Source organism: Phacochoerus africanus, chromosome 1 (genome assembly GCF_016906955.1).
Source record: "Phacochoerus africanus isolate WHEZ1 chromosome 1, ROS_Pafr_v1, whole genome shotgun sequence".
Classification (NCBI taxonomy): domain Eukaryota; kingdom Metazoa; phylum Chordata; class Mammalia; order Artiodactyla; family Suidae; genus Phacochoerus; species Phacochoerus africanus.
In genome coordinates, this window is record NC_062544.1 from 283,009,362 (window position 1) to 283,153,540 (window position 144,179).

General features: G+C 45.0%; 1 protein-coding gene and 1 pseudogene across 4 annotated transcripts; one reads left to right on the plus strand and one right to left on the minus strand.

Moving 5' to 3' along the window:
• The first annotated feature begins 19,196 nt into the window (after positions 1-19,196).
• Positions 19,197-85,447, plus strand: SH3BGR (SH3 domain binding glutamate rich protein). 4 transcript variants are annotated; one of them, XM_047796767.1, is made up of 8 exons: positions 19,197-19,216; positions 31,100-31,285; positions 44,666-44,746; positions 63,461-63,535; positions 64,396-64,488; positions 76,428-76,457; positions 81,128-81,295; positions 85,018-85,447. In XM_047796767.1, the coding sequence occupies exons 2-7, from the start codon at positions 31,199-31,201 to the stop codon at positions 81,260-81,262; spliced, it is 501 nt and encodes a 166-aa protein (XP_047652723.1). In that variant the 5' UTR covers positions 19,197-19,216; positions 31,100-31,198; the 3' UTR covers positions 81,263-81,295; positions 85,018-85,447. The 4 variants fall into 4 exon arrangements, with proteins under 4 accessions (XP_047652723.1, XP_047652715.1, XP_047652696.1 ...); XM_047796759.1 differs by lacking the exon at positions 19,197-19,216 and adding an exon at positions 20,751-20,969; XM_047796751.1 differs by lacking the exon at positions 19,197-19,216 and adding an exon at positions 21,046-21,087.
• On the minus strand, positions 71,406-71,843 carry LOC125136126 (60S ribosomal protein L26-like; annotated as a pseudogene).
• Positions 85,448-144,179: the final 58,732 nt, after the last annotated feature.

Genomic DNA, 144,179 nt, shown 5'->3' on the forward strand with positions numbered 1-144,179 from the left:
CATTGCTTCAAGATCCCAGACTGGGAGTTCCTGTTGTGGCTCAGTGGTTAACGAATCCGACTAAGAACCATGAGGTTGCGGGTTCAATCCCTGGCCTTGCTCTGTGGGTTAAGGATCCGGCATTGCCGTGAGCTGTGGTGTAGGTCACAGATGCGGCTCGGATCCCGAGTTGCTGTGGCTCTGGTGTAGGCTGGTGGCTACAGCTCCAATTAGACCCCAGCCTGGGAACCTCCATATGTTGCGGGAGCAGCCCTAGGAAAGGCAAAAAGACAAAAAAAAAAAAAAAGATCCCCGACTGTATGAAAATAACCACTTATTCCTGAATCTTTCATGTCCATGGCTATAACTCACTCTCACTCTGGACCTGACTGGTAGGAGCAGTGAGATGAGGGAGGTAAGGAGGTGATGGTGGGGCGGTGTTCTCTTCACTCCTAGATTGGAATAGTGACGCTTGAGGATGTAGTGGAAACCCACCTATAATAAAAAAGAAAGATTCCCTCTGCTTACATGCTCACAGGGGGCTAAAACCAGCTCTGACTGTTCGTAGTGACATAGTAGAAAACTAGCCGTCCTGATCTCTTACTGTAATTAACACCAATATTAACAAGAAAAAAGGAAAAAAAATGCTAATGGAAATCCACCGGGGCCACATAAGCCTTAAGGTTGTTAAACAACCTCACTCCTAAAACAGTTCTACCAGGTTAAAATGTAGCCCAGATGGAAGGCTTTCTAGGCTTAGCTGTAGTAGGAAGGTGCCTTCGAAGCATCTCACCCGCTCCAGGAGACCCTGCAGGAGCCGAGGCCTCTGTTGATTGCTAATGGCCCCACAGTGCACTGTCTCTGGTGGCTCTGTTTTGCAGGATCTCTAGAGCAAGGAGGCAGTAACTATAGTTCCTTTATTATTATTATTATTTTTCGGCCACACCAGTGGCATGCAGAAATTTCCAGTTCAGAGATTGAACCCATGTGACAGCAGTGACAACACTGAATCCTCAATTGCTAGGCCACCAGGAAACTACGCTAGCTACTTTTTTTTTTTTTTTTTTTTAAAGACAGCATATGGAAGTTCCCAGGCTAGGGGTTGAATGGGAGCTGCAGCTGCCGGCCTACGCCACAGCGACAGCAACGTGGGATCTGAGCCGTGTCTGCCACCTACACTGCAGTTTATGGCAACACCAGACCCTTAACCCATTGAGCGAGGCCAGGAATCGAACCAACATCGTCATGGATACTAGTCGGGTTTGTTAGTTCCTGTAGTTCCTTTAAATTGCTTGAAAAATCACAATAAAAAGTGTCCCAGTCAGAAGAAACCTTAGTAGCAAAATTGACCATAATCTTTCCTGCTCAACAATTCATTTAGGCTACCTGGTGCAACAGGCATGGTCAGAGTGTAGTCTTGCCATAAAGACAATTTTCAAGTGGATGTACCGTCAGCCTGCGTTCCATGAATTTCTAAAACACATGGTATGAGGCACAGTTGCTCTATTGTTGATCACTATTATAACCTGGTCCATCTCATGACAAATTTGAGCAACTTCAGACTTATTACTGGGTTCACTGATCTATCACTGTCCTATAATTAAAGAGGCACAAATATTTAATAATTAAAAATGATTTTCCAGGAGTTCCTGTTGTGGCACAGTGGAACCAAATCCAGCTAGGAACCATGAGGCTGCGGGTTTGATCCCTGGCCTCGCTCAGTGGATTACGGATCTGGCATTGCCATGAGCTGTGGTGCAGGTCGAAGACGAAGCTCAGATCCTGTGTTGCTGTGGCTGTGATGTAGGCTGGCAGCTACTGCTCCGATTCAACCCTTGGTCTGGGAATCTCCATATGCTGCAGGTACAGCCCTAAAAAGCAATAAAAAGAAACAACAACAACAACAAAACAAACAAAAAAACCCAAAACGTATTCTATTTCCATTTGTATTCTAAGACATTGACTGTTTTGGAACTTACTAAACTTAAAAGGTTTCATAAATGCTTTATGTAATGCTATAGTTTTCTGAAACAATATGTTTACAACTTGGTAAGGCCAGTATATGAACTGGTTGGCCCCATGATTTATCAGAACTTATTAATATCAGCTTTTAAGAATGCCCACTTTCTGGAGGGTTTTTCTCATAAATGGATGCTGAATTTTGTCAAAAGCTTTTTCTGCATCCATTGAGATAATCACGTGGATTTTATTCTTCACTTTGTTAGTGTGACATATCACATTGATTGATGGCCAGTACTGAACCATCCTTGCAGCCCAGGGATTAATCCCTCTTGATCGTGATGTATGATCTTTTTAATGTATTGTTGGATTCGGTTTACCAATATTTTGTCGAGGATTTTTACATCTATATTCATCAGTGATAACGGTCTGTAATTGTGTGTGTGTGTGAGAGAGAGAGAAAGAGAGGGAGAGAGAGATCTTTGATTTTTGTTATCAGGTTGATGCTGGCTTTGTAGAAGAAGTTCAGAAGCGTTCCTTTCCCTGCAATTTTTTGAAGCACAAGAAGGATAGGTATTTCCTCTTCTCTGAATGTTTGATAGAATTCATCTGTGAAGCCATCTGGTCCTGGACTTTTGTTTATTCAAGAGTTTCAAAAATGACTGATTCAGCTTCATTACTGGTAATTGGTCTGTACATATTTTCTGCTTCTTCCTGGTTCAGTCTTGGGAGATTGCACATTTCTAAAAAATTGGTCCGTTTTTCCCTAGATGGTCCCATTTATTGGCATATAGTTGTTCATAGCATATGATCCTTTGTATTCCTGTGGTGTGGGTTATAACTTCTCCTTTTTCATTTCTGATTTTATTTATTTGGGCCTGGAAGCTTGAAACTCCCCCCTCCCCCACCATGAGTCATAACTGCAGTCCCAAGTGACATGTTGACTTCACCCTTGAGAGACATCTGGTGTCAAAGGACTCAGCTGTGCCCAGATTACTGACCCATAGAACAATAAATGTTTGTGGTTGTTTTTCCAGCCACTAAATGTTCATTTGAAAACTGGAGAGCGATTTATAGAACAGAAAACTTCTGTGTGACTCTACTGTAGGACGTTATAAAATTAGCAGTGATCTTGCAGAAAAATGGAAGAACAGGATGTTATGCTAAACAACGTAGTTTATTTAGGTTAATAGATGCTTTCTAGAATGTTTAATTTTGAAAAAATCTCTATAATGCCAACATCTTCTCTATCTCTGATCCATTAATTTTAATCAAATTGTGATCCTATCAAAGTAGTTTTTTGTTTCGAGCTATTAAGTTTTGGGGTAATTTGTTACATAGGCATAGCTAACTGATACACTCGGATGTATCTTCCCAAGGTAGTTCAGTTTCCAAAAGAATTACTTGGACTTGATGTAAATTATACCCAACAGAGATGCAGAACACTTTTAGAATTCTGAAAGTTCTAACAGAACTCTTCTAAACTTTCTACATATTATGACCTGAATATGGTTCTATTTGGTTCATATGTGAGAATTCCATTCTAATTCATGAAAATGAATCTGAGAATCATCAGCAATGAAAAGCCAAGTTTTATTTTTGGCTGTTACTGTCAGCAATGAGATGTACTTAGAAAGCATACAACCAGCAGCTCTCTGGAATAGTCAGTCTCTTAAGTGGTATATTTCTCTTTGATCTGTTAAAAATTCATTGATGACTAGAATCAGGCTTGTAACTACACTTCCAAGGTGATTCAGTTGTTCTAGAGTGTCTTTATATTAATATAAATAGGTTACATGACATTGCTGTCCATAAAAAAATGTAGGCAGTCTCCACATATACAGATTTCTGATTATGTGTATTATTGAAAAATATAGGTTTAAAGCCAACCGCCTTTTTTCCTTAATTAATTAATTAATTAATCAATTTAAAATGTTCAAAGATCATTTATTGTCTGCCAGGCACTGGGAAGTGGCAAACTCTGCCTTCAAGGATTTGAAAATAAAGTTAGTAATTATGTGATTAATGCTTACTATTTAGTTAGCATATTAGTTTTATTTTTTAAAATTTATTTATTTTTGTCTTTTAGGGCCACCCCTACAACATATGGAGGTTCCCAGGGTAGGGGTAGAATCGGAGCTGCAGCTGTTGGCCTACACCACAGCACAGCAATGGTGGGATCCAAGCTGTGTCTGCAAACTATACCTCAGCTCACAGCAACACTGGATCCTTAACCCACTGAGCGAGGCCAGGGATCGAACCTGAGTCCTCATGGATACTAGTTGGATTCATTTCCACCGAGCCATGATGGGAACTAGTTTTCAATATATCAAATTTATGACAGCATATAGTGCAGACTTTTGGCAGCATTTGTATTTTGAACATTCAGTGTTTATAGTATAATGGTGCCCATTTTATTGCACTTGAAGTGGGATTTAACTGTGTTTCTCTCATTATAGGGTTTATGGGAGTTTCCTTACTATTATGTATGACTCAGGCATACAACGCATGATGCAAAACATTAATGGGAAAATACGATCCTGTCATATGCTTTTTTTCTGGGTGGCACCATGGTGAAAAGGGGTGACTGCCTGTAACGACACTACGTTTGTGTGTCCTGTTCATGTAATTATAGAATGGGAACTAAGAATGTTCAAGGGGAAGGGAAAGATCGAAGTAATTCTGAACACTACAGTGCTGTGTAGTCACCTTCGACTCTGTTTTTACGACAAGGTAGACCAAAAAAACAAACCCATGCAAACCTGTTTTAGGATGAGTGAATGCATACCTGCTGTTCCTTCCCAGACGTTCCTAAGATGTGCGGAGCTCACCTGTGTGCTCTGGGCGGAGGGTTCGCCACACTGCAGTATTTATGAGCTCGCCAGGGGAGTGGTTTTTGACATGTTTTGGTCTCTTTTTAAGAAAAGAATATATTTCAAAAAACCTAGAATGATATTATAAAAGGAAAATGTTAGGAGCTCACAAAGAAGAATATATGAATTAACCAGTATTAATTAAAAAAATTTTTTTAATCACTCAATGAATGTATTACATTTATAGTTGTGCAATGATCATCACAATCCAATTTTATAGGATTTCCATCCCACACCCCCAGCGTGTCCCCCCACCCCCTGAACAGTATTAATTAATATATATTCATTTTCATATGGATTGCTTTGTACTTCACAGATTATAAGGCTTTTTCTCTGTCCAAGTGAACCAGCCATTGGCAACTGATTGGGAAATTCTTGTGGTTATCAAACATTCCTGCTAAAATAAGATTTGAAGGAGCCCCCAGTGAGCCATGCCTCTCAAAATTGGGGGGAAAAAAAAGATTGTGTGGCCCACCTGGCTGTTCTTCCAGGAAAAAGTTGAGCATGAGGAATGAAAGCTTTTAGGTTGTATGTTACTTGCCTGTAAACAACAAAAATAGCAGAAGGAAGACCCTCCAGGTCCACTGGTGGGCCCTGGATCTTATTTTAGAAGCACTGATGCTGATAAGCTTAGGGTTCTGTACTGAAGTGTATCCTTCTGACTCCACAATCAGCCTCACGAATTGTCAGCTTCTTGGCTTTTATTACAACCAGAAAAATCCTACTCCTTAAAGATAAACATTCTGTAGTGAAGTTATAATTGGTTCCTAGGGACCATTTAGTTTTCAAATGCTTACAGCTGTGTTTCCCAACGCCAATTATTTGGTGGGTAGGAAACTATACTCTTAACCAGTTTTGCTTTTTTGTTTTCTTTTGTTTTTTGTTTCTCGACATACAAATTTTTCCCTCTTTTCTCATCCATTCTCAACATTTCCTATTCTCTTTCCCACTTTATTTTCCCTCGAGCACATATCACTAATCTAATATCATGCATATTTTACTTATTTAGCTGATTTGTTGCCTGACTTCCCATTAAACTGTATGTTTCACAAGGGCAGTAATTTTTTTTAGGGCCACACCTGCAATATTTGGAAGTTCCTGGGCTACGGCTGAAATCCGAGCTGCATCTGCAACCTATACCGCAGCTGGCAGCAACCTTGGATCCTTAACCCACTGAGCAAGGCCAGAGATTGAATCTGCACTCTCACGGCCACTATGTTGAGTTCTCAACCCACTGAACCACATCGGGAACTCCACAGCAGCATTTTTGACTATTTTATCTACTGCTGTACCCCCTGTGCCTAGAAGAGTTCCTAGGAAGTGATGTTTATTTATTTAAATATTGATTAAATATATAATTTTTTACTATAGTTGGTTTACAATGTTCTGTCAACTTCTGCTGTACAGCAAAGTAGCAAAGTGATCCAGTTATATATATATATATTTTTCACATTACTGCCCATCATGTTCCATCACAAGTGATTGCATATAGTTCCTTGGGCTATACAGCAGAATCTCATTGCTTTAAATATTGATTAAATATATTAACGCCAAGGTGCCTCTAAGGCGGTTTTTTTTTTTTTTGGTCTTTTTTGCTATTTCTTGGGCCGCTGCCTCAGCATATGGAGGTTCCCAGGCTAGGGGTTGAATCGGAGCTGTAGCCACCGGCCTACGCCAGAGCCACAGCAACGCGGGATCCGAGCTGCATCTGCGACCTACACCACAGCTCACGGCAACGCCGGCTCATTAACCCACTGAGCAAGGGCAGGGGCCGAACCCGTAACCTCATGGTTCCTAGTCGGATTCGTTAACCACTGTGCCACGACGGGAACTCCTCTAAGGTTCTTAATTCCTGTCTCCCTAATATGCATTACTCCTGACGGACTTCTCACTGCTGCTGATTCTACTCAAAATACCCTAAATGAATGCTTTCTCCATATGATACATAAATATCTCAAACCAAAAGCTAACCTCATGCTCATAGTGAAACGTTAATTTACAGCGCTGTAAGGATTAAGATAAAGATGCCCGTTATTGTTTTCATAAATTAATACTGTTCTGTCGGTACTATTCAATGAAATTAGACCTGAGAAAGAAATAACAGGTTAAAGATATTGGAAAACAAAAGGCAAATTATTTATTTTGGGCAGATGACATGATTGTATACTTAGAAGACCCTGTACAACACTGTAAAATAAATTCAATAAAACTATAGGTTATTAAATGGATATAAAATCAATCTTTTCTATGTCAAGTAAAAGACTTAGAAAAGAGATGAAAAGATCCCACTTACGCTATCACCTAAAAAATTAAAAGATCTAATATAGATTGAATACAAATAATACGAATAAAATGTTAAAATTACTGAAAGAGGTAAAGGTGTGGGTGAGTGGGAGGACATACGGTGTTCTTATAACAAGAAGGACCAAGGCGATAAAGATGCATATTCACCCTAATTTAAGCGACATAATCAAAGCATTCCTAATAAAAACGCCGAGAGTGACTTTTTAGAAATTTGAAACGTTACTAAACATATAATTATGAATATGAAAAATCAATATGGATTTTGAAAAAAGTGATGAGAAAGGACTACCTCTATCAGATATTGAGCTATAAAGTTACAGTCATTAAAAGAGTCTGCTACTAGTGCTTGAATAGACAGAGCAATATAATGAGATAAAAAGCTCAGAAACAGAAACAAATACATGTGGAAACCTAGTATAAGATAAAGGTGGGGGGAAAGTGGACATTCAAGAAATGACAGGATGGGGAGCATCAGGCTAGACATCAGTCTGGAAATCAAATCAAAACTGAATTATTAGGAGTTCCCATTGTGGCTCAGCAGAAAGGAACCGGACTAGTATCCATGAGGACACAGGTTCGATCCCTGCCCTCGCTCAGTGGGTTGAGGATCTGGTGTTGCTGTGAGCTGTGATTTAGGTCACAGATGTGGCTCAGATCCCGTGTTGCTGTGGCTGTGGTGTAGACTGGCAGCTATAGCTCCGATTCAACCTCTAGCCTGGGAACTTCCATATGCCATGGGTGCAGCCCTAAAAAAAAAAAAAAAAAAAGTAGATTATTACATTTTTTACACTTAAAGAAATATTAGATAAAATAAAAATGTAAATGTTAACAAATCTTAAAAGAAAACATGGGAGTTCCCATTGTGGCTCAGTGGAAATGAATCCGAAACTGACTAGTATCCATGAGGATGTAGGTTCGATCCCTGGCCTTGCTCAGTGGGTGAAGGATCCAGCAATGTTGTGGCTGTGGGGCAGGCTGGCAGCTGCTCATCTGACCCCTAGCTTGGGGAGTTCCATATGCCGCAGGTGCAGCCCTAAAAAGTAAAAAAAGAAAAAAAAAAGAAGAAGAAAAAAGAAAACATGGAGTGTGGCAAGAAATAAAGCTCACAAAGCACAAAGCGATCAGTGAGTAAAAATGGCTGCATAAAATTAAAAAAATTTTATTGAGGTCTGATTTATTTATAGTATTATACTGTTATAGTGTTAAGTTTTATGTGTACAACATAATGAATTTCACGATTTTTGCTTTATACTCCTTTTATGTTTATTTTAAGATTTTGGCTATATTTCCTGTGCCGTACAAGGTATCCTTGCAGCTTTTTTATTTTCTACGTTGCTATTTGTACCTCTCAAACCCTTACCCCAAGCCTTCCCCTCTCCTCTCCCCCTCCCCACTGAAAACTGCTTCTTTATATCTGTGATGGTTTCTTTTTTGTTATATTCACTAGTTTGTTTGTTTGTTTGTTTATTTATTTTTGTCTTTTTGCCATTTCTTGGGCTGCTTCCCATGGCATATGGAGGTTCCCAGGCTAGGAGTCGAATCGGAGCTGTAGCCACCAGCCTACGCCAGAGCCACAGCAACGTGGGATCCGAGCCGCGTCTGCAACCTACACCACAGCTCACGGCAATGCCGGATCATTAACCCACTGAGCAAGGGACCGAACCCGCAACCTCATGGTTCCGAGTTGGATTAGTTAACCACTGAGCCCTGATGGGAACTCCTCACTAGTTTATTTTTATAGATTCTCCATATAAATGATATCATAGAGTATTTGTCTTTCTCTGACTTATTTTATTTGGCATAATACCCTCTAAGCCCATCCAGATTGTTGCAAAAATGCAAAATTTCCTTTTTTATTTTTTTGTCTTTTGTCTTTTTAGGGCTGCACCTGCGGCATATGGAGGTTCCCAGGCTAGGAGTTGAATGGGAGCTGTAGCTGCTGGTATACACCACAGCCACAGCAACACCAGATCTGAGCCGTGTCTGCAACCTATACCACAGCTCACTGCAATGCCAGATCCTTAAGCCACTGAGTGAGGCCAAGAATCGAACCTGCAACCTCATGGTTCCTAGTTGGATTTGTCAGCCACTGAGCCACAACAGGAACTCCCAACATTTCCTTTTTTATTGTTGAGTAGTAGTTCATATATAAATACACCACATCTTTGTCTATTCATCTGGTGATGGACACAGGTTGCTTCCAAATCTTGGCTATTGTAAATAATGCTGCAATGAACATTGGGGTCCATATATGTTTTCTAATGAAAATGTTCATTTTCTTTGAATGTATACCCAGGAATGGAATTGCTAGGTCACATGGTAGTTCTATTTTTTGTTTTTTGGGGGGAATCTCCATACCGTTTTCCATAGTGGCTGCACCAATGTACATTCCAACCCACAGCATACAAAGTTCCCTTTTCCCTACATCTTCACCAAAATGTGTTATTTACAGTCTTTTTGATGATAGCCGTTCTTACAGGTGTGAGGTGACATCTCATTGTGGTTTTGATTTGTATTTCTCTGATGATTAATGATGTTGAGCATCTTTTCATGTGCTTGTTGGCCATTTGTATGTCTTCCTTGAAAAAAATGCCTATTCAGATTTTCTGCCCATTTTCTATGGTTTTTTTTTTTGATGTTGTATGAGCTACTTATATATTTTCTGCCATTCAAGAGGTTGTCTTTTTGTTTTATCCTCGGCTTCCTTTGTTGAGCATAAGCTTTTAAATTTAGTGAGGCCCCATTTGTTTATTCTTCTTTTTGTTTGCTTTGCCTTAGGAGATAGGTCCAGAAAAATAGATGGAATGTTATGTGTATATCTATTAAGTCTGTCTGGTCCAATGTATCATTTAAAGCCAGTGTTTCCTTCTTGATTTTCTGTCTGGATGATGTGTTTGTCAGTGTAAGTGGGGTGTTAAAGTCCCCCATTATTATTGTGTTGCTGTTCATTTCTCCCTTTGTATATGTTAATATTTCTGTATTTCGGTACTCCTATGTTGGGTGCATACATAAAAATTTTAAAACTTCTCTATAACAACAAAAAAAAATCATAAAGTTAAAAGGCATATTAGAAACTGGGAAAACTATTTTCAACACACACAACCAAGAGCTAATTCCTTAATTTACAAAGAACGCTTATGATCATCCATAAAAAAATGGGTAAAGGATATGAACATATTAGACAAAAAGCATGGTACAGCCGCACAAACAACTAAAAGTTATACGAAAAGTTTTTCAAACTTGCTCGTAATTAATGAAATGCAAATGAAAACAACCAGCTTCTGGTTTCACCTATCAGCATGAGAAAAATTTAAAAGCTGGATGAAATATTATTATAACTGCAACTATGATTAATAGGAATACTGAAACTGCATAGCTGTTTAAAAAACGAATGACCGAGTGAGGCACATCTCTGTGTGCGTGGCTTTGTAAAGATCTCCAAGACATGTTCCTTTCCCAATTAATGTCTACAGGGTGCTCATCGCCTGCCGTAATGAGAGGAGTTAAAATCTAATTTTTGAGAATTAACAACTTCTACGTAGTATTATGATAGGCTGAATAATGTCCCCCTGCTCCCAAGGATGTCCGCATCCCAATCCCTAGAACCTGCGAATCCCCAGAACCTGGGAACAGAACCTGTTACTGCACAGAGCACAAGGAACTTGGCAGATGACCAAGTGAAAGATCTTGACTGAGCTGGGGAGTTTATCCTGAATTGTCCTGGTTTATCTGCGGGCCTGATGCAATCACAAGAGGGACACAGGAGGAGTCAAGAGGACACAAGAGGGACACAGGAGGAGTCCTCTAGAATACAGCAGAGTGGTGAGGGAGGTGGAGTCAGAGAGAGATGTTTTGCTGCTGGCTTTGAAGGCAGAGGAAAGGGTCACAGGCCAAACACAGGCTTTTCGGGAAGCTACGAAGCAAGGGGATGGATTCTCTTCTGGAAGGAAACAGCCCCGCCGATACCTTTTTGGCCTCATGAGACTCACTTCAGACTTCTAACCTCTGGAACTGTAAGAGAATGAATTTGTGCTGTTGTAAGCCACTGAGTTTGTGGTATTTGTTACAGCAGCAATAGCAAACTAATAGAGACTATCTCGAAAAACATCATGAGTCAAAATGAGACTAAAAGCAGGCTATTAAATCAGAAATGAGGGAGTTCCTGTTGTGGCTCAGGAGTTAACGAATCCGACTAGGAACCATGAGGTTGTGGGTTCCATCCCTGGCCTTTCTCATCAGTGGGTTAAGGATTCGGCGTTGCTGTGAGCTGTGGTGTAGGTCACGGAGGTAGCTTGGATCCCACATGGCTGTGGCTGTGGTGTAGGCTGGTGGCTACAGCTCCAATTCGACCCCTAGCCTGGGAACCTACATATGCCGTGGGTGCGGCCCTGGAAAAGACAAAAAGACAAAAAGCCAAAAAAAAAAAATCAGAAATGAAACGTACTATTATAAATTTCAAGAAATCAAAGAAAAGAGACTTCAAGTGCCTTGGGGAAATAACTTAATACTTCCTAAACTATCTTGCTATACCTTGTCTGGACTATAACTGAGAAAAAGATCACCAACTCTGGGAGCTGGTGGGATTGTTCGCTCTGGAAAAACTAGCTGGAGAAACTAGCAAGCTCTCTCATCAAGCACTCAGGGTGGAGATTTAAAAAAGCAAGAAGGCTGGCCCTGGTGTGGAGGCATTGGTGGAGGCCTGCCAGGGGGCTGAGAAGCTTGGGTGGGGAGGAGAAGATTGCGGGGGGGGGGGAGTGACAAAAGGTGACAGGGAGCTGGCAAGATCAGGAAATTAATTACACAGAGCAAATAAGATAATGGAGGCAAGAAATGTATTTAGAATCATGGAAGACAAGTTTCTTTCTGCCTGAAAGGGTTTTAGTTACATAGCAAGGTAACCCTGAGGTATTTGATTAGAATAAGAAATACTGGCTGGAGTTCCCACTGTGGTGCAATGGGACTGGCAGCGTCTTGGGAGTGCTGTGATGCAGGTTTGATCCCTGGCCTGGCACACTGGGTGAAGGATTTGGTGTGGCCACAGCTGTGGCTCAGATCTGATCCCTGGCCCAGGAACTCCACATGCCAAGGTGTGGCCAGAAAAGAAAAAAGAATAGGAAATAGTGGTTTAAAATATACAGCTGTGTATATACATTAGGATAAATAGCTACAGATCTACGTACATGTAGGTGTGTGTGTGTATGTACATATATATATATATATATTTTTTTTTTTCTAACTCTTTTCCTAGAAGCAGTGACATCCCAGTAACAATAGCCACATGAGTACCATTCCTTAAAAAGAATCAGGGTTCCTCAGAGAAATGGATGATTCCAGGCCTGGGGCAGGCAGAGCACAAGGTAAGGCTGGTGTGTGTCAAGGGATACCGAAGCCAACTTGAAGACGTTTCCACTGGTCAAATCTACGACAATTTGAGCATCAAAATAAATGAGGAGGAAATAAGATTGTCATTGAATAAAATAGGAATCCAGGTGTCCATACTAACATAAATGAATACATAAATGAGAAAGGAAGAGAAAATTCTTCCTTATGGCAGAGTGACGGCTAATGAACACACAAGGAGTGGTGGAAATGGATAATGACGGCTGGACGGCTCTCACAGAGGTAGTTGAAGCAGGCAGTTGTCAATGGATGTTAAGGACCAATAAATAGAAGTGAATAGGAATAATAGTAATAATAATAAATAATAATAAAGCACAATGCTAAGAAAGTACAAACGGAAAGAGGGTGACTGTGGAGAAGCCTGGCAGACCCCTTGACTATGACCAGGTCATCAAGGCTTGCACCACCAGCGGGACCGGTGACACTCACGTGCCTCCCTGTGACTGAGAAGGGCGCGGGGTCACTCCTGGGCTCTCCCTGCTAGGAGCAAGCCCTAGTCAGGTCATGGGGAGACACCGGCCGGACCCAGACTGAGGGTCTTTCTACCGAACGAAAAGGCCTGAGCACTTTAAAATAAACTCTTTGACACCAAGTTCAGCAGGATTTTTTTAAAATTTATTTTTATAATTTGCAATGAATTTTGTTACACTTATAGCTGTATGTCAATCATCACAACCCAATTTTACAGTATTTCCATCCCAGACCCCCAGTGTATCCCCCCACCCCCCAACCTGTCTCATTTACAAAACAGAAATTTTTCAGTCTGTGAGTCAGTGTCTGTTCTGCAGAGAAGTTCATTGTGTCCTTTTTTAAAAAGATTTCACACGATAGAATATGATGTTGGTGTCTGTCTGACTTAGCATGATAATTTCTAAGTCCATCCATGTTGCTGCAAATGCCAATATTTCGTTCCTTTTAACGGCTGAGTAATATTCCATTGTGTATATGTACCACATCTTCTTGATCCACGCCTCTGTTGATGGACAGTTAGGTTGTTTCCCTGTCTTGGCTGTTGTATACAGTGCTGCAATAAACATTGTAATACATGTATCTTTTCAAGTCATGGTTTTCTCTGGATAGAAGCCCAGGAGTGGGATTGCTGGATCAAATGGTAATTCTGTTTTTAGTTTTCTGAGGACTCTCCATACTGTTTTCCACAGTGGTAGCACATTCCTACCAACAGTGTAATAGGGTTCCCTTTTCTCCATGCCCTCTCCAGCATTTATTGTTTGTAGGCTTTTTGTTGATGGCAGTTCTGGCTGGTGTAAGGTGTTACCTCGTGGTTTTGACTTGCATTTCTCTAATAATGATTGATGTTGAACATCTTTTCATGTGTTTTTTGGCCATCTGTATGTCTTCTTTGGAGAATCGTCTATTTAGATCTTCTGCCCATTTTTGAATGGGGTTGTTTGTTTTTTTGGTATTGAGCTGCAGGAGGTGTTCCTAAATTTTGGAGATTAATCCCTTGTCAGTTGATTCATTTGCAAATATTTTCTCCCATTCTGTGGTTTGTCTTTTCATTTTATTTAGGGTTTCCTTTTCTGTGCAGATACTTTTAAGTTTAATTAAGTCCCGTTTGGTTTTGTTTTTATTGTCATGACTCTAGGAGGTGGATCTGAGAAGATATTGCTGTGGTTTATGTCAGAGAGTGTTTGGCCTATGTTTTCCTCTAAGAGTTTTATAGTGTCTGGTCTTATATCTAGGTCTTTCATCCATTTGGAGTTTATTTTTGTGTATGGTGTTAGGAAGTGTTCTGATTTCATTCTTTTCCATGTGGCTGTCCAGTTTTCCCAGCACCACTTATTGAAGGGACTGCCTTTTCTCCACTGTATATTCTTGCCTCCTTTGTCGTAGTTGAGTTGACTGTAGGTGTCAGCAGGATGTTAAATGAGTTAGAAGCTCTTCCCTTAGCTAATGGTATTATATACAAAAGATGGTCACATATCCAGGACTTTCAAGAACGCTACCTCAAACGTTTTTTCTTTTTTAAAGATGATGTGTCCCACTTTTTGGCTTTAGAAATTTGGTCACGCTGAAAATGAAGAAAGGAAGTTTAAGAATGGACCCTGGGGAGTTCCCGTTGTAGTGCAGTGGAAACGAATCCAACTAGTGTCATGAGGATGAGGGTTTGATTCTTGGTCTCGCTCAGCGGGTCAGGGATCCGGCGTTGCCGTGAGCTGTGGTGTAGGTCACAAACGTGACTCAGATCCCGAGTTGCTGTGGCTGTGGCTGAGGCCAGCAGCTGTAGCTCCGATTTGACCTCTAGCCTGGGAACCTCCATATGCCACAGGAGCAGATGAAAAAAAAAAAAAAAAAAAGGGAATGAACACTGGATTGAGAAGGGAGTTTCCTATCGAAGGAGAAAAGCTCATATGACAAGATGTCTGAGTTATAGCACCAGCTCTGCCAGTACAACTAACTGTCTGGCCTCCATGGTTTAACGTATGACATTTCGCTGACTTTTCTCAATGACCGCAAAGTCCAGCCCAGCAGCAAAATCCATAAATTAAACGTGCCTATAAATACATCTGAACTGTGAAGCTCTACTGGATACATGGACCTGTGCCACATTCAAGGTTTGGATGGTGATAGACAAGTCATGTAGGTTTGGATTATTTAACTGTGTTATCATGTTTTATTTATTTTTGACAAAAAGCTCAAATTCACTACCAGACAGCCTCCCAAAGAAGCGCCTTGAGAGTTGGCAGCTGTGCCTCTCTACTCCCACCAAGTGGTGGCAAATGGAACTCCTTCAGGGCCGCAGGGAAGTCCACATTCTCGGGCTCCTTTATAGACCCGTACACTTCCAGCTCCCCCTCCTGGCCACTGCCACATGTTTTCTTTTCTTTTTACAGCCGCACTTGTGGCATGTGGATGTTCCCAGGCGGAGCGTCATGCCACAGCCACAGCCAGATCCTTAACCCACTGAGGCCACAGGGACTGAACCCGCATCCTCATGGACACTATGCCAGGTTCTTAACCCGCTGAGCCACAACAAGAACTCTGCAAGTCTTTTTTCATTTTCAGTGTTGACCAGATTCTTTTTCACGAGAATTTTCATTCCTTCTATTTCAATAAAACTGTATTAAAATGTCCCTCATTTGCTCTGTCTCACACACACCGATGTTCACTTCATTCATTCTTTCAAGGCACATTTGAGTGCTTATCACGTGCCTGGAGCTGTGTGGGCTGCGGGGTGCGAGGGAAATAATGAACGCAGAGGGCTAATATGTGGGTAATAGAATAATCACAATAGTGACTGTTCTAGGTATTTTCAAAGAATGAGCTACAATCTTGTGGGGACATAGGACAAAGAAATCGAGAGAGTGACCGGGGAAGTTTCCCCATAGCGGTGCAGACTTGAGATGTGCACGGTCAGTGGGACGGGCCTGGGCAGGAAGGAAGAAGAAGGCAGACGAGGGGGCAGGGTGAGGCTGGTGGCTAAAGGAGGCCCTTGTTCTCCCCAGGAAGGTGGGGTGAACAGCTGCAAGGTCATCAGAAGCCATGCTGATGAGCCAGATCCCTCGTCAGAGGGCACAGGGCAGCTAGCTTTTAAGCAAGACAGACAGAGGCTGGGGAAGGGGTGACCCTGACTGCAGGGTGGGGAACAGAATCGGGACAAGTCAGAGAGCAGCGGACGGCACAAGGCTGGATGGAGGACAGCGGGAGCTGGGACTAAGGTGCCGTGACGATGAAGGGGTGTGGAAGATGCACAGGGGACAGTGTCACCAGGGCTTGGTGACCCACTGGAAGCCAGGGGAAAAGGTCTGGGGGGAATCCTTGTTTCCAGGTGTGTGTGCTGAGCTGTAGGGGTCTGAGAGGTCCTAGGAGGTGCTAGGGCTCAGCTAGCTGGATCCACGGCTCTAGCTCAAAAAAGGTGGCCAAGCTGGAGAGACAAGGCTGGGCAGGCGGGGGGGGGGGGGGGTCACGGGCAGAGATGGTGGGCATGGATTTGTGCCCAATGTCAGAATGCAGGGGGCCTGGACAAAGGACACGATGAGGACAGACACTAGGCTTTGCGGAACTGCGGTGCGAGGGAGCCCAGATGAGGGGAGGGGGCCAGCACAGGAGCAGAAGGGGCGAGGGCGCAGGAGCCAAGGGGAGACAGCAAGGTAAATGCTGCCAAGAAGGAGTCTGGGGTGAGTAGATGCAAACGACTCCATTCAGAATGGATACGCAGGGAGGTCCTGCTGTACAGCACAGGGAACTCTATCCAGTCTCTTGGGAGAGACCAGGATGGAAGATGAGATGAGAAAAAGCATGTGTGCATCTATATATGACGGGGTCATCCTGGTGTACAGCAGAAATTGGCACAACATTGTAAATCAACTATAATTTAAAAGATAGGGCCAAGAGATTGCGAAGGATGAGGTGTGGGAAGAAGGCCCGATTCGGGTTCCTGCTGCAGGGCAGAGGTGGTGGCAGCCGGCAGCCTGGAATGGGCTGGAGAGGGAGGCGGGGAATGCGGACACTGACCGTGGCCATTCTTTACAAAATTCTTTACAAAAGTTTGCCGGTCGAGGGGGATGAGAAATTGGGCAATCATGGGAGAAGGAAGGGGACCTGGGGTCGAGGGAGTTTGTTTTTTCTTTCTTTTGGGATGGGAGCCTTGGGCATGTTTAAAAGCCAACAGAATGAGCAGTCGAGGAGGAAGAGGTGATTACACAGGCAAGAGAATGGAGAGTCCTAGGAGGTGGCTTTAGAAGTCGCTATGAAGGGACAGCACAGGGGGAGGCGGGCGAGCGGGACGCCCCGTTAGTCCCTCTGCCAACTGCAGCTGTCCTACTGTAACTGCGGTCAGTCGGGGTTTCATTCAAGGGAAAAAGAGAAAACAGAGGCTGGGGCTTTGCGGGTGGCGAGGGGACAGGTGTCCCAGGGTGGGGGGGGGGGGATGAACTCCCCAAGGGCAGGGACCGTCTTCTCTGTCACTGCATCACTCTGTGACTGGAGCATCAGCGCCCAGGTCCTTATTGTCAAAGTCATCAGCACAGTGATGCTCATTTGTCTCCATTTCAACCTACCTCTTTGGGTGCTTCTCTAAAAAGCCAAAAAAGAGAGTACAGAACAAACAGAAGGTAAATGACTATGTGAGCTGTGGTGTAGGTCGCAGATGCGGCTCAGATCCTGTGTTGCTGTGGCTGCAGCAGAGGCTGACAGCTGTGGCTCCAATTTGACTCCTGGTCCGGGAACCTCCATATGCTTCAGGTGTGGCCCTAAAAAGCAAAATAAAATAATAAAAAAATAAAGTCACAATTATTGAAATACATACTAAAAACGGTGCTAGTTTACCTATGGAAAATTTAAAATTCATATCCTTTTAAAAAAACCTTAGTCACATGAAAGAACAGAGAAAGGGAAAAGAGTATAGGCTGTCTACACTCGAGGCAATTAGGAGGCTGCAGAAATTATCCAGGCCTGGGCCAGGGTGGTGATAGTGGGGCTGGGAGAAATGACCGGTGTGTGGGTACATTCTGAAGGATGTGTTGACAGATTGACACGAGAAGGGACAGAATGGGAGTCAAGAAAGACACCAAGGGCCAGACAGCTAGGAGAATGGTTTCCAGTTACTGGGGTGGGTAACAGCAAGGGAGGAACAGGTGTAAGGCAACGTTCTGGACTTGCTGTGCTCGAGATGTCTTAGACATCTAAGTAGAGATGTGGGCAGGCAGACACTGGTCTCACGGTCAGAGGAGGGTCAGGGATGGAGACAGACAAGAGAGGTTCACTGCGCTTTGAGCCCACGAGACTCGACGAATTTAACTAGAAAGGGAGAACAGATTATAAAAGAAAAAGGTTCAAGGTCGTGTTTGGCAGTGAAAAACTAGTCTGCAAAAAGTCACCGGATGGCACACCTGTGGCAAGGAAATATTAAAGCACCCTGGGGAAACCGTGGACATAGTTCCAAGGTTGAGGTGAGTAGGTGAGGGACAAACACAGAACAAACAAAGGATTCAGATTTCCTCCGGTTTGGTGATTGGGGCGTGTCAGCGCTAAGGGGAGAAGAAAAAAAGAAAACACGGCAAAAGAAAGCTGGTAGGAGCAAAAGTGAAGTTATCAGATTCATATATAAAAGATAAATGACGGCGAAAGCCTGAGAGTCGGGTGGGCGGGTGACATCGACCCCAGCGTGACCGGGGTACAGGGTCGGGTGGGGTGACTGCAGCCTGGCCGCTCCCCTGGCCGCACCCGCGCCGGCTCCCAGCCGGCCCCTGCCCCAATTCCTCCAGCAGCCAGACCGCGTGCGGGCGGGTCGGGGTCCCGGGGCCAGCGTGGGCTTGTGTGTTGCGTGGGCTCGGTCACTGGCCGAGCAGGGAAGAAGGACGCCGACAGTGGCTCTTCAGGCTGCGCTTTGCAGGAGGAAGCGGCCTGACGACCTGGCTACATTACCAACTCGAGTACAGCCAGGCAGCGAGGCCCGAGCTGGGCAGGGGCTACAGCTGAGTGACCAGGCGACACTGTAAGGTTCGGAAAGTTTAGCAGGAGGCTCGGCTGGGGCTGGGCGGAGGCCTCGGGCTGCAGGGCGCGGCGGCGGTTACCTGTTGCGCGCGGCTCTGGCTGCAGCGCTAACCCAGCGGCCTCCCGGCGCTGACGCGTTGCCCTGGAAACTGGCACGCTGGGCCTTCTGGGACCTGCCGGGAGGGGCGGAGCCAGGGGGCGGAGCCGCGAGTCTGCGCGCACGCGCACTGGGACCCCGTCTGGTGGTGAGTGGCTCCGGCGGTCTAGGGCTGGGGCGAGTCCTGCTGCACGTAATTCCTCCTTGAGAGAGAAGTGAGCTGGCGGCGTAGGCGTTTGCAAAGGAGCCTAAGGTTGCACCTCCTCAGGGCCCGGGACCTCGGTGGCGCCCTGGCCGCGCCGGGGTGAGAGAGCCGGCCCCGCGACGTCCCCGTAGGCTCGGAGATCCCGCGGGTCTTTCGCGCGCGGGTTAGCTCTCGCCCTTGCACCGGGTGTTTTGAATCCGAGTCCGTTGCGCGTGTCTGGTTCCTAGCCTGGGAGGGGCGTGGATGGAGACCTGAGCGCTCCTGTTAACCTCTCTGTATAAAGATAGATTTCTTGGGTGAAAGGAAGAAACCATGACAAAGAAGCAATGCATGCTTGGTGTAGAAAATTGACAATGTACAAGAAAGTACAAGAAGATGTAAAAATCACCAAGATCATGGAATTACAAGGGCTAAAAAGTGATTGCGTAAGAATTTTTAGTGATACATTGGCACCATTAACGAACCTTAGCATTATTTCTCTTCTCCTCCTCTTCCTCCTCACTCCTCCCATTGTATCAACGCCCTGTTGAATGTCCTTGTAGATTAATTTTAGGGGTCACTCCTGACTGTTAGAATGCATTCTTCCAGGTTGCCACAGCCGCCTCCTCCTTGAGCAGCAAGGGACTTAAAAAAGAGACTCATTTCCCTAAAGAGGGCTAAATATCCTCCCGTCTTTTGCCCCTAACACCCTTGATCTTGGTTTTGGAACCCATCGAAGAGTTGGGTGGCTAGCTTTTGGGCGTCTTACTAGATTTTTAATAACAACAACAGCAAAATCTAACTTTGAACACAATTCAAACATCTATACAAATAAGATGAGGGAGCCTGTTACCAACAGACCATTAATCTCCCCCCCCCCCCCACCCCCGCCCCAAGGTCTCTAAAACAGCGGAGACAATTTGTTTGTTGAAGTCATGGGTGCTGACAAGCCAGCCGCCACCTCCCTGCCGGGGCTGGGATGTCAGTGAAACCTTACACGGTCCCTCGGCTTGTCAGCTCCGGTTCTTTAAAAGGAACAGGTGGCAAAGGGAGAAAACTGGCCACAGGCCACTCTTAACGGAATCTATTGTATGGCGATTCATTTGATTTGTAAACAGATGTGTCAGAAAAATTAAAAGGAAGGAACGCGCTCTGTATTTGTTTAAAGGCTTCGGTGACTGTTCTGACCCTTCCGGTTCGTTTGGCAGAAGCCCTGTAAACAAAGCCTCCTCCGGGACCGAGCCGGTGTTTTCTGGGCTTTTCCGGCTCCCGAGAGCCCTTCCCTCCTCCCCCCTCCTCCTCCTCCTCCGGTACCCGGGCCCCACCTCCCTCCGGTCGGAGACACCTCCCCGCCGGTCTCTGATTGGTGCAGAGCGCAGCCTTGCCTTCTAGGGACTGTTGTCGGGCTGTTAAAGTGATAAGGGAAAGCGTCCAGTGGCTGCTTTTACCAACCAATCAACTATTTTCCTGACAGATCCCCAAATATTCCCGAGCCAATGGAGGGGAGAGCCCGAGATGCCTGGGCCTCTCCTGGGAGAGGCAGGAGCTCAGACAGCCCTGGGCCCCCGCCAGCCCCCACCTGGCATTTGTCTGTGTCACTGTCAGGATTTGTCTAGCGCCGCGTCCCCTCGCAGGGGTGTGTTGGGGGGAGCCCTCTTTCCAGACTCTCAAAATGGTTATCAAAGTGTTTGTTGCCACATCTTCTGGGTCCATAGCGGTAGGTGTCTGATGGAATGGGGGGGCTTGTCTTCCTGTCCTACTTTCTGAGTATCTTAGACTTGGAATAGAAGGAGCCGGTATGACCCAGCGCTGGCCTTAAATCTCTTTTTTCAGGCGTAAGTAAACGCGGCTCGGCAGTCAGTCTGTGAGCCCTTTGCTTTCGGCCTTGGTTCGAATGGTGTTAAGTGTGTGAAATGTGTGATCCGGGGTAGCTGGGTGTGGAAGGGGAGTCCAGGAAGGGGGCGTGTTGCTGCTAGAACTTTGAACATGTGATTTCAGTCCTGTTGTATCGCATATGTATCTATGATCGAATCAGAGGGACTTTGTTGGTGTGTGGAGTGTTTCTGCCGTTCCTTCTGTCAGACTTATTTAAAATTGCACATAAATGTAAAAATATTTGGAGCATATGATGGACCAGATTATTAAAATGACTCCTGGGTGCAATGACTTGTGTATATCATGTAACTGTAACAAAAAGTGTAAAGTTAGCATGTGTAATGCTATTATTTGAGGAAAATGATATCGCAGTGACCAGAACAAACATTTCTAAGGCCCCAGATTTAGATATGCCAGGAATTCAAACGGACCAAAAATAGGCGTGAAAAGTCGACCCCCCCCCATAACATCGCTTGGTCAGATTTCTTGTAAAGGAAGAGCTTTTCTCCTTGGAAATAGTTCAGGCTTTGATTTTAGGCTTGAACCTGCAGGGTCTGCCTGGGACTGAGATTTCAGCCAGCATTTTAGCATCTCAGAGGAAAACAGTTTTATTAGTCCTGAAAGCGGGAGACCTGCAGCGGGGCTGTTTCCTTTTATATCTGGTCCCTGGACCTTCTCAGGTTGCAGCCTGGGCTTCAGTGGTCACTCAGCTCGGGATGATTCCAGGCGGGTCGGTGGACCCAGGGAACAGTCCTAACGGCAGCTCCTGAATGCCACCTCCCCCCACAAAGTTCACACGGTTTCCAGACGGGATAAGAGGAAAACACAGGAAAGAGCCTGGTTGTCCCTGGTGAGCAGAGCTGATGGCAGCTGTATAGTGATCTCTTGAAGGTCTTTGAACAGAAAACAATGAGGCAAAATTCCAAGCGTAAAACTGCAGAATCCTTTGTGGCTGCTGCTGACCACAGACACTTTTAGTTGATCTACAAAAAGGATGTTTTGGGGGAGTTCCCATGGTGGCTCAGCGGTTAAGTACTGGACATTGTGGATGCAGGTTCGGTTCCTGGCCCCATTCAGTGGGTACAGGATCCCGAGTTGCTGAAAGCTGCAGAGTAGGTCGCAGATGCGCCTTGGATCTGGTGTTGCGGTGACTGTGGGGTAGGCAGGCACCTGCAGCTCTGATTTGACCCTTGGCCTAGGAACTTCCATATGCTGCAAGTGTGGCTGTTAAAAAAAAAAAAAAAGAATATTTTTGGATTCATTAGGTGAAACAATTTGTGTGTGTGTGTGTGTGTGAAGAAAATGGCTTTAGTGGGCTTCAGATGCTCATTGCTGGAAACTTCTGCTACTCACCTGCCAGTCTTCCTCCTATCCTGTAGACCAGGTCTGAGTGGCTTTATGTATCCTTCTGGAGACATGCACAAATGTGTGGATTTCTTAGGAATATCTCATGTCCTACCTTTTTGAAGTTGGGAGCATGGTTTCGTTAACCTGGGAGGACCCGGAGATGTACGGATCATTCCAGGATCTTGGAAAATCCAAGTCCAGTCTCCTGCCCTAAGCACATGTCTCGGTGCCACTTGGGACTGTGTGACCTTGGAAAAATTATTTCACTTTGCTAAGCCTCAATTTCCTTATCTGTAAAATGAGGACAAAAATAGTATTTCTCTCATCGCATTGTCATGAGGAGTTAGGCAATAGGCATGGAGTCCCCAGTGTGGTGTCAAGTGCTTAGTAAAAACTATCACCAGTAGTTAGTGTTATAATTGTTAGCTATGGTTCGCTAATTTTATAATTGTTGTAGCTTGGTTATTATACATATGAATGTTAGTTAATATTACCGAAGTTGTTTTAGTTATTATGAGTGCTCGCAGATTTGCATCGGTGATGGGGTTTCAGAAGAATTGTCTCAAGCACATACGTGGAAGCATTTCTGTCTTACCCTAAAGAGGGAGAACTGATTATTCCCATGCTGTCAGTGCTAATGATTTTTCCTGGCTGGGGCAGTTCCAGAAGCTTCTTTGCAGGCCAAGCCAGAGCAGCTGCCAGTACTTAGGCTGTGTCTGTATGGTGTTGGGTCTACAAAACCTTTACTGCTTACTTCTTCCGTCTGTGTACTTTAAAAATGGGTCCTTGCCTGTAACCTTATCAGAGGGAGAGCATTATGGCATCTGTTGGATGCATGAAATAGATGAAAAAGGAAAACACCAGTCGTAATCTCTTGATGAGGATTACACGTGCAGCTGTGTGTCATATCACTGTTTTAACCATTGATGCCAAAGCGTGGTTACGTGTGTCCCACTTTACAGGGGATTTGAGCGCAAAAGTCTGTGGCTCCGTGTCTGACTCTCCTCTCTTCCTGAAGGTCATTGCCACAGTGGGCAGTGGGGAGGACAAAGGGAGAGAGGCCAGTCCTCACCGTTTTCAGCATACACAGCTCCTGAACTGTCATCCTTAAGGCTGACTCTGGGCTTTCGCAACCCTTTTTCCAGCCTTGATGGAAGGTAACTATAGTGGAAAAACATGGCTCTCACATTTGATGGATCTGGATGTGCATCTTGGAAGCTTCTTTCATTCCCTGGTACCCTGGCTCTGTTATCTTAAAATGGTGATCCGAATTCTTGCTTGGCAGGGCCCTCAGGGCGAGTAAAGGAGATAACAGCCTGCCAGGTGCCTGAGGGCACAGCTTCTTGACTTGTGGTGCAGACGGTTTTTCCACGCATTTCTCGGTTCTCACCAACATCTGGGGGGAAGGCAGCCTCCTCTCCATTTTGCAGATGAGGCAGTGGAGGAACAGAGCCCCTGCCCCGACAGCAGGCTTCCCAGCCGGGATGGAAAGGCACGTCACCTCTTCCTCCAGGGCAGCATGCTTTTTACTGCAGTACAGTGACCTCGTTTGGAGAGCTTCCTGACTGTCTGTACAGGACAATGAACGAGAGGTGCCAAGTGAGTGACCCAGAGATCACGCTGACGCATCGCGGTAACCAACAGTGGCCTGTGACTTCAGGACAGAGCATGAGACTTTATTTTTTTAACTTTATTTATTTATTTATTTTTAAGGGCTGCACCCGAGGCATGTGGAGGTTCCCAGGCCAGGGGTCAAATCTGAGCTGCAGCTGCCGGCTTACGCCACAGCCACAGCCACGCCAGATCCGAGCCACATCTGCAACCTACCCCACAGCTCACGGCAACGCTGGATCTTTAACCCTCTGAGCAAGGCCAGGGATTGAACCTGCGTCCTCATGGATGCTAGCCGGGTTCATTAACCACTGAGCCACGACGGGAACTTCAAGAATAATCTTTGTCTTGAAGTACCGTTGATTTATAATGCTGTGATAGTTTCAGGTGCACAGCCAAGTGATTCGTTCATCCATATGTATGCATTCATTTTCAGATTCATTTCCATTAGGTTGATCACAGGATTTTGAATATAGTTCCCTGCGCTGTAAGTAGGACCTGGTTTATCCATTCTCTGTGGTTTGCTTCTGCCCACCCCAAACTCTCAATCCTCCCTTCCCCCTCTGGCAAGAGGACCTCTGCTCTCTAAGAGAATGACGCTCTCTTATGAGTCTCTGTAACAGGATAGGAAAACAGCCATCTGAGCCTCCGCTGAGGTCCCAAAGGCTCCAAGTGACACAGTCACCCAGGACCCCAGAGGGGCTGCCCAGATGGATGGTGCAGTCTGTGCAGCATTGGCCATGGTGCCCTGGAGAGGGAGAGGGGAGAAGGGCTGGGAGGGCCGGGGGGAGGGTATCTGCGCCGAAGGCTGTTGGGGTGCTGTGCACGCCCCTCCCCTTGGAACCAGAGAGGGGAGGTGCTTTCTGGGGGCTGATGCCGTGTCCCTGGGGTCAGCTTAGGAGGCCGCGTGGAGAAAAGCTGCACTTTGACTGTGGGGGTTAGGGAGCATCTAGTGGGGCTACTTGAACCAGGAGCCACCAAGGTGGGGGGACTGCAGGGGAGGGCGCCCCCACTCAAGTGGGCAAAAGGGTGGGCAGAGGCCACGTGACAGCCAGGTGACCTCACATGCTCCCCGCTCCCCTCTCCCTCTTCTGGGCTTGTCCTAAGACCGTTCTCCAGCACAGGCAGAAGTCAAGACAATACTGAATCCTTCCTTGACCTGCTGTGCCACAAGGGAATTCTGGGGGAGCCGTGTTTTTGACTCAGTTTATAATGATTGGTGTTGGAGGAGGATGGAGGAGCAGATTTTATTTTTCCTCTCTTTTTTTGGGTGGGGTGCTGAGATATATATATATGTATGTCTTTTTAGGGCCGCACCCACGGCATATGGAGGTTCCCAGGCTAGGGTTTGAATCAGAGTGGAGCTGTAGCCATTGGCCTACACCACAGCCACAGCCACACCAGATCTGAGCTTCATCTGCGACCTATACCACAGCTCACAGCAATGCTGGATCCTTAACCCACTCAGTGAGGTCACGGATCGCACCTGTGTCCTTATGGATACTGGTTGGGTTCATTTCTGCTGAGCCAGGACAGGAACTCCAAGAGGTAAAATTTAACACAGTATCATGCACCCATCAGTAGGGTAACTTCCTGTGGGTGTGATGGCTTGTCTCGAGAGGACTAATAGTGGACAGATTTTCCTCTTCTGTTTTTCTCTATCTTTCTTTGACTTTCCAGCAGAAAAATCTTAAGACAGGATTTGGGGAAATGGTCCTGATTTCTTCAGAAATTGTGAAATAAAATCCTCTTCCATCCCACCTTCAGTCCTGATGGCACTGACCAGGGTTCTTGGCCTCTTTAACCAATAGAAGTAGATAAAAGGCCAGACCAAAAAAATGCAGCCAAGGCTTTATAGGGGGCCCTGCTGCACAGGGGGAGGTGAAAACAAGGAAGAGTTTCCCTGGCTCACTCCCTGAGAGGGGACGGCGAGCTGGTTCCTTACGTGGGGTAAGGGTAGGGCTGGGCCAGAGGGGTGGCTTAGATTGTCTGCCCACCCCCTTGGTGGTGCTGTGTGCAGGGATCATGCCCAGTAGCCTGCTGCTCCTGGCTCTTCAGAAGTGGCAGTGGGGCGGCGGGGGGGGGGGGGGGTGGTCTTTTTGAATCTTGTTTGCCCCAACTGCATCTGCACCCAGTTCTTTTTCAATCCCTTTTAGTTTCTTTGTGTTTCGTTGCTGGAAGAGATGTTTGTCCAGGTGCATCTGGACCTGGTTTATAACGATTGGTGTTTGAGGAGGACGGAGGGGCAGATTTTATTTTTCTGCCCCTTTTTTTGGCTGGGGTGCTGAGAAATACATATATATGTTTTGTCTTTTTAGGGCTGCACCCACGGCATATGGAGGTTCCCAGGCGAGGGGTCGAATCGGAGCAGCAAAGGGTCCCAGGTCCCAGGTTCCAGCCTGTCTCCCTGAGGCATGACTAATCGAGATGGAAATAGGAGTTCCTGCACCACAGCAGGGAGTCAGGACCCAGCATTGTCTCTGTGGCAGCATGGGTTCGATCCCCAGTCCAGTGCTGAGGGGTTAAAGATCTGGCAGAGGTCACAGCTCTGGCTCAGATTTGATCCCTGGCCCAGGGCCTTCCATATGCTGCAGCCATTAAGAAAAAAAAAAAAAAAAAAAAAAAAAAGGTGGAAATGATGCCGGTGAGGTGGCAGGGGACCTCAGCCAGGCTGAGGCCCCCCGGGAGGGTATTTGAGAAGAGAGGAAGACAGGGGATTGGCCAGAATGAAGAATATTGCCTTCTGACTACTTAGTTAAAAGTAAGCCCATCTGCAGTGAAGACTACTCTTTCGCACAGCAAAATTACCTCTGAAGATACCTAAAGGAGTAAGTAATTTCGAAAGTGGCATGAATAATGATGGACAAGGTGGAAAGTGTGTAGAGAAAACATGATTAATTAAAACAATAATTTAGTCCAACCACCTGTCGTCAGGCCTGGTGGGATTTTGGTAATATTCAGGCATTCCGCTGCGAAGCTCTGGAATTTAGAGCACAGTTTCAGAGAGGAGGAGCAGGTGGTCTGGGGTTGGCTTACATCAGCCTGCCCTTGGGGGGGGGCACGTTGGTGGAGCGATCGTGGTGCCCATCCTTTGGTTCTGAGAGATGCGACACTCAGGGGTGTGCCAGAGTGCTTCTGCCAGAGGCTTATGGGAAAGTCCATCATTCCCTCCCTTTCTGTATGTGTTTTAATGTTTTGGTCTCTGCTTGCCCTAAACTGTGACACATGCATCTTGGCCTGAGTCTTACTGATTAAGTATCGTGTTGTCGCTGAGAGCAGCCTTTAATGTATTGATCTCCTGCTTTTCGTTGTAATCTCAGGGAGACAGCAGCGAGGGATGGCTTGAAGCGAGATCTTCATTCTCTGCTCAGGAACTGAACCTGGGCAGCCTGGGTGAAAACCAGGACTCCTGGCCACTGGCCTAACCAGAGGCTAAAACAGAATTGCGCTAAATCTTGCCCCCTGTGGAAAGCAAGAATGTCTCAAGGAGGCAAAGACTGCAAAAATAGGTGTACAGTTTATAGTTAGAGACACAGGACCACACGTGGGGGAGCGCCCAGGGGCGAGGTGTACTTAAGTCAGAAGCAAAGCGGGAACACACACCCTAAAGAGGAGTGTGGGTGCCGGCGACCCCCTGAGTGAGGAGCGGGCCAGAGAGGGGACTTAAATCCCTCACCTAGGACAGCTCTTCCGGGTCTTTGTTTTCCTTTGGCCAATTGCCTTGCTTTGTTTCTCCCACCTGACTGCACCCAGGCCCCTCCCTGATGTGCGTGCGCATCTTTTGGCCAAGACGAATTCCAGAGCAAAGGGTGCTGGGACGGTATCAGGACTTAGTATGGCCTGGGCCCCCTCCCTTTCTGACCCCTAGCAGCCTTACTGATCATGTGTAATTGGGGAGCGCTCCTTGACCCCCGGAGTGATGGATGCGGTCGTCTTATCTCTCTACTCCAGCAGAGCTCAGCTCCTGCCATTCACTTTCTCCCTGACCCATCAAAGAGAAGCCAGGCCTGGTTTACTCAGCCTAACACGTCCCAGCTGTTCGCAGCCCATCTACCTTCTGCCTCAGTTGCATTATCTTTATTATGTGGATCGTACAAATGTTAATTAAAAGTAAAGAAGGCGTTACCGTTTATACATATGTGCATATGTAACTGATATACAAAATGTTGTTATCTAATCGGTATTTAGTCTATATTAATTAAAAAATTTAAATTATGCTAATTTATATTATATTTATAATTAATATATATACAATCAGGTTGCCATTCAAACCAAATTGTATATGGTTTATAAAATTTGGTTTTGGCGATGATTTGTTTCTAGGGATTTTCCTTATATTAATAATAATATGCTTTTCCTTATATTAAGAAAGAGACACTGTATACAAGTCATTGATGGAATCGTTCATTTTGGCAAAAATGAATGAAATGAAAATTTTTTGTGTACGAATCTCTACAAAGTTAATTGGGTTTCACGAAAAGAGGATTTGAATCTAGACTTTAAGTCTGGGATGGGCTTGCACCTTTTACAGCGTTTGTTTGGAATCCTCAAGGTCTAGTTAGTCCCGTTGTTGATAACAAACTTATGTGAAAATTACAAGGGGCCTAAAACATTTTGGGGGGGGGAACACACCTGCAGAAGTTCCCTGGCCAGGGATCGAACCAGAGCCACAGCAGTGAGAACATCAAATCATTAACTACTAGGCCACTGGGAAACTCCCTAAGACATTTTCAATGACTGTTTTCATTATGAGACAATATTCTATTCAGAGGATTTAAAATATTAGATATTTTCATGTCAAAGAAAATACTAACTTAAAATTTTAAGGAGTTCCCATCGTGGCTCAGCAAAAACGAATCCGACTAGGAACCATGAGGTTGTGGGTTCAATCCCTGGCCTTGCTCAGTGAGTTGAGGATCTGGCAAAGTTGCCATGAACTGTGGTTCAGGTCACGGCACGGCTCAGATCTGGTGTTGCTGTGGCTGTGGCTGTGGTGTAGGCCGGCAGCCGTAGCTTGGATTAGACCCCTAGCCTGGGAACCTCCATATGCTGCCAGTGCAGCCCTAAAAAGACAAAAGACAAAATAAATAAATAAAAAATAAAAATAAAATTTTAATCTTACTTTTAAGATGTGACCCTAATTTACCTCGTTATCATCTGTGGCATGTTCTATACCTAGATGGTACAAGTGTAAATTCTTGATTTCTTTTTCACTCAAATAAGCCTCTCATGAATCAATCTATTCACGTGAAAGAGCTTGGCCCCATGTCTTGTGCAGAGTAGAGAACCAATAAATCAGTATTGATTGGTTTATTCAGGAGTTCCTGTTATGGTTCAGTGGTAAGGACCCTGACCAGCACCCATGAGGATGCGGGTTTGATCCCTGGCCCTGCTCTATGGGTTAAGGATCCAGCGCTGCTGTGAGCTGTGGTGTAGGTCGCAGACGTGGCTCAGATCCTACATTGCTGTGGCTGTGGTGTAGGCCGGCAGCTGTAGCTCCGCTTCAACCCCTAGCCTGGGAACTTCCCTGTGGCGTGTGGGTGTGGCCCTAAAACGATTTAAACAAAAAAGTATTGATTGGTTCATTCAGTTGATCACTGAGAAGTCTCTCCCAGAGCGCTTACAGTGGGGTCCACAGAGGCTGCTGAAGCTTGTTTACCAGTTTGTGAGAGGGCGTCATGCATCTGGGAGTGAATTCTGTGACCGGAGAGACTCACTGTTTCTGGGGAAGGAGGGCCAAGCTTTGCCGATGGCTGCTTTCCCCAGATGTGGGGTCTGGTGGGCAGAGGCCTTGTGTGTGAAACCATTGACCAAAGGGGCCTTGGGTGTTCTGTCTTAGGTGCTCCTGCTGCTTGGATCCCAGTTAAAGAGTTGAGGGTGAGCAGAAAAGGAGAAATCTGTGGGGGAACAGGGTTGTTTTTACTGCACTTCTCGTCCATGTAGGAGAAATAGCCACCAGATTTTCTAGCTTTTTTTCTGTCCTTTGCCTTCCAGTCATCTCCATGTGGGCTTTTCAGTATCCTGTATTGTTTCTAAAGCTACTTTATTCCTATTTATTTTTTGGCATTAAAGCTTGGTAGAGAATTAATAGTATTTTGAAGACTTCAAATAAAAGCTCTGGTGAGAGCCCCTCTATTTGTAATGGGTTGATTCTACCATTTTTTTTTTTTTTTTTTTTTTGCTGCACCCATGGCATGTGGAAGTTCCCAGGTCAGGGATCGAACCTGAGCCATAGCAATAATCCAAGCCGCCCCAGTGACAGTGCCAAATCCTTACCCCGCTGAACCACCAGGGAACTCTGATTATGCCCTGATTTAAACATTGATGATATTAAATATTCAGAATTTAAATGATTCCTCTGTTGATCCTATAAAATGAAGAGGTGTGAGGAGTTCCCATCATGGTGCAGTGGTTAACAGGTCCGACTAGGGACCATGAGGTTGCGGTGTTCGATCCCTGGCCTTGCTCAGTGGGTTAAAGATCCGGCGTTGCTGTGAGCTGTGGTGTAAGTTGCAGATGGATTCCACGTTGCTGTGGCTCTGGTGTAGGCCGGTGGCTGCAGCTCTGATTTGACCCCTAGCCTGGGAACCTCCATATGTCTCGGGAGTGGCTCAAGAAAAGGCAAAAAGACCAAAAAAAAAAAAAAAAGAGGTGTGATTTTGTTGTTTTCCTTGTTGGAATACTTAGCAAAATTATTTGTGTTGCGTGGTATAGAGAAAGGATTTAATGAATGTCAATATAAGCAAAATAGTTTTTAGAAACAATCTCATTGTGGAGTTCCCACCATGGCGAGGTGGGTTAAGAGTATGACTGCAGCAGCTCCAGTCACTGGGGAGGTGTGGGTTCAATCCCCAGGCCAGGGCAGTGGGTTAAAGGATCCGACTTAGGTTGCAGCTGAGGCCTGGATTCCATTCCTGGCCCAGGAACTTCCTTATGCCGTGGGGGGCAGCCCTAAAAAACAAACAAGCCAACCCCAAACCAATCTAATAATAATCTTTCTCTATTGTTGACCAGATTAGGAAGAAACAGCAAGAAGTAGTGGGCTTTTTGGAAGCGAATAAAATCGACTTTAAGGAATTCGATATTGCTGGAGATGAAGACAATAGGAGATGGATGAGGGAGAATGTTCCTGGAGAGAAGAAACCTCAAAATGGGATCCCTCTGCCTCCCCAGATCTTCAATGAAGAACAGTATTGTGGGGTGAGATTTGGTCTCTTGGAAAATTCTTCTGCATGTGTGTTTATCAGAAACTGAGGAAAGCAGATCCACTCTGAGGCAGCGTGCGAATCTGTTGACATTTTTCAGGTCCTGATCTAGTTCTGCCCTCCCATACCTGGGTGGTAGATCCATCGAGAAGAGTCAATCGTTGAGATTTACACAATGATGGCAACGATAAAATGGCAGTGCAGACGTTCTTGGGAACCTTTTGGGTTCCTTATTTTATTTTGAAGAATTGAGGTCATTTGTTCAAACAGAACACACATTTAGTTGGAAAGACATTCTCTTTTTTTTTTTTTTTTTGTCTTTTTGTCTGTTGTTGTTGTTGTTGCTATTTCTTGGGCCGCTCCCGCGGCATATGGAGGTTCCCAGGCTAGGGGTCCAATCAGAGCTATAGCCACCAGCCTACGCCAGAGCCACAGCAACGCGGGATCCGAGCCGCGTCTGCAACCTACACCACAGCTCACGGCAACGCCGGATCGTTCACCCACTGAGCAAGGGCAGGGACCGAACCCGCAACCTCATGGTTCCTAGTCGGATTCGTTAACCACTGTGCCACGACGGGAACTCCGGAAAGACATTCTCATCAACCTTGCGGGGTACACCTACCTGCACCCCCCAGACACAGGGTAAGTTTTCACTTTGGTGAAGGATGATTTGTGGAAGTGAAGTCCTACTACAGATGCAAGAAAACAGTGTCCATGTGTCTAAATAGTTGAAAAGCTGTTCTGGACACACTTCCTCCTTTTGAGGACACAGCAGAAAAGAAGGCCACTTAGGAACCTGGAAGTGAGCTCTCCACAGACACTGAATCTGAATCTGCTGGTGCCTTGATTTTGGACTTCTAGCCTCTAGAACTGGGAGAAATAAATGTCACAACCCCCCCCCCCAAAACAAAAACAAAAACAAAAACCCTAAACTGTTTTGGACATTTTGATTATAATAGCAATTTGATTTTATTCATGTGATAGATCAATTTGCCATAAAATCACATTTTTCTTACAGTTCACAGATTCTACTTCATACATCAAATCATAACAAAAAAGCATTTCAAAGTACACAGGCCTTTAGCGCATGAGCTGAAGTTACGTTAGGGGTGGTCTAAGTCTTCTGGGCCATGTTCCAGATGCAGCAGGCAGGTTCTGGAAGGTGGAGGGAACTGCTCAGGGCTGTGAGGTTTCTGAAGGCTGGAGCCTCGTGATGGAACCTCCACTCACCTCTTCTCTTCTTGCTGCATAAAACGGAGGGTCCTTTAGCTTAGCTTCTCTTTATTATTGACTTTCTCACCTGCAGCAGGTGTTATCAAACCCGAGGGCCAAGGCCGGCAGCTGCCTGCTTTGGCAAATCAAGTTTTAAGGACACATCTGCACGAATTCACTCACCTAGTGCCTAGGATTTTGCACGATGGCAGAGCTGAGCAATTGCAACAGAGACTCTTTGACCCACAAAGCCAAAAATATTTACTCTCTGCCTATTTATAGAAAAGTGTTCAGGCCTCTTCTTGGAAGCAGGAATGGTTTTGCTGTCTGGGGTTTGTCTCAGTTTCCTAGCGCTGATATGACAAAACATTGCAAACCTGGTGGTTCTTCTGGACGGTGTGTTTGTGTCCCCCCCCCCCCCGCCCCAATTCGTCTGTGGAAGTCCTAATACCCAGTGGCTGTGGTATTTGGAGATGACGCCTTTGGAAGGTGATTAAGGTTAGATGAGGTCAGGAGGGTGGGGTGGGGCCCCCATGATGGGGTTCGTGCCCTAACAGGAAGAAGAGAGAGATTCTTTTCACCTCACCCTGTGAGCGCACAGCCAGAGACAACGGTCTGCAAGCCAGGAAGAGAGCAGAACCCAACTTTGCTGCAGCCACAAAATGTTTCTGTTATTTACGGCACCCGATCTGTGGTACTTTGTCATGACCACTGACCATCACAGTGCCGTAAAATAACAGAAATGTATTCTCTCACAGTGCTGGAGGCCAGACGTTTGAAATCAGGTGTCAAGAGGGTTGGTTTCTTCTGGAGGCTCCGAGGGGACATCTCTTCCATGTTTTCCTCTGGCACCTGGGGGCTGCCAGCAACCTTTGGCATTCCCTGGCTTGTTGACGGGGCCTGCCCATCTCTGCCTCCATCTTCACACGGCCTTCTTAGAAGGACAGTGGCCACTGCAGTAGGGCCCACTCCAGTCCAGTATGGCCTCATAACTAACTCCAGTGTGCGTACATCCTTATGTCCAAATAACCTCACTTCCAGAGGTTCTGGGTGGACATGGCTCTCGGGGGCACAGTACAGGGCCGTATGAATTTACGGGGCCATGTTGGCATTCTTCAGAGGCTCAGCTCAAAGTCCTGTGGGTGTGCTTTCAAACAGTTTTTTTTTAAAATTTATTTTTATTTAAAAATTTTCGTTAAAGTACAGTTGATTTACAATGTTGTGCCAATTTCTGCTGTACAGCAACGTGACCCAATCATATATATACACAGCCCTTTTCTTATATTCCATCATGGTCTATCAGTTTTTTTTTTTTTTTTTTTTTTTTGCTTTTTAGGGGTGCACCTGCAGCATAGGGAAGTTCCCAGGCTAGGGGTCTCATCGGAGCTACAGATGCGTCCCGACACCATAGCCACAGCCGCTTGTGATCCAAGCCGAGTCTGCGACCTATACCACAGCTCAAGGCAACGCCAGATCCTTAATCCACTCACTGAGGCCAGGGATGGAACCTGCGTCCTCATGGATACTAGTTGGGTTCTTTTCCACTGAGCCACAGCGGGAACTCCCATCTAGCAGTGTTAATGGTGTGAGCATGTATTTAGGGGAGCATATGCTAATCCAGGTCAGCTCTCCTGTGGATTTAAGCTGGGGCCTCCGACAACGTAGAGTGCATTTCCTCTGTGAGGAAGAGCCCCCTCCAGACCCCTGACCTCCATCCACCCTGACCTGAATTTCTAAGAATTGTGGCTCTTGTTGGATAAGGAAAGGGAGAATCAGGGTGTTTTTTCTGGGGGGGGCGGGGGTGGGTAGTGTTGCTGAAACTCTATCCACTGGTGCCAAATAGAAACGTGGAGACAGAGGTTTGGGCGAAGGAGAAAAGAAGCGCTTTATTGCTTTGCCAGGCAAAGGAGGCCATGGCAGGCTCATGCCCTAAAGACTGTGCCCTCCTTTGAGAGAGAATAGGAAGTGGCTTTATTGTTTGGGAGTGGACAGTAGGGCCACAGGTAAGGATCAAGGGGAGAGGCAAGCTTGCATTCTTCTTTTAAGTTGGTGTTGAGTGGCTCCAGGACCGGTTCTGGTGGTCCTCTGTGGGGGTCATTTGTTGCGGGTTTTAGTTCTGCAGAAGCCGCTCAGAGGTGTGGTTGTGGACATGCCTTGAGGGGGAACCGGGCACCTGCCCCAAGGCTGCACTATTGTCTCTCGACTTTTCCTCTCTTATCAACGCATCGCCTCCCTTCCCTGATCCGCAGCTCTTTGAACCTGCCCTTTGGGACTCAGGGAAGGTCATGGATGCTGAAGCTTATTCCCTAAAAGCAAGAAATGGGGGACACAGAAAGACTTGTGCCCCGGAGCCCCACTGGGCCCTGCTCAATTTCAGTGGTGGCAATTTTTATTTTATTTTTTATAAATTTTGTTTTGTTTTGTCTTTTTAGGGCCGCACCCGCGGCATATGGAGGTTCCCAGGCTAGGGGTCCAATCAGAGCTGTGGCCACCGGCCTACACCACAGCCCACAGCAACACCGGATCCTTAACCCACTGAGTGAGGCCAGGGATCGAACCTGCGACCACATGGCTCCTAGTCGGATTCGTTTCCGCTGCACCACGACAGAACTGCATTTTTTTTTGATAATTGAAAAATCAATAAAATTAATACATGTACACACAGAAAAATTAAAATGGTTCCAACGCTGCCTGCCGGGAAGACTATTCTCTGTCTCATTTCAGAGTCCTCTAGCTCCTTCCTCTGAGACGGGCTGGCTGCAGGGGCCTGCCTTTTGGGAAGTCACAGCGGCCCCTCTCCACAGAGCTCCCAGCCGTTGCTGTCTTGAAATTCATAATGATTTTTGAGCAAAGGATGCCTTGCTTTTAGTTTGCACCAAGCCCTGCAAATGATGTAGATAGTCCTGCTGTGACCAACCAGTGTTGGCAGTTTCTTGCTTGGCCTTCCAGAAATTTTCTATGTGTATTAACAATTCTGTATTACTTAAATACGAGGGTGGGAGTTCCCATTGTGGCTCACTGGGCTAAGAACCTGACTAGTGTCCATGAGGATGCAGCTTCGGTCCCCGGCCTCACTCAGTGGGTTAAGGATCTGGCGTGGTTGCAGGCTGCAGTGTGGGTAGCCGATGAGGCTCGGATCTGGCATTGCTGAGGCTGTGACGTACGCCAGCAGCTGCAGCTCCAATTCAACCTCTAGGCTGGAAACCTCCATATGCTGTAGAGGATGCCCTAAAAAGACAAAAAGGAAAAAAAACCCCAACAAACAAAACAAAAAATGAGGATGTATGCCATACACTTTTTTTTGGTTTGTTTTTAAATGGCTGCACTCGCAGCATATAGAAGTTCCCAAGCCAGGCATTGAATCCGAGCTGCATCTGCAGCACAGCAGGATCCTTAAACCACTATGCCAGGCTGGGGATTGAACCGGCAACACCACAGAGACAAGCTGGGTCTTTAACCCATTAGGCTACTCACTTCTGCCCCGACTTTGTTCTTCTGACTTAATAACCGTATCTCAGAGCTCATGGCGTGGTTGTACACACGCCTTACTGCACGATGTCCCGTTAGAGGTACCACCATGTATTGGCACGGTCTTGTGATGGGGAACAGTCAGGTTGTTTTCAGGCTTTTTCTCAGCTACGAACCGTGCTGCAGGGAACCTCCTGATCACACAGAGCTCTGTACTCAGTTTGAGCCTCTGTGTGGAATAAACTCGGAGAAGGTGAGCTGAGCTGGAGCATCTACGCGTCTTAGATTTCAATAGACATGGAACCCACCCTGTAGTTGCATCTGTTTACATCTTCAAACGTGATTCGAGAGTGGCTGGCTCCCTGTGACGGTGACAACAGCCTATGCCAACGTTTGGATCTTTGCCAATCGGTTAGACGAAAAATGCATCCTCACGGCTCGGACTTGGATTTCTGTCTTAATGAGTCAGGCTAAACATCCTTTCCTCGTTGATATGCAATCAGTGGTTTGTTTTTCTATGATTTGTTATTTTTTCTATTTGGTTCCAGGTATTGTTTACTGGTTTTTAAGTCTTTTTTTCTCTTTCTTTCTTTTTTTACCTTTTCTTTTTTTTTTTTTTTCAGCTGTACAGCACGGTGACCCAGGTACACGTACATGTGTACATTCTTATTTCTCACATTACGTGTTCCATCCTAAGTGACTAGACTGAGTTCCCAGTGCTTCACAGCAGGATCTCATTGCTAATCCATTCCAAAGGCAATAGTTTGCATCTATTAACCCCAAGCTCCCAGTCCATCCCACTCCCTCCCCCTCTCCCTCGGCAACCACAAGTCTGTTCTCCAAGTCCATGATTTTCTTTTCTGTAGAAAGATTCCTTTGTTTTGTGTATTAGATTCCAGATATAAGTGCTATCATATGGTATTTGTCTTTCTCTTTCTGATTTACTTCACTCTGCATGAAAGTCTGTAAGTCTTTACTTTAAAAAATTAAAAAAAAAATTTTTTTTTTTAAAAAAATTTTTTTAGGGCTACACCTTCGGCATATGGAGGTTCCTAGGCTAGGGGTTGAATCGGATCTATAGCCCCTGGCCTCCACCACAGCCACAGAAACATGGGATCCAAGCCCTGTCTGCCACCTACATCAGAGCTCACGGCAACGCCGGATCGTTAACCCACTGAGCGAGGCCAGGGATCGAACCTGCAACCTCATGGATACCAGTCAGGATCGTAAACTGCTGAGCCAGGGCGGGAACTCCTTTAAGTCTTTACTTATGAAGAAAAGTAGCCTTTTCACGACCATGGGTGTTGCAAATATTTCTCCATGTTTCTTTTGACTTTTCAAAGTGTTGGTTTTTTTTTTTTTGGAGTGCAGGACTTAAACATTGTTTTTGGATAGACAGATTTATTAATCTTTTTTAAGATGGTTCCTACACTCCTAGTTTAGAAACTTGTTCTGCACTCTAAAATCATTAAAAGAATCATCTCATGTTTTCTTAATCTTTTTTTTTTTTTTTTTTTTAATAGCCGCACCTGCGGCACATGGAAGTTCCTAGGCCAAGGGTCAAATCAGAGCTGCAGCTGCCGGCCTACCCCACAGCCGCATCAACTCGGGATCCAAGTTGCATCTGTGAACTATGTTGCACCTGGCAGCAAGGCAGGTCGTTAGCCCACCGAGCGAGGCTGGAGGTCAAACCCGCTTGGCAGTTGGGTTCCTAACCTGCTGAGCCCCGACGAGAACGCCTCATCTTTTCTTCTCGTGCTTTTCCAGCGAAAGTCGGATTTTCAGTCTCTTACCTTTGCTTATTTTCACCGTCCTTTTCAATCAAGCCTGGTTACAGTAGAGATAATATTGAAGTATTTTTCTTTCAACCTATGTTAACTCCCAAGGCAAAAGTTTTGCAGTTATTTTCTGCTATAAAAATAAAACCTCAGAGGCACTTCTTATTCTGTTTTGCTGTGATCTAACAATGCTTTCCATTTTAATTGGGAAAGAAAAAGAGAAGGCTTCCTGAGTAAGAAAAAAGGCTTGTATTTGAAAGATGTATTTTCCTATTACAAGTACGGCGCTAATGCGATAAGCATAGAAATTATTCTATATTTAACTGTCACTAATTCTTTTCAGTTCTGCCTGCAGAGGGGTATGGGTAGTCTTCCTCACTAGCAGCTCTGCTAACTTTGCTTTTCTGCGGTCTGTGGATACTCTTAGTGAGGCAGAGGGCTTTGTTTCCAGAACTTAGGTAAGAATTGGTATTGTAGGTTCTGGCTTTAAAAGGAAACTCAACAGTTCTGAAAGATAGGTCAGGTTGAAAATGGCATCAATCTGGGACTTCCCATTGTGGCTCGGTGGAAATGAACCCGACTAGCATCCAGGAGGGTGTGGGTTCGATCCCTGGCCCTGCTCAGTGGGTTAAGGATCCGGCGTTGCTGTGAGCTGCGGTGTAGGCCAGCAGCTGCTGCTCTGATTCAACCCCTAGCCTGGGAACCTCCATATGCCACACCTTATTCTTCGCCCTTAAAAAAAAAAAAAATGACATCAATCTGAGAGTCAGTGTATCTTCCCACTTGATTGAGTTGGGAACTATCAGAATAATGCTACTATTTAAGTTGAGTCCCTGGACTCTGCGGATTCTTAACTGGTCACCCGTATGTCCTAGCGGGTGACAGCAGAGGAGACTCAAGGACAGCAGTGGACTTCTCTGCACCAGGGCAGCGAGGGGACTGGGTGTCAGGTAGTTCTGAGCGCCATCAAGTCCCTGCCAGCCGGCACTCCTGCTGCTCCAGGCAGAACAGATGAAGATGTTATGCCCAGGGCATGGCAGACAGCTGTGAGATGGAGAAAGGAGACACCGGACGGGAAGCCAGGCACAGTGGAGGCCAGGTTACCCGCCTGGCAGGGAAATACTCACTGCAAGCAGCAGATCTTGTCTGTCAATGCCAAGTTGGCGTCTGCGCATCTTAGCCCAGGTGAGGGCGGGGGCACCTGCCTGGTCCTGGATACCAAGGGGACCTTGACCATTCAGCAGAGGGGCCAGGACCTCTGGGGACTCAGGGCTGCAAGGGGGTCAGGATGCTCGGCCAGTTAAGGCTGTTCTCAGCACACTGGTGTTACCAAACAAGCTATGTTATTTTTCATTTTTTTCTACTTACGGCCACATATACCTGCGGTATATGGAAGTTCCCAGGTTAGGGGTGGAATCAGAGTTGCAGCTGAGGGCTACACCACAGCCACAGCAACGCCGGATCGGAGCCCCATCTGTGACCTTCATACACCACAGCCATAGCCACATTGGATCCGAGCTGCATCCACAACCTTCACCACAGGGGGGAATCCTTCACCCACCGAGTGAGGCCAGGGGTTGAACGGGCATCCTCATGGCACTATATTGCCTTCTTAACCCGCTGAGCCACCGTGGGAACTCCTAACAAGCTGTTTTATGTTGTTAACATTTTATTACGAGATGTGCTGTAGAGGATAAAAACATGTAGCTTAAAGGGGTATAATAGAAATGAGCCAGCACGTGCACACCTTTGGTTTGAAAAGTGTCATATCCCCAGAAATGGCGCCCAGCTCCCTCCTCCTTTTTCTTCTATTTCCCATGTGTACATACCTAAGCGGTATATTGTTTTGTTTTGCCTATTTTTGAGCTTTCTGTGTATTCTTTGACTTGATTCTTTCACCAGCATATTTTAAAGATACAACCAGGTCAGTAAGTAGTGGTCACAATTTATTCATTCTCATTGCTCCAGAATGGACAGTGGTGGGTGTCTTATCCTGTCTGGGCTACTATAACAAGTCACAGACCGAGTGGCTGATAAGCAACAGAGATTTACTTCTCCTAGTTCTGGAGGCTGGGAAGTCCAAGGTCGAGGGGTCAGTGTGGTTGAGTTCTGATGAGGGCCCCCTGGTTCACAGCCAGCACCTTCCTGCTGTGTCCTCACGGGGTGGCAGGGCTGCCGGAGCTCTGGAGGTCTCTGCTTGTCAGGGCACTAATCCCACTCACGAGGGCCCCACCCTTCTGACCTAAGCACTTCCTGGAGGCCCCACCTCCTGATAGCATCACCTTGGAGGGTTAGGACTTCAGCGTAAGAATTTTAAGGGGACACACACATCCAGACGATAGCAGTGTGACTTCTAGTTTTTGGCTGTTACAAAACAGTGCTGCTAAATTATTCCCCACAGGTCTCATGACATGTGGGTTTCTCTCGGTTCTGTGAGTAGAAGTGGAATTGCTAGGTCCTCACGCTCAGTATGTTTAGCCTTAATAGATAATACTAAGTGTTTTTTTTTAAACCTGGGCTAAGGGATGGTCACACTTCAAAACTAATGATAGCAACTGGGTCGCTCTTGCTGTACAGCAGAAATGGACAGAGCATTGTCAATCAACTATAATAAAGAAATTAAAAAAATAAATGAAACTAATGTTGGCAGTGATTCCAGGAGAAGGAAGACCTCAACGTTGGTGTTTGAGGCGCTGGGTGAGGTCACCGCCACATTTTCAGTTGCTCTAAGAAGTTTTTTGTTAGAGTTCCTATTGTGGCTCAGCAGGTTAAGAACCCAACTATTACCCATGAGGATGTGGGTTTGATCCCTGGCCTCGCTCAGGGGGTTAAGGGATCCGATGTTGCCACAATCTGCGGCATAGGTGACAGATGCAGCTTGGATCTAGTGGTGCTGTGGCTGTGGTTGTTGGCTGGTGGCTGCAGCTCAGATTGGACCCCTAGCCTGGGAACTTCCATATGCAGCGGATGTGGCCCTAAAAAGAAAAAGGAAAAAAAAAAAGGAAGTTTTTTCTTGTTTACTTTTATTTGGCCATCAGAACTGAGGTTGAGTGGAGTGGAACTTTTCTGAGCTGCACATTTTTGCCACTTTTTTTTGTAAAATAAATTTTTCAGTTTTATGAAAAAAAATGGTGATGGTGACTGACAATTTTACAAAATTCTCCTACTTAACAAAATAAACCATCAACTCTCTTTCTTTCTTCCTCCCTCCCTCCCTCCCTCCCTCCTTCCTCTCTCTCTCTCTCTCTCTTTCTTTCTTCTTTCTTGTCTTCTTAGGGCTGCACCTGTGGCATATGGAGATTCTCAGGCTAGGTGTTGAATTGAGCTGCAACTGCCGGTCTACACCACAGCCACAGCCACATAGGATCCGAGCCACATCTGGGACCCACACCACAGCTCCCTGGTGGCCTAATGATTAGGGTTCAGTGCTTTTACTGCTGTGGCCCTGGTTCAATCCCTTGGAACACCATTTTGAAAAAAAAAACTTAAATATCAGCTTAGCAAGGCATTTATGCTTTTTTTTTTTTCTTAATCTGGCTTCAATCCCTGGTCTGGGAACTGAGATCGCACATTAAGCCACTGCCTGCCATGGCAAAAAAAAAAAAAAAAAGAGAGAGAGAGAGAGAGAGAGAGAGAAATTATGTTATTTGTGAATACTTTTCAAGGCCTGGAATTTGTTTCTGCTAGTTTCCTGGGAGTTCTCGAAAAGATAGCATCTTTTACATTGATTTCCTTGGAAGACTTTCTGTTTTGCACCTGTCATGAGAATTTGGATCCCAAATTATCATAAGTTCTGGCTCATGGTTATAAATTCTCAGCGAAGAATGTTTTCTCTGTCACTGAGCATCGGAGTTGAACCAGGCAAGTTTTCTTCCATTCTGTTTTTCATAGTAGGGTTATTTCTCGTTTATGTTTACGCCGAGGGTGGAGCCCTCAATGGCGTTCTGGCGGGGGTGTATGTATGTGTGTATATATTATATATGTGCAGGTATGTGTGTCTGTGTATCTATACATGTGTGTGTGTGCATATACATGTATACGTAAGTACACGTATGCACATGTGTGTATGTACACGTGCCTCTCTGGATCTCTATAAACGTGTGTCTGTGCGCATGTATATATGTGTATGCATGTATGTGTCTATTATGTGCGTGTGTATGTGTGTATTTTATTGGCTTTACCATTTCCCTCTTTCTCTCTGTGGCATCAGGGTGGAAGATAGGGATCTCCTGGTTTGGTAGGAAACGTTCAGCCTGGATGGGGGCCTTGGCGTGTGCTTATTCCTAGGATTCTTGATCTCACTTGAATATACTTTTTTTTTTTTTTTTTTTGGTACCAGCTTAGCAAGGCATTTATGCTTTTTTTCCCCCTTAATCTGGCTTAACTTTTTTCTTTTTAGCACAGTGTTCCAAGGCATCTAATCTGCCACACTCATGTAACCGGAAGTTGAAAAACCACTTCATACTTGTTATTTTTCTATATCTATTTGATAATAGCAAGTAACAAATACTGAGAAACTCTTCTTCAGTCCTCTGAAATTCTTTTTTTAAGTTTTTACTTTTTTATTTTTAAATTTATATATATGTATTTTCTACTGTACAGCATGGTGACCCAATTACACCTACATGTATACATTCTTTTTTCTCACATCACGTGTCCCATCATAAGTGACTCGACAGAGTTCCCAGTGCTACACAGCAGGATCCCATTGCTGATCCATCCCGAAGGCAACATTCTGCATCTATTGACCCCAAGCTCCCAGTCCCTCCCACACCCTTGGGAACCCCAAGTCTACTCTCCATGTCCATGATTTTCTTTTTTGCGGAAAGGTTCCTTTGTACCATATATTAGATTCCAGATATAAGTGATATCACATGGTATTTGTCTTTCTTTTTCTGACTTATTTCACTCAGGATGAGAGTCTCTAGTTCCATCCATGTTGCTGCAAATGGCATTATTTTGTTCTTTCTTATGGCAGAGTAGTATTCCACTGTGTACATATACCACATTTTTCTAATGCAGTCATCTATCAGTGGACACTTGGGTTGATTCCATGTCTTGGCCATTGTGAATAGTGCTGCAATGAACACACGGGTGCATGTGTCTTTTTCAAGTAGAGTTTTGTCCGGATATATGCCCAAGAGTGGGGTTGCTGGGTCATACGGTAGTTCTAGGTATAGATTTCTAAGGTACCTCCATACTGTTCTCCATGGTGGTTGTACCAATTTACATTCCCACCAACAGTGCAGGAGGGTTTGCTTTTCTCCACATCCCCTCCAGCATTTGTTATTTGTAGTCCTCTGAAATTCTGAAGCTCTGTGGACTTAAGTGGAAGCAAAACACAATCTATTCAATTATAAGGAATCCTGTCTTGACTTGAAAGTTTCTAGAGTTGGCAACTAGAGATTATAAGATATTTATCTATTGAGTTTTTAGAAAGTAGCATATATTTATTACATTTTACCTCCTTACTCCTACTCCTGTTAAGACCTTCTTTCACTTAATCCTTTAACAACCCCAGTTAGTGTGTCTTCCAGGAATCAGAGTTTCTGATACTGAAGAATCACTTACTTAGTAAATGATGCTGTATTTCCTTCAAATATGATTTGAGGCTGCTTATAAAAATACAGTCAGTACGAAAGAATAAAGTTAATCACTGAGAGAATCAGGGTGACAAGAAGGAGAATAACAAAGTTTGGATAAGATGACACAGGAATCACATAACATTTTCTTCCCAGTATAAGTGGCCTGTCTTCTTTTTTTTTGCCTGGGCCCATAGCATGCAGAAGTTCCCAGGTCAAGGATCTAACCCAATACCTCAGCAGTAACCAGAGCCACTGCAGTAACAGTGCCAGGTCCTTAAACCACTGAACCACCAGGGAACTCCTAGGTAGCCTATCTTTGGTTTTAAGCTCTTTTTTTTGGGGGGGAGAGTTAAGTTTTATTTGGGGTGAAATTAGGACTTAAGCCTGGGAGACAGCATCTCAGGGAGCCCTGTGAAACTGCTCCCAGGAGGTGGTTTTATGCTCTTAACACACACAAGTGTAGAGGAGACGACAGCATGATCACGTTGGTTTGCCTGTCCTGTTCAGTTCAGACCAGACTAAGCCTGTACCTGCTGAGCCTTTGGTGATATAGTTGACATTGCATCACAGCCCTATGACAAAAGATGGGAAGTAAGAAAGTGGCCAGGGGAGTATCTTTTATGTTTTAATGACAAAAAGAGAAACGTGCCAGAGCTCTTGGCAACTACACTCCTGGAGAGGTGGTTCAGGGCTGGATCCACCTGGTCCAGGGCTGACCTGGGTGTGGCCGGGCGTGGGGGGCGGAGCTTCACGGAGCTTCCGGTTTCTATCTGCGGCCAGGTTTCCCGTCAGTCTCGTTTTTTCCCACTTTGGCAGAAGGAGCACCTTTCTAAACCCTTCGTAATCATGTGGCCCCAGCTGTCAGAAGGCTTGAGACAGGTCTGGGTCCTTAGAAGTTACTGTAATAAGAGCAGAGAAATCCTGTGTTGGTTCTTAATTGTTCTCATCCTGTGTTGTTTGGATCCTGATCAGGGACCAAAGCCATAGGGATAAATTATAAGGAAACCAGCTAAAGATGTGCAACGTTGGGGGAAGGCTTTTATTGTGTATTTCTGAGTCTCGTCAGCAGTTCCTGAGCAGGAACAATGTGCGCGCGCGCGTGTGTTCTCACTGCACTGTAATAGGCAAAATGAAAGTGTCTAGAAACAAATGTAAACTCCCTGGTTCGAGTTCCTCACTTTTGGGGTTGGTCGTCTTTGGCAAAGCCAGTAGGGACCAGCTTTTGTGTCAACTCCTACCTTAATGGCTAATAAATAGAAAAGGTCAATTTAGGTCAATATACTAGCTCTCAAGGGTGCATTGGGTTTAATCATTGTTCTTCGTTGCTTCCAGGATTTCGACTCTTTCTTCTCTGCAAAAGAAGAGAATATTATTTATTCGTTCCTTGGCTTGGCTCCCCCTCCAGGCTCAAAGGTAAGCTCGAACACCCCCTTGGGTCCCAATACAGGTCTTAGGACGTGAGGATAAAACCCATGCCTGAGACTGTTTAATAAGTGATGGTCTTTAAATTAACATGGTTTTAATACACTTATTCTGATGAAGTCATGCATAGAAATAATGCATGGTTTCTACTAAAACTTGTCTCCGAGTTATGCATTTGCTAGTTTTTTCTCTGTTTACACCTTGTCGGATGATACCTAGGTTAAGAAATATCATTTGTGGGGGGTGGGGAGGATGGGCTGGGAGTTTGGGATGGAAATGCTATAAAACCGCGTTGTGATGGTCATTGTACAACTACAAATGTAATAAAATTCATTGAATTAAAAAAAGAAAATTGCACTCAGTAAACTCAAGTGCCTTGATTAAATATGTAAAAATATAAATTTTCAAGCTATGCCTGTGAAATTATTTTGTTATGAATTTCTCTTGACAGCTCATGTTAATTTTTTGATAGGAACTCCTATATTAATTATTTCTACTTTGAATGAATTGAATTTGGCATTTTTTCATCTGATAAGGAGGGAAGAAGTAAGATTTAGACTTAAGAACAAGACAAATTTCATTAGGTGTTCTCCTTCTGGTGTTGTTTCATCTTTGATTATGTGTAATTATATCAATAAATAGGGAATTATGCTAATGAAGTGGGTACCGTGAAATGAATGTCTGAGGGAGATCACTTGGCTTTACTCTTCCTTAACCTTCACTGCATCAAGCATCTTAGACATGACTCTCCACAGATGTAAGATAAGCACATATTTGTCCAATTCAATTCATCTACTGCTCTTTTTTTTTTTTTTTGGTCTTTTTAGGGCCACACCCATGGCATATGGAGGTTCCCAGGCTAGGTATTCAATTGGAGCTGCACCTGCCTGCCCATAACACAACCAGAGCAACTTGGGATCCGAGCCACGTCTATGACCTACACCACAGCTCACCGCAATGTCAGATCCTTAACCCACTGTTCGAAGGCAGGGATTGAACCCAAATCCTCATGGATCCATTTGGGTTTGTTACTGCTTATCTACCATGGGAATTCCCATTTACTTCCTAATTATTTTGTTTGTGCCCAATTTCATTTCAAAAGAGATTTGTTTTTTCTACTGGAATGGACTTTATAAAACAAATTTGAATTTGTCTTCTGTCCCTTTGTTCCAGACAGTTATAGGCATCGGCGTTTGGATATGTCAATGGATGCACAAGGCAGAAATCTCTGCTAGTCCTAAATAGTCCCCTGAGATCACCAATCAGTAAATAAGTTCCATGGGGACAGTGACTCTACCTCTTTCTATTTAAGAAATTTGTGATGACTGAATCCAGTATAATGCTCATCATAAGAGAAATAACTCAAAATCCGACTCTATAGGAGTTCCCTGGTGGCTCAGTGGGTTGAGTATCTGTCATTGTCACTACATTGGCTTGGGTCGTGGCTGTGGCGTGGGTTCCATCCCTGGCCTGGGAACTTCCACATGCCTTGGGCACAGCCAAAAAAAAAAAAAAAAATTCCTACCTTGTAGAGATGGGTTTGTCTCAGAGGCATGTGGATGTGTCTTTCACATGTCTTTATTCTTTTTTTTTTTTTTTGTCTTTTTGCTATTTCTAGGGCCACTCCCGTGTGGCATATGGAGGTTCCCAGGCTAGGGGTTGAATCGGAGCTGTAGCCACCGGCCTACGCCAGAGCCACAGCAACGCGGGATCCGAGCCGCGTCTGCAACTTACACCACAGCTCACGGCAACGCCGGATCGTTAACCCACTGAGCAAGGGCAGGGATCGAACCCTCAACCTCATGGTTCCTAGTCGGATTCGTTAACCACTGCGCCACTACGGGAACTCCCACATGTCTTTATTCTTCAGGTAATGACATCTGAGGTCTTTTAGTGCCTAGGTTAACACCTACACGAGCAGCAGGGGTTCCTTCTCTGAGCTGCAACATGTGGATTTCACAGTTGGTTAGTGGTTCTATAGCAAGATAAAACCTTCCCTTTTAATGAAATACTTCTCTGGCTTTGGTCAACTTAAATGCAGCATATTTAATACAGTTTATTAACAGTGTAAAAGAAGGGCTAAAGGCTGTTACATGCAATTTAATCTTTTTGGTTTGGTATGGGAGTTCGTTAACTGGGTCACATTAGTTGAGCTGCTGTGTTCGAGAGATGATGCCTTAGTGTCTGGAGGAAAGAAGGGAAGGGCGGAGGGAGGAGTGTTTCAGGAAAAGGTGAGAGCAGGTGCAGAGGCCCTGAGGCAGCAAAGAGCTTGGCGATTCCTAAGACCTGCCTTGAGGCTGGAGGTGCTGGAGGGATGAGGGGAAGGGGCACCGTGGGAGGTGGGGGCTGCAGGTGGGTGGCCCGTGGGCCATAGCAGTGCTGTGGAGTCTATCCAAGGGGCAGTGAAGACGTTCTAAGGGTTTTAAGCAGAGGAGTAAAGCAATCTTACAGCCTTCTCTAAAACTCTTTTTGGCTATAATGGCATGAATGGATTACCATAGTAACATGGATAAGACGTCATGGCAGCTTGGGTGGTGGGTGGGGATAGGACCTTGTAGAACTGGGGACTTGAGTGTCTGTTTGGGAGGAAGATTGGGAAGAGTTGCTGACGGATGGGATGTGCGGCGGGGGGATGGAGTGACTGATTACTTCTAGCCGCTGGGTGTAGATAGATATTCATTCTGATGGAGGACCGTATTTACAGATGTTCAGGGCTATTATTTTTTTAATGTTTTGGCCGCCAGGAGGCATGCAGAGTGTTTGGGCCCAGGATTAGGTCTGAGCCACAGCCGCAGCGCAGCGTTGGATCCTTAACCCACGGTGCTGGGCTGGAGATCGAACCTGCATCCCGACGCTCCACAAATGCTGCCGATGCCCAGGCAACATTTCCCCGTGGGGGGAACAACTAAGGACGTTCCATTCGAACGAGACATCCAAGTGCAGAAGTCGTGTCGGTCTCTGTCTCAGCGAGGTCTGGCTGGAGGTGCACGTGTGAAGCCACTGGCCCGGGGGGTGGAGCTGCAGTGAGAGGGTGGCCAGGAAGGAGGCTGGCTTGGAGCTGGACAGAGGATGTGGAAAGGTAGAGGCTGAGATGGAGGAGGCCGGAGGAGAGCAGGAGCTCGTGGTGTTAGAGCAGCCGAGCAAGAGCATCTTTACGGAAGAGGGTGAGGTCAGCTGTGTCCAGTGCTGCTGAGAGACTGAGTCAGATGAGGACAAAAAAGCGCTCTTGGCTTGGACACGTGGAGGTCATTGGTGGCCGTGACAAGGGTACTTTCTGAGGAGTGGTGAAGCCAGAGCAAGGCTGGATGGGTCGAAGGAGAACTGGAGGTGAGAAGGAGGGATTATGCATCATTTGTTGTCGTTGGGGAGTTTCCCCATGAAGAGAAATGGGAGGGGTCAGACAGCATCATTTTAAGAAGGGTCTCCGCCATTCCTGCCGCTGGAAATTTGGGCAGAGTCCCCTCCGTCCCTGCTTGCTGCCACTTCCCTAGCTGTCTCACTCCTCCCCACCTTCTAGACAGTTCTCCCTCCTGAACCTAAGCTCTCCATCTCTCAGTAGACCTGTCCCATATGCCAGCTACGTCTCACTCCCCTCTGTCCAGACCCCAGACCCATGGAGGGTGGGTGGCAGGGGAGAGGCTAATTTTGACAACTGAGGACTCAGTCGTGGTTTTCTAAACAAAAGGGATTTCTCTATCCCTGGCCCATAATAATCTGGCAGAGCTTTGGAATGAGTTTTCCTTTAACCTTTCATAGGTCGAAGTTCAGACAGAGCAAGCCTCTCCACCCAGAGTCACAAAAACAGAGGCGCAGAGAGGTAGTGGAAAAACGTATTCTCTCCCTGTTCACAGCCCATCCCAGGCATCTTTATTTCTTCCCTTTATGATATGCTTCATTATTTTTTTCATTCTTTTTCTTGTCACTTTACACTCATTAAAATGTGGCTATCAGAGTTCCTGTTGTGGCTCAGCAGTTAACAAACCTGACTAGTATCTATGAGGTTGTGGGTTCGATCCCTGGCCTCGATTAGTGGGTTAAGGATCCAGTGTTGCCATGACCTGTGGTCTAGGTCACAGACGTGGCTCGGATCCCATGTTGCTGTGGCTGTGGTGTAAGTTGGCAGCTGTAGCTCTGATTGGACCCCTAGCCTGGGAACCTCCATATGCTGTGGGTGTGGCCCTAAAAAGACAAAAAAAAAAAAAAAGATTTATCATCTTCTTAGTGATAATTTAAAATTTTTGTCTAATATTCTATTAAGTTGATGTATCATGATCAACTTATTTCTTTCTCTCTCTCTCTCTATTTTTTCCCCTTTTGTTCTACCCAGTTATGTGGAGGATTTCTTGCCCTTTTTGGAGGTTTAAGGTCTTCTGCTGGTGTTCAGTAGATGTTCTGTGTGAATCTTTATATGTGTAGATTTTTTTTTTGATATATTTGTGGGCCAAGGTGAATTCCATGCCTTACTCCTCCGCCATCTCCATCCCACCCCCCTCATTTCTTTATTTTTTATCTTTTTTATTTATTTATTTTTTTCTGTACCTGCTCCATGCGGAACTTCCTGGGCCAGGGCTTGAACCTGAGCTGTAGCCAGAGCCATAGCAGTGACAACACTGGGTCCTTGACCCACTGAACCACCAGGGAGGTCCCTATTTTTTACCTTATTATTGTACCGTAAACTTGTAGATGCTGTGGCAGTTTCATAATTGTCAAGTAAATAATTTAAGTAATAGTCTATCTTGTTAATGTGCCATAATTTTCTTTGCTTATATTTTTGAACACTCGTTGCTTACAACTCTTTTTATGATAAATAACTCTTTAGTGATTGTAGCCATGACATTTCTAGTGTGCTTATAGTGAGACAAAATCGCATATGTATTTTCTTTCTTTCTTTTTTTTTTTTTTTTGAGGGCGTCACCCACAGCATTTGGAGGTTCCCAGGCTAGGGGTCAAATTGGAGCTATAGCTGCCAGCCTATGCCAGAGCCACAGCAACACCAGATCAGAGCTGCATCTTCGACCTACACTATAGCTCATGGCAACACTGGATCCTTAAGCCACTGAGCGAGGCCAGGGATCAAACCTGTGTCCTCATGGATGCTAGTCAGATTCGTTTCTGCTAAGCCACAATGGGAACACCTGCATAGGTATATTCATGGGCTTGAAATGTACCAGCCAATTGCTCTCTGGTGGGCTTTTAACTTTTTTTTTTTTAATATGCTTATTTGCATTTGCATATTTTCTTTGGCATGATGTCTATTCAATTCCTTTGCCTGTTTTGTTTGTTTGTTTGTTGTTTTTTGTTTTTTTGTTTTGTCTTTTTGCCATTTCTTGGGCCGCTCCCTCGGCATATGGAGGTTCCCAGGCTAGGGGTCGAATTGGAGCTGTAGCCACCGGCCTATGCCACAGCCACAGCAACTCGGGATCCAAGCCGCGTCTGCAACCTACACCACAGCTCACGGCAACGCCGGAACCTTAACCCACTGAGCAAGGGCAGGGATCGAACCCGCAACCTCATGGTTCCTAGTCGGATTCGTTAACCACTGCGCCACGATGGGAACTCCCAGACCTTTAACTTTTATGGTGTGCCAGCGTCACTGAATCAGCGATGAGCATGTTAAATATTGTGGATTTTAGGACCATGGGATTCTTTTGTAAAATTTGGCTTCTGATTTCCTTGTGCTATGAAGAGGGACTGTGGTGTGATGAATTTCTATTTTTATTGTCTTTTTTGGCTTCCCCTCGGCATGTGGAGCTCCTGGGCCAGGGATCAGATCCAGGTCTCTGTTGCGACCCAAGCCACAGCTGTAGCAACGCTGGATCCTTAATCCACTGTGCCGGGCCAGGGATCCAACCGGCATCCCAGTGCTCCCAAGACACTGCCAATCCTGTTGCGCCACAGTGGGAACTCCTGATGAATTTCTATCTTAAGAGCCTCTTTGTAACCCAGTGTGTATCTTCATTTCTCCATGAAAAACCCGTGTTTTGAATACTAAAATTTAATCTTTAACCAGTTAATACGGTGGATATAATTTTGTGGAGGTCAAATCATGCTGGAAGGATTATTACAGAAAACGGTAGGTCCTGCCTCCAGCCCTCATGTGGACATTAACGCTTGGCTGGTTGGCTCACGTGTGGAGTTCCAGGCTGGATGTTGTGTCTCCTTACAATTGGAAAGGTGCAGGCCCTGAGCATAGTAGCGTCCAGAGTTACTGTTGAGAAACCCGGGGCCCATCTGTGTCCTGATCCTTTGTTGGTGCCTGTTTTTGTCTTCTCATTTCTGGGAGCTCTTAGGAGCCTCTCTTCTGCCTTGAAGTTGAATGATGAGGTGGTTGGAAAAAGTAGTCTCCTCCTTGCTTGTATTGGGCGCTTGCTGGAAAGTCACATCTCTCGGTTCTGGAAAATGTCGGGGGTACTATTTCTTGTCCCATTGCTTTCCATCTTCTTTTCGTGGCTCTTTTTGCAGTTCCTCTTGTTGGACTGCCGGACCTCCTGGACTAAATCATGTAATGTTTTGCCCTTTGTTCCCGGCTTCTTTCACATAACGTAATGTCCAGATGCATCCATGTGGCAGTACGTGTTAGACTTCTTTCCCTTTTATGGCAGAATGATTAGTGTTCCGTTATAGGAATAGACCACATGTTATTTACGCATTTATCAGCCGATAGAATTTGAGTTGTTTCTTCCACTTTGGGACTACTGTGAATTATGCATCTAAGACCCTTTGTATATCTTTAGTTTAATTTTATTTTAGGGATTACTATTTTTTATTATAGGCTGCTCTGCAAAAGAATCACTTGGACAGTCTTCAAAAAAAATTCAACTACTTGCGTTCTGTGTCGGCCCCACAGACCTGAATTACAAGGAAAAAGGGTCAAGGATCTTTACTTAAAGAAAGTTCTTTGGTTGATTATGATACACTCTTCTGTTTAACCTCTCCTAAATTGGGGACTCATTTAGTAAATATTCATATGCATGCCTCTCCAAAATTAATGTGATGTTGTACTTGCTGTAGTTAAAGAACTCAAACATTACAGAGAGACTGTGAGGTCACTTTGTTTCTCTCCCCCTCCCTGTTTCCCTTCCTTTTTGGGGGCCATTAATATTGTGGATTTTTAAAAACTGTACATGAAACTCTATGTTTATCTCCATAAGCAATACACATGTTCTGTATTTTTATTTTTTGAGAAATTTTGGGGTATATTTATTTAAGTATAGTTGAATCACAGCGTTGTGCTAGTGTCTGCTGTCACAGCAAAGTGACCCTGTCACACATACATTCCCTTTCTTATATGCTTGTCCATCAGGGTCTCTCCCAAGTGACCCAGTGTCATTCCCTGTGGTGAGCAGTAGGATCTCACTGCTTATCCATTCTAAAAGTCACATTTGGGAATTCCTGTTGAGGCTCAGCCGTAAAAAATCCAACTGGTATCCATGAGGATGCGGGTTCAATCCCTGGCCTCACTCAGTGGGTTGAGGATCTGGTGGTGTTGTGGTGTATGTCGCAGGCGCAGCTTGGATGTCGCTTTGCTGTGGCTGGTGTAGGCCAGCAGCTGCAGCTCTGATTAGACCTCTAGCCCAGGAACCTTCCATGTGTGGCAGGCATGGCCCTAAAAAGCAAAAACCAAAAAAAAAAAAAAGGCAGCAAAAGTAATACTTTGTATCTATCAACCTCAAACTCCCCGTCCATCCCACTCCCTCCCCTCCCCTTGGCTTTAGATTCCACATATGAGTGATCTCATATGGTATTTTCTTTCTCTTTCTGACTTTTTCACTTAGTATGAGACCTCTAGTTGCATCCATTCATTCTTTTTAAAAAATATTCCTTTCCATTTTGATTTATCCCAAGAGATTGGATATAGTACCTTGTTATCTATCTATTCTAAATGTAAGAGTTTGTATTTTTAATGATTAATTGGTATCATTCTCTTTGAATGCTCTGCAATTTGCTTTTTTCAAAAACAACATTATGTTTTGAGACATAGCCACACTAATATATGTAATTCTATCTCATCTTCTGCTGTGTTTCATCTTATCTCATTAAAAAAATGATCTCATCTCAGAGTTTAGTTCCTGCCCTGGCTTAGGTTCTGTCATATTGTGTGAAATGTTCTTTGACGAAGTAGAAGACAGGGACGGCCATGGAATGACAAAGCCCGGCCTGGAGGAACCTGAGAGGACATCCAGCCCAGAGCCTTCTCTTCCCAGAGGAGGAACTCAAAGCCCAAGGAGCTTAGGTGATTTGCACTAATTAGCAGTACAGTCTGATGCTAGAACCTTCTGTGTTGTCAGCATCGCTTGGGTTTATAGGTCTTTGTGCCTGTGCACTCCGGCAAAGTCCTTCAAGTATCCTCTGGGGAGACAGACACTTGATGATTTATGGAAATGATATTATTTGTCACAGTATCGTTTTGTAGTAAACAACATCGTGGAGAAGTGTCAGCAAGGAAATTAATCTTGCTCAAGCTAAAAATAGATACTCTTGACTATTATGGAGAAAATGTATGCTTATCAAATGATATTAAGCATCATAAGCAGCATTACTGCTTGTAGAACAATTTTCTTATTTTAAGCAGGATGTACCAGACCAGTTTTCCCAAGAGAGCTTTGTAAGCAAGCATTGTCTCCATAAAATCAACCCTGGTTCTTCACAAGTATCTGGCCATACCTGATTCAGTGAACATCATTCTTCATAACACACTCAACAAGGCCTTGGTTGCATAACCAGTTTCCACTTATGGCCTGGTAACAAGGAACACAGATTTTTATTGAACCCAGGCAGATAACTATATTGCATACAAAATAAAAAGATTGAATATGAATTTTTGAATTCTGGAGGGGTCAGCAGAGAGAATATCATTTGCAAATGTTTCATTTCAAAATATAAAAGCAGAATCCACGACAATGTTAAGATTTGTAAAAAGCTTAAGAGGGAAAACAGGGCTTTCTTACATATCCAGAAAATAGGACATTAAAATAACACCAGTATTCCAAACAAAAACCAAACTTATCCCTCACCAATTCATTGTGTCCTATGTAATTCTTGTTCCACTGGATCTGGAATTAGTAGTCTCAGGAATCTATCTGCATCTCAACTTGAGCTTTGGAAATTCTGACTCAGTCCGGTTGTGTCATCTCAAAATCCTTTAACTGATGCCATTAGAAGCCTATACCCTAAAGTTCTTGGTATAGAATCCTTTTCTCTGGAGCTCCGAGCAGTCATTCCACATAGTAGGTTAAGCATTTTAGCCTGTAGTTGATTACAAAAGCTTTTAGGGAAGCTAAGAAAAATACCTGTGGATGACAAAAGACTTAAATTAACTGTGGGTAATTAATTACCAGTAATTTTGAAATGTGAAAGACTTGATGAGAATTATGACAAGAATAATGCACTTGACAAGAAAATTTGGTTATATAGGCTAACTGGCAGAAATATTATATTAAGTGGCAGAAATATTAGCTGGCAGAAAGTGAAATTAAAAAAACAATTCCATTTATAATTGCAACAAAAATAATAAAATACCTAGGAATAAATTTAACCAAGGAAGTGAAAGACCTATGCACGGACGAGTTTAAGATGTTATTGAAAGAAATTGAAGACGATGCAAATAAGAGGAAGGATATTCCATGTTCATGGATTAGAAGAATTAATATTGTCAAAATGTCTATATTACCTCAAGCAATCTACAGAATCGATGCAATTCCTATTAAAATCCCAAGGACATATTTTCACAGAGACAGAACAAAATGTTCTAAAATGTGTATCGAGCCACACAAGACCTTAACTAAGCAAAGTGATTCTGAGCAAAAGGGAAAAAGGGGGTTCTTGTACACTCTCTGCTTTCATGCTATGTAACAAAGCCATAGTAATCAAAACAACATGATATTGGAAGAAAAAAGATACTGATCAATGGAACAGAATTGCGAGCTCAGAAATAAACTCATGCAGATGTGGACAATTACTTTATGGCAGAAGAGCAAAGAACATGCAGTGGAGAGAGGATAGTTTCTTCAATGAGTAATGTTGGGCAAACTGGATAACCACATGTAAAAAAACTGAGGTTAGATTACCATCTCATACCATACACAAAAGTGAACTCACAACGGACTAAAGACTTGAATGTAAGATATGAAAACATAAACCTTCTAGAAGAAAATATAAGCAGTAGGCTCTTTGACATCAATCTTGGCAGTATATTTTTGGATCTGTCTCCTCAGGGGAGGGAAACAAAAGCAAAAATAAACAAATTGGGGAGTTCCCATTGTGGCTCAGTGGAAACAAATCCAGCTAGTATCCATCAGGATGCAGGTTTGATTCCTGGCATCACACAGTGGGTCAGGGGGCTGGTGTTGCTGTGAGCTGCGGTATAGGTTGCAGATGTGGTTTGGCTTCCGCATTGCTGTGGTGGTGGTGCAGGCCGGCAGCTGTGGCTCTGATTTGACCCCTAGCCTGGGAACTTCCATATGCTGCACATGCGGCCCTAAAATGCAAAAAAATAAAAATCAGAAAATTAAAAACATAAACAAACTGGATTACATCAAACTAAAAAGCTTTTGGACAGTAAAGGAACTGAATGAAACAAAAAGCCTACTTTTTCTCCCATCTACTGAATGGGAGAAGATATTTGCAAAAGATGAACTGACAAGGGATTACTATCCAAAATATACAAAGAACTCATGTAACTTTACATCAAAAAGACAAACAACCCAATGAAAAATGGGCAGAGAACCTGAATGGACATTTTTTCCAAAGAAGATGTAAAGATGGCCAACGGGCACCTGAAAAGATGCTCAGCGTCGCTAACTATCAAGGGAATGCAGATCCAAACCACAATGAGATATCACCGCACACCTGTCAGAATGGCTTCTCTCAAAAAGACGACAAGTGATAAGTGTTGGTGAGGTTATGGAGAAAAGGGAACACTTATACACTGTTGGTGAGAATGTACATTGGTGCCATTGCTATGGAAGACATTGTGCAGAGTCCCTAAAACATTAGGAATAGAACCACCATATGATCCAGCTATCCCCCTTCTGGGTCTTTATCCAGAGAAAAAGCCTACTAGTTTGAAAAGATACATGCACCCCAGTGTTCACTGTGGCGTTATTTATAACAGCCAAGATATGGAAACAACCAACCTAAGTGCCCTTCAGTGGATGCATGGATAAAGATGTCACACACACACGCCCAGAAATGATATTCAACTATAAAAATGATGAAATCTTGCCATTTGTGACCACATGGATGGACTTCAGAGGTGTTATGAGAAGTGAAATAAGTCAGATGGAAAAAGACAAGCACTTAGGATTTCACTCAATAGGTGGAATATAGAAAACTCATAAACAAACGAAATAAGTGAACAAACCAAAACCTAACCAAAACAAACATATGGATACAGAGCACAGAGTAGCGGTTAGCAGACGGGGAGGGAGGGGGTCATATGGGTAAAGGGGGGCAACTGTCCAGTGAAGGATGGAAGCCACATTTTGGTGGTGAGTGCACTGTGGGTTATACGGAGGCAGAAATGTAATGTTGTGTATGGGAAACATAAGGTTATAAATCAGTGTTACCTCAAAAGTGTAAAATAAATCAGTAGCAGATGAAAAAATCTGGTTGTTTCTGCAGCATGCAAGATGAAAGAATAAAGTCAATCCAGGAGTTCTCGTCATGGCGCAGAGGAAATGAACCCGACTAAGAACCATGAGATTGCGGGTTCGATCCCTGGCCTTGCTCAGTGGGTTGAGGATCTGGCGTTGCCGTGAGCTGTGGTGTTAAGTCGCAGATGCAGCTTGGATCTGGCGTTGCTATGGCTCTGGCGTAGGCCGGTGCTGCAGCTCTGATTAGACCCCTAGCCTGGGAACCTCCATATGCCTCAAGTGCGGTCCTAAAAAGACAAAAAAAAAAAAAAAGAAAGTCCATCCAAATAAGTTGTAGGCAAAATATAAATGCAATCACCAGGCCTATTTTGAAAGGTGACTGCAATCATTCTATCTTGTTTATAAAAACGGATGAATAGAGGAAAAACCTTGATATAACAAAAGTAACCGGAGAACTGTACTACGAATATATCAAGAACGTGGACCATGCAACATACTATGGTTCCAACCTTCCCACAGCGACGCCGGCTTTGCTCAGAAGAGGGTTCAGTTCCCTCTGTTGGGGTCTTGGTTGCCTCTGCTAGTGAAAGAGGGGAGTCTCTCTTAGGACACATCCAAGTCAGGTGAAGAAGGCACGGATGGTATGTCTGGATAATGTAATTTGGGCCCCAAATGATACGTGATTAAAAGTTTGGATATGGCCGCATCTGCTGCATATAAAGGTTCCCAGGCCAGGGGGCCAGTCGGACCTGGCGACCTGCACCAGAGCTCACAGCAATGCCAGATCCTTAACCTGCTGAGCGAGGCCAGGGATTGAACCTGCGTCCTTGTGGATACTAGTCAGATTCATTTCCACTGAACCACGACAGGAACTCCCTGGATATTCATTTTCTGATGTGATTAGTGAGCTCCGTTGAAAGCGATTCCGAGTAATGGCAAAAACGTGTACATGAGCCCAGTGCTTCCCGGTGATCTGACGAGGACGGCCAGGCTGAACAGGTGATCCAGGTGCAGGAAAGGCAGCAGCAGAAATGAACCTGGGGCAGAAACAGCCACGCTGAAGGTTCCTAATTTAAACCACGAGACAAGCAGCAGAGAGAGTGGACCCTGCTAAGGCCCATGCTGTGGTTCAAGATCAGCAGAAGGAAATACCTCAAACACAAAGTCAGACACAAAGAACTAGAAACCAGGAGGGAAGGCAGGCGCGCAGAGGTTTCAGGAGACCTGGTACGGGAACAAGACAGTCCCCGAAAGAGCAAAGAGCAGAGAGCAGGTGGAGCGGAATCATGGCTGAGGGCGAGCTGAGGGCCCTGCAGCTGAGGGTGACACTGCAGCCTCCCCTCCAGCCCCTGGTCTGGTTCACTGTTGTGGTTTTATGTCTGTCTGAAGTTTTGCTTATTTTCAGGGAGTTCCTATCATGGCTCAGTGGAAGCGAATCTGACTGATATCCACGAGGACACAGGTTTGATCCCTGGCCTTGCTCAGGGGGTTAAGGATCTGGCATTGCTGTGGCTGTGGTGTAGGTCACAGACATGGCTTTGATCTGGCATTGCTGTGGCTGGGGTGGAGGTTGGCGGCTACAGTTTGAATTCCACCCCTAGCCTGGGAACCTTCATATACTGTGGGTGTGGTCCTAAAAAGACAAAAAAAAAAAAAAATTTTCTTCTTCTCAGGCTTAAGTCCTGAAACTAGCAACATACTTAGTGCTGCTCCCACTTTTTACAATTTAAAAAAATTATTTATTTGTGGCCACAGCATGTGGAACTTCCCAGGCCAGGGATAGAACCCGTACCACAGCAGCACTCCAAGCTGCTGCAGTGACAATGCCAAGTTCTTAAGCTACTAAGCTACCAGGGAACTCCATTCTCACTTTTAAAAAAAATGTTGTTGGAATTCCCGTCATGGTGCAGTGGAAACAAATCTGACCAGACACCATGAGGTTGCGAGTTCAGTCCCTGGCCTCGCTCAGTGGGTTAAGGATCCGGCATTGCCGTGAGCTGTGGTGTAGGTTGCAGACACATCTCAGATCTGGCGTTGCTGTGGCTGTGGTGTAGGCCGGTGGCTACAGCTCCAATTCGACCCCTAGCCTGGGAACCTCCACATGCCATGGGTTGCAGCCCTAGGAAAGACAAAAGACAAATAAAATAAAATAATAAGACTGTTGTAAAAAACACTGCTGGTCAGCCGCGTTAAGTATAGCTACACAGTTGTATAAAAAGTTCTCCAGAAACTTTTCATTTTGCAAGGCTGAAACTCCAGAGTTGTACACATCCCTGTTTTCCCCATCCCGTGCCCCCGGGAACCAGCGTGTTACTTTTTTTTATTATTATTATTTTTTAATTTTTTAATTTTTTTTGTCTTTTTGCCATTTCTTGGGCCGCTCCCGCGGCATACAGAGGTTCCCAGGCCAGGGGTCGAATCGGAGCTGTAGCCACCGGCCTACACCAGAGCCACAGCAACGCGGGATCCGAGCCTCGTCTGCAACCTACACCACAGCTCACAGCAACGCCGGATCGTTAACCCACTGAGCAAGGGCAGGGACCGAACCTGCAACCTCATGGTTCCTAGTCGGATTCGTCAACCACTGCGCCACGACGGGAACTCCGTGATGGCTTTTTTCACTTAGTATCGTGTACTCAGGGTTCCTCCATGTTGTAGCAGGTGTCAGAATTTCCATTCCTTCTCTTTCATGCTTATGTTATATGAACAATATGCCATCGTATGTACATGGCACGCGTCCATCCATTCCTCCAGCGATGAGGTTTGGCTTGCTTCCATCTCTGGGCTGTCAGCCTGAGAGCATTCTCATCTTTTAAGGATCCATTTCCTGTCGAATCTTCTTGCTTTGGCTCATTAGTCTTCTTGTCTCTCCTTTACTTCTGTTTAAATGAAAGTCTGTTTTTAAAAATTTCTCCCGGAGTTTACGGTCATTATCTGTTAGAGAGTGTACTTGCGACCCCTTGCCTATGCTGGAATTGGAGTTGTCAGTGAACCTAGATTTTAGCAAAGATCGAGACATGTTATTTATAACAATGAAACAACAAAGGAAAATTGAAATGAAGGGCAGATGCCAATAGGAAGCAAGCTGGAGTGGCAGTAATAATATCAGATATAGAAGATTTCAGAGCCAAAAGGATTCACTAGGTGAAAGAGGTATCATATAATGAAAAATGAAAAAAATATATGAAGAAAATATAGGATACATTTATATATATATAAATGTGTATAAATATAGTCATGGATCTTTATGGATCATACTACATGACAGTCAAAAAGATAATTCAGAAACTCCTAGAAATACAATGAAAACTTGTTAAAAACATACCTTTCAATAAATACATTGTACTTACTATGTATAAGACACTGTTTTAAGCATACAAACAAATGCGATTTTGTTTGTTTGTTTGTTTGTTTTTTGGCTTTTTAGGGCTGCACTCGTGGCATATGGAGGTTCCCCGGCTAGGGGTCGAATCAGAGCTGCAGCTGCCGGCCTACACCACAGCCACAGCAACGCGGGATCCAAGCCACATCTGCGACCTACACCACAGCTCACGGCAACCCTGGACCCACTGAGCGAGGCCAGAGATCGAACCTGCAACCTCATGGTTCCTGGTCGGATTTGTTTCCACTGGGCCATGATGGGAATTCCCCATACAAACAAATGTAATCAGCAAACTGAATTTTTAAAAATTTAAAAATTAATTTATTCCAGCTTTATTGAGGTCTAATTGAATATAGCACTGGAGTTTAAAGCATACAGCATAATGATTTGACTTACATATATCATGACATGAATCACCGTAAGTTTAGTAAATATCTATCATCTCAGATAAGAAATTAACGACTTGGAAAACAACTTTTCCTTGTGTGAGAATTCTTAGGATTTACCCTCTTAATAACTTTCATGTATAATGTACAGTGTTGTTAATTTTATTTATCATGTTGAACAGTACGTCTGTCGTACCTATTTATCTTGTAAGTGGAAATTTGTATCTTTGTCTGCTGTCATCCCCTTCCCCTCTCCCCACCCCTGCCTCTGGTAACCGCAGATTTTTTTCCTTTGAGTTCATTTGTTTGTGTTCAGAGCACACTGACCAACAACACACTGTTAGTCTCTGGCGTACACCATCCATACACCATCGTGGTTCAGTGTTTCTGTGCAGTTGAAATGATCACCGTGCTGTTTATCTGTTATCATTCAGAGCTACTACATAATTATCGACTGTATTCCCCATATTGTACATTTTGTAACAGTGATTCATTTATTTTGTAACTGATAGTTTTCACCTCTTACCTCCTTTACCTGTTTTTCTCCTCCCTCCTTCCTTCTTCCTTCTGGTGATCTCCCGTTTGTTCTCTGTATCTATGCCTCTGTTTCTGTTTGGTTATGTTTGTTCCTTTGTTTTTTAGATTCCACGTATAAGTGGTATCACATGGTATCTGTCTTTCTCTGTTTGACTTATTTCACTTAGCATAATACCCTCTAGGTCCATCCATGCTGTTGCAAATGGCAAGATTCCATTCTTTTTTATAGCTGAGTAATATTCCATTACACACACACACACACACACACACACACACACACACACACCCCATTACATAGATATAATATACACACCACACCTTTGTCCACTCATCTATTGATTGGCACATTGTCTGCTTCCATGTCTCGGCTATTGTAAAGAATGTGGCAGTGAACGTTGGGGTGCATGTCTTTTTTCAGATTAGTGTTTTCATTTTCTTCGGATAAATACCATTGAGTGCAAATGATGGATGGAATGGTGGTTCTGTCTTTAATTTTTTGAGGAATCTTCATACTGTTTTCCATAGTAGCCGCTCCAGTTTACATTTTCATCAAGAGTGCAGGGAGATTCCCTTTTTTCCACACCCTCTCCAACACTTTTTTTTTTTTTTTGTCTTTTTCCAGGGCTGCCCCTGCAGCATATGGAGGTTCCCAGGCTAGGGGTCGAATTGGAGCTGTAGCCGCTGGCCTGTGCCAGAGCCACAGCAACGCTGGATCCAAGCCGCGTCTGCAACCTACACCACAGCTTACGGCAACACCGGATCCTTAACCCACTGAGTGAGGCCAGGGATCGAACCCACAATCTCATGGTTCTTAGTCGGATTCGTTAACCACTGCGCCACCAAGGGAACTCTACCAACACTTGTTATTTGCCGTCTTTTTAATAATAGCCATTCTGACAGGTGTGAGGTGATATCTCGTTATGATGTTGGCTGGCATTTCCCTGATGATAAGTGATGCTGAGCATCTTTTCACGCGCCTCTTGGCCGTCTGTGTATCTTCTTTGGAAAAATGTCTCCTCAGGTGTTCTGCCCATTAAAAAATTTTTTTAAGTTGAATTCTATGAGTTCTTTGTATGTTTCAGTTATCAATCTCTCATCAAATGTATTGTTTGCAATATCTTCTCCCATTCGGTACTCAGCCCTTTTCATTTATTTGTAGTTTCCTTCACTGTGGAAAAGCTTTTTAGTTTGATGGAGCTTAGTTTGTTTATTCTTGCTTTTGTTTCCCTTGTCTGAGGAGACATCCAAAAAATATTGCAAATATTGGTGTCAAAGAGCCTCCTGCTTATGTTTTCTTCTAGAAGTTGTAGGGCTTCAGGTTTTACACTTCAATCTTTAATCAGTTTAGATTTGTTTTTTATATATGGGGTGAGAAAGTAGTCCAGTTTGATTTTTTGGCGTGTAGCTGCCCAGTTTTCCTGACACCATCAATTGAAGAGAGTGTCTTGTCCTCACCGTATAAACAGCTTCTGAACCTGTCATGTTCTTGGTCATAAAAAAATACCTTCATAGGGAGTTCCCTTCATGGTGCAGCAGAGACGAATCAAACTGGAATCCACGAGGATGCAGGTTTGATCCCTGGTCTCGCTCAGTGTGTTGGGGATCCAGTGTTGCCGTGAGCTGTGTTGTAGTTTGTACACTCGGCTCAGATCCTGCCATGGCTGTGGCTGTGGCTATGTTGGCAGCTGTAGTTCCGATTCGAGCCCTCACCTGGAAACCTCCATATGCTGTGGGTACAACCCTAAAAAGCAAAAAAAAAAAAAAAAGAGGGATACCTTCATAGGAGTTCCTGTCGTGGTTCGGCAGAAACAAATCTGACTCGGTTTTGATCCCTGGCCTCGCTCAGTGGGTTAAGGATCCAGCATTGCCATGAGCTGTGGTGTAGGTCGCAGACGCACCTTGGATCTGGCGTTGCTATGGCTGTGGTGTAGGCCGGTGGCTACAGTTCCAATTCGACCCCCAGCCTGGGAACCTCCATGTGCCACAGGTGCAGCCATAAAAAGACAAAAGAGAATATACCTTCTTGAGTTTCAAAAAGGGAAGATTTTACAGCTACATTTTTATCCCACGTCTAGAATTAGAACCTGAAAGGGGACTATTATAAAAACTTAAATAAATATATACCATTTCATATAACTCCATATTCACGTGAAAATAAAACCGATATTATAAATCATCAAATAATCAGCAAAAGAAATTATTTTATAGCCAAACCCCAATATGTAGCCAAATTTCTATACAGAGGAAAATTGTTAACTTTAAATATTCTTAAAATTAAAAAAGAAAGGTTAAAACTTTGTAAAATAAATATTCAACTTAAATATTTCATGTATATATAACATATGTGAAATATAAAAATTAGGGAGTTCCTGTTGTGGCTCAGTGGGTTATAAACCCGACTAGTATCCATGAGGTTGCAGGTTCAACCCCCAGCCTTGCTCAGTGGGTTAAAGATCTGGTGTTGCTGTGAGCCGTGGTGTAGGTTGCAGATGTGGTTTGGAACGCATTGCTGTGACTGTGGTGTAGGCTGGCAGCCGGCCCTAAAAAGCAAAAAAAAAAAAAAAAAAAAAAATCCTAGCTCTGTCCTGACTTGCAGTGTAATATTTTCTGCCTTTATCCTCTTGTCTCTGAGATGTGAGTGGCAGGGACAGCCCTCCTGACCTACGACCTACGTTACCTCCTCCCCTCCTGTGGTGAAGACTAAATGACGGTGAAGACAAACACAATTTGGATAGTTAAATGGTGCTGCAATGCCTGCCTTTGTCCTTAGGAAAATGCTGAAACATTCTCAATTTATATGATGCAGGTGACAAAATCGCCCGAGGAAGCTTCATCCCTTCCCAATGGTGACGTGGCTGGAGAGGCGCAGAGCACCACCGAGGTAAGAGCTGGTGTCTTGAACTATCTTCCCAGAAATCTGTTTAATGTCTGGGTTCTAATCTTTCCATCTCTTTGTCTGTCTGTTGACCTCATCTATCGTCTGTCCATCCATCCATCTATCTATCTATCTATCTATCTATCTATCTATCTATCTATCTATCCCATTAATCAATTATCTATCTATTCTATCATCTATCTATCCTGTCAATCAGTTATCTGTCTACTCAGTCATCTGTCCATCCATCCATCCATCCATCCATCCATCTACTTTATCTATCAGTTGTCTGTCTGTCTGTCTATCTATCTATCTATCTATCTATCTGCCATATCTGTCTACCCATCCATCCATCCATCCATCCATTCATCCATCTACCTTATCTATCAATTATCTGTCTGTCATCCATCTACTTTATCAATCTCTCAATTGTCTATTTATCTATTATCTATCAATTATCTGTCTGTCATCTACCTACTTTATCCATCTATCAATTATCTATTTATCTATCAATTATCTATCTCCTCTCTATCTGCCTGTGTCTCTATATCTCTACCTATCATCCGTCTTTTTTAATCTCTAAAATCATAAAGCCTCTCTCCCCATGGAATCCTTTGGAATTCTCTTTACCATCCTCAAATGGGTGAACTAACTCCTTATTCGGGCCTTTATGCCCGTGGGTTGGTTGGCTGACTTGCACTGACACAGCAGATCAGCACGCCCAGGGCTCGGATATTACACTCTGCGGGTCTGCGTTTGCTCGTTTATACACGGTATCTAAATGAGGAAAGCACAGGAGGTGAGGTCTCAGTTTCCCTGGAAGCTCATCCGAGGTGCGTGACACTGCGGGTTTCCTGCCTGACCAGGGAGCAGAGAAGCCTGGAGAAGGTGGAGAACATGAGGCTCAGAAGGAGGAGAGTGAAGAGGCGGGCGACCTCGGCGGATCCCAAGAGAAGCATGTGAGTGTTTGCTTTTTTTCCGCCCTTGTTTCACTGGACTCGGTTCTGTTTAACAAGTGTTTATGAAGCTCCTACCGGGTGCCAGGTATCTTTCTGGGCGCAGGACAGGGAGCTGGGCTTTTAGCCTGGAGGCGGCAGGGAACTTCACGTACTGTGTTAACTGCTGCACTGAGGTGGGTGGAGGACTCAAGAGGCGGGAGGAAGGACCCTGAACCTACAGATGCCGTTAGCGATGTGTCCTGGTGTTGTCAGGGTTAGGTTGGGTTCAGGTCTTTCTCAAACAAGGGACGTCATGCCTGGTCATGAGCAGTGACGGACCCCCGGCATCCGTCTACTAGTGGGATTGGTGGGAAGGTGCCGAGGATAAGAGGGGCCGGGAGAGGGAAGCAGACACCTCTGCAAATCCAATCAGGGCAATTGCAGGTCATGGCTGATGCGAGCCCTGTGATCTGATTCTTCTTTGTTGTTGTTGTTGCACCCGTGGCTTATGGAGGTTCCCAGGCTAGGGTTTGAATCAGAGCTGTAGCTGCCAGCCTACACCACAGTCACAGCAACATGGGATTGGAGCCCTGTCTATAACCTACACCTCATCTCAAGGCAACACCAGATCCTTAATCCACTGAGCAGGGCCGGGGATTGAACCCACATCCTCATGGATACGAGTTGGGTTCTTAACCTACTGAGCTGCAGCGGGAACTCCCTGTGATCCAATTCTAAATGGTTCCAGAGCAGAGGCCGCAGGGTAAAGGGCTGAGGGGAGACTGGTTCTAAGAGTAAAGGCAGTAGGGATCAGATGGGCTGCTTATTCAAGGGATTCTGAAAATGTGACTGGAAGCTGGGCAGGGGGAGACTCTGGCTCAGAGGGAGCCGGAACAAGGTGGGGTTGAGGGCATCGAGCTGAGCCTCTCCTTGGGAGAACTGCAGTGTGGGCCATTTGTAGTGAAAATTGTCCACCAAACCCTGATGGTTTGCATCTGTACCTCTCTACTGATTCCAGGAGAAGTGCAGACAGCTTTTAGGGTACATGGGACCCTTGTTTCCAGCAGATGGAATGTGGCTGGGCAAGGGGCCTAGACCCACAACCATGCCATGGAAAGTGGGGGAGAGCAGGGGCATCAGTTTGTCTTTATTGTGACTAATTTAAATTTGGGAGGAGGAACCAAGACAGCAAATTCCCTCAACTTGGAACTCTGCTCTTTCAAAAGGTCCATCATTTAAGACTCATGGGCATTTCTGTTTTGAAGAAAGGTGACATCTTTTTTCTTTTGTGTGTGTTTTTAGGGCTTGCAGTTGCAGCATATGGAGATTCCCAGGCTAAGGGTTGGATCGGAGCTGTAGCTGCCGGTCTACAGCACAGCCACAGCAACCCTGGATCCGAGCCGCACCTGCGACCTACACCACAGCTCACGGCAAAGCCAGATCCTCAACCCACTGAGTGAGGCCAGGGATCGAACCCTTGTCCTTATGGATGTTGGTCGGATTCGTTACCACTGGGCCACGACAGGAACTCCCAGAAAGGTGACAACTTTCATCTCGACCTAGAGGTTAGGTGGGGTCTCGTGGCAGCCTGTATAATTCAGAGATAATAAATTTCAAATGAAATAGGGTGACAGTTTAATTATCTTGCAGTTTATAAGAACCTATCTACAAAATGGAAACAGACTCACAGACACAGAGAACAGACTCCTGGTTGCCAAGGGGGTGGGGAGGGAGCGGGATGGACGGGGGGAGTTTGGGGTTAGTAGATACACCTATCACATTTAGAATGGATAAGCTGGGAGGTCCTGCTGTGCAACCTAGGAACTAATCCAGTCTCCCAGGATAGACCACGATGGAAGATAGTATCAGGAAAAGAATGTGTGTATATGTATGATGGGGTCACTTTGCTGAACAGCAGGAATTGACACAACAGACAGAGCCTCCTTGCCTGCCCGCTTGCATCTCTCACAAGCATCCTATCTTAATAAATCTATTTCTTGCCTATCCAAAAAAAAAAAATCGACACAACATTATAAATCAACTGTACTTTAATAAAAAAAACGCAAAATCAGGAGTTCCCAGTGTGGCTCAGAGGTAACTGACCCAACTAGTATCCATGAGGATGCAGGTTCCATCCCCAGCCTTGTTCAGTGGGTCGCCGATGTTGCCGTGAGCTGTGGTGTAGGTCGCAAACGTGGCTCAGATCCTGTGTTGCTGTGGCTGTGGTGGAGGCTGGCAGCTACAACTTTGATTTGACCCCTAGCCGGGAAACTTCCATATGCTGTGGGTGTGGCCCTCAAAAGTAAAACAAACAAACCAAAATCTTTAAAAACATTTTATAATTTGGACTTGGCATGAATTGCTTAATGCATTTGGACAGCATTATTGGTTTATAATTCAGTTTGGTTGTTTTCAGACAGAGAGGCCAAGGGAAAAGCATTGCAGTGTTTCTCCCACGAGACCAAGAGGAGGGTTGCAATTGTAGAGCCAGACCTGCCCCATTTTACAGCAAGCACAGAGGTGGCTTCCGCTTCTTAGCTGCGGGGCTGGTTATTAGCGAAGGAATAAGCCATCCACCCCGGGGATTCTCTGTTCATCTTTTTAAAAATTGTGAGCCCTTCTGCAAAGTAAATTCTAATCGCGTGACTCCTCAAAGGAATAAAAAACCCCATCATTTTGTTGTTTTTGCCTGGGCTGTGATGACGAAATGACGAACTAGGAGACATTTTATTTTGGACAAAGATAGCATTAACATTAATGATCAATTCCTTCATAATATTTATTCTGTGTAAAGATAGATTTTGACTTTTGACACGCAGGTGCCCCTGGAACACCCACCTCCTTCTGCTCCCATCCCCTTCAGTCTGGCTGCTTCCACTTCCTTGGCTCCAAGCCCTAAGCTCCAAGCTCTTTTTTCCAGGGATCATCTAGTTTCATCACCTCTCCCAGCCCAGGGTTTTGAAAAGCAAGGCCTGTAACTTCTTCCCTAGGGGCAGGGAACCAGGACAAGTATGTGGCTCTCTCCTTGAAGTGTTGGAGGATCAGCCAGCCTGTTCTCTCCCTCTGACTTGGGAAGCGGGGTAAGAAAACGAGAGTTCTGTCCACGTGTACAGCCACGCTAGCCATGCCCAGGGCTGCAAATGTGTTGTAACCTTTCCTTCTGAAATAATTGCAGACCTACCAGGACATAGTACGAGTCCTGTGGCCCCTCCCCCTGGCTTCCTCCAGTGGTGACATCCCAGATGGTTATAGTAGGAGATGGGAATCAGGAACATGCCATTGGGGCATCTCTGTTAAGTAGACTTACAGACCTTATTCAGGGTTGGCCATTTTTAAAGAAAAATCTTATTGAAGACGAGTTGATTTGTGAGGCTGTGATAATTTCTGCTGTACAACAAAGTGATTCAGTTATACATGTATATACACCCCTTCCTTCTCAGATTCTTTCCCCATATAGATGATCACAGAATATTGGGTGGAGTTCCCTGTGCTGTACAGCCAGTCCCCGTGGACTGTCCACTCAGCATACAATAGTGTGCATATGCCAGTCCTAAACCCCCAGTCCGTCCCTCCCCCAAACCTGTCCCCTTTGATAACCACAAGTTTGTTCCCAACATCTGTGACTCTGTTTCTATTCTGTTGTTATTTATTTATTTATTTATTTTTGTCTTTTTGCCATTTCTTAGGCCGCTCTCGCGGCATATGGAGGTTCCCAGGCTAGGGGTCTAATCAGAGCTGTAGCTGCCAGCCTACGCCAGAGCCACAGCAACGCAGGATCCGAGCCGCGTCTGCAACCTACACCACAGCTCACGGCAACGCCGGATCATCAACCCACTGAGCAAGGGCAGGGATCGAACCTGCAACCCCATGGTTCCTAGTCGGATTCGTTAACCACTCCGCCACGACGGGAACTCCTGTTTCTGTTCTGCAGATAAGTTCATTTGTATCCTTTCCTTAGACTCCACATATGAGTGATATTATATGATGTTTGTCTTTACTGTCTAACTTCATTCAGCATGATGATTTCTAGGTCCATCCATGTTGCCGCAAATGGCATTATTTCGTTCTTTTTTATGGCTGAGTAATATTCCCTTGTATATACATACCAAATCTTCTCTAACCATTCCTCAGTTGATGGACATTTAGGTTGCTTCCATGTCTTGGCTATTGTAAATAGTGCTGCAGTGAACATAGGGGTGCATGTATCTTTTCGAATTATGTTTTTCTCTGGATATATGCCCAAGAGTGGGATTCCTCACTCGTACGGTAGTTCTATTTTTTGTTTTTTGAGGAACTGCCATACTGTTTTTTCTAGTGGTTATATTTTTTTCAAGCCTTTTGTGTGTTAAAAACCATTCTTTGCTGTGTTGAGAACCATTTTCAAGTGTGCAGTGGGAACGGCTCCCTCCAGTGGTAGTGGTATTAAACCGAGCGATAGACCCACTAAGTGTGTCTGAGTCATGTTCATCTGATCTCAGCTATTGCACACGGTCTCTCAGTAAACACTTGTAGATTCTCAGAGGATGCCATTTCAATGGGGCAAATATTCAAGAATATCATGTTGCTTTAAAAAACTCAGAAGTGAGGACAGAAACCATCATGCCCACTAATGATGTGGACCCCCCGTGACCACCAAGCCAAACCTCGGGGTCTTCAGCACAAGGCACTGAGATGTCAGTTACCTACCTGTTGACAGGTTGGGGCAGCATTTGGGAGGCAAGATGGTGAACACTGAAAAGTCCGTTCATTCCTGCCTAAGAAGATCGTACCTGTAGCTTCAGACCCCCCCTAGAGAGGGGACTTCATGTCCCCTTCTCTTATGTCCCCCCCGGGGAGGGGGTGGTAGTGAGGGGAGCTTGTAAATGGTACCAGAGGTGTAAAACAGGAAGGCAGAAGGTCACGTCAGCTTCTAGGCACCCTCTGAGAAAGGGACTGCAGACTGGGGGCAGCATGAGAGCTTCATGAAACGGGAGTTCCCGCTGTGGCTCAGCAGGTTAAGAGCCCGACTAGCATCCATGAGGATGCGGGTTCCATTCGTGGCCTTGCTCGGTGGATTAAGGATCTGGTGTTGATGGGAGCTGTGGTGTAGGCTGGCAGCTGCAGCTCTGATTCAACCCCTAGTCTGGGAACTTCCATGTGCTGCAAGTGGAGCCCTAAAGCAAAACAAAACAACTTCATGAAACCTGGAGACATAAAAGATGCAGATGGTTCATCTTGGTGTTGGGTTTTCATCCAGGTCAAAGTATTGTAAGTTTCTTTGCCAGCTCGGTGGTCCTCCCCACGAGATCCTGGATGGTCTGACTGCGTGATGATGGTGTATAAATCGCCCCACTCTGCTTCCTCCAAAATTGGGAGGGTAGCTGCTCAATCAAGAGACCAACGTTGGTTTAGGTCCTTGACAAGCCCGTGAGTCTAAAGCTGCCTCCCGGTACTGCCGCGGACATGAGAACCCAGCCCTTGCCCCCGATCTCCAGCCCTGCCGAGGCCAGCTGTTCTCCTGAGATCCCTCTGGGCTGGCCCCTGCTTCCCTCCACACCAGCCACTGCCTGACACTCACCACGGCCGACACCTGTCCTTAGTCCTGGCCATGTGCCACCTCAGCCGCCTGCCTCCCTGGCCAAGTTCTCCACAGAAATAGCTGCTGGTGAGGTTCTAAGACTTTCCACTCTGGAGGCTCCCTCTGCCTGGCTTTTTTTAGAACAAGATAAAATGATTTTAAGTTGTAGTTCTTTCATTCGTGAATGGTTCACGTCCTGTCCTGAAATTGTACCAAAGCTTGGCTTAGTTGACCATGGGATGATAATTGTCTTAAAAATAGCCTTTTGCCAAATGTAATTATTTGCCAACCTTAAAAATCAATCCAAGCATTGTGTCTAGATGACTTTTAAGGATCTGCCTAATTCTGATGCTTATAATTAATTCTGTGAGCTAAGGGTGGATGTTTACATTTTTATTTAATCCATATATCCCCACTCCTCCTAAGAAAGATTTGAGGCAGGAGTAACATACAGAAATGCCTTCATTCAGCATTTTAGTGACAGACTGAGGGCTGCCCCGTGCTGGGCAGTCCAGGGACTGGGGATGGGGTGATGAAAATGACAACGTCCGGCTCCCAAGGAGCTTCCATTCTGGTAGAGCCAGTGATAGTCAGGGCCAAGGTTCTCCAAAGCTCACTTGACCTTTTGAGGCTAAATATTTCTAGAAATTCTCTGAGCAATTGCTTTCTCTATTTACTGTCTCTTTCAAGAAATTAAGACCAATTCAGATATTGATAAAAGTCCTAGGTTCCTCGGTAATTGCTGCTCGCTAACCTGTAAAAGTTGAGACTAGCCCTTGTTCCTCTGAGACCCTCAGCCCTCCACCCTAGTTCCGAGGATAACCCCATTTTTAATAGTGAGTTTCTTTAAAATTTTTTTTTGAAAATTTATTTGATTGAAGTATCACTGATTTATGTGTTAATTTCTGCTATACAGCAAAGTGATTCATATATATATATATATATATATATTTCTTTTTCTTTTCCAGGATGGTTTATTACAGGATGTTGAGTCTAGTTCCCTGTGCTATACAATAGGACCTTGTTGTTTATCCATTCTCTATCTGCTAAGCCCAACTCCCCAGTCCATCCCTTCCCCAACCCCCTCCCTGTTGGCAGCCACACAAGTCTGTTCTCTATGTCTGTGAATATGTTTCTGATTCCTGGAGAAGCTCATTTGTGTCATATTTTAGATTCCACATATAAGTGATACCATATGGTATTTGTTTTTCTCTGTTTCACTGACTTCACTTAGTAGGAGCATCTCTAGGTCCATCCATGTTGCTGCAAATGGCATTCTTTCATGCTTTTTTATGGCCGAGTAGTATTCCATTGTATATATGTACCACATCTTTTTTTTTTTCATTTTAAGTTTTTAATGAACGTTTCGTATGAGATTGTTTTATTCCTGCATCTTCTCAATCGTTTCTTCCTTATCATCGCCCTTTTCCTTTCCTGCTTGGCGAGATTTGGCTTTACGTTTGAGGATCTTCTTGTGGTCTCTGTCTGGTTTTAGTGTCATGATAACCACCTCGCTGGGGTGAATGCCCACCTGGGTCGTCATGCCATTAGCCTCATCCCACTGCACTCGTTCAGTGTAGATGACATATTTCTTCCTGTAAACCTGGACTCCTTTGCCAATCTGCTGCCTTTTGAGGTTGCCTCATACAGCCTCAACTCCATCACCCTTTCAGACGGACCTGGATCAAACACTGCACGTCTGTCTCAGCTCTTTGGAAAGAGGGGAAGACATAATCTTCCTGTGAATGTGGGAAAGTGCATTGAAATGCCTTTTGCTGTTCATGCTTCGGTCTGAAGTCACAAAGGGATTAAACTTCATTTTGGCTGCTGGGGCTTCAGCGCTGGCTGCAGAAGGGAAGAGCCTGTACCACATCTTCTCTAGCCACTCCTCTGTGGATGGACATTTGCTTGGTGTCCATGTCTTGGCTGTGGCGAATAGTGCTGCTATGAACACATGTGTGTATGTATCTTGTCGAGTTATGGTTTTCTCTGGGTAGGTGCCCAGGTGTGGGATTGCTGGATGATATGGTAGTTCTATATTTAGTTTTTTAAGGAACCTCCGTATGTCTACCGTAGTGGCTGCACCGATTCACATTCCCACCAACAGTGTAGGAGGGTTTCCCTTTCTCCACACCTTCGCTAGCATTTGCTATTTGCAGCTTTTTAGTGATGGGCATTCTGACCAGTGTGAGGTGGTAGTGCGTTTCTTATTAATTCACTTGTTTCAGCTGAGTATAATTAATAAAAATAATTGGACTTAGGAAAATGTAAAACCCTTTATAGTTGATAATTCTGTGTTGCATATTATGAATTCTTCTTTGATCTCATGTGGCTAAGAAAAAAATTAATGTTCTTTGCGATCCAAAGAGTTAATGAAAATCTTTATTGGTCTATTTAGCCAATCACGTAACACATGTATTGAGCTTATACTTTGGTTGCAGACAGTGGCTGGGTCCTGGAAGTCCGAAAATGAATGAAGACACAGGTTGTGCTCCAAGGAGTACATGAGCTAGTCAGGGAGACAGATAAATAAGTGATGATTATGGGAGCAAATAAGGGGTTCCCTAACTCAGCCTTAGGGGTCAGGAAAGTCTGTCTTGAAAATACCTTTTTTTTTTTTTTTTCCAATGGGGCTGCACCTGCCAGCCTATACCACAGCCACAGCAATAACAGATCCTTAACTCACTGAGTGAGACCAGGGATTGAACCTGTGTCCTCCTGCATACTAGTCAGATGTGTTTCTGCTGAGCCACGACGGGAATGTAAGAAAGTTGCCCGTGACCGTTGGCTGAAATACAGAAGGTGAGGCTAGAGAGGTGAGAGGGGCCAGATCATGACAGCCTTTTGGCCATTCTAAGGATTATGGATTCATCTTGAAAAGGCGAAAAGTTTTAAACATGAGGGCAGGGTGGTAAGGTGGGTCGTCTTTCAGAATGATCTCTGGCTACAGTGTGGAGAGCAGGTTGGGATAAGGAAGACTAGAGGTGACATAACCCTTGTCAGAGAGGATGGCACCCATGGCTGCCAACTGGAGCCGGGCACCTGCCGTCTGCCTCCACAGGGATTGAATCATGACCTGCAGACCCTCAACACTACCTGCAAGAGCTCGGGGTGGAGCCCAGGAGTGAGGCCCCCTGTGCTCTGGGAAAACTGGCAGAACAGGTCTTCAGATAGGTAGGTGTTTTCAGGAGAAGATTTTGTGAGATGCAAATTCTTGCATCTCCTCGTATCTAGAAAAGCTGTAAAATCCTTCATGGTGACATCTGCTCCTCGTGACCAGCAGTGACCTTCATGAGACTAGCAGCAAACCAAAAGTGTGTAAAAATGGGTACATGTCTGCATGGACCTCCCCCTTCACCCAAACTGCATATAAACAGACCCCCCCCCCTCACCTCTTTGGAGCAGTTTTTCAGAGCTCTCTGAAATGCTGCCTCCTGGGCTATAGTCCTCATGTTGTCCCAAATAAAATGTAACACAACTCTCACATTGCGCATATTTTTTCATGAAAAATGGACATGGCCGTGGAGGGACAGGGCGTGGGCAGATTTAGGCAGCATTAAAGAGGTGCATCAACACATTGCTAAGAAACCAACACATGAGTTTTGCAACAAGGCAGGACTCTCTTTTTCTGGACCTTATTTTAGCATTAAAACGTGGTGTGTTGCCCGAATTAGTCTGGAGATGCCCAGCGCAGGGAACCCTCTTGGGCTACTCAGCCTGGGCCGCTGGATCAGGTTTTCACATTTTGTATTTTCTTTGCCCCTCTCGGAAATCTGAGAGTATTGTTCTGAGCTGGTCAAGAACACGAAGCTGAGCCAGGGAAGGCGGCAGCATGGCGGGTCCTCCACACTTGCCTTCCCTGGCGATCTTGAGAAGCAACCTGCTGGGGTAGGAATTAGGACATTGAATTAGGAACCCGGAATCTCCAAGAGCGTGCCAGTTGTGTTCCTTACTTGTCCTCGGATTTTTGGCACATGACTTAACTCTGTGTTCTCCTCTGTCCAAAAAAGGGTCTGGGCAAGAGCGAATAAGCAAATGCAAGACTGCTTCCAACTCCCCAGTCCAAAATTTCATGAGCTCGCTGCCTGCCTTGTAAACCATTAGGAATTTTTAGGAACCATTCTTTTTTTTAAAAATTTTATTTATTTATTTATTTCCACCATACAGCATGGGGATCAAGTTACACATACATGTATACATACTTTTTCCTCCCATTGTCGTGTTGCGATGTAAGTATCTAGACATAGTTCTCAATGCCACACAGCGGGATCTCATTGTAAATCCATTCCAAGAGCAATAGTTTGCATCCGTTAACCCCAAGCTCCCAATCCCTCCTACTCCCTCCCTCTCGCCACGGGCAGCCACAAGTCTGGTCTCCAAGTCCATGATTTTCTTTTCTGTGGAAAGGCTCATTTGTGCTGTTTATTAGATTCCAGTTATAAGTGATAGCATATGGTATTTGTCTTTCTCTTTCTGACTTCACTCAGTATGAGAGTCTCTAGTTCCATCCATGTTGCTGCAAATGGCATTATGTCATTCTTTTTTATGGCTGAGTGGTATTCCATTGTGTATATATACCACATCTTCCTAATCCAATCGTCTGTCGATGGACATTTGGGTTGTTTCCATGTCTTGGCTGTTGTAAATAGTGCTGCAATGAACATGTGGGTGCATGTGTCTTTTTAAAGTAGAGTTTTGTCTGGATATATGCCCAAGAGTGGGATTGTTGGGTCATATGGAAGTTCTATGTATAGATTTCTAAGGTACCTCCATACTGTTCTCCATAGTGGTTGTACCAGCTTACATTCCCACCAACAGTACATGAGGGAAACCATTCTTGAGAACTGCATCTTTCCACTGAATTAAAGCATTTGTAATATTTTGATCTCAAGAAGGCTTATCAGGGCCATTTGGGGAAGAGGTGGGAAGGTTCTTATTTCTTTGCAATTTTAGGAGATGCCGCCTGATTCCACTCCTTTGATCAGAGGAAATAGGAATTCCAGTGGGTTGGCAGAGTGGGGACCTGTTTGAGCCTGGGATAACCTTTCTTACCTTAAAGTTTCTTCAACCAGAAATCAACGGGAAATCACTACATGGGAGTTCCCGTTATGGCTCGGTGGAAACGAATCTGACTAGTATCCAAGAGGATGCAGGTTCAATCCCTGGCCTCACTTGGTGGTTTAAGGATTCAGTGTTGCCGTGAACTGTGGTGTAGGTCACAGACATGGCTCAGCTCTGGTGTTGCTATGGTTGTGGTGCAGGCTGGCAGCTGTAGCTCTGATTCATCCCCTAGCCTGGGAACCTCCATATGCCACAGGTGTGGCCCTAAAAAGACAAAAAAAAAAAATACTGCATGGTTCAGAAATGTTATCATTTGGTTCTTTTTTTTTTAGGGCTGCAGTTGCGGCATGTGAAGTTCCCAGCCTAGGGCTTGAATCAGAGCTACAGCTGTGGGCCTACACCACAGCCACAGTAACTCTCGATCTGAGCCATGTCTGCAGCCTACACCACAGCTTGCAGCCATGCCGGATCCTTAACCCACTGTGCAGGGCCAGGGATCAAACCCACATCCTCATGGATACTAGTCAGGTTCTTAACCCACTGAGCCACAGTGGAAATTCCTTGTCCAAATTTTCTAATTGCTTACATCTATGGTCTGAGTTTTCCCTGAAAGCTCTATAGGTTTAAAATATGCTTTGGGAGTTCCCGTCGTGGCGCAGTGGTTAACGAATCCGACTAGGAACCATGAGGTTGCGGGTTCGGTCCCTGCCCTTGCTCAGTGGATTAAGGATCCGGCGTTTCCGTGAGCTGTGGCGTAGGTTGCAGACGCGGCTCGGATCCCTCGTCGCTGTGGCTCTGGTGTAGGCCAGTGGCTACAGCTCCGATTTGACCCCTAGCCTGGGAACCTCCATATGCCACGGGAGCAGCCCAAGAAATAGCAAAAAGACAAAAATAAATAAATAAATAAATAAATAAAATATGCTTTGGATATAGAGGCAGAATTAGACATATAACTAAGCAACATTACTAATTATATTTTCTCAAAAATAAGAATAATGAAAATACGTTTTTAATTTCATAATATTCCAGGCCTTGAAATGTAATGCATGAAATAAGCAGGCATTGCTCAGTTATATTTTTGATATCTAAATATTTTTTCAATAAATTGATGTCTTTCACTTTGATAAACATACATTTTATTATAGTTAAGTGAATTTGTGGTTTTTTTTACATTGAAATTTTTTATTTAAAAATTTAAAATTTTTGTGCCATTTTAAAGGTCACTTTCCATCCACAGTTCTTACAAAGTATTGGCTATAGAGTTTGCTTAATTTTTAGACTCAGCTTAAAACTTATGTGAATTTATATTTTTCCTTTCCTTTCTTTTTTTTATGGACCTAAGGAAGAAGAGGGAGAGACAGCCCCAGAAGAGGTACAGGAGCTATTACGCAGTTGTCTTGTGCTTAACAAAAGCATCTTTTAGGTGAATTGCAGCTTTAGCCGCCTTCTCCTTGTCCGTCAAGATTTAGGGAAGCGAATGCACCCCAAGCTCCCAAGAAGTCCTCCTTTGGCTGCTGAGAGGAGAAATAAGTTGAAGATGCATTTATCAAAGGGAGGTGGATGGAGAAGAAGGGTGTGACTCTGGATCCCTTTCTGAGGCTCCTGGGGTGAAGGGTCAGCTGAGACACAGGCCAGGCAGGGGCAGGTCCTTCAGTGGGGGTTTCTTCTCCCTTCTTCCTTCCCACTGCCCTGAACAGCACAGTGTGTGCAGCTCGCATGGTGCTTAGCAGTGTCGTTTGAGCCCCTCTCTCTGGTTAGGGGCGTAAGTGACACACCACACCTGCCACAGGACAGGTGAGATGGACAGAAGCCCATTGATCACATGTTCTCAAAGCCCAAGGGATGAAGGGCCGTGCGAGGGTTCAGGTGGGGCCAGTGTGAGCAACAGGGGCTGTGGGACGCAGGCTTTGTAGTATCAAGAGGGTGGGGTGTCCCCTGGTTGACACAGAGGATGTGATCGACTTGTTTGAATAATTCTAAGGGATAAGCAAGCCCTGCGTCTGGTCCCCCTGATAAGGAGGGCTGCTTGGGCGGGAGACCTAATCGGTGGGAGCAGAGTGGGAGGGCAACCAGTGGTCAGGCCATCTTAAATCTCCCTAATTTTGTCAGATGTCCAGGTAGCAGATAATAGCGAGTCTTCATTTTAGGTTTAGCACCAATACGTCTACCTTAAACATGAAGTTTAAATATGTAACATTAGGTGGCCACTTGGGTCCAGGATTTCCAGTGGGGACCTGCGCAGGGCGAGCCTTTTTTGTGTGTGTGGTTATTGAAGTGGAGTTGGTTTAACAATGCTGTGTTCGTTTCACGTGTACATCAGAGTGACTCAGTTGTACATATATACGTACACATATATAATCTTTTGCAGATTCTCTTCTCTTAGAGGTTATTACGAAACACTGAGTAGCGTTCCCTGTGCTATACGTTAGGTCCTAGTTGGGTTATCTACTTCCTATAGAGTCGTGTGTATCTGTTAACCCCAAGCTCCTAGTGTATCCCTCCCCCCCAGGGGGAGCGTTATTGATTTCAGAAGAAGTTTGAACCTGCCTCCCCAGCTTGAGGTTCTAGTAGAGCAGTGGTTCTCACCCACTGGTGTGCATTAGAATCACTCGTGTTGTTTTGAACCTTCCGAAGCCCGTCTCCCGTAGCCTCCCCAGGGCTTCACGTGCCTTCAGGTTGTCTGATAGAGCTGAGGTGGTGTCTCCATTTTGGGGAGCGAGGATGGCAGGGGCTGAGATCCTAGAGAAATGCACGCAGTGATGATAAGCGTCTCCACTTCCCTGTTTGGGGCAGAGCCTTCCTCTGCTGTCCCTCCTGTGCCCAGAAGAGACAACGCCAACAACAGGAAAGAGAAGGATTATAGCAAGAATTAAAGTTAAGGATGTAAAGGAAACACATACAGCTAAGAAGAGAAAGAATTCAAGAAGGCAACGTCTAAATGAATCAAGGTGGATGAGCGGAACTAAAGTGTAAGGAAGTCAAGTTCACAAAGACAAGAGAGGAAGAATCGCACAAAATAGGAAGCATCAGCCCACGGAGTACTGCGGATATAAGAGCGTTAAAAGAAAAGTTAGGAAACGCTGTTACTGCTAGTAAGGATAAAATGTGAAGGAACAGAACGTATCCTCTAATATAAGGTAAACTCTCAGGAGGCTGGCTGACAGGTTTGTTTCTAGGGTCTATGTGTAAATAATAACCCCCATTCCCAGGAAGACCTCATATCCCATGCTTGGAGCTGGAGGTTATTTGACCAGTTGAAGAATTCAATTGAAGTGGTGAATCATACAAGCGTAGAGGCCTTAAACATATATTTTAACTTGAAATATTTGTGTCTATTTATTTCAGGACAAAGACCTTTTCTTTAATTAATAGTCCAATGATTAGAGCCAGCTGTTGTCTTTCTGACATAAACATACTTATTTGCCCATCTAGAAATTTCATTTTTGGTTTCTTTAAACTAGAGCTGAAATGGAAGGCCACTTGCAAAGCACTCCAGGACCATAAATCTCTTTGGATTTCGTGAGTCTTCCCTGCCACCCAAACCCTTTGACATTTTATTTGATGACAGATTTTTTTTTTAATCTTTTTAAGGCTGCACCTGTGGCATATGGAGGTTCCCAGGCAAGGGGTCCAATTGGAGCACTGGCCTACACCACAGCTCACAGCAATGCCGGATCCTTAACCCACTGAGAGAGGCCAGGGATTGAACCTGCGTCCTCATGGATGCTAGTTGGGTTTGTTAACCACTGAGCCATGATGGGAACTCTTGATGACAGATTTTTAAGGTGACTTCTATTCATTGGTCTTTTCAAAGTATTCCATTAATAGGACCAAAAATTCTTTTCATGCTTATATTTCATTGATTTCTGTGATGCTTATTTAAATTGGGTAATTATGAGGTAAGTCAGAAAGAGAAAGACAAATACCGTATGATATCACTTACATCTGGAATCTAATATATGGCACAGATGAACCTTTCATGGACTTGGAGAACAGACTTGGGGTTGCCGAGGGGAAGGAGGAGGGAGTGGGATGGACTGGGAGTATGGGGTTAATAGCCATAAACTCTTGCATTTGGAGTGGATAAGCAGTGAGATCTTGCTGTATAGCACAAGGAACTATATCTAGTCACTTGTAATGGAGCATGATGGAGGATAATGTGAGAAAAATAATGGATATATGTGTGTGTGACTGGGTCGCAGTAGAAAATTGACAGAACACTGTCAACCAACTCTAATGGAAAAAATAAAAATCATTAAAAAAATAAATTGGGTAATTAGCATACAACCCTAATGTGCATACACAAGCATGGAGCAAGCATAACCCACCCAGGTAAAGGAAGACTTTGGTGGGCAGTAGTGCCCAACCCGCTAGTTGCGAGGACTCACCACGCCCTGGTTACCAACCAGTGTGATTTGAGAGAGAGACTACAGACCACAGTAGAGGTTCTCGAAGTGGGGTTCTCAGAGCAGCAGCAGTCGCCTCACCTGGGAACTCGTAGAAGTACACACTTTCAGACCTGGATCAAAAACCAAGGCGGAGCCCCACCAACTGTTTTAAGAAACCCTGCAGTTGCTTCAAGGCTGAGAACCACTGGCTTAGAAGCCGGGTTCTAGGGGACTCACATGCCACGTGGAGGTAAAGGACAGGAACTCCTACTGTTTTGATGCTCGTGGTAAAGAGTCCGTCTAATTTCCAACACGGTTGTATTTATTTTTTACTATGAACTTGTGTTTGGTTGAAAAAAAAAAAAGCGCTCTAATTTTCCTTCGGTGGCTGCAATGAGTCATAGGTAGTGAATCAGGAGAAACAGAAGACGGCAAAGGCCAACGAAGGTCTTTAACTCAATTTAAGTTTCCACCAATGAGTCCTCTCCACGCCCGTTCTTTCCCTGCTTGTTGAAACATTCAGATTCCACCAGTTTTATTTTGAAAGCTTCAAAGAAGGGCCTCTTTTTTTTTGGTTTGAGAAATTCGGTTGTGCTTCCTGGCAGGCACTGGGGGAGGACTTCACAATCAGGAGCTTTAGGGTGATTGTCAGTAATTGAGCAGGGCCAGGTCGGCAGGTGCTGTTCTCCTGCTGCGGACCAAGGGGGAAGGGGTGCTGCGGGTCGCAATGAAGCGGAATTGAGATGCTCACCCACCTGCGTGCTTGTTAAGCCTGCTGCGCTTTATCAGCTGGATGTTGGGGAGTTTCCACTTTACACCCTCACGTGTCAGCGTGCAGACGATGCTCTTCTGCGAATGTTCTGAATCCTGAGGACAGGTCCAAAAGGACGTCCTTAGAGTCTCCCTGCGTTTCATTCCCAGCTCTCATGTTGGCACAATCTCAGTTACCTGAATTCTAACCAAGCGAGATTGTTTTGGAACATTTTTGGATTAACCAGTTCAAAATGCTAATCAGAGAGCTAAACTAAAATTGGGAGCTCTCAGTTAGAGAGACTATTACGAGACGTCCCATGTATTGTCTGGGTCACCACCCAAATGTCAAAAGAAACTCTCGTCCCAACTTTTGTTGATTTTTGAAATTACAAGTAATTTGTGATCTTTATAGGAAATTTAGAAAATACACATAAAAGCAAAAAATAAAGATAGCTTATCACCCCATTATCCAGAGATAACTGCTAGCCACACACCCACGTACACACATATTTATCAAACCTTGATGAATATTCTTTTGTGATCTACTTTTATGCATGTAATTAATCTATATATTTCAGGGAGGATGGTAAATATAGATCTGCTTCATTATTTTTATTAGTTATTTATTAGTTGTTTTATCAAACTAATCCCTATTCTTAGACCTAAAAGTTATTCTTAGCCTATTCTATACAGTGATTTTTCATTATCGATGTATCTTTCCAATAATAATTTTAATAGTCTCTCTTTGCTAGACAAGCTTCCATGTTTTTAAAATCCCGTTTTTATGTATGAAAATAAACATTATTAATTTGCACATAGTTTCAGATTATGTATGTAGGTTGCTGATAATTTTGGCTTCAAGAAATTAGCTCAGGAATGCTGTCATTTTTGTTAAAATAAGGCGGGCGACGTAACGGAGGAGGGAGCAGAAGGGGAAGCAGAGGACGAGGGAGCAGAAGGGGAAGCAGAGGACGAGGAAGCCGAAGGGGGAGAAGAGGAGCCAGGAGACGACGAAGAGGCCGAGGAAGATTCGTAGGCCTTTGCCTGCCTTGTTCTTCTACCTGTCCAGGTAGCCACATGGTTCTGGGGCGAAGGCTTGTTTCTTTCCATCTGCTGTGGAGACCGCGTTTCCCCTGGTGATTGAAGCGGGTGCCACTTCCATCCATTTGTCTTTCTTCCAGAGGCTCCCCATGGGAGCCATGGAGCCACCAAAATCTCTGTCACCATTTCTCAGGAAGGCAGCGGTGGATATGGTTTCTAGGAAAAGGGGTAAGGTTGAGGCGAGGAAGAGTGTTTTGTACGGGGTCCTTCCTCTTCCTCCTCATAGCCGTCAAAGCACGGGACGTGTTCGGTTATCAGGCGTGGAGACTACGGATGAACATCCTGCATATCCCTAGGGAGTGACAGTCCCCATGTGCGTGTGATGGCAAATAAAACACAGCTGAACACCCCACAAGGCTGGCTGCTCATGCAAAAAAATATCGCTGCTGGAGCCTGGGTGATAAATGCTTGATAGAACATTTTCATGAGCCACTATTAGCTGAACACTCTTGTAGAAACACTTTGGAATAGGGTGAAGAACGCCTGTTGCCTTGTAATTTTTTTTTTTTTTTTTGTCTTCTTAGGACTGCACCCACAGCATGTGGAGGTTCCCAGGCTAGGAGTCAAATGGGAGCTGCAGCTGCCGGCCTACACCACAGCCACAGCCATACAGGATCTGAGCTGCATCTGCGACCTACACCACCGCTCACGGCACCCCCAGATCCTTAACCCATTGAGCGAGGTCAGGGATCGAACCTGCATCCTCGTGGATGCTAGTCAGATTTATTTCTGCTGAGCCATGATGGGAACTCCAGCCTTGTAATTTTATTTTTACTTTTTACTTTTTTTTACCATTTGAAATATCTCTTTTTTAGTATATCGTACAGATAATACAGATTCTTTTTTTAAATTTTAAACTTATATTGACAGTGAACAAGAATTACATAAATTCTTACCAGGTTGGTGTCATATGAATGTATTAATATGACAGTGATATAGTGGATATTGAACACATGGGGGAAATTCTTAAGTCTCGTGGGCCATACAGATTAGACTAGACAGTAAGTATGAAAATACCTAAGGATTTTTAAAAAATTTTTTTTGCTTTTTAAGGCCACAGCCGTGGCGTATGGAAGTTTCCAGGCTAGGGGTTGAATTGGAACTACAGCTGCTGGCCTGCACCACAGCCACAGCAATGCCAAATCTGAGCTGTGTCTGCGACCTACACAACAGCTCATGGCAACGCCAGATCCTTCACCCACTAAGCAAGGCCAGGGATCGAACCCACATCCTTATGGATGCTTGTCGGATTCGTTTCTGATGTGCCACAACAGAAACTCCCTGAAGACACCTAAGGATCATTAAATGCTGTAAAAACACCTGGTTTTAGCAGACATTTAGCAAATACCCACATAAGTTACGTTACTGTGGACATTCTTTGATCTTGCCACTGGATTTGAGGGAGCTGTTTATTCTCTAGGGTGGTGAGGCTTATAGTTTGCTCTGGCATTGGAAGGGCTCTTTTTTTTTTTTTTTGGTCACACCCACAGCATGCGGATCTTCCTGGTCCAGGAATCAAACCCATGCCACAGCAGGGACAACGCTGGGTCCTTAATCGCTAGGCCATCAGGGCACTCCCTATAGGAGTTCTTTTTAACGTTTAAATTAAAAAAAATTTTTTTTTAGTCTCCTTACTCTCATGTTGTGCCTCCACTGAAAAACCTAAGACAGATTTTCGGGTCTGTGGATATCAGCGGAGCGGGAAGAAGGAGAAAGTCCTGGGCAGACAGCAGGTCTGGAGTTAAAATCTGCAGTCAAGCTCAGAGCCTGTCTAGTGATGCGCGGACAAAAGGGTTCAGTTGGAGAAGGAAGAAGAAACCCCTGGTGCTTGTAAATCTCAGCTGGCAAACAGTACTGGTCTGTGTGCCCGAGACCAGTTTGGACAGTATGAAGCTCCCCTCTTAACATGCTTACACTGATCCATAAAATGCTAAAAGTGAAAAAGATGAATGTATTTTTAGGGAGTCGTGGATCTGGTGGGAGCAGCCATCATATTTTACTCTTGGGTCATGGGCATTTCCTTACTCGCTCACTCGATTTATGAAGCAAATCTAGCCCATCGTCTGATGTTTTCCCATGTCCTTTTTTTTTTTTCTTTTCTTCTTTTTTTTTTTTTTCTTTTTACGGCTGCCCCTGTGGCATGAGGAGGTTCCTGAGCTAGGGGTTGAATCGGAGCTGTAGCTGCAGGCCTATGCCACAGCCACAGCAACGTGGGATCCAAGCTGCCTCTGCATCCTTAACCCACTGAGCAAGGCCGGGAATCGAACCTGTGTCTTACGGTCACTGTGTCAGGTCCACTGAGCCCCAACAGGAACTCCTCCTAGGTGGGTTCTTTCGTGTTGTGGACACACAGACCTCTACTTTAGGGCCAAATGATTGTCATTTGGGAAGCAATCCCATTTCTTTTTTTAATTTTTTGATTTTCTTCTGTTGCTACTATTGAGAAACCTGTTGTCAGTTTTACTAATGTCCCTAACCCCATTGCCAAGGGATGGATCAGGACCTAGTTTTGAAAAAAAGAAAACTGGCAAGTTTACTTTTAAAAATTTTTCCTAGGGATGATGAGGAAGAAAGGTATGCGGATATTGACATATTTATTATTATTCTCCCCCAAAGTCGCCGCCCCTGGCAGTAAACACTCCTAAATACTGTTTATTTCTATTCACTCTGCATGTAAAGTTCTTTTAAAATTAGGCAACTTTAATATGGTAATTATAAAAAACTACTGAATGTGAAGGGACACAGCTGAAAGGGAATCCTTCCTGGAGCCAGACGGCTTTATAGGCTGATTTTTTTTTTTTTTTTTTTAAAAGCAACTCCAGCTGTGGCCAGCCCATTTTGCCAGTTCTCTGATGGCTTCGAGTTTGGAATTTAGTCCATCACCGTTTTGGGAGGTCAATGTGGTTGCCAGTGAAGGAGTGAATCTGACAGCTCCCAGAGAGGTCCAGTGTCCTTTCAGGGCAACTTTCGGAGTTCCCGTTGTGGTGCAGTGAGTTAAGGAATTGGTGTTGCTGCAGCTGTGGCGTAGGTCACAGCTGTGGCGCAGCTGGCCCTGACCCAGGAACTTCCATATGCCCTGGATGTGGCCAAAAAAGGAAAAAAAACAAAAAACAAATGCAGCATGGCAGGGCACTCATGCGTTTGACGGGACAAGCCATTCAGTGTCTAAAGACAAACTCATCTCCTCGCTCATGGTGTGCCAGGCATTTTCTTTGAAAGGGTGGCTTTGGGGGGAACGTGGCAAGCCATGAGAGCTCTGAATTCTCCTTTTCTGTGTTTGAAATGGATGCTGAACGGACGCCCCAGGAGAAATAGTATATTGTAGGAGACCGAGGGAGTTCTGCCTCCTAAAAGCCCCCTGGCCTCTAGTCTAGCCGCGGTCCATTCCCTTCCCTCCGCCAGGACCACGCTGCAAATCCAGCCCTTTCCATTTCCCATGAAAATCCAGTGGAGAAAGTGTAATCGGAGCTGTCGCTTCCTTATGCAGTTTGATAGGTGAGTGCAGAGGAAGGAGGTGGTCTGGTTTTCCAAGAGAAAAGTTCAGTTTCCTTTCTTTGCCCTTGAGTAGTAGTTTCTAGAATAAAAACCCACGTTCCCCTTGCGATGGCCTGTGAAATAATTTAAGTGTGTGGGAAGCATTCCCTGTCTCTGTGGAACAGTCTTTCCCCTGATATTTCCCCTTTCTTTTAGGACACTCAAGTCACGAAGCAGCATTTCAACGTTCCCCCCCCCAAAACCCCACTCAACAAGAATGCTTTGGCCGGAAGCTGGCACACCCGTCAGTTCATCCGGGCTTCACTGCGGCATCGGTATCTGATGTGACGAGGTGTCCTTGCGAATATCTGCTTAATCATGTCAACGCGAAGTCAGATGTGAAGTCCCACGCCTACCTTCATGAGCCTGACATTTGTGGCCTTGGCTTAATTTTTTTTTTCTCTGCATGAATAGACAGACCTTCTCACTAATACCCTGAAAAAAAAAATGCTTTCAAAATATAGAACTTCTCTTTGTGATATGAGTCTTTCTTTGTAGGTGCCTTAGGCTACATGTCTCAGAATTAGCTTTGAAAACGAAGAGCTTTGCAGATACCAGTCTTACCAATAAAGGTGATTAGCAAATATCTTTCTTGTTCCTTTCTCGTCTCCATCTCTCTGTTGCCGACTCCGGATTCTGGGCAGAACTTTTCTCTCTCTGTTGAGACGGATGCTTGAATGTTTGGTGCGTATTTGGTGCATGTTTTCAAATGACAGCGATTTGTCTCATTATGTCATATTTTGTGCTATTCCTACTGCCGGGTGCATGATCTCAGAAGCCTTTTTATTTTATTTTTTTATTTTTACGTGTTTTTAGGGCCATACCCGTGGCATGCAGAAGTTCCTGGGCTAGGGGTCAAATGGGAGCTGCTGCTGCCAGCCTATACCACAGCCACAGTAACGCAGGATCTGAGCCACATCTGACCTACACCGCAACTCATGGCCACATCGGATCCTTTAACCCGGTGAGCAAGGCCAGGGACTGAACCCACATCCTTATGGACACCAGTCAGGTTCTTAACCCGCTAGGCACAACGGGAGCTCCCCAAAGCCTTTTTAAATGCCACTGCCATTCACCTGTGCAGGGATAAGGATGCCAATAAATTCGTTTGCTACCCGGCGCCCTCTGCATGCTTCTGCACTGAGGGGAGTGGTTGCTTCTGCGGCGTCTCGGGCCTGTTGATGGATCTGCAGCTGTGGCTGCTCCGTGCCAAGCCTGTTATTGTAATTTTGCCTCCTAATGTTGGTGTCTGTTCACTGAGAGCTGGTCCAGCCCCATGACTTGGTCACCAGGTAGGATTGAAGCGTTTCTCTGTTCACCTGCCTCTTCCCCTCCCGCCCCAGCATGATAGATACATTTTCTTTCCTGTAGGATTTTGCTGGCATCTCTCCCCTCTGCGGGCTGCTCCGTGTCTGCCTCTTGCTGCTGACGTTGCTTCTGAGCTGTCAGAAGGGTCTTTGTCTGTGCTGTTTTCCTGTGTAAGGACAACAGTGGTCATCAGCTTGGAGGAGCCAGGAAGGCTTCTTCCACTTGGGTCTTTCTGTTGATTTTGCAGCTAAGTCTGTTTGGGTCACTGGGGCATGTAGTGGCGGGAGTCGTGTGGCTCATGGGAACTCTGGCAGACAGCTCTTTTCTTGTTACCTTAGTAACAAAAAGGCATTTTAGAGAGAATTAAGATTATTTTGTCCCAAATTGTTGAAGTAGACATTTCTCTCTTTGGGAAAAATAAGGCGAGAGGCTACAGTGAGATGGAAATTCATACAATTAAAAATTAGTTTCTAGGAGTTCCCGTCGTGGCTCAGTGGTTAACGAATCTGACTAGGAACCATGAGGTTGCGGGTTTGATCCCTGGCCTCACTCAGTGGGTTAAGGATCCGGCATTGCCGTGAGCTGTGGTGTAGGTTGCAGACACAGTTCGGATCCTGTGTTGCTGTGGCTGTGGTGTAGACTGGCAGCCACAGCTCCGATTCAACCCCTAGCCTGGGAGCCTCCCTATGCCGTGGGTGCAGCCCTAGAAAAGACAAAAAAAAAAAAAAAGAAAGAAAAGAAAAAGAAAAAAAAAAGAAGTAAATAGTTTCTCTTTTGTATTTCATGGCATTAAATTTCGTCCTGTCCAAAATGCATGCACAATTTTATCGCAACTCCATATGCAAATAGGCTTTGTTTTTGTGTTACTTGGGCTGACTTTTAGCTCTTTCATAGTAGACTAGGATGGGGATAGATTTATTTAGCTAGGTGCCACTTTTCCCCCTATTTCTCATATTTTATGGGTTTTTTTTTTTTTTTTGGCTTTTCTAGGGCTGTACCTGCAGCACATGGAGGTTCCCAGGTTAGGAGTCGAATGGGAGCTGCAAGCTGCCGGTCGACGCCACAGCCACAACAAAGCGGGATCCGAGCCAAGTCTGACCTACCCCACAGTTCACGGCAACGCCAGATCCTTAACCCAATGAGCAAGGCAGGGGATCGAACTTGCATCCTTATGGATACTAGTCGGGTTTGTTACCGCTGAGCCACGACGGGAACTCCTCCCACATTTTAAAATGAAGATAAATGTGTTGATAATAAGCAGAGTAGACCACCTATTTAAATTGGACTGATTTTTTTTTCTTACATTGTCTCTCTGTAGTCAGAAAATTAACATTCTAGGAGAGTAGCTTTACTCACATTTTGTTTTCTAGAAAGTACTATCCAGATGCAAAACCCCCTTAGCTCAATAACACCCGTAACTAGAATCAGTTCTCTTCCGGACTTGGTTTCAGCCATCACTCTCACCTCCAGTGGCTGGTGGGCCCAGTGGCACAGTGACAGGTGTGGACCGTGTGATTTCAAAATATAGTTAAAAGAATCCGCAGGCTTTTTCAACATAGGAAGTTTCTAGAAGCTAAACAGCATTATAAATATGTGAGAAAGAATAACTCAAAAGAAAAGCCCAAGTGGCTAAGCAAAATCCTGCAAAAAAAAAAAAAGAAAGAAAAAGAAAAAGACGAGTCATGGAGTAAATTATATGATGTTCCGAAGGGAATGAAATGCAGAGTTTGATTGATGAGTCTACAGCGGGCCTGAACATTCAGAGCAACTGTTCCTCTTTTCTTTTTTAATTTGAAAAGCAAGCACACACAAATTTAAGGACATTTGTCTAACCACTGAATGGTAAATGCCTCCTTTCCCACTTTTCTGGGGTTTTCTTGCGTTTCTTTGGGTTGAAATCTTTGTCCCATGAGGGGGGCTTGTGATTGTCGTCGAGTTTTCTAAATGTGAGAGGCATAGAAAGGGAATGGAATGTATGGCCTCCCAAGCTCCTTGAGGAATATTTAAAAATGTTTTCTTTGAAAAGCAGTGCAAGTGTCAAGCCTGTGCAGCAGTGGTGAGAGTTAAGGTGACCCTAGCGAGTTGTAATAATAGAGAATGACCACTAGGTGGTGACAAAAGATAAGCTTCTGGATACAGCCTTGCTGTCCCGGAGCCCCTCTGCCTAAGCTCTGGGTTAGGGAGACCAGAAGGTGGGCATAGGTATTTGTCCCCCAGACAGAGGAAAAACAAAGACCTTCCACACCAATTGGCCAGTTAATTAGTGTGTCATTTATAATTAATCTTGGGCAAAATGAGGGGCGCTCTTAAAGCTTTTAGCCAGTCATTGATTAAATTTCACACCCTTGCATTACGCCGGGGTCTAAACTCAGTCAACAGCTGATCGACAGTTTTGGGGAAGACACGGAATCTTCCTCCTGGTCGTCCTTCCCCGTGTCAAGCCTTTTAGTCCCAACACAACATTGTTCCGAAGGTTCAGAAACAGACTCGTGAACCTTTCATGGGTGGTTGAGACCTTTGACTCTGTGGAAGGATTTCCTTGTAGGTAGAAGAATTGAGTTGTGAAACCCTTTTTTTTTTTTTTTTTTTGGCTGCGTCCACAGTTGACGGAAGTTCCAGGGCCAGGGATTGAACCCATGCTTCCACAGCGACCTGAGCCGCTGCAGTTGGGTCCTTAGCCCACTGCACCACAGTGGGAACTCCCGAGGTGTGAACCCTTTAAAACGTATCAGTGGGTGGGGTAGGTCTTCTAGAATTAGAGCTCTGGAGATGGTTTAAAGACGAAGCCATGCTCTCAGGGTGGAAGATGCAGATTGACAGAGGATCTGCCCGGGTGTGTGAGTAGCATGCAGGGGGCGTGGGGGTCAAGGAGGAACGTGGGGGGGACTCGGCCAAAGGCCAGCAGATGCATCTCAGCTCAGGAATGTGATGCCTTTTCTCACTGACCCACAGGGAGCAAACTCACTCTAGGATTAAAATCAAGCTGCTGGTTATTGTGTTTCAAAGTATTTTACCGGCTGGCATTTTTGGGGTGCCCGCTGAGAGTCAGGCTCTATGTTAAGGACCCCACGTAATCCCTACAGTCACCTGGTGAGGGGGACACCACCACGCCTGAGGGGGACACCACCACGCCCATTTCGCGGATGGGGAAACTGAGGTGAGGGGATGTGCAGTACTTGTGTGAGTCACATCGCCTGGAAAGGGCCAGGCTGGGACGGAGATCTATGTGGGTCCCGCTCCAAGGCCAGGACCAGCCGCCTCAACAAAGCCTTGCCTCTCTGCCCTTGACCGCAGTCACAGCCCTGGGGAGACTACCAGGCCAGGTAGTGGGCAGTGTGGACCTGTGCTCAGAGGGCCTCCTTCTCTGGCCTCCTCGGGTCCACATATTCTGCCTTTCGACTCGATGCCACGGTCAAGACGTGCTGGCCCGCTGTGTGCTGGTTTCGGAGTTAAACCATCCGAGGGCAGTTCCATCCCTATCATTCTCAAGGTCTTGGGCTGCTCACCAAAGCTGGCCCCAGTTAAAGAGGATTTTTGTTTGTCTGTCTTTTTTAGGGCTGCACCGCAGCACATGGAGGTTCCCAGGCTAGGGATCTAATTGGAACTGTAGCTGCTGGTCTACACCCCAGCCCCAGCAACGCCGGATCCGAGCCACATCTGCAACCCACACTGCAGCTCACGGCAACATGGGATCCTTAACCCACTGAGTGGGGCCAGGGATCGAACCTGCATCCTCATGGATACTAGTGGAGTTCTTAACCCACTGAGCCACACGAGAACTCCCCAGGACATTGAATTTTAGTTTGCTTGTTGTGCAGCAGGTCACTTTTCTCTGTGATCCATTATAAAAAAAGTTTGTTCTCTTTGGAAAGAAACAGAAGTTATCTAAGGAGGAAAATAAAGCTCCTACTAAAAAAAAATCACACCAGGAGTTCCTGTCGTGGCTCAGCAGTTAGAGAACCCGACTGGCATCGAACCTGAGGACGCAGGTTCGATCCCTGGCCTTGCTCAGTGAGTTAAGGATCTGGCGTTGCCATGAGCTGTGGTGTAGGTCATAGATGTGGCTGGGATTCTGTATTGCTATAGCTGTGGCTGTGGTGTAGCCTGGTGGCTACAGCTCCGACTGGACTCCTAGCCTGGGAACTTCCATATGCCACAGGTGCAGCCCTAAAAGACAAAAAGACAAAAAAAAAAAAAGTCACACCAGCAGTTTAAGGATCTGGCATTGTCACTGCAGTAACGTGGATTGCTGCTGTGGTGCTGTGGGTCCAATCCCTGGCATGGGAACTTCCACGTGCTTCTTGAGAGGCAGAGAAAACCAAACAACACAACAACAAAAGACCCCATTACATTCGTAGACTGATTTCCCCCCCAGATTCTTCAAAAATAAAGCAGAGAGATGCAGCCTAGTTTAATTTTTCTCTAAGGACAACTCCTTAGGTAAATGATACCTTTCTCTAGCCTTTAACTAGATTCATTGAGATTTAACCATGAACTCCTGGTAGGTCAAATCCACTAAAAATGCACTTTGATGGTCTCTCAGATGATTCTCCTCCTGCCTTGAATTCCTGGGACTTTTTAGTCCAATGATGGCCTCTTCTTCCCACTGTGAAGATCCTTGGTGGGGCTCAGGCACCAAAGTATTTTTGGAAGCTCTGACGATTGGCATGTGAAGTGGGGTTTAAGAAACGCTGGCCGGGGGAATGTTCACCCAGGAAACACCTGATTCTTTCCCCCTCACCTGTATGGCACAGTGAAGTTATCATTCCTGATGGATTTTTACAAAGGAACCAGTGGCTTTCAAGTACCTTTCTGTAAGCCGTGGAACTCTTTATTTTAACAGATCTGCATATAAAGATCCGACGGGAGGGGAGATGATCTGAATATAGCTATGAGGGCCTTGAACCCCAAGGGGCACAATTCAGAGGACAGTTTGAACCCTTTGCTTGGTTGCAGATTTTTCTTTTTAAATCAACATCTTTGAGGTTCAGTTTATGCAGCCATATGCCCCGGGCTGTTTATCCAACACTAGCCACTTCTCTGATATTCTGACACCGGCTGGGGTGACAATTCACTTCTGACACTAATTTCCTACAGGCGGACACTCAGATTCTACAGGCTGACGGTTCAGTTCTGTAAGACTGGCTCAGCTTCAGACACCAGTGGAAAATGGGGTCCCCAGGCTTTCTGCACTCCCGTGGGGCGGATGACACATCTAGAGGTTCCCCTGCCCCCACGCCTGGGTTTGACAGTTTGCTAGAATGCCTCCTAGAACTCCAGGAAGCACTGTACCTGTAATCTATTATGTAAGATACAAAGGAACAGCCAGAAGAATGTATACAGGGCAGGGTCCAGAAGGACCCTGAGTGCCAGAGCCTCTGTACCTGTGGAATAAGAATGCACCCCCCCCCTCCCGCCCCCCTCTGTCTTCCCCCACTGCATCACCACCACGTTCAGCAACCAGGAAACTTTCTCAATTTTATCTGAGTTTTTTTTTTTTTTTTGAATTTAATCTTCAATGCCGCTGCCTTCTTAGGAGGTGGGATGGGGTAGGGCTGAATGTTCTAAACTTCTAATCACCTGAATGGCTTTCTCGGCAATCCGCGCCCATCCTGAAGCCATCCAGACACCCCCCACCCCCCACCCCGCCCCGCCCCCGCCCCCGACTCCTCAAGAGCCAACTCAGGATCCGAAGGGGCTCCTTACGATGCAGACCCTCTGATCACTCAGGGAATCCCAAGGGTTTTAGGAGCTCTGTGTCAGGACTTGGAGACAAAGCCCAGATGTATTTCATATTATACCCCAGCACCCATGGAAGTATCCAGTCTGATGAATTCTGACAAATGCGGGTCTTCATGTAACCAACACCCTAGGAAGATTTGAAACATTTCCATCACCTGCTCAAGGTCGCTAGTGCCCCCTGGTAGCTCATTCTCTCCCTCCTTTCTGCCCCATCCCCAGGCAACCACTACTCTGCTTTCTGACACCATAGATTTCCCTTTCTAGAACTTAATTTAAATGCGTAAAACAACTCTTTACTCTTTTCTTGGTCTGGCTTTTTTCTCTCCTCGCAATGCTTCGGACATTCATCCACGTGGGCGCTGGAATCACTAGTTTGTAACTTCCCATCGCTGAGTGTGAGATTGCCAGAGTTTGTTTGTGCATGCATCTGTTGATAGACATTTGAGTCATTTCCAGTTTCTGGCTATCTAAAGTAAAGCTGCCATGAACATTTATGGACAAGTCTATCTGTACACAAATGTTTTTTTCCTTGAGTAAATACCAAGGAGGGGTGTTTCGATTGTAGGGTTTTAAGGACAGAATACACCTGTCATTCACCTTTGTGATGGTGCCTTGAGCCAAGCAGTTCCCCTTTCTTGGTCAGAAAGGGGAACTAATACTTAAGGAATGTTTGCTATGTGCCAGATACGCTTTAAAGGATTTTCCATTGACTGTCTTATTTAACCCTTCTAGTGACTGTAAAACCTAAGCGTTATTTTTATAGAATTTTATTTCCAGTGGGGGAAATAGAGGCTCAGAAAAGTTAGGTGGCCTGCCTAGGAGGCCACCGGCAGGAAGCTGTCGAAAGGATCCAAACCCTCTGTTTGACTTCAAAGGGCAGGTTTATTTGTTTCTGCTGTTTTTGGTTCCTCCTCAAATAGCAAAGGCAGTTAAATTTGTGAGAGAATCCTGAAATTCTCCAGAAAGCCTCTGTGGGATCAGGAGAGACATTGGGGCCGCCAAAGCAGGCCAGATCCTGTTGTGAAGATGCCTAAAGGTGAGCCTGTAATCCTGGGACGCAAACCATTTTGTTGTATCATTTACAGGTAAAATTAAGAGCGTCAGAATTCCTGCTGTGGTAGGTGGGTTAAGGATCTGGCATTGCCACAGCTGTGGCACAGGTCAAAGCTCAGATTCGATTCCAGGCCTGGAAACTCCCATGTGCCATGGGTGAGGTTGAAAAAGCAGAAAAAAAAAATCATCAACTGGGTTTAAAAGAAAACATTTACCTGCATTGCCCATGTTATCAACATTTGGCTATGAAACTAATTCTCCATTGCCACCTTTTGGAAATTTAGACTATCAGGCTTTTCATGCGCTGATTCACAAGGAACCACACTTCCACCATGTTCCTTGGCTACGCTGTATCCTGGAGCCTTTTTCTTGAGCTGGGGAAATCTTTGGGGGAAATAAAGAGAGCTTTGTGGAAGCCAGTGTTCAAGACTTTATATCCATTCATCTCCTTCAATTGAGCGTGAGATAGAGGAGAGTGGTCACTGCAGAGTCCGTGTGGCACATGGAGCCGTGATAAGGATGGAGTGGGCTGGAAGTGGTGAAACTGACAATATTAACGGCCTGAACCCAGCCAGACCCAGACTGGGACTTGAACCCGTGGTTTTAAGTGAGAATCCCTCACCCCATATCTGGACTCACTGAAGTTCAGTTCTTCATGTCTCCACGCAGAAGCAATTCAGCGAGAGACAAGGTGATAGGCAAGAAGCAGATTTATTAGGATAGGATGCTTGTGAGACATGCAAGCAGGCAGGCACGGAAGCTCTGCCCCTAGGATCTGATGGGCTACAGTTTTCTCCTCCAAGGGGAGCAGGAGTTGGAAAAGACCGCCTCTTCATTTCTGGGAGCAGTAGCTCCTCCTTGGTATCTGGTAAGGTGTGTATTCAAATCCGCAGAAGGGTGGTCCTCAAACCCCTGCCCTAGGTCTGAATATGAATGCAGGTCCCATCCCATCCCCACCCAATGACCTGAGGCAATTCTCAAGGCTCCATTAATGAAGCAAAACTGCCTTGTTCTGATGGCTTTTTTGAGCAATTTATTTACTTAGAGCAGTCTTCCATTGTCTCCTAAGTTATCTGTGGTCCTTTATGGGGACTTCTAAAACTACCTGTGTCTACTCCATCTCTATCAGTGGGGCTGACCCCCCTGGAACACACTGGTCTGCTCATATTGATGAACAAAATGTTGAAATCCTTCTGTGGCAATAGGTAAACAGCATTGTGTCCTGGCTCTTCTTCTGGTCCCACAGTCCAGCAACTAAAGGGTTAGCACCCATCTCTGCAGGGGGCCCCCAGGACCCCGTTCCAGTGCTTTGGCCACTGTCTGTTCCCACTGGGGGGCCCCCATGACATGAAACTGTAAAAGGTTTTGAACATTAAACTCCTGGCAAAAAGTTAGGTTTAAGATAGAAATGTTAAGGCCTTGGGTCAATCATATTCTTACCCTATTTTTCTTTTCTTTTTTTTCAGAATTCTTTTCTTTATTATCTCTCATTTACCATGTCCTCCACTCTTTGTCCTTCCTTCACTCCTGTCTTGTGTTGTGCGTTTTTTCTGCAGGTTGGTCACACTGTGATCCGTTGAAATTTGTCTTCCCCCAGCAGCTTCTTTGAGCAAAAGGGGGAAATGAAGATGTGACTCTAGATCTTGGCTTGATTCACTTGATAAATCAACTTGTGAACTTGGGGCAAGTTTGCTTATGTCTCAGAGCCTCCTTTACCTCGGCTTGAAAATGGGAATCTTGTCTGTATCAGGTAGGGGTCCTTCTGTTGCAAATGTTAGCAAACTCATGCCAAACAGAATGTACTGGCTCCCATAAGTTGAAAGGCTGGGGGTTCCCATTTTAGGCATATTTCAATCCTAGGACTCAATTCCTCCCCCTCTCCTTTGATTCTTCAGGTTCTTTTTAGTTAGAGTAGAGTTGATTTACAGTTTTATGTCAATTTCTGCTGCACAGCCTAGTGATCTGGTCATATATTTATATACATTCTTTTTCTCATATTGTCTTCCATCATGTTCTATCCCAAGAGATTGGACACAATTCCATGTGCTGTACAGCAGGACCTCAATACTTATCCATTCTACCTTTCTTTTTTTTCCTTATTTTTATTTTATTATTATTTTTAATTGTAATCAATTTTTATTTCCCCAATGCATTGTTTTTCTACTGGACAGCATGGTGACCCAGTTACACATACATGTATACATTCTTTTTTCTCACATTATCATGCTCCATCATAAGTGACTAGACAGAGTTCCCAGTGCTACACAGCAGGATCTCATTGCTAATCCATTCCAAAGGCAATAGTCTGCATCAATTAACCCCAAACTCTCAATCCATCCCACTCCCTTCCCCTCTCCCTTGGTAACCACAAGTCTATTCTCCAAGTCCACGATTGCTTATCCATTCTAAATGCAATAGTTTGCATCTATGAACCCGAAACTCCCCATTCATCCTACTTCCTTCCCCTCCCCTATCCTATTTTTCAGTATTAAAAAACTAGCAGCCCATTATTTTATCCCTTCATGATTCATATATTTTAGGCATAAACAATCAGTTAAAGTCTATTCCCAAGTTTCTCTGGCTGTGCCAAAACACAAGCAGACGTTATAATATAGCAGTTAGAAGCATGGATTTGGGGCTCACACAGCTTCACCTTTTAAAAATTTTTGGCCACGCCCATGGCATGCGGAAGTTCCAGGGCCAGGGATCAAACCAGCACCACAGCAGTAACAATACCAGATCCTTAACCCTTTGCACCGCAAGGAAACTCCAGACAGCCTCACTTTTGATTCGAGGTTCTGCTACTTCCCAGCCTGTGTGATCTCTGGTGAGTTATGATGAGTCACACAACTCTCTGCAACAGGTAGGAAGCAGACATATCTGTCGAGTGGACATGGTGATGCCTACTTCCTAGCTGTGGCTAGGGCGCGATGAGATAATGGGTACGGAGACCTCACACCAAGTGCTCCCGCTGTATTTCTGTTGAATTCTCGTGGAGTCATTCAGCTTCTTTAAGACACTGAGGAGGCTGCAGCTGGGAATTCCCAAAGAGCATCTATGGATTCAGACTTGACCTTGTCGAGGTTGATTTCAGCTCCATGCTTTTTTTTTTTTTTTTTTTAAAGGGTATATGGAAATTCCCAAGGTAGGGGTCAAATTCTAGCTACAGCTGCCAGCCTACACTGCCACAGCCACAGCAATGTCAGATCCAAGCCACATCTGCAAACTACACTACAGCTCACGGCAACACTGGATCCTGGACCCACTGAGTGAGGCCAGAGATCCAACCTGCATCCTCATGGATACTAGTCAGATTCATTTCCACTGCACCACAACGGGAACTTCCCCATGCTTGTCTGTCTTTATTTTATGGTCAGAGATTCTTTCCCTGAGGATTAATTGATTTAAAATAGTAGAAGCTTAGGGAGTTCCCGTCGTGGCGCAGTGGTTAACGAATCCGACTAGGAACCATGAGGTTGCGGGTTCGGTCCCTGCCCTTGCTCAGTGGGTTAACGATCCGGCGTTGCCATGAGCTGTGGTGTAGGTTGCAGACGCGGCTCGGATCCCGTGTTGCTGTGGCTCTGGCGTAGGCCGGTGGCTACAGCTCCGATTCAATCCCTAGCCTGGGAACCTCCATATGCCGCAGGAGCGGCCCAAGAAATAGCAACAACAACAACAACAACAAAAGACAAAAAAAAAAATAGTAGAAGCTTGGAGTTCCCGTTGTGTCTCAGCAGACACGAATCAGACTAGCATCCATGAGGACACAGGTTCGATCCTTGGCCTTGCTCAGTGGGTTAAGGATCCGACATTGCCGTGAGCTGTGGTGTAGGTCCCGGACATGGCTCGAATCTGGCGTTGCTGTGGCTGTGGTGTAGGCCAGTGGCTATAGCTCTGATTCGACCCCTAGCCTGGGAACCTCCATATGCCAAGAGTGCGGCCCTAAAAAGCAAAATAAAATAAAATAGTAGAAGATAAAGAGAAATGAGAAAACAGGCCTTACAAATGAGAAACAACCTGAATGCCTGGATTTTGCATCTGGGTCTTTACTCTTTTTAGCTATTGAGCTGGGGGAAAGAGGTGATCTTTGTGGGCCTGGCACCTAAAATCAACAGAAGCCCAAGAACTGTGGTTTCTCTGGGAAGAAAGCCTGCACATTCCTTGGGGAATGACTCCTTGATGTTCAGTCATTAATGCCGAATATCAAGATTTCTATTCTTTTCCTCCATAAGGTTATGTTTCTGAATCGAAATGACAGGCACTGTCTTAAGGGCAAAAGCCAGAGCAGCTTTCATTCTAAAAATGTCAGGAAATAAGACGGAAAGATAGGCTTTGTGGGGGGGGGGTGTAGAAAATAATACCAAAGACGTGGGGACACTGATCGGGAAACCGAGAGCCACAAGCTTCCAGATCTGATGCTGTGCTTTAGATGCTGTGCATTAAGCCTTCTTCCTTCATCCGCCCGTAGCCCCAAGGAGAAGTAGCTGTAGGTGGCAGATAAAGTTTTCTGCAGGATCGTGACCATTTGCCCGTAAGAAGGCTTCCTTTGTGATCACCTATTCTTGTCTTGGGGAAGACAGAAGAAGAAACTAGAAATACACCCAAGAAATGGAGGCGTTCCTATTGTGGCTCTACAGTAACAAACCTGACTAGTAACCATGAGGATGTGGGTTCAATCCCTGGCCTTGCTCAGTGGGTTAAGGATCCAATACCAAGTGATTCGACCTGAAGCCTGGGAACTTACATATGCCATAGGTGCAGTCCTAAAAAGAAAAAAAGAAAGAAAGAAATGGAAAGGTTTTGTTTTTTGTTTTTGTCTTTTTAGGGCTGCGCCCACGGCACATGGAGGTTCCCAGGCTAGGAGTCTCATCAGAGCTGTAGCTGCCGGCCTACACCAGAGCCACAGCAATGCCAGATCCGAGCTGGGTCTTCGACCTACACCACAGCTCACAGCAATGCTGGATCTTTAACCCACTCAGTAAGGACAGGGATTGAACCTGCAACCCCATGGTTCCTAGTTGGATTTGTTTCCACTGTGCCATAACAGAACTCCAGAAAGGTTTCTTTATTTTTTGTCTTTTTAGGGCTGCACCCGCGTCATATGGAGGTTCCCAGGCTAGGGGTCAAATCAGAGCTGTAGCCCCTGGCCTGCACCACAGCCACAACCATATGGGATCCAAGCCATGTCTGCAACCTACACCACAGCTCACAGCAATTGGCATTACAAGCTCACAGATCCTTAACCCACTGACTGAGGCCAGAGATTGAACCTACATCCTCACGGATACTAGTCTGATTCGTTTCCACTGAGCCACAGTGGGAACTTCATTTTTTATTTTTGGTGAATGATGATGACGGGAGATTCTTTTCAAAGATACAATTGGAGATAAGGTTTTATGAGAAGGAGTAATACAATAGAGATCCCAGGCTGTCCTTCCTTTTACCATTATAATCTTGGTGGCAGCTAAGTTAGCTATCCTTTAAGATTTACTTAAATTTGGCTCAATCTCCTGTCTCCTTCATGGGAAAATAAACTCTTCCCCCACAGGGAATTTTCTGAAGCAAAAGCTTATCTTTTTTTTTTTTTTCTGAAATTTTATGGCCACACCTGCAGCACATGGAAGTTCCTGGGCCAGAGCCGAAGCTGTGACCCACGCCAGATCCTTTAACCCACTGCATATGGCTAGGGATCAAACTCGAACCTCTGCAGTGACATGAGCTGCTACAGTCACTATGGCACAGTGGGAACTCTGCAAAAGGTTATCTTGATGAAACGGTAATTTAAAGGAGAGAAGAGTTGCAACAATTGTACACATATACGTGTATACATGCGTACCTGTTACAGCTACTTTGACGTATAAGACAAGTGGAATAATATCATTTGATTGAATAATTTTTAAGTTAAAAAGAATGACTCAACAAATCCTCTTAATATGGATCTTTTTCAAAATAATTACGGCATTCATGTGGCTGAATTTGGAATGGCCCGATCTTGTCATCTTTGACTCGCTGGGGTGTATTTGTTGTGTCAGTTTGTGTTTACACTGCTCATATTAAATAGAATTGGTGGAAGAAGTGGGACTCACACCTGGATATTATCACATCCCGCACTCAGTTGGTCCTGGATGTTTTCTCCAAGGTTGTGGAGAGAGCTGTGCATTTTATCTGAGTGACTTTCCTCTGGTTTGCCCATGTTCAACCTATTCCCATCAGCCACATCAAATCTTATGTGAAATCCTTCCTTTCCTGCCTATTTCTTTGAGTATGAAGTCCAGACTGTGTGTCTAACAAGCTCTACAACAGGGCTGTGCTTTCCAAGGCTGCCTTTCTCTCTGCATCTTCTCTTACACTTGGGCCACAGTTAATTGCTTTTTTTTTTTTTTTTTTTTTTTAAGCGTCTTATGTTCTCTCTTTCTTCTGAGCCATTGTCCCTGCTAATCTCTTTCCTGGACTGCTTTTGCTCATGTCATACCTAGAAAAACCTCTTCATTCAGACTTTGGCCAAGGCATCATTTCCTCAGTGCAGCCTCCCTTGACCACCACCCTCTGCCATGCCCCATCTATTCTGTGCCCAGTAAAACTCTCTTGGCAATTCACACACTCTATTTAGAAGTCTTCTCACCCTGTTAAATTATAAACCAAGGCCATCCTGGGAGAAGTGGGTGATGACTGCAGCAGTTAAGACTCCCAGGAGGAGCAAGTGGGCAAGCCTGTCAGCTCACAGTTAGGTTCTCTTGTTTGGCCAGAGCAGAAGAAGAGGTGATCCAGGGACCGAAGTGACCACCACCCCAGCCTCCTGGGGTCTGTGATCATGCAGCTCTTCCTTAGCTTTTTCTTAATTTGCTTCATTGGGCGGGGAAACGGTGGGCATTACTAGAACTTGGTGATCAGCTTTCCAGTGCACCTCCTTTACCTGACCTGGGCAGTGGGGCACCTGTACAGGTCCCCCCCCCCAACACAGGGACACCACTGTCGTGGAGTCTTTGTTCTGTAACCATTGTGCACTTAGACTCTGCTTATTCCTTTACAAAATATGTTAAGAGAAGACAGAATTGTGGATGAAACTGGACAAAATTGGAATCAATCAGTTAAGGAAACTTATGAATTAACTGAGTCAAGAAGTTCAGGAGGCTGGACTACGTAGCCCCTTTTGCTCAAAAACACGTTAGCAGGTTGTACTTAAATGTGATGTTTCCAAGTTGGCGGTTGGTTCTGTAGGTCCCCATGTGGTCTCCTCCTTGTTCTCTTTCAGCCACATAAGTGTACTGTGCTGTTGTCAGACACACCATGGATCCCTTGCCTTTGATCTTGCTATTTTCTGCCTGTCATGCCCTCTCTCCTTCTCTATGTATGGTTCATGTAGGTCACCACCTTCAGGTGTCCGCTCAAGGTCATCTTATCAGCAAGACCTTCCTTATCTGTGAAGGTTTTGATTTCTCCTTCAAATCCGAATGAGAGCCTTGCTGGGTAGAGTAATCTTGGTTGGAGGTTTTTTCCTTTCATCACGTTAAGCATATCATGCCACTCCCTTCTGGCCTGCAGAGTTTCTGCTGAAAAATCTGCTGATAACCTTATTGGGGTTTCCTTGTATGTTACTTGTTTCTTTTCCCTAGCTGCTTTCAAGATTTTCTCTTTGTCTTTAATTTTGGTCAGTTTGATTAATCTGTGTCTCAGTGTATTCCTCCTTGGGTTTATTTTATATGGTACTCGTTGTGCTTCCTGGATTTGAGTGAGTGGTTCCTTTCCTATGTTAGGGAAGTTTTTGGCTATTATCTCTTGGAATATTTTTTCTGTCCCTTCTCTCTCTCTTCTCCTTCTGGCACCCCTATAATACGGATGTTGGTGCATTTAACATTGTCCTAAAGTTCTCTGAGACTCTAGCAAGACCTTCCTTGACCACTCAAAATGGAACTCTCTCCCCTCAAATAAACATAAGAGCTATCATATGACCCAGCAATTCCACTCCTAGGTCTGTCTCCAAGAGATAGGAGATCATACGTCCACACAGGAACCTGTACACAAAAGTTCATAGCAGCATTACCCACAACAACCACAAAGTGGAAACAGCTGAGATGTTCAATCAGCTGATGGATAGATAAACAGACTGTGGTCTCTCCATGCAATGGAGTGTTATTCACCTACAACAAGGAAGGAAGTGCTGGCACAGGTTACAACACAGATGAACTTAAAGACATTATGTGATTGAAAGAAGCCAGACACAGAAGGCCACATATTGTAGGATTCCATTTATATGAAATGTTCAGAACAGACAAATCCAGAGACAGGAAGGCAATCTGTGCTGGCCAGGGGCTGGGGAGAGGGGGCAATGGGGATTGGCTTCTAATGGGGATTTTTTGGGGGTGAGTTCATGGGTTATGGAAAATGTCCTAAAAGTGGATAGTGGGTTTGGTTGCACAACTCTGAGACTACACTAGAAACCACAGAATTGGGTGGTTTAAAAGGGTGAACTATACCCCAATAAAGGTGTTATAAAATATGTGAACTCCTCATCCTCCTGGTACTCATTATCTTCCTTTCCTGCTTTATTTTCCTGCCAATCCCAACCTACATACCATTTATGCTGTTTACTGTCTGTCTTACCTCACTGGGTTATAACCTCCGTGTGATTAGAGATTTTTGTCTGTTTTGTTCACTGTTGTATTTCTTGAGCCTAGAAAAGTGCACACAGTAGGTGCTCAATAAATCCGTGTTGACTAATTGATTGCATAAATGTGTTAGTACAGTTGACTGCTGAACAATGCAGGGGTTAGGGGTGCTGAACCTCCACACAGTTGAAAATCATAAATTATATGGCTCTTGGTTCTTTGAACTCTGTATCTACATATTCAACCACCCCAGAATGTACAGTACTGTAGTTTTCACTATGGAAAAAAAATCCACGTATAGGAGGACCCATGCAGGTCCAGCCCATGTTGGTCAATGGTCAACTACATAGCCATCGAAGCTGGCACAGGATGTCCTTTCAAAAAGATAATGAAAAGATGGTTGCTCAGGTAATGAAAAGAGAACAAAAAGTACCGTAAGAAAAAGACTTAGTGAAACTAGGTTTAGGTTGAAAAGCTTAGTACAGATTTATGACTTTGTTAGTGTAAGACTCTTCTCTCTCTTCAGTGAGTAACTGAAGGCTCCTTTGCCTATAATTGTGTGGTCCCAGCAACACTGTAAAATAACTGAACTCAATTATGGACTCTTTACTAAAATTTTGGCCAACACCTGGACTTTATTACTATCTATACCTTTATTTTATTTTACTTTTTATTTTATTTTACTTTTTATTTTATTTTATTTTATTTTATTTCATTGTTTTGCTTTTTAGGTCTGCACCTGCAGCATAGGAGGTTCCCAGGCTAGAGGTCCAATTTGGAGCTATACCACAGCTGCCAGCTTACAGCACAGCCACAGCCATATGGATCCGAGCTGTGTCTGTGACCTACACCATAGCTCACAGCAACGCTGGATTCTTAACCCACTGTGCGAGGCTAGGAATGGAACCTGCATCCTCATGGATACTAGTCAGATTCTTAACCCGCTGAGCCACAACAGGATCTCCTACTATTTATATCTTTAGATTTGGTTAATTTGTTCTGTTAGAGGTGGTGAATGTATGCTGTTCTTTTTTTTTTTTTTTTTTGGTCTTTTGAGGGCCGCATCCACAGTATATGGAGGTTCCCAGGCTAGGGGTCAAATTGGAGCTGTGGCCTACACCACAGCCACAGCAACACCAGATCTGAGCTACATCTGCGACCTACACCACATCTCGTGGCAACACCGGATCCTGAACCCGCTGAGCGATGCCAGGGATCGAACCCACACCCTCATGGTTCCTAGTCAGATTTGTTAACCACTGAACCACGATGGGAACTCCTGTATGCTTTTCTTTATTATTCTGGCTAGCATGTATCTTTATTGAATAGTGTTTGATGCGTATGAAAAGTGAGAGTTGATATCAAACAATTTCTAACTGTTAATTGTAATTCAAACGCTTAGCTTACATGCAACGACCCTTGGATCTGCCAGTCAAAATTCCTAAAATGGCACAGCTACTTTACTCTTGAACTCAGGGATATAACCTTGGTTCTTAGCTTGAAATAGGCTGCTCTGGGGAAATGCTGCAGCCAAAGATGAAAATCAAGGCAGAGTTGTTTCCCTAAGCCTTATTTCTTTGGTAATATTTACTCCCTGACCCCCAGGCTCAGCTCTGAAGCCAACAAGTGTTGCAAGAGGCAGCAGATGACCTCAAATATTTCCTGTTCCTTGACATCTAGCCAATATGTGGTTTTACTGTCCTTGGTTGTTTGGTGGCACTTGGCCAGGCCAGTTTTATGAGGATTGTGGTTAAATGGCCCCAATGAATTCTGAGTAACCACCTGGGTTGTCCTCTGCAGAATGGCCGTTGGAACAGAATGACTGTTCTGTACAGAAATTGGGCGAGACCAAGAGTTCCTAAAGAATTTCCTTCTTTTATCTTCTAAATAATGTTCCTAGGTAAGGAGGTGGCTGGGTGGATTCTTTTCTTTAGTTAAACTATAAGCCAAAGAGGGAATCTCTATGGCCTGAGGAAAGTGAAACTAACAGAGATGTTTCAGGGGTCATGAATACACACATGCCCTAAGCAATGAGGTCCTGCTGTACAGTGCAGGGCACCATATCTAATCACTTGTGATGGAACGTGATAGAGGATAATGTGAAAAGAAGAATGTATATAAATGTATAACCAGGTCACTTTGCTGTACAGCAGCAATTGACAGAACCTTGCCAATCAACTGTAAGAAAAAATTAAAAAAAAAAAAGAATACATACACGCCAGAGTCAGGATTTGAACCCAGGTCACTTTGCACCTCAAAGCCATGACTCACAGTTTCCACCCCGGTCAGTACATGACAGATACTGTAAACAGCGTGAATCCTCCCACCACTGCTCCTTCTCTGAAACGTCCACCTCTCTCTGCCTTCTTCCTCCTGTTGGGGACACCTCCTTCCGCGGCCCCTCCCCCTCCCCCACCTGCTTTCTTCTCATTGTTTACCGCTTATCCATCGTTTACCACGTTGTGTCTTGAGTGTTGCCTCCAGCATTTTACCCGCAGTATCTCATTACATTATCTCATACAATTGGTATCATCATTCCTGCTTTGCCACGAGGAAACTGACACTCAGAAACACTGCGTGGCTTACCTAAGTCCTCGGGGCTGGTGGGGGGGAGGGGGACTGGGAGTTGACTCCAGGCTTGCCTGACTTCCAAGCTGGTGCTTTTAATTCTCATCAGGCATTGTGCCTCCATAGCCACTTACCCAGAAGTCTTCATTGTGCCAAAGAAACTCAAAAACAGAACCCCCCCCCCCCAACACACACATAATTTTCCTCTTGGCATGGATTCAGTGGTGCTCAGTCCTTGCGGGTTTTGCATTCCAAGGTCAATAATGATGCCCCTGGTGCGCTGTTGTACTTGTGTAGATTGGGTTGCCTGAGCATTGCAATGGCAGGTGCACACACGAGGCTCGTCCTGTCTCAGCCCGTGCTACCCTCCTATCCATGGTTGGTACGTGGGGCCGGCTTCCAGCAGGTTCTCTACGAGAGATCTCTACGGCACGGTCCATCTGTGCTTCACCTGGGCTAATTCTGATCACCGGCAAAGAATTTACGGTTTTTAGTTGATCACGATAATTTTTACTTATTTTTTTTAAATCCGTGCAACAGTAATAAGTCACTTCTTGCTTTATCCATAATACATGTGTTTGAAGCGGAGCGGTTTTATTTTCTCATTGAAGTAACTAGCAGGAAGATGTGAGATAGACAGAATGTCAAGGCATTTATGTAAAGGCGTAAATTCCATTTGCCAAACCACGGGGTGCGCACGATTGATGGTAAATCCTCGCCACACTCACTGTGCTGGTGAATCCTGCACCAGGATGAGGCTGCCTTCCCTGTCCGAGGGTCACCATGGTTTTTCCATCCAAGAATAAAACAACAGACACGTGCGGATAGAGATGAAGAAGCTCGTTTGTTTTTCAAGCAGTATCTGTAATCTGGAAAGCACCCGAGGAGGGCCTCGTAACTATGGCAACAGCATTGCCACAAGGAAATGGCTCTTCCGGCTCCAGGCGTTCAGGCTGGGAGGTTAACTCCTACAACAAAGCCTTTTCTGTGTTGGAGTGGACCCAGGAAAGCCAATGGCTCTGTGATGGCAGCCACGTGAAACCTTCAGGCCCAGGACCCGTGAGGGAAAAATGTGAGTCTTAATCGTTGCATCATTAATTATTTTAAGGAAAGATGAATGAAAAATGCTAGCAAACCTGGTCAAAGTCCCCACGGAATTCGGGCTCCTCCCCTAAATGGTATCTTTGCTTCACTGAACGCGAGTCCACATAAGTGCCTCTGATGCTCATGAGCCCGAGTCTGGATGAGTTCTGGAACCGTTTCTCTCTCTCTTTTTTTTTTTTCCTTTTAGGGCCACACCCGCAGCATACAGAGGTTCCCAGGCTAGGGGTCGAATCGGAGCTGTAGGCACTGACCTTCGCTAGAGCCTCAGCCATGCCAGATCCAAGCTGCCTCTGCGATGCAGCTCATGGCAATGCCAGATCCTTGACCCACTGATGGAGGCCAGGGATCAAACTTGCGTCCTCATGGATGCTAGTCAGATCCAGTTCCGCTGAGCCACTACGGGGACTCCCACTGTTTCTCATTTTAGGTACAAAGTGCACAGTAGCCAATGCTGTCTCGAAGGTCTGGGAGGGATCGAGAAGGCCAGCTTCTCTACTCGACATCTAGAATTTGTTTGAAAGTAACTCCCACTGTTAGGCTGTTGTGCTTCCGCGAGGTGCTGCCTTAGTTGGTTTTGCCGTCCGTTCCCCACTTAGAAATGAGGAGGGTTGAAATGGCACATTTTCACGACGGGTGATTCCCAAAGTTGTCTACAGTTAGTCGTATCATTTAGGAGGTCAACAAACAGACAATCAGTGTGTTACAAATTCAAGAGAAAATCCATCCCGAGGTCACAGAATGCTTGGGATGGGAAGTATCGAGTTTGGAAAGAGGTTTTGAATTTTAAATAAAGAGGGCTGCTAAGTTTGGAAGTTCCAGGGACAGGAAAAATGTGTCTGAATCGCAGTTGACGTTGATCTATGACAATAGCTCTGTTGGGAGTTACAATGGTAAATTCTGGGCTTTGTGGTCCGATCTTGGTTTTGTGTTTTCCGCATGTAAGATTTTGAGTGAGTTACTTAACCACCATTTGTTTGTTTATTTATTTATTGCCACACCTGAAGCATATGGAAGTTCCTGGGCTAGGGATCGAATCCCAGCCGCAACTGTGACCTATGCCACAGCTGCGACAATGCTGGATCCTACCCTGCTGCACCACGGTGGGAACTCCATTAACCACTTTTTATTTTTTTAACTTTTATTACTATTTTTTCTTTTTATGGCCACACCTGCAGGATATGGAAGTGCCTGGGCTAGGGGTTGAATTAAATCTGCAGCTGCAGGCCTATGCCATAGGCACCACAATACCAGATCTGAGCTGCATCTGTGCTCTAAGCCACAGCTTGCAGCAATGCTGGGTCCTTAACCCACTGAGTGAAGTCAGGGATTGAACCTGAATCCTCAGGGACATGATGGTGGGTTCCTGACCTACTAAGCCACAACAGGAACTCCCCCAACCATTTTTAGATGATTCCTTTTTTTAAAAAAATTGAGGCAAACGTGGTATATATAACATTATATCTTTGGTATATATAACATTATATCTTTTAGGTATACAACACTATAATTGGACATCTGTATGCACTGCAGAGTGATCACAGCAATAAGTCTAGATACCAACTATCACCATACAATTAAGCCCCATTTTGCCCAGGCTCAGCCTCCTTCCCCTCTGTTTCATGTATCTATGAGTTTCCGTTCTGTTTTGTTTGTTCATATTTTTTTAGAGTCCACATATGAGTAAAATCACTTCACTTATCGTGATACCCTCAAGGTCCACCTATGTTGTCACAAATGACAAGATTGCATTCTTTTTTTATGGCTGAGTAATATTCTATTGCGTATGTATACCACATCTTTTTTATCCATTCATCTGCTGATGGACCTTTAGGTGGTTTCCATAGCTTGGTTATTGTAAATAATGCTGCAGTGAACATAGCGGTGCATGTATCTTTTCAAATTAGTGTTTTTGTTTTCATCAGATAGATACCCCAAAGTGGAATAGCTAGCTCTATTCTTAATTCATTGAAGAGTCTCCATACTGTCTTCTGTAGTGACAGCACCAGTTTACATTCCCATCAACAGTGCAGGGTTCCCTTTTCTCCACATCCTCGCCAACATTTGGTATTTGTTGTTTTTTGGGTAATAGCCATCCTGACAGGTGTGAGGTGATAATTTCACTGTGTTTTCGATTTGCATTTCCCTAATAATTAGTGATGCTGAGGATCATTTCATGTGCCTGTTGGCTATCTGTTTGTCTTCTTTGGAGAAATGTCTATTCAGATCCTTTGGCCATTTTTCACTTGGGTTGTTTGCTTTGTTGTTGTTGAGTTGTATGAGTTAAATATGTTTTGGATTCTTGAGTTCTAAAATGGGGATAAAAAATAATACCACCTTTCAGAATGCTGTGAGCATCAAGTGAGATAATCCATGGGATGTGCTTAGCGCTGTGACAGTAAGGGTTCAACCCTGCTTCATAACATTGGCATAGGCTTAATGGATCAGTTATAGCTAAGTGAACCAGATCCTGTGTGCAATTCTTTGGAAAGTATCATGCAGTATAGAATGTAGGACGGAAGTATAGAGTGAAAGTGGTCTATCACTTGGCTCAGGTTTGAAGTTATTCAGGATGTTAGCTTCAACTTCTGGACTACACAGCTCACCATGGGATTCACTAAGGGACTGGAAAACCATTCTGCTCCTTACACAGCATCCTGCCCTGGTACTGGGAAGGAAGTTCTATTTCCAAGGGGTAAATTAGAAATGCATGTCTTGAGGTGAATGGTGTTCCTTGGGCAGCTGTCTGCCTAATGTCAAGACCCAGGAAAAGGGGATCCTAAGGAGAATTCCAAGGACAGGGATTCATAGACCTGGGTCCAGGTGCATCTCCAACTCTGGAGGCTTGACTTGTGGGTACGAATCCCTGACAGCAGACTATCCTGTGGCTCTTAAATTCAAGCCTGGAAACAGTTGGAGGTCTAACTGTGTCTTCTTGTAGATGGCTTGGTTTTGGTTCTTCCATTCAGAGTGTCATAGGAATGGGGTCTCCCAGGAGCCCCTGTGTGAGGTCCTGTGTCCAGGTGTCTAGGGAAGGAAGGTCAGGCCTCCCAGCTCTTCTGCTCTGTGGCTGTGTGCCCTTGAGCAGCCTTGGTTCATCAGGTGAGCCGTGAAGAATTCTAGTACCTAATGCACAGAGGTGGTATGAGGATAATAGGAAAATGGACTCCAAGTGCCCAGCATGGCTTAGGGTACTCCAAAGGCTTCGGCTCAAGTTAGGCATAAGTACTTCCTAATAGATATGGGGGCTTCTAACTACCTTATTGAAAGTACTTCCCTCAGTTACCCCCTGTAGCCCCAAATTAGGTGGATTCCCTATGGGGCTGGAAGGGGGCCATCAGGGAATTTGGGACTCTGGGCTGTAGACTCAAGGGTGCTGACTCCCTGACCCCCCATGGGCCACAGATATTTGGGGGGGGGGTTCCTGGGTGGCACATTTGGAGAAAGTAACCAGGATGCTAGGGGTTGTTGGGTTCCTAGTGCCTTCAGAGATCCCTGTGAGAGGACCCAGCACCTCTGCAAAGCTGGCTAGGATGCAGAGCTCTTGATGGTTCTCTCTGTCTCTGTCTCCATCCCTGCTTCCGTCTCTGATTCTCTCAGTCGTGCAGTGATAGAAGCTACAGGGCAAATCCTACCACACTCCAAAAGACCCAGTTCCTTTCACACGTGTGTAGTAACCACCCAAAGAAAGTCAAGAATTTTCTCGAAGTGGTAAATCCCCTCAAAGTGTGTATGCTCTATGTTGGAATATCAATCAATGGGGACTTACAGGGACAGAGCCTAGAAGTTTGCCCCAAGTGTCCTTGACCTACAGGAGAGCCCTTCACCATCATGATCCCCTCACCATCAGCACCATTTAAAAAGTTATAATAATTATATATGTAAAAATAATGCCATTTGCAGCAACATGTATGGAACTAGAGACTCTCATACTGAGTAAAGTAAGTCAGAAAGAGAAAGACAAATACCATAAGATATCACTTATATCTGGAATCTAATATACAGCACAAGTGAACATTTCCACAGAAAAGAAAATCATGGACTTGGAGAACAGACTTGTGGTTGCCAAGGGGGAAGGGGAGGGAGTGGGATGGTTGGGGAGCTTGGGGTTAATAGATGCAAACTATTGAAGTTCTCGTTGTGGCTCAGTGTTTAACGAATCTGACTGGGAACCATGAGGTTGCGGGTTTGATCCCTGGCCTTGCTCAGTGGGTTAAGAATCCGGCGTTGCCGTGAGCTGTGGTGTAGGTTGCAAACACGGCTTGGATCCCGCGCTGCTGTGGCTGTGGTAGAGGCCAGTGGCTACAGCTGTGATTCGACCCCTAGCCTGGAAACTTCCATATGCCGCAGGAGCGGCCCAAGAAATGGCAAAAAAAAAAAAAAAAAAAGCAAACTATTGCTTTTGGACTGGATTAGCAATGAGATCCTGCTGTGTAGCACTGGGAACTATGTCTACTCACTTATGATGGAGCATGATATGTGCGAAAAAAGAATGGACACATGTGTGTAACTGGGTCACCACGCCATACAGTAGAAAAAAAATTGCATTGGGGAAATAACAATAAAAAAAATTAAAAGATCTTATAAATATAGGAGTTCTCTTATGGCACAGCCACTCTAGTGGCTTAGGTTGCTGCTGTGGCTTGGGTTCAGTCTCTGGCCTGGGAACTTCCATATGCCATGGGTGTGGCCAAAAAAATTATAAATGAATACATGTTCATGTTTAAAAAGAAATTCAAACAGAAGAGAAGGTCAAAATTCCCTTTCTCAGGAGTTCCCTTCGTAGCTCAGTGGTTAACAAGTCCGACTAGGAGCTACAAGAGGATGCGGGTTCAATCCCTGGCCTCACTCAGTGGGTTAAGGATCCTGTGTTGCTGTGAGCTGTGGTGTAGGTTGCAGATGTGGCTTGGATCCCACGTTGCTATGGCTGTGGTGTAGGTCGACAGCTGTAGCTCCGATTCGACCCCTAACCTGGGAATTTCCATATGCTGCAGGTGTGGCCCTAAAAAGCAAAAAAAAAAAAAAGAAAAAGAAAAAGATTCCCTTTCTCTTGCTGAACTTTTTCCTAGTCTGTAGAAGTAGCGATTTGATAATAGCTAATGTTAGTAATTTATTCATAATTAATAAAAGCTATTAGAATACTTTTTGCATATTTTTCTAGAATTCAAATATATATTTTCTATAAGTGAAAAAACAAATTGTAGAATGGTAAGAAGACTGTGTATAGTATAGTAAATGTAGTGTAGCATGGGTTTTACAGTCGGTTTTGACTTTTTTCTTTCTACTTAAAATGTCCAGGCAATCTTTCCATATCAGCACATATGCATTTTTCTTATTCTTTTGAAAAACCATGTAGTATTACTATACTTGCTTAACTAGGCTTATATTGTAGATTTTGGGGGTAGTTTCTACTTATTAGCTGTAATAAATAATACCACTACAGTCATTTGAGCAGTCATCGTTGTATAGGTATGCAAATATCCATATGCTGATTATTTTTTAATTAAATTTTTTAAATTAAAAATATTTTAAAATTGGGAATTCCCATTGTGGCACAGCAGAAATGAATCCAACTAGTATCCATGAAGATGTGGGTTCAATCCCTGGCCTTGCTCAGCGGGTCGGGGATCTGGTGTTGCCATGAGCTGTGGTGTAGGCTGCTGATGCAGCTTAGATCCCGCATTGCTGTAGTTGTGGAGTAGGCCTGCAGCTGTAGCTCGTTTTCGGTGCCTAGCCTGGGAAGTTCCGTATTTCCATATGCTGTGGGTATGATCCTAAAAAAGGCAAAAATAAAAAAAAAATTTAATTGAGGTATAGTTGATTTACAATATTGGGTTAATTTCTGGTGTATTGCAAAGTGATTTGGTTCTATATACCTATATATATTCTTTTCCACTATAGCTTATTACAAGATATTGAATATAGCTCCCTATATTGTACTTACTGCTATACAGTAAGACCTTGCTGTTTATCTATTTTCTGTATAGTAGTTTGTATCTGCCAATCCCCTACTCCTATTTCATCCATCCCCCATTCTACTTTGGTAACCACAAGTCTGTTCTCAAAGACTGTGAGTCAATTTCTATTTTGTAAGTAAGTTCATTTGTATCAGGTTTTAGACTCCACATATAAGTGGTATCATATAGTACTTGTCTTTCTCTTTCTCACTTACTTTGCTTAGTAGGATAATCTCTAGGTTCATTCATGTTGCTGCATGGCATTATTTCATTCTTTTTTTTGGCCGAGTAATATTCCATTGTGTATATTTATCACATCTTTATTCATTCATCTGTTGATGGACATTTAGGTTGTTTCCATGTCTTGGGTATTGTGAATAGTGCTGCAGTAAACTTAGGGGTATATGTATCTTTTTAAAGTATGGTTTACTCTGGCTTTATGCCCAGGAGTGGGATTGCTGGATCATATGGCCACTCTATTTTTAGCTTTTTAAGGAACCTCCATACAGTTTTCCATAGTGGCTGTACCAATTTACATTCCCACCAACAGTGTAGGAGGGTTCCCTTTTCTGCACATCTTTTACAGGATTTGTTATTTGTAGATTTTTAATGATGGCCATTCTCACCAGTGTGAGGTGGTACCTTATTGTAGTTTTGATTTGCATTTCTCCAATAATTAGCCACGTTGAACATCTTTTCATGTGCCTTTGGCCATCTGTATGTCTTCTTTGCATAGGCTAAATTTTTAAACAATATTTTAAGAATTTAAACTGCTTCAGTTTGTACATTTTAAATATATGTTGCCAAATTCCTCCCAGATATTTTACTTACACTCCAGCCCACACTGTATGAGAATGCCTGTTTCCCACACCTAAACTTTAAATTTTCACCAACATTGAAAGTAAATCATTTTTTGTTGTTTTTGTCTTAGTTTTCATAATTAGGAGCCAGTTTTGTTTTCCTTTGCTTTCATGTGAACTACCTATTTAATCCTGTTTTTTTCCCTATATTTAAGAGCTCCTTGTATAGTGAAGAAACAGACTCTTGTGTACACAGGCTGTGCTTATCAAGACTAGTGTAACCATTTATCATTTATCTTCTGACTTTTGTTAGGATGTGGTTTTTTTCCCCTTGCACAGAAATCGGAAAGGCTCATGGAGTTAAATTGCCAGTCTCTTTTATGGTTGCTGGTATTAGCAGCCTATAACCAGGGAGGACCCTTTCCTGAGACTGACATTTAGTGGTGGGTGTAGACATTCTCATGGTCGGAAAAGCAGCTGGGTCAATGCAGAACTAGTTCTGCTTTCTCACTTTATGACCCTGAGGAAATCTCGGAAAGTCTAACTAAAATGTCTGCACCCTACTGCTCCCAGGAATGCTTCTGGCTCTGGGGTTATCAGCTCACTGCAGGGGCACACCTCTGTAGGCATCTCCTATAGGAGTGGCATCTTACTCTGCTTCATTTATTGAATGTCATGGGACGTGGGCCTTTGGTCCAAGTTAATAAGGTGAGCTCATACAGATGGCCAAAAAACACATGAAAAGATGTTCAACATCACTCATTATTAGAAAAATGCAAGTCAACACCACGATGAGGTACCACCTTACACCAGCCAGAACTGCCATCAAAAAAGTCTACAAACATTGAGTGCTGGAGAGGGTGTGGGGAAAAGGGAACACTATTACACTGTTGGTGGGAATGTAAATTGGCGAACCACTGTGGAAAACAGTATGGAGATTCCTCAGAAAACTAAAAATAGAATTACTATTTGATCCAGCAAACCCAGTCCTGGGCATCTATCCAGAGAAAATCATGACTCGAAAAGACACATGTACCCCAATGTTCATTGCAGCACCATATACAGTAGCCAAGACATGGAAACAACCTAAATGTCCATTGACAGAGGAGTGGATCAAGAAGATGTGGTACATATACACAATGGAATATACTCAGCCATTAAAAGGAAAGAAATAATGGCATTTGCAGCAACATGGATGGACCTAGAAATTATCATGCTAAGTGAAGTCGGCCATACAATGAGACACCAACATCAGATGCTATCACTTACATGTGGAATCTGAAGAAAGGACACAATGAACTTCTTTGCAGAATAGGTACTGACTCAAAGATTTTGAAAAACTTATGGTTTCCAAATGAGACAGGTTGCTGGGGTAGGGGATGTACTGAGGGTTTGGGATGGAAATGCTATAAAATTGGGTTGTGATGATTGAAGTACAACTATAAATGTAATAAAATTCATTGAGTAATAACAACAACAACAACAAAAAAGATGAGCTCTGTTTGACAGCTCTTGAGTCTTCTGCTGAAGCAACTGCTTGGGTGAAAATCCCAGAGAATAGATGCAGAGGGAGTTAGCATCCCAAATACCCTCCTTTTCCCCTAAGCTCCTGGGTCGGGAGTGGGAACCCAATGGACACTAATTAAGACAAATCCAGAGACTTTGGGCCTGTTAGTGACTTGCCAGACATGGAAGGATGAACAAACCATAATCTCCATAGGTTTCCTACTTTCTGTTTTTTGTGCGATTCTTTCAGATTGTTTGCTTAAGAAATATTTCCATGATGGTTCAATAAATTTTGTGTCCTCATGTTTAACTGTATTAGTTTCCTAGGTAGCAAATGACCACAAACTTGATGATTTAAAGCCATGAAAATTTTATTCTCTCATAGATCTGGAGGCCAGAAATCCAAAACCAAGGTGTCAGCAGTGCTGGGCCCTCTCTGAAGGCTCTGGGAGGACCCTTCTCTGCTTTCTCCAGCTTCTGGCATCTGCCAGCACTACTTGGCTTGTGGCCCCATCACCCTAATCTTTGTCTCCATTTTCACGTGTCTCCCCCGCCCCCATGTCTCTTTATCTACTGGGTGATCTTGGCAAAGGCCTCAGAGTCTTCATTTTCAAAATGAAGATGGCAACGTGCTTTACTGGAGGCATGTGAATTAAATAAGAAAAACACGTTTGGAATGTTTTAGTGCATTACTTGGAGTATCATAAATGTTCAATAAAAGACAGCTTTAGAACTCTTAAGAACTGAGAAAAGGCATTCCCATTGTGTTGCAGTAGAAACGAATCCGACTAGTATCCATGAGGATGCAGGTTTGATCTCTGCCAGCTTTGGCAAAGGAAGAAGGAATGTTGTGGGAAGTATCCTAGTCTGTGGCATTTTCAGGGATGGCTACAGACACTTCTACAACCCAAGGCGGCTCCTCTTGAGTCCTCCAGAAAGATAGAACTCTGGGATCACTGGCCTGTGAATCAAAATCGCCTGTTGCCAGGCACATGACAGGCCTATGGTGACTCTTCCTGGAGTGCAGCAGTCTGGGGACTGAAGGGTTAGTTCCTGACTCCTCCAGAAGCATCAGTCTCACTGGGTGGCACCTATAGTGGTTCCTTTCAGCTTCTTGCACCCCTCCCCCAGCTCCACCCCTATTTACTTTCAGTGTGGGTTGATCTGGGACTGGATTCAATGTCACTTGATTCTCTTCTCTGTAAGTTTAGTTCCCACATTGCCACCCATTTGTTTATCCAAGGGTTTCTAGAAGATGTGGTGACTAAGCAGGAACTCTCAATGTAGGAGGGCTGGGGCATGATTCAAGTGCCAAGTCCCAAGCTTGGGACATGTGGGGTGCACCGCTGAGCATGTCTTAGCCCAAGCACCCCAGTGTGAGCTCTTCCTAGGTCCATCCTTTTGAAGGTAGACTGCACTCCCTTTGTGTCCACCTTAGACAGAAGGGGGGCTGGAAGCCTGCTGGGACTCCGGGGGCTGGTAAGGGACAGAGCTACAGGAGAAGGGAAAGGGTGCCTGGTGTCCCACCTGCTCCCTTGATCAGGTCCACAATGTCAGGGGCCATCTGCCTTGATGTTGTCTTCCAGCACCCCTTACCCACTTCTGCCAACACCTTACACTGTATGGCTCCAAAACCTTACTGGGCTGGCACTCAGAGATCAAGTTCAAGCTCTTGGTCTAGCCCCAATCTGTGTCCCCTGATTTATCTCCCACTAGGGACCAACACAGACTTTCTACTTGAGCCCAAATGTTCAAGTGTACCCCTGCCCCCATCACAAGCACACCTGCTCGTGCACACACCCACATTGCACACGCTTACTCACCACCGTCTACCTCCTGGACCTTCCTGCCTTTCCCAAGAGAAACTGTGCACCCATTAAACGCTAAGTGTCCTCCCACCCCAGCCCCCGGCAGCTGCCATTCTATTTCCCCTCTTGATGAATTTGACCATTCCAGGTATCACATTTAAGTGGGATCAGGCAGTATTTATCCTTTGTGTCCTGCTTATCACAACAAATATTCTAAAACACATTTCCACCATGGGCTATGTAAGAATGTCTAAACCTGGGATCAGAATTGCTTGGTAATAGCAGTGATTTGGCTTCATTTGGGTAAGCTGGGCCAGACTGTGCTCCAGAATGTGCCCCCCTGCCTTTGTGCCCACCAGCAGAGCTGGCACAAGGGTACCAGGAAGCCCCACCTCCCTGCCAGCTCTTGGCATCCGTCAGCTTTTGAATTTGTGCTGGGCTAATAGGTGTAAAGTGATTTTCCATGGTATTAATTTGCATTTCTCTGACTACTAAGGACTTTGAGCACCCGTTCCAACGCAGGTCAGCTTTCGCAGCCTGCTCCCTGTGCGTTGCTTTTAACCATTTTTCTATCAGGGCTGTTGACGCTGTCTTGTTGCTGGCGGACATTTCTTGTTCCACATTTTGATACCTTGTTGGTTTTATTTGCTGCAATATCTTCTCCCACTCTGTCATTCATTATCTTACCTGGTGGTGAACTTTGTTGAGCAAAAACCCCTTCATCTTCATGGAATCAAACTCGCTCATTTTTTCTATGTACCGGAAGTTGTGTTGAAGAGGTCCCACCCTCCTTGTAAATCATAACGATATTCTCTTACATCTAACAACTCCATGGTCTTGCCTTGTGAGAGTATTAAATCCACCTGGAGCTCACTATTATCTACGTCTTAGGTAGAGATTCAGTTTTATTTTGCTTGATTTACTTACAATTTCCTCAATACTGTCTACCAAACCATCAGCTTTTTCCTGACTGGCTTTGGCTACGACCATCACCGTATATTAAGTTCGCACACAGACCCACATTTCACTCTGCACTCTTCTCTGCGCCCTTGACACATTTTCAGCGCCCACTTTTTGTTGCTGTCCCGTGGAGGTGTGTCTTGGTATCTACTTGGACAAGCCCTCTGCTTCATTTGCCTTTTTTAAAAGCCGACTTAGCATGTACGACTTTTTCTTCCTCCATATCTGTCTCAATGTGGTTGAGCACCTCGAAATACCCAGAGGAAATTTTCACAGCCTTTGCATTGCATTGCATTTATAGGTTAATGTAGGGGGCATGACACCTCTTTTTTCGGTCTGGTGTTTTCCCAAGAGTCATTTTCATGGCCTCTTGACTCCTTTACACCCAGAGGCAAGGATGAAGCTTGAGGGCTTGAGGTCGGGGTATTCCCGTCCCGGAAGTGGAGCAGGCTTCTCTCCAGAATCCATCAGAAAGCGTTTCCACCCGCCCAATAGGGAGCCTCAGACGCGGCTCTCTTCTGGGATGGCTGCCTCCTTCTTTGGGGCAGGGGAGGAACCGGATCTTCTCCCTCTTTCACCTCCAACACCCACAGCCTCCACACGCACTGGCCCCTGTCCCCCGTTTAGTGTCAGTCCCTCCCAGGACCCCAGGTCTTTCCTGCTCCCCTCATTTCAAGCGCCCGACAGATGCTAAATAAAACTCTGGATCCCAAACACAAAAGCGAACAGAGAGCACCTCCAGGCACAGGGGAAGGAGGAAAAACACGAGATTCAGCGTTGACTCCTGAAGGATGAGAACAGGATGGGTTACAGGTTTGCATGGCGTTTATCCTGGAGGCAGGCGGAGCCTTGGGGAGAAGACAAAACCCCAATAAAAAGTGTTCTTTGTTTCCTGAAGGATCAGAGGGCAGAGTTTGCTGAAACCACAGGCACTGGAGCGTGAGGGTTGGTTCTGGGAAAGAGAGAGGGCGTCCGCGGTTCGGGGCGGAAGCTTCACCCTCCTGCCTGATCCTGGAACCAGGCGGAGCCCAGCTAGAAGATGAAGAGTGTCCGCTGAGAGATGAAGCACCGCTGGAGAGACAGAGTTTTCACTTGTGAGTCCAAAGAAATGAACTGTTTCCTCAACAAACAAATGTCCACATCCTTCAGAGACGCAGCCTCCAAAACAGGACTCAGGGTCCGGGTTGGAGACCCATCTCTTTGGAGGATGTGCAGTTCCCATCTCTGTGCACACACACGCTGCCCAGTAACACCTGAGTTTTTCTGAGGTTATTTAAAATTCTTGACGTCACTATTTCCACAAGGTTTTCCTTTAAAAAGTGCTTTCCAGCATTAGGAGCACATCAAGGTCATCTGGGAACCTCCCTCCCCCTCGCCGATTTCGATTCGGGGGATTTGGGGTGTGGCACCTGCATCTCAAGGTATTAACAGCTCCGCCCCCAGCACCCCCTTTCCTGGGGGGCTACCCAGCACACGCTCAGACTACCTCGGGGGGACTGAGAACAGGATGGAGGTGGAGAGAGAGGGGTCCAGCTGCCAGGGGGTCCAAATCACCGCCCAGGGCCCCTCTTCCTGCCGGAACGCCCCGCCCCCTCCCCGGGCTCGGAGGGCCCTGAGAGCCACGCCCACTTTCCCACGTGGGTTTGGGTCCGGGTCCGTCTGCAAAGCAGCCCCTTCTGCTTTCCATCTTCTCAGGATTCTTCCCTCTTCCTGGTCCTCTGACGGCAGCCTCTGGTTTTCCTGCCGGTCCTGAGACCAGGGGCTGGAGGAGAGGCTGCAGTGTCACCCTCAGCCGCAGGGCCCTCGGCTCACCCTCGGCCATGATTCTCCTCCATCTGCTCTTTGCTCTTTCGGGGAGGTTTTTTGGGGGGGCTGCACGTGCAGCATATGGAAGTTCCCCAGCTAGGGGTCCAGTTGGAGCTGCAGCTGCCCAGCCTACACCACAGCCGCAGCAACGCCAGATCCGTAACCCACTGAGCGAGGCCAGGGATGGAACCTGTGTCCTCCTCGATACTAGTCAGCGCTAACGACTAGCCATGACAGGAACTCCTAGTTTGTTGTTTGACTTTGTGTTTGAGGTATTTCCTTCAGCTGATCTTGAACCACAATGTGGGCCTCAGCGGGGTCTACTCTCTCTGCTGCTCATTTTGCAGTTTTTTTGTTTGTTTTGCTTTTTTTGTTTTTGGCCCCTCTATGGGCCTACACAGTTTCCAGGCCAGGGATCAGATCTGAGCCACAGTCTTGAACTAAGCTGGGGCTGTGGCAAGGCCAGATCCACTATGCCGGCTGGGGATTGAACCTGCATCCCAGTGCTCCTAAGACACCTTGTGAGCCACAGTGGGAACTCTTGTGGTTTTAAATTAGGAAAATTTTGAGTTTCCGCTGTAGCACAACGGGACTGGGGCAGTGTCTTGGGAGCACATTGGAACTCAGGTTTGATCCCCTGCCCAGCACGGTGGGTGAAAGACCCTGTGTTGCCACAGCTGTGGCTTACTTGAAACTGCTGCGGGATCTGATCCTTGGCCTCCATATGCCTCTGGGTGGCCAAAAAAAGGAACAAGAAAAACAAAAATTAGGAACCTTCAGCGTGGCTGTTTCTGCCCCAGGTTCATTCAGCCTGGCCGTCCTCGTCAGATCACCGGGAAGCACTGGGCTCATGTACACGTTTTTGCCATTACTCGGAATCGCTTTCAACGGAGCTCACTAATCACATCAGAAAATGAATATCCAAACTTTTTTTTTGGCCACACCCCCAGCATGTGGAAGTTCCCAGGCTAGGGACTGATCCTGGACCACAGCACAGCAGCTGCAGTGACAACGGTGTATCCTTCACCCTCTGAACCATAGAGGAAGTCTTCAAAACTTCTTTTTTTTTTTTTTTTCATTTTTAGAGCCGCACCCATGGCATATGGAGGTTCTCAGGCTAGGGGTCCATTTGGAGCTACAGCTGCTGGCTTCCACCCCAGCCACAGCAATGCGGGATCCGAGCAGCGTCTGCAATTACACCATGGCTCACAGCAAGGCCGGACCCTTAACCCACTGAGCAAGGCCAGGGATCGAACCCGCAACCTCATGGTTCCTAGTCAGATTCGTTTCTGCTAAGCCATGACGGGAACTCCATCTTCAAAACTTTTAATCACGCGTCATTTGGGGCCCAAATTACATTATCCAGACATATCATCCATGCCTTCTTCACCTGACTTGGATGTGTCCTAAGAGAGACTCCCTCTTTCACTAGCGGAGGCAACCAAGACCCCAACAGAGGGAACTGAACCCTCTTCTGAGCAAAGCTGGCGTCGCTGTGGGAAGGTTGGAACCTCCTGAGGTGGCCGCCGTGAGGACAGTTCCCGCTGGGACGTTGGGGTTCTGACCCTGGACGGTCACAGCCAGCAGCGTTCTGCAGATGTGATGCTGTGACCGCGTGACGACTCTGCTTATCTCTAGCGGTGACAGGAACATGGAATTCTTCTGTAGAGACAACTGGGCATTTTCCCTGGTGTCCGAACCACCCTCCGCTAACATAATACATGAAAGACACTGACTCTCCCGCTTCCTTGCCTGATCCTTGATTACGACGGTCTGGGTTGTCAGTCATAACTTTAGTTCTTTGCTTTAAAGATGATTTAAACTGGACATTTTCCATTAGTATCTTACAATTTCCACAAATAAAGACCTATAAAAAAAATTGGAGGCAGCTCCTTAGCGTTTCCCTAAGAATATTATACAATCATGTAAACACTGTCTGTTACTTACATTAAAAGGACTCTAATCCAGTCTCTCCATTCATAGCTGAGTTCTCCTTACAGAATTTCATATGCCTTAAAAAAATTCTCTTTAGGAGTTCCGTCGTGGCTCAGCAGAAATGAATCTGACTAGCATCCATGAGGACACAGGTTCGATCCCTGGCTTTGCTCAGTGGGTTAAGGATCCGGTGTGGCTGTGAGCTACGGTCTAGGTCGCAGACACAGCTCAGATCCCACTCTGCTGGGGCTGTGACATAGGCCAGCAGCAACTACAGCTCTGACTTGACCCCTAGCCTGGGAACCTCCATATGTTGTGGGTGTGGCCCTAAAAGAAAAAAAAAGTAAAAAAAAAAAATTCTCGAGAGCCTAGTCATTTGTCAGGATTTCTGGCACGTTCCTCCTACATGTGTCCACCAAGCAAGGCAGCACGTGGGCAAAAAGTGATGCTCCTTTCTCAGTAAAAGGAAGTGGCATAGCCACGTGACTCATTTTGTTTGCCCCATCCCAGCCCTTGCAGAGAGACTCTTCTGCCCCGTGATTCTCACCATCAGGAAGGAAAGGTGATGTCTGCCAAGGCGCTGACGCCCAGCATCTAATGAGAGCCTCTCCTGAGACCATTTGAATGAAGGGGTGCCCCTGGCCAGACAGAGATGAGACAGGTCTGTAAGGTGGGCCAGTGCAGGGGCTGCTGATCCTTGGGAGTCCTGTGCATGCTGATAAACCAGCACTGACGCTGAAAAGTGAAAGAGGCAGACATGCAGAAAGGAGCTCAGATAAAAATCCCTGGGGCCGCAGAAAGGGAGTGGCTCCTGACAACTCCTTAGCTCCCTGGAGGCAATTATCTCCCTCCCTCCCTTTCTTTCATTTATAGCCCTGCCTGCAGCATATGGAGGTTCCCAGGCTAGGGGTCACGCTGGATCCTGAGTCCACTGAACAAGGCTGGGATTGGAACCCTCATCTTCATGGAGAGTATGTCAGGTTCTTAACTTGCTGAGCCACAATGGGAACTCCCGCAGTCCTATTTCTTTCTTTTTTTTTGGTCTTTTTTTGCCATTTTCTTGGGCTGCTCTCACGGCATATGGAGGTTCCCAGGCTAGGGGTCGGATCGGAGCTGTAGCCACCAGCCTACCCCAGAGCCACAGCAACACTGGATCCAAGCTGCGTCTGCAACCTACACCACAGCTCACGGCAACGCCGGATCCTTAACCCACTGAGCAAGGCCAGGGGTCGAACCCGCAACCTCATGGTTCCTAGTCGGGTTCGTTAACCACTGCGCCACGATGGGAACTCCCTGCAGTCCTATTTCTAAACCACCTTTTTACTGGATCTGATGTTCCTTCCCACCAAATCAACCCCTGCCTAAGATGAGAAAAAAAATTCTAAAAATAGCAGTGCTGCTTACAATGCTTAGGGATTGTATCATAAATGTAAGCTTTCTATTCCTTAAAAAAAGGACTTCCGTTATGTTAAATACATCTTTTTAAACATATTAAATGTCCTGTTGATTTAAAAAAATTGTATCTCTTTTGAGTTTTTCTCTTGGTGGTTTGAACTAGGGATACTTAGGTGATTAGCGCCTGTATAAAAAGAGGCCAGAGAGCTAGCTTGCTCTTTTTCTGCCAGGTGAGGATGCAAAGGGAAGTTGTATCTCACCAGAACCCAACTACCTGGCACCCTGATTTGAATGCCATTCTTCAGAACTGTGAGAAATAAATGCTTATGTTGAAGTTACCCAGTCTATGGTAATTGCTTTAGCAGACAGAACTAAGATGGCTGATCAATGCTTTTTCATAAATTTTGGCAAGATTTGGCCATCATTCTTTCATTTTTTCCTGCTTCTTTTTCTCTCTTCTCCCTTTATGGGACTCTCATTGCATGCAGATATTACACTTGATGGTCTCGCATAGGTCTCTGAGGCTCTGTTCATTTTTATTCAATCTTTTTTCTCGCTATTCTTCAGATGGGATTTTTTTTCTTTTTATGGCTGCACCCGGGGCATATGGAAGTGCCTGGGCTTCCACCTCGTAGGATCTGAGCTGCATCTGTGACCTACACCACAGCTCACAGCTACGCCGGATCCTTCACCCACTGAGGGAGGCCAGGGATTGAACTTGCAAGTTCAGGAAGACTATGCCAAATTCTTAACCTGCTGAGCCACAACAGGAACTCCCAGATTGGAAATTTCCATTGATCTATCTTTTAGTGCACAGATTTTTTCTTCTGCTACCTCAAATATGTTTTTGAGTCCTTCTGGTGAAAGTTCTATTTCAGTGATTCCTCCAGATATTTTTTTTAATGTATAGTCTCCATCTCCTTATTGAAATTCTCCATTTGTTGATTCATTGTTGTCATAATTTCCTTTAAATTTTTCACACGTTTTTCTTTTCTTTCTTTTTTTTTTTGTCTTTTTGCCATTTCTAGGGCCGCTTCTGCGGCATATGGAGATTCCCAGGCGAAGGGTCTAATCGGAGCTGCAGCCACCAGCCTACGCCAGAGCCACAGCAGTGCGGGAGCCAAACCACATCTGCAACCTACACCACAGCTCAAGGCAACGCCAGATCCTTAACCCACTGAGCAAGGCCGGGGATGGAACCCGAAACCTCATGGTTCCTAGTCGGATTCGTTAACCACTGCGCCACGACGGGAACTCCCAGTTTTCTTTAGTTCCTTGAATGTATTTCTAACAGCTACTTTGGAGTCTTTGTCAGCCAAACAACATTTGCAGACACGTGGTGACTGTGTTTATTGAATTTTTTCCCTGGAGTATGGGTCACTGTTTTATTTACATCCTGTAATTTTTCATTGGAAACTTGCTATCTTAGAGTGTTCGTTGTATTAGCTCTGAATTCTGTTTTCCCCTTCTATGTTTTTCTTGGTCCTTTTTCCTTATTCCTTTGTTAGGGACTTCTTCAGGCCAAATCTGTGAGTCATTTTTTCCCCTCCCTGTGGTATTCCTCTGCTGTGGAATATGCTTTCTTTAAAATTGTTTGCTTGTTCGTTTTAAAGCCTGGCTTCCTCGGGCTCACCTCTCTATCTGTGTAGCTTAGGCATCCGTCAGTGGGGCTGCTCGACTCTTGAACTCTGTGCACGGCAGAATGGGTCTGGTCTAAACACAAGGATTCTGTCTCTGAAACTTTCTATGTTGGAAGTAACTGTTGAGGAAAAAAAGGGAGGGTCAGGAGAGGAAATGGACCAACAAAAGGACCCACTTAAACTTATTGATGGCGTTCTTGCTGTGGTGCAGTGGGAGGAGAATCAGACAGAGAAGGGCAAATACGATATGATTTCACTTATATGTGGACGCTCATAACCAAAATAAAACCGAAACGGAGTCATAGATAGAGTCGTAGACACAGAACAAATAGGAGGGGTGGGGCGAGGAGAGAAATACCTGAGGGAGATTAAGAGGCTCAAAATTCCTGAAGCAAAAGAAGTGAGTCACACATATGAAATGTACAGTGCGGAGAATGTAGTTGATCGCCACGCCGTATCTTTGTATGGCGATATACTGTAACTCGATTTATCGAGGGGTCCTTTTAAGTACATTGAAATATCAAAACACAATGTTGTGTAACAGGAGCTAACACAGGGCTTAAGTCAATTATACTTTAAAAACAAATGCATAGTAAAATGGACCACATCTGTGGTTATTGGAGGTGGGGGGGCGTTGAGGAAGGGGGAATTGGATGAAGGTGGTGAAAAGGTACATATTTTGAGTTTGAAGATAAGTGAGTACTAGGACTATAATGTATAACATGATAAATATAATGGACACTGCTCTATGCTTTATAGGAAAGTGGTTAAGAGAGTGAATCCTTAGGGTTCTGACTTAAGGAAAAAAGGTATGTTTTCTGTTTCTTTCATTTTGCATCTATGTGGGATGACGGATGATCGCTAAATTTATGGTGACAATTATTTTATGATGCATGCAAGTCAAATCATTATGCTCTACACCTTAAACTCGTGCAGGGCTGTGTGTCCGTTACATCTCTGTAAAATTGGAAGGAAGAAAAAGCAACGAGGCAAGCCGAAGAAGGAATAAATGCATTCTCGGGAGCATCTCCCAGCTGTAATCAGGGATTTGGAGAAAAGCGTGCTCAGACTTAGACAAAAGACGAAGATGAGAGTGAGAAATGCTTCTTCAGCGCTTTCCTCTGATTTCCCTTTCAAGTAATTTGGTTCCTTCAAAGCCCTCAGCAGCGGGTGCACACTTTGTAGAGAGAGGAAGTAAAGGATGATAACTTGTCTCTCCTCCGTCACCGCTTTGCGCTCCGCTTCTCTCCAGGAAATGCTACAGACCAGGTGGAGAGCACAGAGCCTTGCGGGGCAGGTAGGATGGGGTGAAAAAAATCTAAACATTGGTGAGAAACGAAGGAATGATAATTCTGGCTGAATTTAGAAAGTTTTGAAGCGTGGTTTCTATTTGGTGTAAATAAATACACCCTGGGGAAAAAAAATATGTACAGGCTTGCAAATCAGCGGCAGGTCAAGTTTACTTTAATTGTAGGTGAAAGGTCAGAAGAAGGACTCTTCCAGGGAAGAGCTGAAAACCCGTAGAGCACGTGGCTGGTGCATCCGTAGGTGGCTCAGGGCATCCGTCCGCTAACACAGAAAGCCTTGAGCTGAGACGGCGGGAAATTGCATTATGCACTGTTCTGGAACCCAATCAATGCTTCATAAAATGGCTGTTTTATGCCCTGAGCCAACCTTCTCTGTATTTGGGCAGCTCCTCGGCCCTGAGACAGGAGGGTGTTGAGTTTCCTTCACATTCAGGCAGGTTTCTACATACCCGTGATAACACATACACTGTGCGCATTGATTGAGTGCACTTGGCAAGTTTGTACACATCAGAACAGCAGCTCTTAGAGAACCACAAACTTCTGCTTGAGGAATTATGTTTTAGGAAACAGCCTTTTCCTTAGAGAAAAAAAGCGAAGTTAATGACGTAGTAAACTTGCTGGGATAATGCACAGATGAAATAGAGTGTTCCTCTTTTTTTCCTTTTTGGGGCCGCACCTGCAGCCTATGGAAGTTCCTGGGCTAGGGGTCAAGTTGGAGCTGCAGCTGTCAGCCTACACCACAGCCGCAGCAGCGAGGGATCAGTTATGTCCGTGACCTACACTGCAGCTCGCAGCAACGCCAAATCCATAACCCACTGAGCGAGGCCAGGGATTGAACCCGCATCCTCATGGATACTAGTTGGGTTCTTAATCCTCTGCACCACATGGGAATTCCAACAATCGAGTGTTCTTAAGCCTGAAATACCTTCGCAGGCCGCAAGCCCAGAGTGCATCATGGCTATTTAAGTGCATCATTTAAGTGGGATAGCAGGGGATTTTTAAAAGGTGCAGAAACCAATTCTGAGACATTATCGTGACTATTAATACCAAGCCAAGCATTTAATGTGCTTTCTTTTAGGAGTTCCTGTCGTGGCTCAGTGGAAATGAATCTGACTTGTATCCATGAGGACGCAGGTTCGATCCCTGGCCTCACGCAGTGGGTTAAGGATCTGGTGTTGCTATGAGCTGTGGTGTAGGTTGTAGATGCAGCTCAGATCTGGCGTGGCTGTGGCTGTGGCTGTGGTGTAGGCCAGTGGCTACAGCTCTGATTTGACCCCTAGCCTTGGAACTTCCATATGCCACTAGTGTGGCCCTAAAAAGACTAATATATACTATACACACACACACACATGCTTTCTTTTAGAATGTACTGCTCCTTCCTAAAAAGGTGTGCCTCTGTGCTCCCGAAGGGCATTGTTGAGAAACACCCCCAGTGGCCAGACTCCGAGTGGAGATGCTTATCCTGCTACATAAGTAATTTTGGAAAAGATATGGTTCCATGATTCACACTTGGTTAAATCAAAATATTTGCACGTTTACAAGTTTCCGAACTTTGTTGTCAGAAACAAAATACTTTGAGGGAAAAAAAACTGGTTCAGAAAATAGCTGCAAGGTATTCCTGCTGTGGCACAGTGGGTTAAGAATCTGCAGTGGCTTGGGTTGCTGTGGGGGTGCAGGTTTGATCCCTGGCCCAGCCCGGTGGGTTAAAAAATCTGGCATTGCTGCAGCTGCAACATAGGTCCCAGCTGTGGCTCCGATTCAGTCCCTGGCCCAGGTACTTCTATATGCCGTGGGTGCAGCTATAAATATTTAAAAAAAAAAAACCCTGCAAAATAAATTGACCTAAGTCTGGGAAAGTTTGCAGTTTTATAAGATAGGAAGGGAAGAATAGGGCTGCTCTACTGACCTTCTCAAGCCCCCACTGGATGGGCTGCAGTGTCCATAGAGGAGCAGGGAGACACTTGCCTCTGAGCCCCGAGGTTCCCAGGCTAGGGGTCTAATCAGAGCTATATCCACCGGCCTACACCAGAGCCACAGCAACGCGGGATCCAAGCTGCGTCTGCAACCTACACCACAGCTCATGGCAATGCTGGATCCTTCACCCACTGAGCAAGGCCAGGGATGGAACCCGCAACCTCAAGGTTCCTGGTCGGATTCGTTAACCACTGCGCCATGACAGGAACTCCCCCAACGTCACAGTCTTAATCAAAACATCATCCCTGTCGCCTTTGACTTACAACCCTGCTTTCTGCAGGCTACCCTGGGGAGGGCTGGGTCCCCACGTCCTCCTGTACTGTTCTGCCCCTTCTTTCCAAGCATCTTCCCAAGGCTCCAAGCAGTATCTCCTCCAACCTCCAATCCCCTCTCCCTCCCCAATCAGCTTGTGAAAATGGAGGCCTGAGCAGGTTGGAAGAAACCTCAGTCTACACCCCATCTGCACTCAGGCTCCACTGAGACTCCCAGCTGCGCTGAGGAGCAGTGCTTAGCACAGTGCCCCGTGCAGAGTGGACCAAGGCTTGGGTTCCTTGCAGATTCACCCCCGGATCCTGCCATACCCGCCCCCATGTCTACGGTGTGGAGGGGATTGCAGTGGCAGTGAATGGTCTACACCACAAGCTGGCTGGCTGCTTAGGTCTATGACCTTGTAGATGAGAAAGAGCGGATGGCCCCAGGTGCCTGTACAGGTCTCGACAGCCTGCACATGGTATTATTCTTGTTGGCTGTCAGGGCCCTGGGCTTCCAGGCATGGGACCTGCTGACTTTGCTTCTCAGAGCTGAATGGCATGGATGGGCTGGACAGACAGACAGACACTCCGATGCTCCATCTGCGACTCTCACTCTCCTTGAGGGGACTTTTCTCCACTGTGCTTTTCTTTCCTTTTCTATTTTTTTTTTTGTCTTTTGTCTTTTTAGGGCTGTACCCGCGGCATATGGAGGTTCCCAGGCTAGGGGTCGAATCGGAGCTGTGGCTGCCGGTCTACACCACAGCCACAGCAACGTGGGATCCAAGCCGCACCTGCGACCTACACCACAGCCCACAGCAACGCCGGATCCCTAACCCACTGAGTGAGGCCAGGATGAAGGCTGGATCCTTAGCATCGTTCAGTGGGTTAAGGATCCAGCATTGCCGCAAGCTGGCATATGTTGCAGCTGCAGCTCGGATCTGGTGGTGGCTGGGGCTGTGGTGTCAGCCGGCAGCTGCAGCTCCAATTTGACCCCTAGCCTGGGAATGTCCATATGCTGCAGGTGGGGCTGTAAAAGGGAAAAAGAATTAGAAAAGGAGGGGAATTTGGAGCCAGAGTTACAGTGGGGATAGAGCCATGGGAGGAGGAAGGGAGCTGCCTACAAGCCTCGGAGAGAGGCCTGCCTGGCACAGAGCTTTTCTTCACAGTCCTCAAAGGAACCAGCCCCCCCAACGCCTTGATGTCAGGCCACTAGTCTCCGGAAAGGTGAGACAACGCAATCCCGTTGTTTAAGCCACCCCATCTGGGCCACTTTATTATGGCAGCCGGAGAACATTAAGACAGGGTGAGTGACAGACTCAGAGCTGTTCAGGAAACCTCATGTCCGAGGTAAGAACGAGGGCAAGAGGAGTCCCCGTGGTGGCTCAGCAGGTTAAGAACCTGACTGGTATCCATGAGTTCAATCCCTGGCCTCGCTCAGTGGGTTAAGAATCTGGTGTTGCTGTGAGCGGCAGTGTAGGTCGCAGACATGGCTTGGATCCAGTGTGCCTGTGCCTGTGGCTGTGCCTGTGGCTGTGGCGCAGGCCTGCAACTGCAGCTCCGATTCGACCCCTGGTCTGGGAGCTTTCGTATGCTGCAGGGGGGAGAAAGAAGAATCATGGCAAGAAAGAGGGACATATTTTTGCATACACGAATATGTGCATATGTGTGTGTGTATATATACACAAATAGACATTTGTCTAGGCTCATTTTACTAATGAGGAATGGGGCATCCTTTTAAATAGGAAAATATGCAACCCGCTCAGTAGGTGTATTTGGCTGGAACTGGGCTGCCAGCCTTGTCCTCCAGGGAGGGTAGATTCTATAGCAATTTTATGAGCAGCTGCTTTAGAATTTCACCTGGGAGAGGTGCCCTGAAGACTCAATGACTTATTTAGAAATGATTTTTCCAGTTTCGGTTTAATACATCCTATTTGCCGTACATTACCGAGTCGGCTGCTTCTGATCTTTCTGCCATGAAACCTCATCTGAATTTGCAGATTCACTAGAGACCTTGGCAAACAAGTCCTCACGTCTTTGGAAGAGACACACAGACTTGTTTGCTGTGGTTGATTTCTGGGTGGTGGGCATGGCATTTTCGGGACTTGGTGCAGCTCTGGAATGTTTGGCTTCTTCCACAGCAAGTCTGTACTTCTGATGTTTTTAGTGCAAGTATGGGTAAAACCATGGAACTTAAAAAGAACCATCTTTCGCGTTCAGTCCCAAATGCCCCTTTTATGTTCCAAAAATAACAGAAGTGCCTTCCTACCTTTGATGTTCCCGTATTGGGAATTTCGCATACGATCTCTTTTTATCAACTACCAGCTTCTCAAATTCTTGTCTTGGCATTCCTTTGATCTGATCGCTTGCTGGTAGACAGCTTTTCCTACTTTCTGAATTTTTCTATCCCCTTTATTTGAAAAAGATGTTGACACGAGCCGGTGTCCTGTGGTAATCTAGGTGGGAAAAGAATCTGAGAGAGAATGCGTGTGTGTGGGTGTTTGACTCCAGTCACTTTGCTGTGCAGCAGAAACAATCACAGCCTTTAAAACTGCTGTACTTTAATAAAACTTAAAGATGCTCCAATTCAGAGATCCGATGACAGGCTCTTAAAATAGACACGTAGGAGTTTCCTGCTGGCTCAGTGGGTAAGGATCTGGTGTTGTCACTGCAGCAGCTTGGGTCACTACTCTGGTGTGGGTTCGATCTCTGGCCCTGGGACTTTCTCAGGCTGAAGGTGTGGCCAAAAAAAAAAAAAAAAGTGAGGGAGAGACAGAGAGAGAGAGCGCGCTTTACCCATAAGTTTACCCATATGGAATGGAAGCTTGGGGAAAAAAGTAAAATGATGATACAGAATTCCCAAATACTGCTAAAGGGATAGAAATCTGCATAAGAAGGTCCTCGAGCTCAGCTTTATGAAATAGTGTACAAAGGATGGAGGGGGCGTGCTCCATCTAAACGGAACAAGGCTCTTTGGCAGGGACCTATAAGAAGAGGGTAGGTAATGGGGAAGCGTGAGACCTTCCCTTGAGGATGATGCTTTCGGGTCCTACACGGAGGGATGCCAACAGAATCACTCAATCTGTGATCTTCCAAGGACCTCTTCTGGTTGGACAGAGTAGAACAATATCAGAGGCACAGGAGAGGTGAAAGGACAGTCAGAAAACTGGTTGAGCATTTACATGGCAAATGGATGCTTCGGCTTCAGAGCAGTCGCAGCCCAGTGTATTTCTCAGAGCTCCCACAAGGGACCTTTGAGGAGCCACAGTCCTGGGAAGGGACTCCACACACTGGGAATTGACAGAAAAAGGGGAAAAATAAAGACTCTCTGGACTGGTGACCTTCAAGTCAATCCTTGGGTCGCTTTGAGAATGGCACGTGAAACAGATGGCGTCTGAACATTTACAAGAGGAAATAAGGAACCCTGGGTACCAGCTTAGCTCCCAATGAAACATTATAACCAATTAGCCTTCTTTTCTTCTTGTTTTTAATGAGCAAATTTAGGCATGTTTTCATCTCATAAAAATACTTGGTGAAGTTTCTCATGGAAATATTCTTCAATAAGGTGGAGAAATGAGTCCAGGACGGGGGTGGGGGTGGGGGTGGGGGGGACTCTGACCGGATGAGTTACTGTCTGCAAATAACGTTGATTAAGGCCATGGTCTAGAGGTAAAGAACTGTAACCCTGGGGAGGTTTCTGTTGGTCACGCAAATGAAGACTGAGTAGATAATGCTTGTCAGGACGCAGGCGCCTGCAAACAGTCCCCGTGTCTTGCAGAAACTCCTGTCCCACGTGAAGCTTTAGCTAAGGACTTGCACGTAGTGGGTTATGAGTAAGCTATCTGTTGAGTGAAGAAATGAAGAAATGGAATGCCTGTGCCTTAAAGTTGCAAATCACAAAAAGCCGAGTGGAAATTCCTATTGCTTACTCAAGATAAAAATGTTTCTCCAAATCCTGGAACATCGACCAAAAGCCAATATAAGATTTAAAAAGAATGACTATAAATTTCTGCATTGAGTTTATTGTTTTTTTTTTTTTCCCCCTCTTCCCAACTGCAGGTGCTAGGGGGAAAACACCGGACAGTGAATTAGCTGACCATGAGCTAAAAATGGGCCAAAACTTGGGGGCTATGGAAAAGCTGTCCACACCAATAGACAAGCTGTGTTCATTCAGTCTCCTCATGGGCTGTGGCAGGCAGATCATACCAGAGCATTATATCCATCTATACAGATGACATATTTTTGGAAGGAATGTCCAGATTAGATCAAACACAGAAGCAAACAACTGGAGGACATCGTTTTAAAGTCCCAGTTAAAAAGAGGAGGACTGTTCCACTGAAGAGAGGAGAAATTTGGAGGTGAACTTGCTGCCAGAATCGTGACCAGATAAGTGCTGGCCCATGAGCCAACTACATCCAAATCCACTGGGGAAATTCTAAAAGAGGAGGAGTTCTAGGGTCCCACCTCCAATCCGGTCCAGCTCTAAGAATCACCTAGGAGATAAGGGAGAGGTTTTTAAGATAGATTATCATGCAGAATCAGGTGTGATCCTAGGAAGCACAGCTGCAGGAGAATTCGCTGGGACCAGGTTAGAAGAGGTGTAGGAAGTTGAATGACACAAACAAAAAAATCCACGACAACCAAACAGCTGGGTCCAGGGGTTGCCAGGCCGAGGGCTGAGTGGAAGAGATTTCTGTGTGCTGTTGAGCGCTCTCTGCCACTGGAGAGATTAAGCAGAATTTGGATCACTCCGATGCTACTGAAAAGGATTCCAGCTCTGCGAGGGAAGTTCATTCAGAAAAGCTGAACGTTTCTCTCATTTACTCAACAAATATTTGTTGAGTGTAAATGACAGGGCTGAGGATACTGCGCTGAAGAAGAAGAAGTCCCTGCCCCTTTTGGAAATCGTATTTTAGGATGTAATGATTTCAACAAAGTCCAGACTTAAAGAATGCCAACTCGGAGTAGACAATTGACAGAACACTGTAAACCAGCTATAATGGAAAAAACAAAAATCACTATTAAAAAAAAAAGGCCAACTCATGAGATGGAAAATACCAAAGGCGCATAATTACACAGGGAAAAATTTAACTTAGAAATAGATACGTTCTCATTTTCTTAGCAAAGAGTTAATTTGAATGAAAAGAAATAGGGAAGCTTAGAGTTCCTGTTGTGGCGCAGTGGGTTAAGGATCCAGCGTTGTCTCTACAGCAGCTGGGGTCACTGCTGAGGCTTGAGTTCGATCCCTGGCCTGGTGCAGTGTGTTAAAGATCCAGGATTGCTGAAGCTGTGGAGCTGGTTGCAGCTGCAGCTCAGATTCGATCCCTGGCCTGGAAACCTCCATATGCCGTGAGTGAGGCCAAAAAAAAAAAAAAAAAAAAAAGGAAATTTGATTTTGAGTATGCATTTAGGCTAAAAGGAAAAAAATCTGACAAGTATATAAAGTCCTATCGAGCATTTTGAAGCTGTATATACATATCGATCTTTTATTTTACAAGTATTCGGAAGATACAAAGTTTTGTTTTTATTATACATAATTTTATTATATATATAGATGTATGTATATATTTAGTGTCGGTATATTTAATGGGTTGAAATCATGATGCTTAATTAGGCCACAGATAGAAGAGAGTAGCAACGGGCAGGTTGTGATCCTAAAAAAAGAATTGCATGGGTGTATCAATTTTTACTTGGCCTTGGTGAGAGGTTTCTGATAGCTCAGAAAGAATGATAGCTCAGTAAGGGTTCTGAGCATCCTTTGAGCATCAGTCAAAGGAAATTTAAATGCAGACATTCTCTTGCTCTCAGTGATCAGCTTAGCACTATTGTAAGAATGTCACTGCAGTATATTCCAAATTTTATGATTTAAATAAATAATTTGGGGCTCTAAAGAGTTATTTGGTACTATTTTTTTTTAAGGGCTGCACCCATGGCATATGGAGGTTCCCAGGCTAGGGGTCAAATCAGAGCTACAGCTGCCAGCCTACACCACAGCCACAGCCACTCAGCATCCGAGCCACATCTGTGACCTACACCATAGCTCATGGCAATGCTGGACCTTAACCCACTGAGTGAAGTCAGGGATCAAACCTGTGTCCTCATGGACACTAGTTTTGAATTGAATGTTAAATTGAAATAAATTTTTTGGGGGGTGTGTGTGTCTTTTTAGGGCCACACCTGTGACATATGGAGGTTCTCAGGCTAGGGGTCTAATCAGAGCTGTAGCCGCTGGTCTACACCACAGCCACAGCAACTCGGGATCTGAGCTGCATCTGTGACCTACACCACAGCTCACAGCAATGCCAGATCCTCAACCTACTGAGCGAGGCCAGGGATCAAACCTGCAATCTCATGGTTCCTAGTCAGATTTGTTTCCTCTGTGCCACAATGGGAACTCCTGAAATAATATTTTGAATTTAATGTTAAATTGAAATAACTTAAAAGGTTCACAGAGTAGGACTTCAATTTCTGTCAGTGAGGTGATCCACATACACTGAGAACTTCCTGCTATTAAAGAAAACCCTAGAAATACTGGATGACATAAAAAAGACCCTTCTAAGCGCCAGGTTGAGTTTGCAAGAGATAGAGGCCATATTCAAAGAAATAATGGCTGAGAATTTTCCAATCTCAAGGAAGAGAACAAGTTCTTAGATTCAGGAAGTTCCTTGAGACCAAAAGCATGTAAAAAAAAAAAAGAAGCCATAGCTAGATACACAGGAAGGAGATTGTAAGATACCTAAAACAAAGATCCTACAGGGAAACAGGAAGCACATTCAGGTTACATTACAAAAAAGGCACAAAAATTAGACATCATCAGATTTCTCAAGAGCAGCAGTAGAAGAAGACAGTAAAGATTCAATAGAAATCATAGCTAATCTGACTGCATCGTTGTGTGTTCAGTGCTTTTCATCTAGTACCCATTCTGTCTTTACAACAATCCTATCAGGTAGGACCTGTGTTGTCCAGAGCTGCCGATGAGGAAGCCAGCCCAGGAGTCTCTGAGTCATGGGCCAGTTTCCTAGATCTGGTAGTTGGCAAAGCTGGGACTGGATTCCGGAATTCTGAACACAGAGCCTGTGCTTAGAACTCTCACACCACACAGGAACATTTTCAAATAGCCGAGAGAAAATCATCTCCAACCCAGAATTTTATACCTGGCTAGGAACCACTGAAGAGTGCGTGCAAAACAAAGACATGTCCAGAGAGATAAAATGGAAACCAGTAGATCTTCACCGAAAAGGACAGGGAAAAAAAAGAAGAAGACCAAGAAAAAAGTAGGGACTCAGAGTTCCCACTATGGCTGAGCAGGTTAAGAACCTAACATATTGTCTGTGAGGATGTGGGTTTGATCTCTGGCCTTGTTCAGTGGGTTAAGGATCTGGCATTGCTGCAAGCTGCAGGGCCGGTCACAGAAGCAGCATTGGTGTCGTTGCGGTGTAGGCTGGCAGCTGCAGCTCTGATTCAACCTCTAGCCTGGGAATCTGCATATGCTGCAGGTGCCTCCCCCCCCAAAAGCATGGATTATATAAAATAACAAAAATATTGGTGACTGGTTTTGGACCCTTAACTAAAGAGAATGTGAAGTGCAGGATGACAAGGCTGTAAGACACAGGAGGAAGGGGGCTGGGCTCCACATTGCAAGGTCTGTCTGGCCCAGCGACAGGAGAGAGTGGATTAACTCTGGGTTTATGCCTCATCTCATTTTAAGGATAAACCAGCCAAAGAATACAAGGGGAGAGGACGATTTCCAAATGAATATCGAGAAACTTGATGTATCTAATAAATATTTTGATACAAATATTTAAAATCCTATGGATCCTCTTCTCTCGGGATTTTATTAGATAGGAGTTTAAATGTGACCCCCAGACAGGAAGGACATATGCCTTCATTGAGTGCCTGCTGTATGCCAGCTGTTTTGCTTCCTAGTCTGAGTCAATCATACAGTAAACCTACAAGGAAGACGCATTACCCCCAGTTTACAGACACAGGGAATTTTCATAACATGCTGCAATCATACGGTTTTTATGAGGCTATATGGACGCTATTTTATACAGAGCTTTGTAAAGGGACTTTCAAACAGTGTTTGCCCCCATCATCACGCAGGTCCTGGGAAAAGAGTGTTGCCCTTAACGTGCCTTCTGTTCAAATATGTGTAGGGGTTGTCACGAAACGGAAGGTAAATAATCATTCAAAATTTACGAGGATTTTTCATTGGTGTTTACCTTCTCGGGCAACAGATGTTGGGGGTAGGGTGGGAAGAAGAATATCTTTTTTATGTAAAGACAATGACAACAACAACAACAAAAGCAAGTAGTCCTCTTACTAAATCTTTGGGATTCCCTGACCTTGGCTTTCCACCCAAGACCCTCAAAGACCTCCGCACACTTTACTGCAGGGGGCGCTCTTCTTACCTGCTTTGACCCTGTTCTCAGGGGTGTGGGGACCTCACTGCTTTTCTGCCAGAAAAACATATAAGCCTTTTGGTTTTAACTTTACATGCCATGGTCAATCTTCATATGATTCTGGTTAGCGCTAAAAGATTTAAATATAATTTTATCTTTTTTTGCCCGTGCCCATGGCATATGGAAATTCCCAGGCCAGGGATCACACATGGGATCCTTCACCTGCTGTGCCACAAGAGAACTCCAATTTTGCCTATTAAAAAAAGGGCTTTGTTTTTGTTTTTGTCTTTTTAGGGCCACACCTACGGCATATGGAAATTCCCAGGCTAAGGGTTGAATCAGAGCTGTAGCTTCGAGCCTATGCCACGGCCACAGCGATGCAGGATCCTAGCTGCCTCTGTGACCTACTCCACAGTTCATGGCAACACTGGATCCTTAACCCACTGTGCAAGGCCAGGGATTGAACCTACATCCTCGTGAAGACTAATTGGGTTCATTTCCACTGCGCCACAACGGGAACGCCACATTTTTTTTTTTAATTAAAGTATAGTTGATTTACAATGTTGTGTTGATTTCTGCTGTACAGCAAAGTGACCCAGTCATACATACATATATATATACACACACATTATTTAAAAAAATTTTTATTTTTATATTTTTTGTTTTTTAGAGCCACACCCATGGCATATGGAGGTTCCCAGGCTAGGGGTCAAATCAGAGCTATAGCTGTCGGCCTACGCCACAGCCACAGCAACACCAGAGCCTTAACCCACTGAACGAGGCCAGGGATCAAGCCTGCATCCTTATGGATACTAGTCAGATTTGTTTCTGCGGAGCCACAATGGGACCTCCTCTTGGCCTATTTTTTCTTTATTCCGTAATTATTTTTAATTACAACAATAATAAAAACTCCATTAATTAAGCAAATCTTTTTAGAAACTAATTGAGAAAACTTGGTAGAATTCAAATTGGAAACAGTTTGGATTGACAATTCTGAGCGAATAGTAGTAAGAAACTATCTATCATACAGTAATTAAAGAACATTTTAAATCTTACCCTTCAGCTGTATCTTCATAGCTCTTTTATAATTGTAGGTAACTAGCTAGTTAACTAATTCCAAAGCAAATATATTCATCACTGTATACAATTTTCTTTTCATGTTCAATAATATCTAGTGATTGGTTTGCATGGTTTAGGAAGAATGCCTGTTCTTTAATTTTTTTTTTTTACAAAATAAAATACATATATTTAAACACAATTACATTCACACAGGTTATTATATCATGGATCTTAAGAAACATAGTAAGGGACTCCCTCTGGAGAAGTGGAATGGAAAATATGCTGAGACGAATAGGAAATTTATTCTATACTTTGTCCCATTTTGTATGGCGTTCATCTTTACTATTTAGTACTATCTACATTTCAATTTTTCTTTAAAAATTAGCATTATATTAAAATTGTGTATATTATGCAACTAAAATTTATAAAGAAGAAAGCCTTATATACCATTAAATATTTTATACAACATAATAAAAAGAATAACTTAACTGGTAAGAATAACAAAAATAATACACCCTCTGAAAACAAGTAAGATATAAAATGCATACATTGGTTAAAAAACAGTGTAACTATATAAATATGTCCTCACAATTTGTTACATCTTATTGATTCTTCAGTATAGGCATTATACCATTCTAGGTGATGTGATAAACAAGACATTATAGACCTTACATTGTCTCATGGAGAGAAATGGTTATAAAATACAATTGTAGAACTGTATTATTTAATTGTACAGTTGTGTTATTCAATTATAGTTATCATAAATTCTTTGATGGAGCGGTAATCAGAATCCGATCTAAGAAGACTTCAGCCTTCCAAGAATGATGTCAAATGACCCCCTTCATGGTGGATTACACACTTATTTACTATGAGATATGTTTCTTCTCCAGGGTTTCCTTGTTTGTGTATCAATTTTAGATTTTTGGTTTGCAGTTATTCTGAAGTTTTGATATGAGTCTATATGTATACGAGATTGTTTTAAGTTGTTGTTCTCTTAATTGCAAGTTCATCTCCAGTGTCCTGCATTTGTACCCACCTCTTCTCATGATTTCTGATTTTGTGGTATAATTGTGCATGGGTGATTTCGTATCTTTACTGTATAGATACCTTTACTGGTGAGCCTTGTCATTTGTGGAATTTTAGTTTCCTATTGCTGTCTTTTCTTTTCTGCCTAGAGAAGTTCCTTTAGTATTTGTTGTAAGGCTGGTTTAGTGTTGCTGAATTCTCTCAACTTTTGCTTATCTGTGAAGGTTTTGATTTCTCCTTCAAATCTGAATGAGAGCCTTGCTGGGTAGAGTAATCTTGGTTGGAGGTTTTTTCCTTTCATCACGTGAAGTATATCATACCACTCCCTTCTGGCCTGCAGAGTTTCTGCTGAAAAATCTGCTGATAACCTTATTGGGGTTCCCTTGTTCTACTTGTTTCTTTTCCCTAGCTGCTTTCAAGATTTTCTCTTTGTCTTTAATTTTGGTCAGTTTGATTAATGTGTGTCTCGGTGTATTCCTCCTTGGGTTTATTTTATATGGTACTCGTTGTGCTTCCTGGATTTGAGTGAGTGGTTCCTTTCCTATGTTAGGGAAGTTTTTGGCTATTATCTCTTGGAATATTTTTTCTGTCCCTTCTCTCTCTCTTCTCCTTCTGGCACCCCTATAATACGGATGTTGGTGCGTTTCACGTTGTCCCATAGTTCTCTGAGACGCTCTTCATTTGTTTTCAATCTTTTTTCTCTTTTCTGTTCTGCATCCATAATTTCCACCAATCTGTCCTCCACCTCGCTTATTTGTTCTTCTGCCTCCTGTATTCTGCTGTTGGCTGCTTCTAGTGAATTTTTTATTTCAGTTATTGTATTTTGCATCTCTTCTTGTTTAAGTTTGATATCTTGTATCTCTTTGGTCAGTGTTTCCTGTAAGTTATCCATCTTTGCCTCCAGTTTATCTCCAATGTCTTGCATCATCTTTATCATCAACAATCTAAAGTCTTTTTCCTGGAGGCTGAGAATCTCCTCATCACTTAGCTGATTTTCTGGGGTTTTTCCTTTCTCCCTCATCTGAGTTATAGTTCTCTGTCTTTTCATTTTTATAGGTTTTTGGTGTGGTGACCTTCTTACATAAAATAGAGCTGTAGCCTCTCTTACTTCTGGCATCTGCCCCCCTTGTGGCTGAAGTCGGTATGGGGGGGCTTGCTGTAGGCTTCCTGATGGGGGGGGCTGATGCCTGCCCCCTGGTAGGTGGAGCTGATTCTAATCCCTCTGGTGGGTGGGGCTTAGTCTCTGGATGGGATTAGGGGTAGCTGTGTGCCTGAGGGGTCTTTAGGGAGCCTGTTTACTGAGGGTCGGGGGCTGTGATCCCACCTGGGTTGTTGTTTGCCCTGGGGCTTCTCAGCACTGACTGACTGACTGACAGGTTGGGCCAGATTTTCCCCAAATGGCCACTTCCAGAGAAAGGCAGCTGCTGAATATTCTCAAGAGTTTCGCCTTCAATGTCCCTCCCTCACAACAAGACATATTCACCCCTGTTTTCCCAGGATGTCCTCCAAGAACTGCAGTCAGGTTTGACCCAGATTCCTATGGAGACCTCGCTCTGCCCTGGGACCCAGTGCACGTGAAAGTCCGTGTGTGCCTTTTAAGAATGGGGTCTCTGTTTCCCCCAGTCCTGTGGAGCTCCTGCACACAAGTCCCACTGGCCTTCAATGCCAGATGCTCCAGGGGCTCTTTCTCCCAGTGCTGGATCCCCACACATGAGGGTTTGATGTGGGGCTCCGAACTCTCACTCTGGTAGGTGAGTCTCTCTCTGTGAACCAGTTAGTTTTTAGTCTGTGGAGCTTCCCACCTGGGAGGTATGGGGTTGTTTATGCAATCGCCCCTCCTACCTCTTGATGTGGCCTCCTCTTTTTCTTCTGGAGTAGGGTATCTTTTTTAAGGTTTCTCGTCCATTTGGGTGGAGATTGCTCAGCCTTTAGTTGTGAATTTTGTTGTTTTTAGGAGAGAAGTTGAGCTCCAGTCCTTCTATTCTGCCATCTTAATCTTCTCTCCCCTCTTGGCCTATTTTTAAAAACACTTTCTGGAGTTCCCGTCGTGGTGCAGTGGTTAATGAATCCGACTAGGAACCATGAGGTTGCGGGTTCCATCCCTGCCCTTGCTCAGTGGGCTAATGATCCGGCGTTGCCGTGAGCTGTGGTACAGGTTGCAGACGTGGCTCGGATCCTGTGTTGCTGTGGCTCTGGTGTAGGCTGGCAGCTACAGCTCCAATTCGACCCCTAGCCTGGGAACCTCCATATGCCACAGGAGCAGCCCAAGAAATGGCAAAAAGACAAAAAAACAACAACCCCCCCCAAAAAAAAACCACTTTCTGCTCTGGATCTCGGCCCATTCTGCACAAATTCATTCACTCATTCAGGCATTCCTCTAGCCCTTGCTAAGGGCTACTGTGTGCCGGGCCCCATGCCAACCGACTCTGCAGACAGCCCTGAGGTCTGACAGTGTTTAAGCAGCTTGTCCAAGGTTATGAGCTTGGATGTGGAGGGCCTTGCCTTCTGATTCCTTGTATAGGCTCTCCTATTTTATTTGTCTGTATTTCTATTTGGTGTCACTCTCTTCTTGATGAATCTTTATCTAAATGGTTGTTTGTTCAGTGGTTCCCAGGCTGTGTCAGAGGAATGCTCTACCTTGCCTTTCTGCAACCCCTTTTCTTCCCAGAGACAATTGGATCTGTGCTGTTTCTGGCCGAGGGCTGCATGCATGAAGCTAGTCCAGGGACGAAGCAGGTAGGGTTTCTAGACAATGGGGGAAGCCGCAGAGCCGACTAGCTGCTGCCCCTTCAGGGACACAGCCGTAGGGATGTCTTCGAGGTCAGAGGCCTCCTGCCAGACCTGGAAGGATAAGGAGGCTCGGCCACTGGGCAGCTGGAAGGTCTGTGTCTGACCAAAGCAATTGGATGTGTGCCCTTGAATTAGATCTTTTTTTTTTTTTTGTCTTTTGTCTTTTGTGTTGTTGTTGTTGTTGCTATTTCTTGGGCCGCTCCCGCAGCATATGGAGATTCCCAGGCTAGGGGTTGAATTGGAGCTGTAGCCACCGGCCTACGCCAGAGCCACAGCAACGCGGGATCCGAGCCACGTCTGCGACCTACACCACAGCTCACAGCAACGCCGGATCGTTAACCCACTGAGCAAGGGCAGGGACCGAACCCGCAACCTCATGGTTCCTAGTCGGATTCGTTAACCACTGCGCCACGACGGGAACTCCTGAATTAGATCTTTTAGCCTTTGGTCCTGAAGGGTATGCAAGGGGTGACATAACCTCAGAGAAATGGGTCCAGACATCCTAGTTTTGCCATCTCAGTCCTCGTTTGTGCCTTTTCAATGTCCTGCCTGAAGGAGCGCTTGTGCTCTCTGTAACGTAGTAGAATTTGAAAGATGACCAGCAATAAACTGTCCCTTTTTTTCTGACCTTTCTTTTCAACGACAGCATGAAAGCAGCCAGGCAGGTGGGCTGAGGGGCTGTGACCCACCGCTTGGGAGATGCTGGCAGAGACATTTGATGCTGCTGCCCCTGCTGGCCACTTAGTGTGTTAATCAGTTGGCCAAGGACCATGCCAAGATCTATGAACAAGTCAATGGGGCCCCTTTGCCCAGAATGGCAGGGCCCTGGGAACATGGAATGCTCTAAGTTAGGTCTGCATGAGAGTAATATTTTCTCTAGTCACCAGTTTTTACGAGCGTTGAATGGGAAAATGTACATGTTGAGAATAAATAAATAACAAACCACCAAGCCCAACCATTACAAAACAGAGAGTGTTTTGTTTTTTGCAGGTGGGAAAAGCGAAGTTTTTTTTTTTTTTTTTTTTTATGGCCATGCCTGCAGCATATGGAAGTTCCCAGGCCAGGGACTGAATATTAGTCATAGCTGTGATTTATGTGGCAGTTGCAGCAATGCCCGATCCTTTTAGCCCACTGTGCTGGGCTGGGGACCAAACCCACACCTTGGCAGTGAGCCAAGCTGCTGCAGTAGGATTCTCAACCCACTGCCCCAGTGGGAACTCCCTTTGATTTTAAAGTCAGAGATTTTTAATTGATTAAAAAGGAGGAGTTCATGTGGTTATGGTTCTGAAGTCCTGGAAGCTTCCCCCTGGATAGGATGGGATGTGTGTACCCAGGTGACCAAAAGAAGACCCACTGACCACGGGTCTTGATAACTCCTGGACAGGTGAGGCTGTAAGTGGGACGGATCCTTTTTTACATCCCTCTTGGTCCTCCTACCTTCTGAGACAATGGGATGGCCACATAAAGGGAGGGCAAATCATTACACTTTCAGGGCTACACAAGCATCATCTTGCTTTCAGTTTGCCATGGACTGAGGATAGCCAGAAAGATTAGAAACCTCATCACTAGACAATGATGAACAAACTAGACGTAAGCCATGTCTATTTATATTTATTATAATCATATCAGAATGAAAGCTGATGCTCTTAAGGCATGATGGATACCCTTCGAAGGTTATTTTCAATAATTGCCTTCAAGTCAGAACATGCTCTAGACAGCAAGGGTATCGACAGCTTTCCAGCACTTTCTCATAAGACATGACATGTATGATGGTGATTATCAACCGAGAAGGTACTTAAATGTAGAAACAAAAATCTTTCTTAAAATAAGTCAGCTGGGGGAGTTCCCATGGTGGTGCAGCGGTAACGAATCTGACTAGTATCCATGAAGATGTGGGTTTGATCCCTGGCCTCTCTCAGTAGGTTAAGGATCTGGTGTTGCTGCGAGCTCTGGTGTAAGTTGCAGACACAGCTTGGATCTGGTGTTGCTGTGGCTGTGGTGTAGGCATCGGCTGGCAGTGGCAGCTCTGGTTCTACCCCTAGTCTGGGAAATTCCATTAGCCTTGGATGTGGCCCTAAAAAAGTTGAAAAAAATCAATTGGGAGACAGTTAACGTGTCAGTTTTTCTACAGGAACATGAGTATCCTTCTCAACCTGAAAAATATGTAATCCCTAAATCATAGCTTACATTAGCAACAAATTACTTCTATAAAATTAAGATTGGGAAAACTAAAATTTTCTTTTAATTTGCTAGGTTTTCTTATAATCCTGGTTTGATAAACAAAAGAGCTCTCATGATAGATTTGAATTAATTAAAATCTGGAGAATCCCAAACTAACTCAATTATTTTTATTATTTTTTCTTTTACAAGGTGAAGGTGAATATTCATGTTTATTTAGTGGCTGTCATGGAAACTCCAAAGATATTTTAGGTGTCCAAGACATCTTAACAGCTTCAGGATTCTAAACTTGGGAGTTGAACTTGGAAAAACAATACTAAAATGACACGTTGGAGTTCCTGTCATGGCTCAGTGGTTAATGACTCCAACTAGGAACCATGAGGTTATGGGTTCCATCCCTGGCCTTGATCAGTGGGTTAAGGATCCGGTGTTGCTGTGAGCTGTGGTGAAGGTCACAGACATGGCTTGGATTTGGCGTTGCTGTGGCTCTGGCGTAGGCCCGTGGCTACAGCCCTGATTAGACCCCGAGCCTGGGAACCTCCATATGCCACAGGAGCGGCCCTAGAAAAGGCAAAAAGACAAAAAAAAAAAAAAAGAAATGACATGTCAAAAGAGACTGGTCGCAGAACAAGAAATAGTTTTTTTTCTTGGCATCCTTTAAAATGAACACAAAGAAAGCTAACAATAATTAAGAACATTAATCCTGGAGTTCCCTGGTGGCTCAATGGATTAAGGATCTGGCATTATCGCTGGTGGCTCAAGTCGCTGCTGTGGCGCTGGTTCAGTCCCTGGCCCTGGAAATTCCTTGTAGGTGTGGCAAGAAAAAAAAGAATATTAATCCTTACTAAGTAAGACTCTGTATTGCTTCACCTAAAATGGCCTAAGACGCCTACTCTGGAGCTGGAATATGGAGTGAGCTTTCCTCCTCCACAGTTCACTGCTAAAAACTCTGGACAGAACCCAAATTGCAGTTATCTGATGACTCCGATCAGTAAAAATAGCAGGCAGATTCAGGAGAGAGATCAAAGCTTAAAGAAATGACCCACATGGGATACGTTTTTTTCTTTTATCTTTTCATTGGTCAGCTCTGACCTGTGCGTTGTCCTAGTCGTGGAATTACGCACTGAGTGTGGATTGCAAAAACTTGAACAGAGCCCCCCCCCATTTTTTTTCCCCTGGCCAGAGTCCCTGGAAAAGAGGCCCTGGCAAACCTGAGAGTGTGGTTTGTAGAGGGCTCCCCGTGTATTTTTTCCCCTTGACCTTGTCCCAAGTTGCGGCCCTAGTGTAGGACTGCCTGAAGATGATGCTGGCAGCTAAAACTATGAGAGAACCCCTCCTTTCTGGCAGGAGTAATTGGAGAAAAGGGCTCCTGTGTTCCAAAGAGTTTTCTCTTTCCTTTCTCTCACTGCTTTGCCTGGAGTAGAACTCCAAGTGCATAGAACAGCAATGGACACAGCTAAAACTCTTACAGAAATTTATCTTCCTGGACAAAAGACCAGAAAAGAAGTCACTAGAAGCTGGAAAACGTAGAGATAATTTTGACTTGCAAAACTGAACATTGAAACCACTGGCCCAGGAGGTGAGACAAAACTTGTGGTCTGAGCATGACCAGGCTAAAATGATAATAATAAAACGTCAACTTTCTCCAGAAGGTTTTGACATAACTCAGCGTCTCCAAACAAACTACTCAAACTTTCCAGGATGTGATGCGTATTTACTCAACATTATAAAGAACCAGGAAAACGTGACCGCTTCTCAAAGGAAAACACAATCAGCAGATGCCAACATCAAGATCACCCAAATGTTGGAATTATCAAAGACGTTAAAGCAGCTATTGTAATCATACTCCGTGAAGCAAAGCTAAACAATCTGGTAATGAGTGGAAAGTTAGAAATGCTTGGCAGGGAAAGAGAAAGCACAAAAGTAACATGAAAACTTGAGAACAAAAACGTGACTCTCTGAAATTTTCTTTTACTTTATTTATTTCTGCTGTTTTTTTAGGGCTGCACCTGTGGCGTATGGAAGTTCCCAGGCCAGGGGTTGAATCAGAGGTGCAGATGCTGGCCTATGCCACAGCCACAGCAACGCCAGATCTGAGCCATGTCTGTGACCTACACCACAGCTCATGCAATGCTGGATCCTTAATCCA

Bases quoted from the DNA above. Each gene is read 5' to 3' on its own strand.
- SH3BGR (XM_047796759.1), top strand. From the start codon at position 20,925: ATGGTTATCAAAGTGTTTGTTGCCACATCTTCTGGGTCCATAGCG. The intron at 63,536-64,395 runs GTAAGAGCTGGT...CTGCCTGACCAG, and splicing joins AGGCGCAGAGCACCACCGAG to GGAGCAGAGAAGCCTGGAGA. The intron at 76,458-81,127 runs GTACAGGAGCTA...TGTTAAAATAAG, and splicing joins GAGAGACAGCCCCAGAAGAG to GCGGGCGACGTAACGGAGGA.